Source organism: Lepidochelys kempii, chromosome 1, assembly GCF_965140285.1.
Source record: "Lepidochelys kempii isolate rLepKem1 chromosome 1, rLepKem1.hap1, whole genome shotgun sequence".
In the NCBI taxonomy this organism is placed as follows: Eukaryota; Metazoa; Chordata; order Testudines; family Cheloniidae; genus Lepidochelys; species Lepidochelys kempii.
The window spans coordinates 215,412,653-215,556,831 of record NC_136380.1 but is presented as its reverse complement, the minus strand read 5'-3'; the positions used below and the strand labels follow the sequence as shown (position 1 = coordinate 215,556,831).

At 44.9% G+C, this 144,179-nt stretch overlaps 3 protein-coding genes across 3 annotated transcripts; 1 reads left to right on the top strand and 2 right to left on the bottom strand.

Annotated features, from left to right (window-relative positions):
- Nucleotides 1–51,158: 51,158 nt before the first annotated feature.
- Nucleotides 51,159–105,935, top strand: LOC140907106 (ovostatin). Its single transcript, XM_073332348.2, has 36 exons — nt 51,159–51,223; nt 51,869–52,052; nt 52,412–52,568; nt 53,605–53,657; nt 54,632–54,652; nt 57,261–57,429; nt 62,558–62,642; nt 64,785–64,896; nt 66,138–66,252; nt 66,504–66,613; nt 68,393–68,551; nt 69,310–69,537; nt 69,928–69,985; nt 70,558–70,706; nt 73,887–74,036; nt 77,337–77,507; nt 79,127–79,268; nt 82,369–82,465; nt 82,913–83,141; nt 84,653–84,779; nt 86,461–86,582; nt 87,669–87,720; nt 88,962–89,045; nt 90,564–90,740; nt 91,238–91,319; nt 91,732–91,888; nt 92,509–92,583; nt 93,888–94,053; nt 97,007–97,227; nt 98,638–98,853; nt 101,425–101,549; nt 101,934–102,024; nt 102,592–102,660; nt 103,678–103,780; nt 104,156–104,230; nt 105,736–105,935. The coding sequence occupies exons 1-35, from the start codon at nt 51,159–51,161 to the stop codon at nt 104,215–104,217; spliced, it is 4,383 nt and encodes a 1,460-aa protein (XP_073188449.2). The 3' UTR covers nt 104,218–104,230; nt 105,736–105,935.
- A 20,153-nt stretch (nt 105,936–126,088) lies between these two features.
- Nucleotides 126,089–126,535, bottom strand: LOC140907058 (histone H2A-like). Its single transcript, XM_073332230.1, has one exon. It carries the CDS (start codon nt 126,533–126,535, stop codon nt 126,089–126,091), a length of 447 nt encoding a protein of 148 aa, XP_073188331.1.
- A 5,849-nt stretch (nt 126,536–132,384) lies between these two features.
- Nucleotides 132,385–132,843, bottom strand: LOC140905833 (histone H2A). The gene has a single exon (XM_073329335.1). It carries the CDS (start codon nt 132,841–132,843, stop codon nt 132,385–132,387), a length of 459 nt encoding a protein of 152 aa, XP_073185436.1.
- Between the last annotated feature and the right edge of the window lie 11,336 nt (nt 132,844–144,179).

The window sequence follows — 144,179 nt, the reverse complement described above, 5'->3', positions numbered from 1 at the left end:
GTAATCTAGCTAGGTATGTGTTAGATTATGATTTCTTTAAATGGCTGAGAAAAGAATTGTGCTGAATAGAATAACTATTTCTGTCTGTGTGTCTTTTTTGTAACTTAAGGTTTTGCCTAGAGGGGTTCTCTCTGTTTTTGAATCTAATTACCCTGTAAGATATCTACCATCCTGATTTTACAGGGGGGATTTCTTTATTTCTATTTACTTCTATTTTTATTAAAAGTCTTCTTGTAAGAAAACTGAATGCTTTTTCATTGTTCTCAGATCCAAGGGTTTGGGTCTGTGGTCACCTATGCAAATTGGTGAGGCTTTTTATCCAACATTTCCCAGGAAAGGGGGGGGTGCAAGTGTTGGGAGGATTGTTCATTGTTCTTAAGATCCAAGGGTCTGGGTCTGTAGTCACCTAGGCAAATTGGTGAGGCTTTTTACCAAACCTTGTCCAGGAAGTGTGGTGCAAGGTTCTGGGAAGTATTTTGGGGGGAAAGACGCGTCCAAACAGCTCTTCCCCAGTAACCAGTATTAGTTTGGTGGTGGTAGCGGCCAATCCAAGGACGACAGGTGGAATATTTTGTACCTTGGGGAAGTTTTGACCTAAGCTGGTAAAGATAAGCTTAGGAGGTTTTTCATGCAGGTCCCCACATCTGTACCCTAGAGTTCAGAGTGGGGGAGGAACCTTGACACATGTGTATAGTGTCCTTCTGTCAGGATAGTTTCCCATCACCAACAAAAGAATCATAGAATATTAGGGTTGGAAGAGACCACAGGAGGTCATCTAGTCTAATTCTCTGCTCAAAGCAGGACCAACACCAACTAAATCATCCAGCCAAGGTTTTGTCAAGCCGGGCCTTAAAAACCTCTAAGGATGGAGATTCCACCACCTCTCTAGGTAACCATTCCCGTGCTTCACCACTCTCCTAGTGAAATAGTGTTTCCTAATATTCAACCTAGACCTCCCACACTGCAACTTGAGACCATTGCTTCTTGTTCTGTCATCTGCCATCACTGAGAACAGCCTAGCTCCATCCTCTTTGGAACCCCCATTCAGGTGGTTGAAGGCTGATATCAAATCCCCTCTTACTCTTCTCTTCTGCAGACTAAATAATCGTAGTTCCCTCAGCCTCTCCTCATAAATCCTGTGCCCCAGCTCCCTAATAATTTCTGTTGTCCTCGCTGGACTCTCTCCAATTTGTCCACATCCCTTCTGCAGTGGGGGAACCAAAACTGGACACAATACTCCAGATGTGGCCTCACCAGTGCCGAATAGAGGGGAATAATCACTTCCCTTGATCTGCTGGCAATGCTCCTACTAATACAGCCCAATATGCCATTGGCCTTCTTTACAATAAGGGTGCACTGCTGACTCATATCCAGTTTCTCATCCACTGTAGTCCCAAGGTCCTTTTCTGCAGAGCTGCTGCTTAGCTAGTCGGTCTCCAGCCTGTAGAGTTGCATGGGATTCTTCCTTCCTAAGTGCAGAACTCTGCACTTGTCCTTGTTGAACATCAGATTTCTTTTGGCCCAATCCTCCAATTTGTCTAGGTCACTCTGGACCCTATCCCTACCTGCCGTCATATCTACCTTTTCCCCCCAGTTTAGTGTCATCTGCAAACTTGCTGAGGGTACAATCCATCCCATCATCCAAATCATTAATAAAAATATTCAAGAAAACCACCATTTTCCCCATATTCACAGAGGCAGTTATCTCATCATATGTTATGCTTATCAGAATGCTATGCTCACCAAAAATGTGGTGCTTTTCTCTGCCTGGATTTCCTTTCATTGCATTCTTGAAGCATTTTTGTTGTTTCCATGGAACTTGCTGGCCTGTGAAAGTTTCTTCCTGCCCATTCTTGTTGAGTGGAGCTGCAGAGTTTTCCCTGGGTGCTCTTTTCAACTGTAAAGTATTTTGGGGGCAAGGATCCTTTTATGTTTTTGGTGATATATACATTTTTAGTTAAGTGTTGAGATTATCAAAAACAATTGAAAAAGAAAATATCTAGGTGGGTGTGGAAAATCGGGATTTCCCTATGAAAACTTTCCCTTGGACTACATGTAAAGGAAAAGAGAGGTTGTGCCTTTTCTCTAGGGTGACCATATTTCCCAAAGAGAAAATGGGACACCCCTAGCTGCTCGTCCGAGGCCCCCCTGTCAATGTGTTGCGGTGGCTGGAACCCTGCTTGCTGGAACCCTATGACCCCCACCCCGTGAGGCTGTTTCCTGGTCCTTGGAACCCTGCTGGCCCCCGCAGGAGGCTGTTGTGATATCAGTCAGTTCTGTCTTTTGGGGGAACCAGGGCGTAGTATCTAGCCTGTCTGACTCTTGAAAGACACCCCACCACCACCAGTCTCTGCTTGAACAAAAACTGATCAGAAAAAAAGGCTGGCAGAGAGCAGTGAAGGGCGTTGGGAGACACACCTGACCCCTCCTGACAAGAATGACAAGAGTAAGACATCTCCATTAGCATACAGAATGAAGAACAGAGACAACTCCCCTAGCCTCATCTGCATGAAAGATGGGACAGGGATTAGCATAAAGAATGAAGAACAGAGAACTGCACTGAACTCTGGGACCAGAAAAGCAGGGACGCACTGCATCATGGGAATCTCTGCTCCAGATGTTAATGAACCTATGCCTGCACACACCCAGCTCAGCAATTATCAGACCAATTCTAGTAATTAATCCTTGATTGATATCCAAAATACTGAAGCAGCCTATTTGCATTGTGAGCTCCCTGGAAGAAAACACCATCCATAGCCAAGAGTGATCAGCTCCTATTGTCTAGCCTAAAGAAAACCCTTGAGTCATCAGTTTACCTATAAACAAATCTAATGTTCTCTCTTGAACGATTGTATTTTCTCTACAAAAATCCCTGCTCACCCTCCAGTCAGTGTTCTGACGCTTAGATCCAAACTATGCATCAGTTCCACCGGGACTCCATCTCCTGACTGACTGTGCTGGGGGCTCTGCCTGTCTCCAGCACTCAGGACCCTGAGCTACCACCATCATCTGGGAACCCCGACCAGTTCAAGCCTCCTGGAGTGGGTGAGATCCCCCTCTTTCTCTCTCTCTTTATTTTCCTTTCTACCTTAGGTATTAACCTTTAATAATGTATGTTTTGTTGATTTAACCCTCCTTGTGTAGTTATCACTATTATTCAATAAATAACTTTTATGGTTAAGCTGGTTGCTTCTCTCTCTCTCTCTGCACTTTACTCTTTTGGGTTTTAGCTTCCCCCATTTACTCTGCAGCAGCGCTTCTTTTACCTAAGCTAAAGATCCCTGTAGCGCCCAAAATACTGTGGGGTTTGCTCATCCAGTGGGTTACTACTGGTACAATTGTGACAAGAAGGTGGGGATAGGGACATGTTAAACCTGTGGCACATAAAGGGGGCGGAGGGCAGCTGAAAGTGCTGCTCATCCCAGCCTATTGAGACCAGAGGCACACGAGGGTGACAGCTTGAGGATGCTGCTTAACCCAGCCCATTGAGTACAGGGACATATAAGGGGATCAGCTTGAGAGCACTGATTGACCCGGTCCGCTCAGACTTGCTCTGTTAGTATATTTGTGTGTGTTTGTGTGTGTGTTTTCATCTAGTTCTAGGGCTGGAGGAACCCAGTCCTGGGGAACCTAGGTCCTGCAGGGTAGCTCCACTGGGAGGGGACTTGCAGAAGGAAGGAGTAGAGCTCTATATGAACACACAAGTGACATAAGCAGTGCATTAATAGAATTACAGAACCTTCCACCCCACCAAAGAGGAACCCTAATAAATGAGCATACCCCAAAGTAACAGGCATATCTGGTAACAGTTGCCTGGCCACTGGAACCCTGCTGGCCCCTGCATGCTGGAACGCTGCTTCCCCCCCCAACCCTGCCTCCCCCCTCTGTGGGGCTAGTATCTCCACTTGCGCCCTCTGCACTGCACCCCACTTTATTTTCCAAAAGTGAGCATCTGTCCTGTTTGCTCTTACCAAAAAATCAAGTCAGCAAGATAAAATGGCACAAATGCCTCCTTTTGGAAAAAAAAAAAGAGTCAGGATTGCCAGAACAGGGCTTAAAAAAGGGCCTGTTCTGGCCAAAACTGGACATACGGTCACCCTACTTTTCTCTTTGTTTAAAGGAGACTAAAAGCTGTTTTTAAAACGAGCAGGATTTTTTTGTTTTGTTTTGTTTTTTAATAAGAAATTCAAGTCTAGCCTATTCTATTTTTTTCTGTAAGACTTTGTATGAATTCTATTCTAGTCGTCTAGATAAATGCTCAGGTTTCACTTATTGTGTAAATTAAACACAATTTAGAACTGTTTTTAATACTCAATTAAATCGAACACCTGTCAAGAACTTTAAAAGAAAAGATCTTTGTTAAATGTAATCCACCAATGGGAATGCTAGAATAGATCTGCATAGGTGACTCAACCTGCTCTGGGAAGAATCGGAGAAGCACCCGGAAGAATAACTCATCTCGCATTATTGCAGAATCTGTTGTATCCCTGGTAAAACAGCTTTTCAGACCCTCTTTTTCATGCACTAAATTCACAATTGGAAAGAAGCAAACATGGGGGTGAATACTCAGCTATTTTCTGCACTATACCCTGCTTATTTATATTAACTACAGATGAGAAACGGAGGGGTCATCAAAGGCCAGTATCCCATGAGAGGTCTTTCTGCTGCCAGTTAAGGCCGGAGTGGCCTAGTAGTGTCAAGGGGGCTGTGGTATCATCTTACTGAGATGTGCTTTCTGAGATGTCAGTTACAATCCAGGAGTGACCTGCATCGTGCTGATGAACATGGGAATGAGTAAACTGATAGAGACCAAGCCCATAATTCACCATAGCAGCAGCTGAGCCTAGAAGGCGCTGAGCCTTCAGCTCCCAGGCAGCGCTCTGCAGACTTGCTGTGTGGGGCCATGACCTGCATAGCATGCACACACTCTAGGGCAGGAGAGTGGATCCTTTCCTCTTCTCTCCTTCCCCGTCCCAGCCATCACAGAAGCCCTGACCATAGGCACTTCCATCTCAGTAACTGTCATGTTTGCCAACTCCCTCCCCATCCTACCCAGAGGAGAAGAGACCTGGAAGGAAGAGAGGAAGATGGAGAAGATGGGAGAATGGGGAAAGGGATCTGGAGTCCCTACAAAAGGAAAGGCAGAAGAGATGCAGAGGGAGCTGGGAGACTGACAGATGATGGAGAGATGGGAGGAAGGGATGAGGGAGGAGATAATCTGCTCCATGGCAATACAAAACAATGACCTAAAGGCTGTTTTCTAAGGGTATGTCTACAAAGCAAAGAAAAACCCGCAGCTTGCCCATGCCAGCCATCTCGGACTTACAGGCTCAGGCTGTGGGGCTGTTTCATCACTGTTTAGATTTCTGGGCTCACGCTGGAGCCAGAGCTTTGGGACACTATCACCTCACAGGGTCCAGAGCCCAGGCCACAGCCAGAGCCTGGAAATCTACACAACAATGAAATAGCCTTGCAGCCCGAACCCCATGAGACCCAGTTGGTTGGCAAGGGCCAGCCATGGGTGTCTAGTTGCTGTGTAGACACACCCATAAGGACTTGTCCATGGCAACCCACACAATAAATAGCACAGCTGAGATAAAGCACTAAGGTCTCATATCTTCAAGTCCTAGGCTGTGTGCACTTGAGCAAACTAACAGGTGAGAAATACGAAATACCAGCCCAAGGAAGATGTTTCAGCTAGATTACTATATTAGACAGAACAAGGTAAAGTTCTTTGGGAATATAATGTGATGCTGCATGCCATATTCTTCATAGAGATATTATTATGATTATGACATAATCATAATGTATCTTATACAGGATGTGTCATGTGAGTTATCATGGAAAGGTTATGATTTACTGAATATGATTATCCTATTTGTATGCATGTATCATTTTTTTATCTGAAGTTAAGAATATTGTCTTTGTATATTTGTATTACAAATGTGTTTGCACCTGGGGAACGCCCACTAGGCAGCATGCAGTCAGTCTAGATGGCTGGCTGGGATGAGCCCATTCAGGTTAAAGGGCCATTAGAGAAAACAATAGGACTTAGAAGAAGTTTATCTCCCACTGGGCGTAAGGGGGTGGACTTCCTGAGGATGCTACAAACAGCCTCTGACTCATGATTGCTATGACACTACAAGCACACATGACAAGGTCACCTGGTGCTGGTCTCCATCTTGGGATTCCAGTGTTCTTCCGTTGAGTGGCGTGGGAACCAAGCTTTGAAACAAAGTGTTCCCGCCATATGCAAAAGCTATATAAAGCAGGTGAGTGACTCCGCACCCAAAGAGACTCCTGGAAACATCTGAGAAACAAAGACTGAACTGGGGGAAGTGCTGGACGCAGGCTAAAGAGATTTTTAGCCTGTGAATGGAACACCTGGGGTTTCCAAGCTGTAAGCTAGTGCAGCTTGCCCATTAAGATCCTGCAGTCTGCTTGCATCGTCATTTAGGGTGAGAATTTGCTATTCATATCCAGTCTATGTAGTATATTAAGCTTAGTTTGCATGTTTTGTTTATTTGCTAGGTAATCTGATTTGATCTGTTTGCTATCCCTTATAGTTACTGTGACAAGCTCTGTCCTTGACTCCGTGGGTTCCACGTTTCCTGGCGGCTTTCGCTAGCCTCAGAGGCTCACTGTGACCTTCCACATAACCCTTCTCTGTCTAGAGACAAGGGTCACAGTCTACTGAGCCATTTTCATCATAAGCCAGCGAGGGAGGTGAGGAGAAGTTATCCTTCCTTGCACAGTCACTGTTATCTCCCAGTCTCAGTGATTAATCAGGGGGGAAAGGGTGGGGGGGAGCCCGGGCCCACCCTCTACTCCAAGCTCCAGCCCATAGTATCAGCTATGGTAGCTGATCTTTTAGAAACATGACATGTACAATTCCCTGGGCTACTTCCCCCACAGCAGCCCTCACTTCCTCAAACTCCACTTCATCCTTACCTCAGGGCCTCCTTCCTTGTGCCTGATATGGTGTGTACTACTCAGTCTCTCCAACAGCACAACTTCCTCCCACAACTCATGACATGCACACCCACCTGACTGAGAGGCTTTTAACTAGTTTCAGCCAGCCCCTGATTGGCTTCAGGTGTCCCAATCAACCTAGCCTTCTCCCTGCCTTCTGGAAAGTTCTTAATTGGCCCCAGGTGTCTTAATTGACCTGGAGCAGCCGCCATTTCACTTATCCTGGTACCAGGGATTTGTTTAGCCTGGAGCTAATATATCTGTCTCCCACTACCTTTCTATAGCCATCTGGCCTTGCCCCGTCACATTACTTAAAATCTATCTTTTGTAGTTAATACATTTGTTTTTGCTTTGTCTAAAACCAAGGTGTGTGGAAGTCATAACTTGGGGCAAAAAGCTGTTGTATATTCCTCTCGCCATTGAGGGAGGGGGCCAATTTCATGAGCTTACAGTGTACAGTTCTGTGTGCAGCGCAAGATAGTATAATTTTGGGGTTATACTCCAGAGTGGTGTGCATGCCGTAGGAAATGGGACGTGCCCTAGCTGTGCCTTCCCATGCAGGGGCTCGTTAAAGAACCTGTGTGCATTTTAACTCGAGTTAGCTAACATGAGGTTAAAAGGCAGTGAAGACAAACAGTTTGTAGTTTCCAATGGGTTAGTAGGTCAAGTTAAAACTGTGTCATAGCATAGGGTTTACCATGACCTGCTAATTCATGTGACAGCTACAAATTGTCTTGTCTTCACTAGGATTTTACTTCATGTTTACTAACTCGAGTTAACCCGCCTAGTGATTTGGGGTCTATCTGACCACACTATGCATAACAATGTAAATAACATTTTTTGTGTCAAATCTGGGCCTATTCATACATTATTCTCAAAGTAGGATGAGGTCCCTTTTTCCGTGTTGGTTTTATCATGCTGCTGGTTGCAGTTTTGATGTATCAAACAAAGTCTATAAAAAGGTCAGTTAGAACCCTCAATTTTAGTCAGTGGCAAAAATGAAAGTACTACACATCCAAGGGTCTTTGGAGGTCTCTTGGACCCCAAACACATACAAACATTTAAATAAATCATGACAGGCAAACCACTGTCTCTTCTTTTACGTATTCACAAACTGTGATGAGACCAACATGTTAGCACTGGTTTTGTCTGCATACCTGTTGTGGTTTTAGTGTAGTGAAAAAAGTCACTTAAATGGTATTGGGGTCAGTTGGACCCCAAATTAATTTTGCATGTATTCCAGCATCAGATTGTTTTTATTTTGAGGCAGCAGTTATGATGGGATTATATGAATCTTTCTCCATTGCTTTTATTGTAGTTTCAGTGGGTGAGAAATCACTGATGCAGAAAGAAAAGGAGTACTTGTGGCACCTTGGAGACGAACAAATTTATTTGAGCATAAGCTTTTGTGAGTTACAGCTAATTTCATCGGATGCATTCAGTGGATGCATCCGATGAAGTGAGCTGTAGCTCACAAAAGCTTATGCTCAAATAAATTTGTTCGTCTCTAAGGTGCCACAAGTACTCCTTTTCTTTTTGTGAATACAGACTAACATGGCTGCTATTCTGAAACCTGTCATGATGCAGAAAGGAACATTGCAGCCTTGCCTCAGATTCCGAGTATGCTGGGTACTTATCCAGAGCCTAAGAAATGGGGAAGATGCAACATCTGCTCCAGAGAAAATGAATAAATAATAAAAATATGCAAAGTGTAAGAAATTTGTATATTCAGAACATGTTGACTATTTGCTCCATTTGTTCAAAGCAATAAGATATTTACTGCCACTTTGTTGTGTTTCTGCCTTTTATACTGTTGCTGTTCCTGTCTGTTTTCATTGTCTATACTTGGGGTCAGTTAGACCCCAACACCTGTATTTTATGTAGTTTTAAAAAAAAAAAAAAGAGTTTTGATCATGGGGTCAGTTAGACCCAGCACAAATACTGTGTCGTGTGCTGCTGACTCTAGAAAAGTTTTAACTTGTTCATAGTTTTATAGTTCACTGGTTACAGTAAAGTCAGTTTTAAATGCATCCATCCCCCTTCCCCACAATTTTGACAAACCAGGGGGTCTCCAAGACCCCAGTACAGAAACAGTTGGGTGATTTTTGGTCCGATACCAAGGCTAGGAACACACCTGTTTCCTAGTGAGGACACACCAGAAAGAGTTGAAGAACAGTTCTTTCTATCCTGTCCTTTTGGTGCTGTTGCATCCAGTAAAGGCTGAGGAGCATCAGCAAAGCTTTCAGATCCTAGCCCTAGAATAACAGGAGGGGAGAGATTGCAGGACTTTATGCTGTTTAAAACAAAATTTTACTGGCCATATATTATAGATAAGCCATGGAGAGGGCTCCTCAGCTCAGGTAAGGTCTTGTTTTGAAAAGTGCTTTCAGCCATGAGTGCCATGCAAATTCTACAGGAAAGGAACAAGATACTCTATTGTACGATTTTTCTCCCCAGGACTCCAGGGTTTCATCACTGAGGCTCTGCTTGTTTTTCCTGGAACTAAATACTCCTCCACTGAAACGAAGAACAGCGTGGATGGAGGGCCACATCGGGGTTGCGAAATGGTATTGAGGACCAGGTAGGGAAGGCTGTGCCTCCACAAACAACCTGGCCCCCGCTCCCATCCGCCCCTCCCACTTCCCGCCTCCTGACTGCCCCCCTCAGAACTCCCGACCATCCAAACCCCCTACTCCTTGTCCCCTGACCACCCCCCTCCCGGGACCCCCAGCCCCTAACCGGCCCCCCAGGATCCCACTCCCTATCCAACCCCCACTGCTCCCTGTCCCCTGACTGCCCCACCCCCTATCCACAGCCCCACCCCCTGACAGGCCCCCTGGGACTCCCGACCCATCCAACCCCCCCCCTTTGTCCACTGACCACCCCCTCCTGGGATCCCCATCCCTAACTGCCCCCCAGGACCCCACCCCCTATCCAACCCCCCCCCCCCCCCCCGCTCCCTGTCCCTCCCCGGGACCCCACCCCCTATCCAAGCCCCCTTGCTCCCTGTCTCCTGACCGCCCCCACCCTGAACCTCCACCCCATCCAACCACCCCCTGTCCCCTGACTGTCCCCCAGGACCTCCTACCCCTTATCCAACCCCACCCTCCCCCCGCCCCCTTACCATGCTGCTCAGAGTGGCAGGACAGGCTTATTGGAAAGCTTGGGAGGTGGGCGGGTGCAAACCACGCTGCCCACGCGGCGGTGTTACTGCAGGGCAGGGGGACAGCAGGGGAGGGGCTGGGGGCTAGCCTTCCCGGCCAGGAGCTCAGAGGCCAGGCAGGATGGTCCCGTGGGCTGGATGTGGCCCGCGAGCTGTAGTTTGCCCACCTCTGAGCTAGTTGGACAATTTTTGGCAATTTTTTGTTCCATTTTCTGACAAGCTCTAATAATGAACTCTCAGATAAAGAAAGGGGGAGGAGGAGTGTATCTAATGAGATACGAAGAATGGGCAAATTCTGCTTCTCTTGAAATAAAGGCAAATGTTGCAAGTGTGTTTCTAAAAAACAAAAAGCAGCACATGAATTTCTCAGTTGAGGTGCTTCTTATTTCAGATATAGGAAAATAGCAAGTGGAGAAACAACAAACATAAATCTCCTTGGAAGAGAGCAAACACAGTGACTGTCTTGGTGACATGCGGCATCTGAACTGAAACAGAAGAAGGCAGCTTGCCTTCCAGCTGCTCCCACAGCACACAAGATGGCTCTTCAACAGCGAAAGGTGCAGACCACAGACAACATGATGACAGCTTCTCCCTTCAGTTACGTAGCTTTGACTCCTCCCCTGCAATTCATTAACTTATACATGTTTAGTCTTCTGGGAGGTTTGCATTTACATTATGTCTAAAGGTATCAGTCATGAAGGGCGTTTGACACTTGTTCCTCGTGGCCATCATTAGGTCCACCAATTAGACTAATATCTTCTTTAGGCCAATAAAAACAGACCCATTTTCAAGTCAGTAAACATATTTACATCATCTTCAATCTCCGGGCCTTTTCTGGACCTCTGCTGTAACAGCAGGACAATATGATTCATTATTATACCTCCTTTACATATACCAGGAAATCCTGATCCCAGTACCTTTCTGACAACTCTATTCCCCACTGCTCCCATCATTTCAAATCAGAACCCTCCCTCCCCCTCCCACCTTGCTATCAGAAACAATTGGGACAGTACCAGGGTGTCAGCATGTTCCTCTGAAGTATTGTATCTCACATGGTACTCATGTGCAATGGAGGTTGAAGCTCATCTTTGCATCACAGCTGCTGCCTAAAGTACAATGCATGCCTTTGAGCCCCAGATTTTCTAGGGAATGGTGATAAATTCTGAATTTCTAAAACATTAATGAAAGTAATTACTCCAAATTAATGCTAGTGCCTCTTCCTCTCCTTGAAATTCCTCTTTACCTTTCACAATGGTGTGTAAGTAAATGCTCTGGGTTTTTCTCTCCAATCTCTGTGGAATAACAGCTTCCATCCCTACTAGGGAGACATTGCATACTAACAGAAAGGGAAGTTTTGGAGTATCCTGGAACCATTTTTCCTTCTGCTACTTGAATAGTAATATTTTGCCTCACTTAATTTCTTAACAACCTTAACATTGGGATGATGGATTCTGATACATTTGTGAAAAACTGTCTGATAGTTACTAGTTTAATGTTGCCAAGGAAGAACTCAAGCTCTGAATCATTATGCAGTTCAGGTACATCCTGATAAGCATGCGTCATCTCTTTTTAAGGGAAAGAACCCCCTCTGCAAATATTCTATGCCCCCTAAAAGCAACCTTTTCCCCAACTTTTGTGGGGTGTGTAGGTAGGGGAAAGGCTAGCTTGGTGAAGGCTATACCACTGCAGTGTGGATTGTACCTGTTCTGGGCATGAATAGAGAACTTCATTCTTTAGGGTTTTTCAATCTAGTCTGCCAAGCTGCCTGTCAATCCTGCAGCTTTTGCTGCTGAGTGATTGGAGACACCCTGCTTTTTTTGTATGAGGAGTGGGAGAACCACCTGTACGGCCTCTAACTGCCCCAATAAAGGATCTTGGAAACATACAGATGTCTTTGCCCTTCCTCCAAATATTGCTCTGCTAGGGGAAAATTCTGAGAGTAAGGAAAATGGGCGCTGAAACATGGTGGCTGTAATAATCAGAATTCCTTTTGTCCCACCTGTGTGTCTACTGTACAGACTTTTTTAGCAAGCACCGCTGGGGCATAGTCATGGGGAAAATCATGGAGTGGAGATTGACATGAGACTAGATTGGGCTTTAGATTCTGCTTGATGCGTCTCCTCCAGTATCCCATGTGGAAGGTGGTAGCAGAATTGCCAAGCAGCTTAGATATACTCCCTGCTTCTCCCTCATGCTTGTGTGGTTCCCTTGCAGGCTCACCACCTTAGCATACAAGTCTTTCACATAAGACAAATGCTACATCTATACTGCGACCATGTTCAATCTCAAACCCTGATCTGGCTGGGAGTAAACAGAAGCCAGACGTCAATTTCCAAAATGTTGGGAACCATTTAAGCAATGCCTTGGAGGCAAGTGATCTCAGCTTTCTCCCAGGCTTCCAGTTCTGCCACTGGGATAGAACTGTCCAACCACTGCCAAATACTATCCCTATCCCCAAATGTTTAACCCTGTCATTGAGGTAAGTTACCGTCTAGTGGCTGTCCCACAGAGAATATAATTCCTACTACTACTGACAGACAATGCAGTAGAAACAGGTGGGTTTATGAACCAAAGGTCCTGGGTTTTATTCTCTATTGTTGCATATATGCGTTTGTAACTGAGGTGGTTGGGCCATGTGATGCTGTATTATCTAATAAAATGTGAAACGTTGAATTTTGAGAAGTTTTATATTTTATGATGATTACTTCATACTCCTTTTAGGACAACCACAATAAATAGTTTTTCTATTACCTATTCTGGCCAGTAGATGTCACTGTGGAATCATAGGCATATAATAGCCATTGCCCATCCCTGGCTACAAATGGCTGTGTAGGATCAGGGATATCTTCTGTGTTAAAAGTTGATATCATTTTCCTTGTTTAAAGCTTCAGGATCATCACACAGTGATGGAGGTGGAAACCAAGAACAACCATGTCTTCTTCTACCTGGAAAAGATAAGCTTGGGGAAGAATGTGCTTTTGTTTTTTGTTATATTTGGAGCATGGACTCCCAAATAAATGAAAAAAACCACATCATCAGCAGGTCAGCGACTAGCCTGTGTTTATTGTTTTCTACAGAGAGACTTAAAGTGTCTGTTGCCATCCCCTATAATTGGTGTGGTGGGCTGTTCAGATGGCCTAGTCACACTATATAAATCCATTAAGAGTAGCACAATTAGTATTAAAAGAAACAAAGTCTGATGCAGTTTTCTGTCCTGTTTTCAGGCATCTCAGGAGGAAATCAGTTTCTCTTTTTCAGTTGAGCAAAACCTTCCTGGGTCTGATATGAAACCTGCTGCAGTGCACACATCTATGACTGCTATGAAACAGGTAGGTGGCCTGGCTGAGCCTGGGAAGAGACCACTGAACTACTGATCCCAGCTTTAGCAGAAGCCAAAGAGCTACATAGTGATGAAATCTGATGCATTTCCCCAGCTGGTTGGATGCAGACTTCTCTTTCCATTTCTGCATTTGCCCTTTTTTTTCCCCTCACAGCAGCAGTGTGTGGAAGGTAAGTATGTAGCTCTTACTGGTTACTACACAGCTCCTCAACCAAGGAGAGACATTGGGAATTCTCTCTCCCCATTCTTGTTTAATTTGAACACAAAGACAGATGGACAGTGGCACTTCAAGAACTCTTTACTTGGTTCAATGTGCGGCATAACCATTGTACTACAGATTTAGCATGATGGCAAAAATAAATGACCTGAGGTGAGCGGTTCTGTCTTGTCTAGTCTGGCATGTCTCACCCACCCACCATATCATTCCCATAGAACCTAACAGCTAAGTAACTATGTATCAGTCTTCATGGAGTACCAAAGGCGATAGTTACCATTACACTTAAAGTCCCAAGGTGTTTGCCCAGATCAGTAGAGATGTACAGAGGATTTGAAGGTATGTTCTGCTTCCTGTGATTGTGCATACTACCATCTGATCAACATAATGAGCATCAGAACATTGTCAGGTGGGCCCAGTGCAATACACTGAATACTTCTGAACATTGTCAGTGGGCCCAGTGCAATACATTGGGCACTGACTATGCATTCTAGATCAGTCATGGAAACAAGTCGCTTGACGCCTGGGGAGGCTACAACAAGATCCATTGGCTGCTGGTGTATCTGGAATATGTGTTAACCACAGATGTGCATGCACAGGGTTGGAGCGATTTGTCGTTGGAATATGGATGTTTTCTTCCTTTTCTTTTTCAGAAGAGTATGCTCTTGCTGAATACAATATGCCCTGCAGGCAGGCTTCAAGCTAAAACCAGCCAAGAGCCTGGAAAGGGTAACTGAGAGCAACAGATATTTGATCGGTATGAATGGGGAAAGAAGAGCATAAGAGAGTTGATTGTGTAAAGGAAAAGTAAAAGTAGAGAGCTAGATGTGAGATAAATCCACACATACTGCTATGGATCAGGAAAGCCTGCTTTCTGCCAACCCTTTCAAAAAGGTTGGGGACAACCTGGACTTTACCTACATTCCCTGAAGATCAGAGTTGCTGGTATATCATAACAAAGTTGAAACTGTGCAATTAGTCCAGAGACTCCCTACCACCTAGATACCCAGGGGCACATTATATGCTGGTGTTTCTTTTAGAAGAACAGATTCTTGGAAATCACATTTCTGGCAACAAATTCCTCTCAAAACTATAATTTTTTAGGGAGAAAATTAGTTTCTGTTTGAAAAAATAATCTATAGATTTTAATCACTGTCTCTTTTTTTCTTTCCTACCAGGAGAAATGAAAGCTGTGAATGTGATTTTGATCCCTACTTTCCTCTGTGACTGAGCTTGGATAGGGCCATTTCAATAAATGTCACACTCCAAATTACAGTATGTGTGGACTGGTTAATTTTAACAGGATGAGATTGACACCCCTTCTCCAACGTTGTTGGTTCAGGTAGGAGAGGGCTGTGTTCACACATTGTCCATCCACAGTCAACAGGGCCCCTTGACTGGCAGTTGTTTCATTAAATATGAATGGTCCAATCCCATTATATCTTCAAGGTACCTGCATTCATACATTGACAGGTTTTGTCAGTCTATTCCTACGAACCCAGACATGTCTACATGACTCACACTCAGTCAATTCATAGTTTAATTCCCCTGTCTCTGGAAAGAGATTAATCCCTCCCTTCATAGCAAGTGGGTTACAATACAAAAGTGAGGTGGGAAATCGAGGCATACACAATTTTCATAAAAAATAATAGAGATTTCCCACATTCTTCACAAGTACCATCTAAAAGATAGTCAAACAGAGGTTTCTCCAATAAAAAGATTCTGTACATCGAAATGGGGAGAGAATGAGGGAAATTGCTAAAGTGAGAGCTTGACTTAATGCTTTACATTTCAGATGCTTTAACTGTTTTTCCTTCTTGAGTTTTTAATAAAAGGTTAAAACATTTTTAATGGTGACTGTTACAATGGGACTCACCAGTGTTAACTTGACATGAATGCCCCCCCCCAACCATTTAATGGTGTTACAGTGAACAAGCATTTTTATTTATACCTCTTTTGGCCCCAAATACTCTCGTAGCAACACAATGGTGATAACCTAAAACAGGCACATGTGCAACGGGAAGAGTTTGTGCTTGGCAACCCAGAAGGAGATTCTGTTATTAAAGCACGTTACTGCAATAGCCATTTCCAGCACACCTCCAGATAAGTCTGTCAGACAGTCTTTCACCTGTTGTCATGCAGCACTTTTAGTTTGGTGCATGTGATTATTTCTTTTAGGTGGCCAGTGATGCTCTTGACCCTTTGAAGACCTAAATGTGAAGATATTGTCTCTGTATTGATACATCTTCATAATGCAGCATGTGTTTAAGTGCTTTGCTGGATCAGGGCAGAGTGCTTGGTCAGCACATTGCAAGACCAAATGCTATGAAAAGGATTTTCAAAGTTGTACTGCTGTAGTGCTTCAATGTAGACAGGGGTTCTCCAACTGCTATAGCTAATGCTCTCCCTGAGGCTAGGTTGATGGAAGAATTCTTCTGTTGAGAGAAGAAGAGAGATGGGTGGTGGTGGTTGGGGACTCTCTCCTCAGGGGGACTGAGTCATCTATCTGCTGCCCCGACCGGGAAAACTGAGAAGTCTGCTGCTTGCCAGGAGCTAGGATTCACGATGTGACGGAGAGACTGCTGAGACTCATCAAGCCCTCGGATCGCTACCCCTTCCTGCTTCTCCACCTGGGCACCAATGATACTGCCAAGAATGACCTTGAGTGGATCACTGCAGACTACGTGGCTCTGGGAAGAAGGATAAAGGAGTTTGAGGTGGAAGTGGTGTTCTCGTCCATCTTCCCCGTGGAAGGAAAAGACTGAGGTACAGACTGTTGAATCGTGGAAGTCAACGAATGGCTACGCAGGTGGTGTCCTTGCTGAACCTCATCAGATTTCTTTTGGCCCAATCCTCTAATTTGTCTATCCCTCTGTATCCTATCCCTATCCTCCAGCATATCTACCTCTCCTCCCAGTTTAGTGTCATCTGCAAACTTGCTCAGGGTGCAATCCACACCATCCTCCAGATCATTAATGAAGATATTGTACAAAACCGGCCCCAGGACCGACCCTTGGGGCACTCCACTTGATATCAGCCGCCAACTAGACATGGAGCCATTGATCACTACCCATTGAGCCCGACAATCTAGCCAACTTTCTATCCACCTTATAGTGCATTCATCCAGCCCATACTTCTTTAACATACTGGCAAGAATACTGTGGGAGACCATGTCAAAAGCCTTGCTAAAGTCAAGGAACAACACGTCCACTGCTTTCCCCTCAGCCACAGAGCCAGTTATCTCGTCATAGAAGGCAATTAGATTAGTCAGGCATGACTTGCCCTTGGTGAATCCATGCTGACTGTTCCTGATCACTTTCCTCTCCTCTAAGTGCTTCAGAATTGATTCCTTGAGGACCTGCTCCATGATTTTTCCAGGGACTGAGGTGAGGCTCAGGAGTAGTTCCCAGGATCCTCTTTCTTCCCTTTTTTAAAGATGGGCACTACATTAGCCTTTTTCCAGTTGTCTGGGACCTCCCCCGATCGCCATGAGTTTTCAAAGGTAATGGCCAATGGCTCTGCAATCACATCCGCCAACTCCGTTAGCACTCTCGGATGCAGTGCATCCGGCCCCATGGACTTGTGCTCGTCCAGCTTTTCTAAATAGTCGCGAACCATTAGAGAAAAATTCAGGTTAAATTACTTGGCCAGCATCACACTGAAACTGTTAACCATCTCTGAAGAGAAAACAGGCAGATGAGTTTGGCAACCTGCCTGTGGTGGGGATAACATGGTGAAGGCAGGGAACTGTGCAGCCTGGGAATACCTGGGTCAGAAGAGAGAAAGGCATCCAGAACGGCAGCAGTTGCAGAGCTGGAAACCTGAGTGTGGGCACCCTTTGCTTGACCACTGAGGGAGAATGCAAGTGCAGTTACCCTAAACTGTGACAGTGATCATGTAATTAAAGACTGTTGCATAATATATATGCACAAGTGAGCCAAATTAAGGTTACACAGACAACCTTAATTCTGGTGTTTCCTAACTTTGGAGTGCTTGACATTGCAACTTTAACTTTCTTTTAATTTTTATGTAATTGTATCAGGTTTGTTGGCAACAAAGAGATGACTACATCAGTGACACAATAATCCAAATAAATAAGTAATTATAATAATCAGATCACTGGCAAACCTCTGATTTGTTTGAAGCCTACTACCCAGAAGGGGAACATGCAGCTAATGCCACAACATGTTATAAAATCACTTTTCATTGCAATTACAGAGAATTCGCTCTTATCTTCGTCTGAAATACAAATATCACTAAGAAAATGAAAGGAGAACTGTGTGCACATAAAACGTTTGTCCTCTGTTCCAAATAATCCCAAGTTGTTTTAACAGATACAGACTTATCAGATGTAGAAATGAGGTCTCATATGTCATCAACACATATTCCTTATCTTGCAGCCTGAAACATAATCTCCCCTAAGCATCTGCTGCAGCAAAAAAGTCCATTCTTCTATGTTAAGTACATGCTGCTCTGAACTGTGCCTGAGACATGCCTCTTTTATGTAAAATTTATGTCAATCCATCAACTCTCTCTCTTGAATGAGTTGCCTCTCCCAATAACTATTCGCAAAAAGAAAAGGAGTACTTGTGGCACCTTAGAGACTAACCAATTTATTTGAGCATGAGCTTTCATGAGGTACAGCTCACTTCATTGGATGCATACCGTGGAAACTGCAGAAGACATTATATACACACAGAGACCATGAAACAATACCTCCTCCCACCCCACTGTCCTGCTGGTAATAGCTTATCTAAAGTGATCATCAAGTTGGGCCATTTTCAGCACAAATCCAGGTTTTCTCACCCTCCGCCCCCTCCCCCCACACACACACACAAACTCACTCTCCTGCTGGTAATAGCCCATCCAAAGTGACCACTCTCTTCACAATGTGTATGATAATCAAGGTGGGCCATTTCCTGCACAAATCCAAGTTCTCTCACTCCCTCACCCCCCTCCAAAAACCGCACACACAAACTCACTCTCCTGCTGGTAATAGCGTATCCAAAGTGACCACTCTCCAAGTTTAACCAGAACGTCGGGGGAGGGGGGGTAGGAAAAAACAAGGGGAAACAGGCTACCTTGCATAATGACTTAGCCACTCCCAGTCTCTATTTAAGCCTAAATTAATAGTATCCAATTTGCAAATGAATTCCAATTCAGCAGTTTCTCGCTGGAGTCTGGATTTGAAGTTTTTTTGTTGTAAGATAGCGACCTTCATGTCTGTGATTGCGTGACCAGAGAGATTGAAGTGTTTGTTCTCCTACTGGTTTATGAATGTTTATGAATTTTGCTCATGCAAATGAATGTTATAATTCTTGACATCTGATTTGTGTCCATTTATTCTTTTACGTAGAGACTGTCCAGTTTGACCAATGTAAATGGCAGAGGGGCATTGCTGGCACATGATGGCATATATCACATTGGTGGATGTGCAGGTGAACGAGCCTCTGATAGTGTGGCTGATGTTATTAGGCCCTGTGATGGTGTCCCCTGAATAGATATGTGGGCACAGTTGGCAACGGGCTTTGTTGCAAGGATAGGTTCCTGGGTTAGTGGTTCTGTTGTGTGGTATGTGGTTGTTGGTGAGTATTTGCTTAAGGTTGCGGGGCTGTCTGTAGGCAAGGACCGGCCTGTCTCCCAAGATTTGTGAGAGTGTTGGGTCATCCTTCAGGATAGGTTGTAGATCCTTAATAATGCGTTGGAGGGGTTTTAGTTGGGGGCTGAAGGTGATGGCTAGTGGCGTTCTGTTATTTTCTTTGTTAGGCCTGTCCTGTAGTAGGTGACTTCTGGGAACTCTTTTGGCTCTATCAATCTGTTTCTTCACTTCCGCAGGTGGGTATTGTAGTTGTAAGAATGCTTGATAGAGATCTTGTAGGTGTTTGTCTCTGTCTGAGGGGTTGGAGCAAATGCGGTTGTATCGCAGAGCTTGGCTGTAGACGATGGATCGTGTGGTGTGGTCAGGGTGAAAGCTGGAGGCATGTAGGTAGGAATAGCGGTCAGTAGGTTTCCGGTATAGGGTGGTGTTTATGTGACCATTGTTTATTAGCACTGTAGTGTCCAGGAAGTGGATCTCTTGTGTGGACTGGACCAGGCTGAGGTTGATGGTGGCATGGAAATTGTTGAAATCATGGTGGAATTCCTCAAGGGCTTCTTTTCCATGGGTCCAGATGATGAAGATGTCATCAGTATAGCACAAGTAGAGTAGGGGCTTTAGGGGACGAGAGCTGAGGAAGCGTTGTTCTAAATCATCCATAAAAATGTTTGCATACTTTGGGGCCATGCGGGTACCCATAGCAGTGCCGCTGATCTGAAGGTATACATTGTCCCCAAATGTAAAATAGTTACGGGTAAGTCACAAAGTTCAGCCACCAGGTTAGCCGTGACATTATCGGGGCCCACCTTGATTATCATGCACATTGCAGGGAGAGTGGTCACTTTGGATAAGCTATTACCAGCAGGAGAGTGAGTTTGTGTGGGGGGGGGGGGGGCGGAGGGTGAGAAAACCTGGATTTGTGCTGGAAATGGCCCAACTTGATGATCACTTTAGATAAGCTATTACCAGCAGGACAGTGGGGTGGGAGGAGGTATTGTTTCATGGTCTCTGTGTGTATATAATGTCTTCTGCAGTTTCCACGGTATGCATCCGATGAAGTGAGCCGTAGCTCACGAAAGCTCATGCTCAAATAAATTGGTTAGTCTCTAAGGTGCCACAAGTACTCCTTTTCTTTTTGCGAATACAGACTAACACGGCTGTTACTCTGAAACCAATAACTATTGAAACTCTACTGTATCATCTCCACTCACTCACCTGGTGTTAGCCTTTTACATGCACATTGTGAAGTTGTGATTGGCTACAGAAGGTACAAAGTAACCAAAAATCGAGCTCTGTATGTCAAGCACTGCCCAGAAACAAGGATAATTTGTCTAGAGCAGGCCTGATGTTTGCAGTTCAAACTTTTCTTAAGCTGTTTGGATGCGGGATTTTCATTTTGGCCCAAGCTGAAATGAAAGTAAACAACAGAAGCAGCCTCCCAATATGTGGCAGCCTGACCTGAGAATCACAAATAGACACATTACTCAGACTCCATTTGTTACCACTGAGAAAACTTTTCTTGTATACACAGAGACCTGGGCCAAGATTTTCAAAACTAGAGGTATAAATTTAGGCTCTTAAATCCTTATTTAGATGTCTAAGTAGCCTGATTTTCCACCATACCAAGCATGCAGCAGCTTTTGTTGGTGCAGTGTTGTGCAGAAGTGTGTACGCAAAGGACTTTGGTGTGGTAATGCTGTGCACAAGGCCCCACAGGGACTTACTATGGCATTTTTATGCACAAATGAACATGCACACAAGAGCGTGGGATTGTACTGTTGTTTGTGCCGAGTGCGAATGCACAGGAATTTGCTACAACAATGTTATCCTCAGGTGGGTATGCTGGTCTTATCTAGTCAGTCTATAAATAAGACTTCGACACCTATCTAGATATTGGGTAATACAGGATTTTTAACTCAGGGTTGTTGTTTATCTCTTTCATGCGTGTTTCAAGGAACTCATTGATCAAAGAGTTATAGTTTCATAGCATTTAAGGCCAGAAGCAACCATTGGATCATCTAGCCTGGTCTGCTGTAGTACGTTTCATCCAGATACCCCTTTCTGAGCCCAATAACTTGAGTTAAACCAAAGGATTTTAGTCCTCAGGAAACTGAACTGTTGTGTGCCACAGGCAGAGACTGAGGTGTGCCACCAATGCCAGAGAACCCTGTGGCGGGGAACTGGTGTGATATGGCCAGATGATCCTAGCAGGCGAGCCATGCTGTGGAGAAAGGTGAATATCCCCAATGTTCCTGCCAATTTGACTTGAGGGAAAATTTCTTCCTGACCCAGATCTGGTGATCAGGTTGACCCTGAGCATGTGAACTAAGCACACCACCCAAGCATCTAAGAAAGATGATGCACTGTGCCACCTCAGAGCATTAGTCCACCCCAGCAGGTTGCCCGTTTCAGGTGTGGCCAATCCCTGACGCTTTAGGGGAAGGACTAAAAAATACATAACAGGATAAGTCTGTCCAATTGTACATTGAGGAAAAAATCCTTCCTGACTATGTTGGCCGCTGGCTGAAGCATGAGATTTGATTATAGTAATTTGTCTTAATGCAGAGCGTCAAGTACGATGGGCATGTTGAGGGCAAAGATGAACTTTCTGTTCTCTCTCATTAGCAGACACTGCAAGACATTGACAACTGATTGGGGAGAGCGGATTTAAAAAAAAATGGGTTAAACCTGAAGGCACATAACTTTTTAAACTGGATGTATGTGGTGTGTTGTATGTTTCTGAGAGTCAGGGAAATTTTTTTTTTCTGACAATTTTGTTCTAAAACTAAAGATGCTACTTACAGAATCACTATTATCTGCCAAGGTTCCATCTGAACCACTGATATGAGCACTTGCACTGAATTTGGTCCCTGGTGTGTTAAGTCTGGCCTGTGGGAGAGAAAGCCCCAATCCTGCAGCTCTTACTCCAATGGAATAGTTCCAGTGAAACCAGAGTTACTGATCACATGAGGGAGAGCTGCAAGATCAAGCCTTGCTTAGACTGTAAACTCTTCAGGGCAGGTGCCATCTTCCTGTTACATATTTGTGCAGTGCCTAGCACAACAGGACAAATAAATCCCCCCAGATCCAGGATAGCCGATTCCCTTGTGGACCCCTGCAATGCAACAGATATCAAAGAGAAGCTCCCATTTTTCTGGGCCTTGCAAAAATTCTCTTTTAATGCACTGGGCTAATTTGGGCTATGTCATTACCAGAGCAATAATCTCCATTCATGAGGAAATCCGATTTACTGAACATAAGCCTAACTGGCATCAATCAAAGGCCAGAAATTCAACCGCAATGGGAGCCTCTCTCAAATGTGCAATATTTACTTCCTCACAAATCCCAACCACACCAATGTGTCAGTATGTTCCAGGCTGGGGAGAAGTTATTGGAATGACGTCAGCACATACCTGGCACAATCTTGTATATCCAGTTCTGAGACTGGTTACTGAGCTTGCATTGTTTAACTTCCCTGACATTTGAACCCAGAAGCTTGCTCAATTCCCATTGCTAGTTGGAAGAGTTGAAATTATGCTCCCAGCCTTGCATTATGTGCTTAGATATCTTTGTTTGTTCAGATCTAATGGTCAAGTGTAAAACACAATACTCTAGGGCCTATCCCTTGGAACGATTCAACATAATACCCAAATGTGTATTCCTCGGTTCCCTACAATAAATCTGAGAAAGGCACAAAGGAAATTCAACAACCTCCCCCATAAAAATTACTTGTTCATTTTATTTCTGAGTAGGGGTGTCCCAAATTCTTAAATGATAGAAAAATTCAGAGGCATCACATCAACTAATTAGAATCTCAGCATAGATACACCCCACCAGGTACATGCAGTAAGAGATATGGCCTGGTCTACACTACAAAGTTAGGTCAACATAAGGCAATGTCCTAATTAAGTCAGTGTCCACATTACAGTCTTGCTCCCACTGATGTAAGTGCCCTACTACACCGACATAATAACTCCACCTCCGTGAGAGGCATATGTTTGTGTCGGTGTAATTAGGGCTGCACAGATTACTTATGTCAGCTGTTGGCTCTCATTCTTGACAATTTCATGGCTCTCTGCTGGAGCTGCGAAATTGACACGAAAGTCTGGCTCACAGCTCAGGCTTTTACCCCAGGGGGTGTGTGTGTGTTGGGTGGGGTGGGGCTCCAGCTGGAGCCCTGGGGTCGTGGCTCCCTGCTCCCAGCTGGGCTGCTGCCCAGGCTCCCTACTCCTAGCCAGGCTGCTACCCAGGCTCCCCTCTCCCTGCAGGGAGCCTGGGTGCCCCTTGGGCTCTGGGCTCCCTGTTCCTTACTAGAAGCCCAGCTTTGCTGAGGCTCCTGGCTCCCTGCTGCAAGTCCAGCCATGTTTAGGTTCCCAGCTCCCGTCTGGGAGCCCATCATCAGCCTGGGCTCCAGACATGGAACTCCCCTCTGTGAACCCAGGCAGTTGCTGAGCTCCCAGCAAGGAGCTGAGAGCCGAGAAGGGCAGTGGGGGAGCCAAGAGCCTGGGGGGTGGTGGCAGCTGGGCTCCCAGTCGGGAGCTGGAGGTCCGGGAGGCAGCCACATGTGGAGCTGAGAGGCCAGGCTCTCCCCCACAGCCCTCCACACATACACACTGCTGACTGCCCCTCTTAAGTCAATGGAAGTACTCCTGGTGAGGACCCCTCACAGAAGGAGGATAATGTGGAGCTGCACCACTGCAGTCATTACTGCGGTAGCTGTAAGTTGACCTAACATAGGTTGACTAAAGTTTGTAGTGTAACATGCCCTGTGTTGCCATAGCTAAATTCCCACCAGTTACGCATTAAATGCTCAGCATTTCTGGACATTCGCAACAAATTCCACACAGTTTTTTCATGATGTTTTCTGAGTTTGGGTTGAGCTTGGTGGCCTGCTGGAAGTCAAATGGTTACAACAGATCATAGTCTTTAAGTTCTCTCATTTGCTCTGCCAACTCCCTGTGCTCAGGAGGGTCAGTGGAAGCCATTTCCACTAGTTTTCTCACATGGAGAGGTGGCAGTTTTTGTGTCCTCCCTGAGTCAGTTAGAAATGACATTATTTTCCCTGGTTCCTGATATTTCCCTAGCAAGGGCTTGTGAGATATTAGGGAATGTGTGTCTCCTGATTGCTGCTTCCATGCAGTGGGGAATTGCTCCCGCTCAGACATGCCATCCTGGTTGGGCGGTGCAGAGGAACTGCCTGGTAAAAACCCACCGTAAAGTAGCTCCAGTGTGATTTTTTTATGCTTTCCCCATACTTTCAGTTTTCAACATGCTGCTGGATTTAGCGTTGAATACATATCCTGTGTTGTAGAAGCTGTCATGGGAGAAACGGGAGATATTGGCAGAGGGAGAGTTCAGGCTTTTGTCAACTGGGGAGGCAGTTAGAGATTGTAGGATCAATGCTTGGGGGACAGTTTTCAAAGCATCTAAGTAAGTTTGGACTGTAAATTCTGCTGTAAAAAAAAATAGACATTTAGGAGTCTAAGCTGTTGTGTGCCACAGGCAAAGAACAGGAGGGATTAAGGTGCCGCTGCAGTCACAGGGAACGGATTAGGTTAGAGATGCCCAGATAATACTATCGGGTGATCCATGCCCCATGCTGCAGAAGGCAGCGAAAATCCCCAAATCTCCCTGTCAATCTGAGCTACGGGGAAATTCCTTCCTGATCCCAAATCTGGCAACTAATATGACCCTGAGCATGTGAGCAAGACAAACCAGCCAGGCATCTAAGAAAGAGGATTCTCTGTATGTAGTAGTAGGATTTTATGTTTCATATTCTTTATTCTAAATTATATAAAATACAATGTAGCATGTACTGGTGTATGATTTGACCATATCCTGCCAGCCACCCTTTCTGAAAACAGAAAGGAATGGCCTAATGGGCCATTGGTAGAGATGCATCTGCCAGAATCTGTGTCTGTGCTGATTTCAAGGCAGTGACAGATCTTTTAGGGTCACCAATTAGTTGTAGGTTTAAAATAAGTAAAAGCATGCAATGGTTGTTTTTTCTCTTGCATTGCAATTTAATGTTCCTGTTCAAATGTTCTGTGTAAATCAATTCTGTTGTGTGTGAATGAGGAATGTGTGTGTTAAAAAAAATAAGTGTGAAGGCCATCACCAGACCAGATATTCTAGGGAGGAACTGAAGACAGACACAAGGGTGCCAGGAGGTTGCAACATGTCCCTACTGAAATGTCAGAGGAGGGCAGATAGATGACACTAAAGACAAGACAAGCACCTATCAATGGGAATAAAACAGCGGTAATCAAAGCCAGCATGGGGTAACTCCCTAAAAAACATAATACAAAAATAAAAAAAAGTTAAAAGAACAATTTAAGAAAACAAGCACTCAAACAATTAATTACAGCATAATGGTGTAAATTCATTGGTCCCAATGAAGGAAAATCACTATATAAACAGGGTGCCTTGCCATGATACTTTGGGTTCATCCTGCCAAGACTTCCCCGGAGCATTGTGTCACGACTGACAGAACCTGGCTCTTACCTACCCATGATCAGCCTAGCTAGCCACTAGATTGATCCAGACTGGTAACGATAACATCAATTGGCAGGACAGTGTGTATATGTAATTAAATGCATATGCTAATTGTTACATCTTCAATAAAGGGGTCGTATTGCCTTTTCCCCTGAAAAAATCCTGTGTGCTTCTTATAAGCATAAGATGTACAACTTTATAGTGCTGGTGCACCCTGTCTAGTGTCTCATCTCCCAGTGTGGCCAATCTCTGATGCTTCCGAAGAAGTAACCCCCTACCCCAAACACTCCCAGAATACAGCTGACCAACTGGAAAATCCTTCCTGACCGCTGCCGGTGACCATCCGAGCCCTGAAGCATGAGGTTTGGTGCTGGCTACTGTCTTAATGGAGACCTGCAAGTGTTACGAACATGCTGAAGGCAATCTTTTTCTCCCAATGGCCTATGAAGGAAAGAGATGAACAGAGCGATTCACAGATTCAAAGTCATAGCTATAGGCTGAAGTAGTAATTAGTGTAGACACCTAGTTAAAGGGAAAAAGGTAAGAGTATATGGCATATTTGCTCTTTACACAATAAAAATAATATTAACAAGCAACACAGGCACAGCTGGGTCCCAAATAACCCTTTTTGTTACATATGAGCAAACATGGAAGGCTGAACCACATACCTGCTGCTGCTATGGCTGGTGTCTGGCAACTTCTAAATCACAGAACACAATGAGCATCTCAGGAGGGCTCACAAACTATGAAAAGAGATACTATCCTAATGCCATACACTACAAGAAACAAAGTAATTGCCAGCCAAGGAGAGGAAGCAATACTAAAGACATGTAACAGAAGTGTGTCCAAAAAAGAGCCACACAAAACTGAACAAGAGACTTAAAGAAAGTCTGTGTTGGCCTCTGAACTATGGTTTCAGCTCCAGTCTAGATATAACTGAAACATCCATCAAGATTTTTGGCAGAAGAAAATGGCTAACTTGTGAAGAATCTTATGAGTCAATGAAACCTACAAGAAGCAACAATGAATTGAACAAGGGCAAAGTTTGTAGAAGTTTCCAAACCTGAAAACAGGCAAACTGATAACTTTTTGCAACACCTATTTTGCTTAGCTGTAGTTTCTGACATTTCACAAGAGGGTGAGGTCTCAATAAATGATGGATGGCCTCATTTTGACAGTGCTTGTTAGAGAGAAAACCCTTTGAGGGTTGTGTCATTTCCTTTCTGGCATGGGAACGGTACAGATCACAGCAAACTCAAGTGAGTTAGTTTTGGTAAAATGGCACAAGTGGAGAGACTAAATCAATGGCTTTTAAATATATGTTACAAATCACAAGGCTCTCTTTGTTGTGACATTTCCAAATGAAGCTTGAAGGGATTGGCAGAGCACTGTGGGGAGCCCAGGACTGGAATAGCAGGGAGAGGAGTGGTGGGTACAGGACATTGGCAGAGCTGTCTGAATTTTGTGAAGTGTCATCTGCTTACACTGGTTGTAATTGATGCCTTGATCACTCTTGTGGATTGGAAGGAGCTTGTTAAAGGAATTAACAAAGGTTGAAGTTTATAAACCCCACCAGGAGATCTTCTAGTGGATCAGACGGTTTACTCAAGTTCAGGTAAAGCAGAGCTGCTGGCTATAATTTTAGTCCAAGCTGTCCTACCACCCAGGAGAAACTCCTTTAACCTACCAACCCTTAGGAATTGTTCCTAATTCCAGAACAGCCCTTGAGGTGTACAAGTTGCACCACTTGCCAATTTGATTTGTGTTGCAGTTGCTATTCCCTGCGGCGTTCATTCTAGCACTACTCTTGTCACACAGAAGATGTCAGCTCTCTATGGCTTTGCTCAACAATTTCTCGTTGGCTTCAAGAAAAGGAGTACTTGTGGCACCTTAGAGACTAACAAATTTATTTGAGCATAAGCTTTCGTGAGCTACAGCTCACTTCATCGGACTGATGAAGTGAGCTGTAGCTCACGAAAGCTTATGCTCAAATAAATTTGTTAGTCTCTAAGGTGCCACAAGTCCTCCTTTTCTTTCTGCGGATACAGACTAACATGGCTGCTACTCTGAAACCTGTCATTGGCTTCAGTATTTGCTATATCCAGTTTCTCGCCGGGCATATGAACCAACTTGCATTGACTTTCATTCTTTGCATTTAACTGAAGTCAACGCAAGTCTTTCCACTGACTTCATTGGGAGTTGGATAAGGCTCTAGAAGTGGTGAGCTGCTAAAGCTGGACAGCAATTGGCCATCTGCTTCCAGTTCACATAAAGGATCCATGTGTTGCATTCCATATGTACAATGAGAGAAGAGCCTAGAGCCTTTGTCCAGACATTTCTGCACCACTGGTGTCTACCACTTGCAATAAAGGAGATTTAAAGTCACAGACCATAAGCTAGAAGGGACCACCATCTAGTCGGACCTCCTGTCCACCACTGGCCACCAACACCAACCAGAACCCACAAACTGAACCCCCAACCCAAAATTAGACCATAGTATTACAGCCCTCAGCAGACTAGACTATTACATGCCACAGGATATAAGGAGAATAGGAGGGACCAAGCTGAACCAATATCCGAGACCCTTGCCATGGCAGGGAAATGACTAAGTGAGATATACCCAGATAATCCTGGGAAGCGACCCGCACACACAGGCTGCAGAGGAAAGCAAAAAACTCCCAAAATCACTGCTAATATGACCTGAGGAAAAATTATTTCCCGCCCCCACACATGGTGATCAGTTAGACCATTGGTTCTCAAGCCACATCCCACAGGCCACTTGCGGCCCAATCAGCTCACAGCTGCAGCTCATATGACATCCTCAGGGCCATACAGGTAGTATATATATTGTGTGCATGTGGCCCATATAGTACCTAGAGAGCTGCATATGCAGCCCACAATGGTAAATAGGTTGAGAACCACCGAGGTAGACCCTGAGAATATGAGCAAGAACCAGTCAGCCAAGCACCTGACAGAGAAAATGCTCAGTGCCACCTCAGAGCCCTGGCCCTCTCCACCCAGTGTTCCATTGCCATTTATGACCATCTTGGTGCCTCAGAGGAAGGATACCAGCACCAGGGAATTCCCAACTGGGGGTAGGGGAAAATCCTTTCCTAACCCCTGCAGATGGCTGGCTGAAGCCATGAAGAATGAGGTTTTAAGAACATAAGCCATAAATCAGACGTGAACCCCAGGGCTGCTGAGTTTTCCTTCTACTCAGACAAGGTATTTTCCATTTTTAGAGGCTAATTTCCATCAGATGTCCTGCCTTCATACCCATGTTCCATATTATCATCCTCATTGAAAACCGAGGCAAAGTATTCATTTTGTCTATGGGCCACACCTAATTATCCTTAATCATAGAATATCAGGGTTGGAAGGGACCTCAGAAGGTCATCTAGTCTAACCCCCTGCTCAAAGCAGGACCAATCCCCAATTTTTGCCCCAGATCCCTAAATGGCCCCCTCAAGGATTGAACTCACAACTCTGGGTTTAGCAGGCCAATGCTCAAACCACTGAGCTATCCCTCCCCCCAAATCTCCTTCCTAACCACACTGCATAGCAACCCTGCCTCATCCTTCCTTATTTTCTTCTCATTTATAAACTAAAAAGCCTCTTCTTGTTTATTTTAATTTCCTTGGAAAGAGTTAATTCAGCTTGACTTTTAGCAATTCTCACTTTATTCCTACATTTTCTAGCCTTTGAGAGGTACTTTTCTTTGATGATCAACAGCTTTTTCCATTCCCTATAGGCTCTCTGTTTATTTCTAATAACCTTTTTGAGGTGGTTATTCATCCAGCTGGGCCTGGAGCTTGTCCCTACATGTTTTTTACCCTTGCTTGGGATGCAAATATCAGACAGTTTCTGCATAGTTGATATGAAGAAATTCCAAGCTTCCTTCTCATTTAAGTCCTTGAGCTCTTCAGTCTGTCTTTTTTAATTAATTCCCTTAATTTCCCAAAGTCTGCCCCCTTTGAAACACACACACACAGTTGGTGACCTGGTTTTAATTTAATCTAAATTGAATCAGTTCATGATCACTCAATCCAATTTTATTTCCCTCAACCAACTCTTCTGTGATGTCCTCACTGCTTTTCAAAAACATGTCTAAAATTGTATCACCTCTTGTTGGTTCAATGACAATTTGATGAAGAAAACTGACACCCAGAAATCATTGGGTCCTACCAGTATTAGTAGCACTTATTCTCCAATCTATATCAGGGAAGTTAAAGTCACCCATTCTGATACAATTCCCAATAGTCTCTCTCTTTCTCTAATAATATTAAGGAGATTTCTCTCATATCTGAGTCTGACCCTGGGGGTCTATAGCAGACCACTAGCCCTCTCCTAGTAGGAACTCTTTTACGATTCTTCCCCAAAATGATTTTGACCCAGAGTTTTCCCATAGTTGATAGCAGTAGCAAATCCCTTTTCCCCATCTGCGAGCTAGGAACTAGAAGGTGACATTACACACAGACTAGGGTGACCAGATGTCCCAATTTTATAGAGACAATCCCAATTTTTGGGACTTTTTCTTATATAGGCTCCTATTACCCCCCCACCCACTTTTTCACACTTGCTGGTCACCCTAACATAGACAGACACAAACCACCCCTTACACTCTGCCAATCTCTTCTCCTTTCAGGGTGTGGTCTCTCCAGGCACAAGCTGTTTAAAAGACAGTGGGGCACTGTGGTATAGCCTTAAAGACATCTGTTGGGGATCAGGGGTTCCCCTGAGTCCCCATTAGACTCTGCTTCAAAATGTGTATAATGTCCTTCCCCAGAGCATAGCATATGTGGGGTTCTCTAAGCAAAACAAAAGAAAAGTCTTTTTCTCTCTCTTTCCCTTATGGGGGAGGAAAAACCTGAATGAAAGCAAAGCAAAGGTGGCCTGTAACTTAGGCAGTCTTTTGGAATTCAGCCCTTTGGGCTTGGCTTATGAGAGAGTCTATTGTTTTTGATTAAGGCCTACCTCTAGCCCCACCTTTTGGCCTGTGGCTTTACAGCTGGTCTACATAATTTCAGAGATGGTGAGGCCTCCAACTGTCTCCTTCTGCTCTCTGTCTGTGGTCAGCAGTCTCTGAGGTGTAACAGTCCTCTTCCTGTTCACCACACCTTCCTATAGTAGGTGTTCCCTTTTTAAACTCTCCCTGCCTCCAGTCATGGCAAGCCTTATGGGTGTGCCTCATCAGTCTGGAATGATCCCAGACAAGCTCATTAGTCTCCTCTACACCAGAATGAGGGCATGCCCCGTCACATCCTACCCCTCAAATTGTAAAGGCTGTTCTGGAGTTGTTTGTCTCCATCCCCATTTCTCACAAAAAGAAATGGGTGTTATGTTTTTTTCCCACCCAGTGTTGTACTCTGAAACTATAGGGTTGTAGCACAAGGTACCATTGCATTATATGAGGGTTTGTGTCTTTTTTGTCTGGATCCACTTTAGTGGAGTGTGATCCATGATCAGGGAGAAGGGGCTGCTCAACAGGTAATACCGGAGGGAATCCACAGCTCACTGGAACGCTAGTGCCTCCTTTTCAATAATTGAATAGGCCTTTTCTTTAGGGAATAGCTTCCTACTCAGGTATAGGACTGTGTGTTCTTCTTTTCCAAAGTCTTGTGAGAGTATGGCGTTGAGTCCAATGCCTGAGGCGTCTGATTGTGCAGTATGAATTTACAGGGAAAATTGGGGCCGTGGAGCACGAGTGCCCAGCATAGTCATGCTTTCAGTTCACTAAAAGCTTCCTTGCATTTCTCATCCCACTGGATCTTTTAGGAGTTGTTTCCTTTATGAGGTCCTTAAGGGGGGCCACAAATGAGCTGAAAGTGGGGATAAACCTCCAGTAATATCTTGCCGGGCTGAGAAAATGCCTCACTTGCCTCTTTCTCTGGATTATTAGGCATGCTGGTAGGGCCTGTACCTTGTCAGCCACTGGTTTCACAGTGCTGCTGCCTGCATAGAACCCAAGATAGGTTACCTCACCCATGGCTAATCTACATTTTGCAGGGTTGGCCATTAGTCCTTCATCCTGGAGGGCTTTTAACACTGTCTTTAAGTGCTACAGGTGGTCTTCCAAGGTAGGACTATAAATGGTCATGTTGTCGAGGCTGTGGCGTATTGATGGTGGGGGCTGAGGATCCTATTCATAAGCCATTGGACAGTTGCAGTAGCTCCGTGGAGGCCAAAAGGCATAGTTTTGAACTGGAAGTGCCTGAAAGGGGTGTAGAAAAGTGTTTTCTCATGTGAGGAGGGGGATAAAGGGATCTGCCAATAACCTTTTGTTGGGTCTGTAGTGCACAGCTGCTTTGTTGGTCCTAGCCACTCCAGTAACTTGTTCATCCTTGGTATTGGATTGGCATCAAATTTTGAGATAGAATTAACCTTCCTGAAGTTGATAAAAACCCAACCAAACAGTGCAGTTTGGGAACAAGAACTATGGAATCCTCCATTCAGTTTGGGGCTCCACAATTACCCCCCTCTCCAGCATTGCTCGTACTTCTTCTCGAACAGTCCCACATCCTCCTGGACAACGGTCTAGGGTTCTCCCTGACTAGCTGGCCCGGGATAATTGCTAGGTGATGTTGGACTAACTGCATTCTCCCTGGGTGGAGGGAGAATACAGTCGTAAAGTTCTTGATCAATTGGAGGAGCTGCTTCTTTTGTACATGGGAGAGCCTCTCACCCCCCAGTAATGCCAGTAATATTGTTGGGTTTTGGCCAATGGATACCTGGGGCCCTAATTCAGATTCTGTAGAAGAGGGAGTTATCAGCAGGGCTTCTTGCATCCTTGAGACAGAATACACCCTTGTATTCACACGCTACACATTATTGTTATAATCATTGTACAAAGTATGTCTTGTAAGGTATCATTTGAAAACTCATAATTTGCTGGTCACTATAGTCCTGGTAAAATATGTGTGACAACATTGTATGCAAGGTTATAAGATTCCCCTCTATGGTGTTATTAACACATGTTCCAAACCCCACAGTCATGCCCAAACAGAAGTTATCCTAAACACAGGAATGTGTGCTGTCCTTAATTTGCATTTAAGTAGTAAACAGAGTCATCAAGCAGGAAGGAAAGACAAAGAAAGTTAAAACAAGTGCAGGGAATATCCTTCTCATAGACTCTTTGGCTTCTGGTTCTCAGCTGGAAATGTTTTTCAAGAAGGGGGACAAACTATAAAAAGGCAGGATAAACACCTCAAGAAACCCTCCCCCCTGCCCATCATATTCACTGCACCTGAAGAAACAAAGGAAGCAGTACACTTTGGTGGAAGAGTCCTTGGGTCCTTTGGTCAGTAAGATTGCTGAAAGCATGTGGCGAGAAACTTTGCTTGAATCTGATATAGTTTGTTAAGTTAGGCACTAGTAAGTGTTTTATCATTGTTTTTCATGTAACCATTTCTGACTTTGATGCCTCATTATTTGTAAACTCACTTAAAATCTAACTCTTTGTAAGTTAATAAATTGTTTAATTATTTTCTCTAATGTAATGTGTCCAAGATGAAGTGTCTGGGTAACCCCATTTGGGACAACAAGTTGTGTGCATATTATTCCCTTAAAGGAATAACGGACTCAGTATATGTGCACTATCCAGGAGAGGGCTGGGCAGTACAGGACATACATCTATGGGGGAAAATCCAGGACTGGTAGTGTGTTATGGTCACCCTGTGGTAATTTTTAAGGCTAGTGAGAGCCAAGGTGTGGCTGGCTGGCTGGCAGACTCCAGCACACATAGAGAGACATAGCTAGGGTGACTTACAAGCTGGTGGCTTTTTGTGAGCAGCAAGGCATTGTAAAGGGCAACCTAGGTTACAAGGAAGGAGTGACACAGCTACTCATTAGTCTGGATTGTACCTGGCATCTCAGAGTCTTCCAAGATTTGAGAAGATTCACATGATAGATCTTAGTTTCTTTCCTTCTACTGGGTAGTCTTATCTCATAGTCCACTGCTCCTATCTGCCGGACCACTTCCAATGGACCATTGGGCCATTAATTTATACTCAGCTGTGGGCAGTAGCAAAAGAACACAGTCAGCCACTAAGAAAGTCAATAGTCATGCCCCTCTATTATAATTTTACACCGAGCACCAAGCCGGCGAGTACATAAACTGCAAGGGGTACTTTTCAATAGTGCTGCAAGCACTGGTGGATCACAAGGGACATTTCACCAACATCGACGTGGGATGGCCAGGAAAGGTGCATGACGCTCGCATCTTCAGGAACTCTGGTCTGTTTCAAAAGCTGCAAGAAGGGACTTTATTCCCAGACCAGAAAATAACCATTGGGGATGTTGAAATGCCTATAGTTATCCTTGGGGACCCAGCCTACCCCTTAATGCCATGGCTCATGAAGCCGTACACAGGCAGCCTGGACAGTAGTCAGGAGCTGCTCAACTACAGGCTGAGCAAGTGCAGAACGGTGGTAGAATGTGCATTTGGATGTTTAAAAATGCACTGGCGCAGTTTACTGACTCGCTTAGACCTCAGCCAAACCAATATTCCCACTGTTATTACTGCTTGCTGTGCGCTCCACAATATCTGTGAGAGTAAGGGGGAGATGTTTATGGCGGGGTGGGAGGTTGAGGCAAATTGCCTGGCTACTGGTTTCGCACAGCCAGACACCAGGGCAGTTAGAAGAGCACAGGAGGGCGTGGTGCGCAACAGAGAAGCTTTGAAAAGCAGTTTCATGACCGGACAGGCTATGGTGTGAAAGTTCTGTTTGTTTCTCCTTGATGAAACCCCCCGCCCCTTGGTTCACTCTACTTCCCTGTAAGCTAACCACCCTCCCCTCCTCCCTTCGATCACCGCTTGCAGAGGCAATAAAGTCATTGTTGCTTCACATTCATGCATTCTTTATTCATTCATCACACAAATAGGGGGATAACTACCAAGGTAGCCCAGGAGGGGTGGTGGAGGAGGGAAGGACAAGGCCACACAGAACTTTAAATGTTTAAAACTTTAAAATGTATTGAATGCCAGCCTTCTGTTGCTTGGGCAATCCTCTGGGGTGGAGTGGCTGGGTGGCTGGAGGTCCCCCCACTGTGTTCTTGGGTGTCTGGGTGAGGAGGCTATGGAACTTGGGGAGGAGGGTGGTTGGTTACACAGGGGCTGTAGCGGCGGTCTGTGTTCCTGTTTCCTTTCCTGCAGTTCAACCATACGCTGGAGCATATTGATTTGATCCTCCAGCAGCCTCAGCATTGAATCCTGCCTCCTCTCATCATGCTGCCGCCACCTTTCAGCTTCAGCCCTCTCCTCAGCCTGCCACTTACTCTCTTCAGCCCGCCACCTCTCCTCCCGGTCATTTTGTGCTTTCCTGCAGTCTGACATTGTCTGCCTCCATGCATTCGTCTGTGCTCTGTCAGTGTGAGAGGACAGCATGAGCTCAGAGAACATTTCATCATGAGTTCGTTTTTTTCCGCCTTCTAATCTTCACTAGCCTCTGGGAAGGAGAAGATCCTGTGATCCTTGAAACACATGCAGCTTGTGGAGAAAAAAAAAGAGACAGTGGTATTTAAAAAGACACATTTTCTAGAACAATGGCTACACTCTTTCATAGTAAACCTTGCTGTTAACATTACTTACACAGCACATGTGCTTTCGTTCTAAGGTCGCATTTTGCCTCCCCCACCACGTGGCTAGCCCCTCACACCTCCCCGTGGCTAACAGCGGGGAACATTTCTGTTCAGCCACAGGCAAACAGCCCAGCAGGAACGGGCACCTCTGAATGTCCCCTTAAGAAAAGCACCCTATTTCAACCAGGTGACCATGAATGATATCACTCTCCTGAGGATAACACAGAGAGATACAGAATGGATGTTGTTTGAATGCCAGCAAACATACACTGCAATGCTTTGTTCTACAGTGATTCCCGAGTATGTGCTACTGGCCTGGTGTGGTAAAGTGTCCTACCATGATGGATGGAATAAGGCTGCCCTCCCCAGAAACCTTTTGTAAAGGCTTTGGGAGTACATCCAGGAGAGCCGCAAATGCCAGGGCAAATTAATCATTAAATATGCTTGCTTTTAAAACATGTATAGTATTTTAAAAGGTACACTCACCAGAGGTCCCTTCTCCACCTGGCAGGTCCGGGAGGCAGCCTTGGGTGGGTTCGGGGGGTACTGGCTCCAGGTCTAGGGTGAGAAACAGTTCCTGGCTGTTGGGAAAACTGGTTTCTCTGCTTGTTTGCTGTGAGCTATCTTCCTCATCCCCAAAACCTGCTTCTGTGTTGCCTCCATCTCCATTGCAGGAGTCAAACAACACGGCTGGGATAGTGGTGGCTGAACCCCCTAAAATGACATGCAGCTCATCATAGAGGCGGCATATTTGGGGCTCTGACCCGGAGCGGCCGTTTGCCTCTCTGGTTTTCTGGTAGGCTTCCCTCAGCTCCTTAAGTTTCACGTGGCACTGCTTCGGGTCCCTGTTATGGCCTCTGTCCTTCATGCCCTGGGAGATTTTGACAAATGTTTTGGCATTTTGAAAACTGGAATGGAGTTCTGATAGCACGGATTCCTCTCCCCATACAGCAATCAGATCCCATACCTCCCGTGCGGTCCATGCTGGAGCTCTTTTGAGATTCTGGGACTCCATCATGGTCACCTCTGCTGATGAGCTCTGGACAGCGTGGCAAGCTGCAGGTGACCATGCAAATAGGAAATTGAAATTCAAAAGTTTGCGGGCCTTTTCCTGTCTACCTGGCCAGTGCATCTGAGTTGAGAGTGCTGTCCAGAGCGGTCACAATAGAGCACTCTGGGATAGCTCCCGGAGACCAATACCGTCTAATTGCGTCCACAGTACCCCAAATTCGACCTGGCAAGGCTGATTTAAGTGCTAATCCACTTGTCGGGGTGGAGTAAGGAAATCGATTTTAAGGGCCCTTTAAGTCGAAAAAAAGGGCTTCATCGTGTGGACGGGTGCAGGTTTACATCTATGTAACGCTGCTAAATTCGACCTAAACTCCTAGTGTAGACCAAGGCTAAGTCTCTTTTCTGCCAGACTGAGGACATGCCCCTTCTTTTAGATGGTAAGATCTCTGTGGCAGGGACGGTGTTTGTACAAAAGCAATCAAAATGGGGCCTGACTGAGGTCTCTGGGCACTACTGTAATATCAAAGATAAACAATAGATCATCAAGGTGGTGTGCTTGGGTTGATTGTGCACAGTGCTTAATACAGCTGAGTAAGCAGCTGCAGAACTTAGTAATGGTATGCAAACAGTCACATCCTTCATATTTGGTGGATGAGCTGAGAGAGATTGTTACACACACTTGCATGGTAGGAACAAGCCCAAGGCACACAGGCAAGCACCTAATCAATGCAATAAAGCACATAACTGTTAGGGGGCTTATTCCTTCACCCACTTACTTCCCTGGTCCTTCTCGCATGAACAGAGAGCAACAATACCCGAAGTCCAAAGGTGCAAACAATTCAATGTTTATTGGGGTGAAGTTCCAGCAAGCATGATTCTAGTTTCCTTCCTTAGTTTCCTCCTTCCCAGCTCTGACACCACAGAGCCTTTCACCTGAGTCCCTGTTCCCATTCCCCCCTTAGCAAAACATGATTCCAATTTCCTTACCCCCATTCCCTGTTCCTATCTCCCCCACCCACACACACACCCACTCACTTCCTGATTGACTGCAGGCTATATAGTAAAACTTGAGTTCTGCTTACTATACCTTAACCAAACATTTTCCTGAAATTTAACTAACCAATCCTAACATATTGTAACATGATTATGTAACCAATTATATCCCACCACCTTAAATAGTTTACACCCAACAAAATTAATTATACAGCAGACAGAAACAATCACAGAACCAGACAGAGATTATACAGACAAACAATAGCAAAGTGGGAACTATAATGACAAGACAATACAGAAGTGAGGATTTCACATCCCAGCTATTGATAAGTGAGTTCTTGCCAGACAGGATGCTATCAAACTAAGTTTCCTTTTACATTTTCTAGGCATTTCCCTTTCTCTGGAGGTGATCAGCACTATCAGGACAGGATTGTATCCTAACAGCCCAGTAGCACCTTCTTTCAGTGTGGCTAGTTTGGAATGTGAGGATGTGACTGGTCGCTTCCCAGCTTATGGCTGCCTCTGCTGCTTAGCCAAACGTTTCAGCCTAAGCACAGGGCCTCAGACTGTCACAGTAAGAGAAGGCCCTTACATCAGCAGACAGTGATTTTGATTCTTTCTTTTATACCTCTATAACTAGCCAAGTGATAAGAATACACCTAAATTCTTAGAGTATAGGCCTTTACAGACAGACCTGAATATCTGTATCCTAACAATAATGTGCCAGGCAAGTTATGCAGTGCCAGGGGGCACAGAACCAGTAGAATCCAAACACCTAAGGTAACAGTTACATACAACTTCCCCCAAAACTAATATAAAATGAACATCACAGTCTCCACTTTCAGATTTAAAAGCAAAGTCCTTTCCTAAGAGCACAGTGATTTCAGAGGCTTGCCAACCTCCCATGTTGGAGAGCTCTATGGTAGATCTTTTGAGTTAGTCACTGGAAAAGGCGGGTGGGGCAGGATGACATAACTGCATTTGAAATGGCACTTTTCAACTGGCAAATGCAGAACAGCAATCGATGCTTCTCATTACGCTGGGAGATTTTTCCATATGTTTCCCGCTCCTTTGATCATGAGCCCTGGTGACATCATGTACATGTCCAGGATGGGACACTATGCACTGGAAGTGGCTGGATGTGCAATTAGAGTTAGAAATACATCTCATAGGTTGAGTATATCATCTGATTTTTTGACCTCTGGGTTTGGAAATGCCATCACTTAGCAGTCAGGAAGTGGCCACACTAGGATCCCTACTACGGGTAGAACTGGGAGTTTTCTGATGAATCGTGTGTGTGTGCACTGAAAAATGCCCAGTATGTCAAAAACTAAACTATTCATGAAACAGGGTTGGTTTCAACAAATCTCCTGACTCAAAAAATTACTGGAAAAAAGTTTCAAAATTGTCAAAATAACCCATTATGACATTTTTTTGCGGGGGTGGGGGAGTTGTGGCAAAATGTCTTTTTATTTTGTAATTTTAGTAATCTTAGACTAAAAAAAGTTAAGGAAAAAAAAGAGGTCAAAAGCAAAACAAAATCTTTCAACTGATCCAAACCAAAGTTTCTCGGGGCTGGGGGGATTGATTTGTGAAATATTTTGACTTTGTGTTCTGAGTTGAGACAGGAAATATTTTTTTGATATCTCAAAATTTTTGCAGGATGGAAAAGCTGTTTTCTGCCCAGCTCTAGCTGTGGGTCCATCCCCAGCTGTCCTGTAAGCAGCTGATGTAGTCATGCAACACTTCCCGATTGAAAAATAAAAACATTTTACCCTGGTATTCACTCTGCTTTGGTTCTCTATTATTACACTTAGGCCATATTTGCACTAGGAAGCATTCTGCCGGTAGGTATATGTGATGTTCCACTGGTGTTATCTCGACTGGTGATCTGCTAGGTCACTCCAATCCTCGACTCTGGGAGCCAGCCTTACCCTGCTCTACTGTGAGAACCCCCACTCTGGGGCTGTTCATACACAGCCTCTGGCATGTAAGCTGCTCGTTTGGATTGTGCAACCAAATGACACTAGCCAATATCTCCAGTCCCAGACACAACCCTAGGAATCTCCGTTTTGCAGTGTCCAGTTATGCCCGCTGGACACTGCAAGCTTATATGAGTTTGTCAGTTTAACAAAGTAATTGATATGTACCAGGCTTGTTATCCCAAGCGGAGTCTCTGCTACACTTCAAACCAAATGCACTGCTTCAGGTAGAATAAACAAACAGATTTATTAACTATAAAGGTAGATTTTAAGTGATATTAAGTGATAGGCGAAAAGTCAGAGTTAGTTACCAAAATAAAAGAAAATATAAGCATGCAGTCTAAACTCTCAACCCTATTAGACTGGGCAGCAACTAGATTAAGCAGTTTTTCTCACCCCACTGGATATTGCAGTCCTTAATATACAGGTTTGTTCCTTAAACCTGGGCCAATCTCTTGTGTTGGAGTCTTGTCTTCTTCTCAGTGTCTTAGTTGCTTGCAGCGAAGGTGCGGGCAGGAGAAGGGCACAGCACTCTGTTTGTTTTATACTCTCAGTCCATGTGCTAGGGGAGCACAAGTCCAGGCATGTCGGGGGGTGAGGGGGGGCATTGCTGAGTCTCTCCAAGCAAGGTTGAGCAATTCCCCTGATGTGGCCTCATGCAGGTGAGTCATCACATTGTAGCTCCCTTGCTGGACAATGGCTGTTGAAGGCTTTGGTTATTTTCCTTGCTGTTGCCTTTGGAGCTAATATCTTTCTGATTCCCCAACTTGCAGCATGTTTTAGTGACCACCATACAACACAATTCTCATAACTTCATATGCATTAATGATATACATATATGGATAGAGAAATTACTTTCAGCAGATCATAACCTTTCCCCTGATACCTTACAAGGCATGCTTTATATGTAAAATCACGATTATATCAAAATCAGGAATATGGGGGTTATAGTATGCTGCCATATGGTATAGAATGTCACAGTATACCAGTAGAGTAAACCTGAAAAGCACTTTCTAGTGTGGGCACAGCTTATGCTAGCAAAGCTTCGCTTTTGCTGGTATAGCTGACTCCACGTACCCCCTCCCCTATGCAAAACAATCTCCACCAGTAAGACTGCAGTTTTGTTGGTATAATTACATTTACACTAAGGATTTCTGTCAGCACAAAAATCACACCACTTCACACTCCTGATCAACACAGTTATGATGGCAGAAGTCTGTAGTATAAACATAGCCTTAATAACTTAGGCCCAGATTTTTAAAGATAGTTAGTACTGCCCACCTCAGTGTTAGTACTGCCCACCTCAGTGTTGTAATGCTTAACTGATTTAGCAGCTCAAATCTGATTTTCAAAAGGGATTTAGGCCCTTAAGAGTGTAAATCCAATCAACTGTTGATGAAATTTAGGCTCCTAATTGCCTAAATCCCTTTTGAAAATGAGATTTAGATCCCTAAATCAGTTTGGCATTGCAACGCTGAGCCCAGAACCTACCCATGCCCAGCAGCCGCTGTGAGGATTAGTGGTAAATTAGCACTAGCTGGAACATACTTTAGTTCTAGTTTCCTGGGGTAATCCACTATCTACAGCTGCTTTTCTGAGAGTGAGTCTTTTGATTTTTTTTTCATCCAGTGACAGTCTACTCTGTCACATTTTCTCCCCCATCTCCTTTAGGGTTAGTCTTCGGGTAAGCCAAGATAAGTAGTCTGCCAGTAAATGTCTATACCTGGTTTATGTTGAATGGTATCACCTTGCTTTGCTGGAATTATGGTCCTTTATACTCTGCAGTCATGTAGACTTTTACGGACATTTTCTAGGACAAAGGGTCTTCAATCCAGATAGTTCTTAAGGCTCTTCACTTCCCTTTTTATGGCCAGAAAATCCTTTTCTACAGAAGCATATTTGGTCACTCATGGAAATAGCTTCCTGTTTTGATTTTTCAGTTTGATATTTCCTTTAGTTGTATTTAAAAAACAATCAGAAATTTAAAAATACTGCTCAAAATCGAAGCACAAATTTCACTTGACCCAATATTTATTAATAGTATTATTATCATCATCATTATTATGAGGGGAAATTACCAGTGAACCATTACTCAGCCAGATCTATTTTAAAAGCTGTATGCTACTGTGAGTCTTGTGAGAAAGGAGCTTTCCACTCCCTCACAGTGGTTTGCCCTTCTCCTGCACCTGCTGGCCATAGAGAAGTTCAAATGCTGAAAAGCCTGTTGCTGCCTGAGGCACTTCCCTGAAGGCAAATAACGGCCGTTGCAGCCTTTTGTCCCATTCTGATCCTCTGCTGTTAACAAAATTCATATAGAAAACAATTATGTATCTGAGGATGGTACAGGATGTTTTTTATACTTTTCATACCTAGTTCCTGATATAACTGTTTCATGACCTTAGATATAAAATTTGTCCCCGGGTCAGTTATGATCTCCTTTAGCAGTCCAAACCGAAAAAAAAAATAACTGGACCAAAGCCACTACAAGCTGGTGGCTCTTTATGCCTCTCAGGGGAAATGCTTCTGGATATTAAGTATATAGTCACTCAATTCTATGCTGAATTCCTTTGCTCCAAAAGACCCACTATGTTCATGGCTATTTGAGAGAAAGATAGGTCTATTTTTGGTGGTGAAATATGGGGTGTCTGATCACTTTTCCTTTAGGGAACTACTTTCTGGCACTCACATATCTGTTGATATATGTCAGGCCAGTAAAACCTTCTGGCTAGTCGATTCATAGAATAATAGAAGTGTAGGGATGGAAGGGACCTCAGTAGGTCATCTAGTTCAGTCCCATGCACTTAAGGCAGGACTAAGTAATAACTAGACCAATCCTGACAGGTGTTTGTCTTACCTGTTCTTAAAAACCTACAACAACAGATTCCACTACCTCCCTAGGAAATTTCTTCCAGTGCTTAATTACTCTTACTGTTAGGAAGTTTTTCCTAACATCTAACCTAAATCTCCCTTGCTGTGATTTAAACCCATCATGTCTTGTCCTGTCCTAAGTCGATAGGGAGAACAATTTATCACCCTCTTCTTCATGACAATCTTTTATGTACTTGAAGATTGCTATCACATCCTCCCTCGATCTTCTCAAGACAAAACAAAGCCCTTTTTTTTCAAATCTTTCCTCATAAGTCATCCAAGACCTTTAATCATTTTTGTTGCTCTCTGGAGTTTCTCATCTTTCCCAGAGAATAGTGCCCAGAACTGGACACAATACTCCAGTTGAGGCCTTATCATTCATGAATAGAGTGGAAGAATTACTTCTTGTGTCTTGCTTACAACACTCCTGCTAATACATCCCAGAATGATTGCTTTTTTTGCAACAGTATTACATTGTAGACTCTTATTTAGTTTGTGATTCACTATGACCCCAAGATCCCTTTCCGCAGTTCTCCTTACTAGGCAGTCATTTCCCATTTTGTATTTGGTCAATTGATATTCCTTCCTAAGTAGAGTACTTTGCACTTGTGCTCATTGAAGTTCCTCCTATTTACTTCAGGCCATTTCTCCAGTTTGTCAAGATCATTTTGAATTCGAATCCTTTCCTCCAAAGTACTTGCATCCCCTCCCAGCCTGGGTATCATCCTCAAACTTTAAAAGTGTAGTATCTCTCCAAATCATTTATGAAGATATTGAATACAACTGGACCCAGGACAGATCCCTGCAGGACTCTGCTCAACATGCCCCTCCAGCTTGATTGTGAACCTTTGATAACTACTCTCTGAGTATGCTTTTCCTGGTGAGAGAGAAGGAGAGGGGGAAGAGACAAACTGCTGCAAGGCTAGTGGCAGCAGGTATATATGCTTTTCCAGTGTGAGAGACTGCGCTCCTCCCCATAGGGAAGACACGCAAACCCAGTGCCTATTTAGGGGAAGGACTGACACCCCGGGGCCAGCGACAGAGGATCCCACTACTTTTCCATAGCCATCTGGCCTTGCCCCCTCACATATTCCCCCCCCTGCTCAACACCATAGAGTTGGGCATCTTGTGACGCCAGGCAGTATGCTCGTGACAGACCATCAGCGTTGCCATGGTGGCATCAAGCCCTGTGCCGTATGCGGAACTGGAATGGTTGGAGGGATAAGAACCACCTGGTGACCCTTGCATTCTTTTCCTTATTCCGCTGCATTCACTGGAGGGGTGCATGGTCTGTCACAAGAGTAAATCGCCAGCCTAAGAGGTAATAATGCAGTGTCTCCACAGCCCATTTGACAGCAAGGCATTCTCTCTCGACTACTGTGTATTTCTGTTCTCTTGGGAGAAGCTTTCTGCTTAGGTAGAGGATCGGGTGTTCCTCTTCTCCCACCATTTGCGACAGAACTGCCCCCAACCCCACCTCGGAAGTGTCTGTTTGTAAAATAAATTTCCTGTTAAAGTCCGGGACTATGAGTACGGGATCATTACAGAGGACCGTCCAAAGGTCTGTAAATGCCCCCTCTGCTGTGTCAGTCCACTTTACCATGCCTGGACCTCAGGCCTTCACCAGGTCCATTAGGGGACTTGCCCTAGTGGCAAAGTGGGGAATAAAACGTTGGTAGTAGCCTACCACGCCTAGGAACGCACGGACCTGCTTCTTTCGGGTCGGCCGGGGCCAGTTTTGAATTGCCTCTAGCTTATTCGTTTGGGGCTTCACTATGCCCCTTCCCACAATATATCCCAGGTACCTAGCCTCTGCTAGCCCTATGGCGCATTTAGCAGGATTAGCAGTGAGGCCAGCCCGCCTTAAGGTGCGAAGTACTGCCTCAACTTTCTCCAAGTGTGTTCCCCAGTCTGGCGTATGGATGATAACATCATCTAGGTATGCAGCTGCATAACTAGTATGGGTCTGGAGCAGCAGCTTATCCATGAGGTGCTGGAATGTGGCTGGGGCCCCAGTAGCCCAAAAAGGAGGACGGTGTACTGGAATAGCCCATCCAGGGTGGAGAATGCTGTCTTTTCTTTAGCTTCTTTGGTCAGAGGAATCTGACAGTACCCTTTTGTCGGATCCAGTGTAGTCAAGAATCGGGCACTACCCAGTCGGTCAACCAGTTCATCAATGCGTGGTATGGGGTATGCATCAAACTGGGATATTTCATTCAATCGGTGAAAGTCGTTGTAGAATCTCATGTTACCATCAGGTTTAGGGACTAGAACAATTGAACTGGATCACTGACTGTAAGATTCTTCAATAACCCCTCATTCTAACATTTTCTTTACTTCGGCCTTGATTTCTTCTCTTTTGGCTGCTGGGATTCGGTAGGGTCTCAATGTTACCTTGGCTCCGGGGATCGTGCAGATATAGTGATACGTCTCAGTCGTCTGCCTTGGTTTTGTAGAGAACACATCTCGGTTGCGATTAATCATGTTGGCTGCCTCGATCTTTTGGATCGGCATCAAGTCGGATGATATCCTCACTTGCTCGTGTAATTATGCTGGGCTAATGCGACCCCCGTGAGGTGGATAAGGGAGCATAGGACCTCCCAATCCCCCAAGTTGAATAGGCTCCTCGGTGCTGGGACATTGTGCTGCTATGTGTCCCCACTCCCCATATGCATAACATCTATAATTGCTTTTAATCACTCCCCTATCCCGGGAGTTAGGGGGTTTAGTCCCGGGGTTCCCCCCCACTCAGGCCAATCCCTTCCTTCTGGGGTCCCCGCTGGTTTTCGGCTCCTCCCTTCTTCCACCTAGGACTCCCCGGGGGTTTGGCTGCCCAACCTTCCAGGGTTGTGATCGGGTGCTTGCTTCGAAAGGGGCCTTCCTTGGGTAGTCGGGTCAGTTCCCTGGCTGTCATCCATCTTTCTACAAGTGTGATCATCTCATCGTATGTGGACGGATCGTTCTGGCCTACCCATTTGCGGAGATCTGGCGGCAGTCCCCGCATGTAATGGTCTATGACCAGGGTCTCCAAAATCTCCTCTGGCCTGCACACCTCGGGCTGTAACCACTTCCGCGCGAGGTGTATGAGGTCAAATAGCTGGGACCTTGGGGGTTTCTTCTCCTGGTATTTCCACTCATGGAATCTCTGGGCCCTTACCGCTGCCATTACCCCTGATCGTACTAGGATCTCTGCCTTCAGATGGGTACAGTCAGTGGCATCTGTGGCAGGCAAGTCAAAGTAGGCCTTCTGGGCCTCTCCAAACAAAAAAGGGGCGAGAATGCTGGCCCACTGCTCCTGGGGCCACGCCTCATGCTGAGCAGTCCTTTCGAATGAGAGGAGATATGCCTCTACGTCATCTCCTGATGTCATCTTTGGCACACAACCAGTGCCCCTCAGGGTTTGCATCCCATCGGACCCCCGGGCTTGGGTGGTGAGGATCTTCAACTGGTCCACCACCTCTCTCAAGAGGGCATGATCTTGGGTCACCTGACTCATCAATAATTGATTGGTTTCCTGCTGTAGCCGCATAGACTCCTGTTGTGTCATTGCCTGAACCTGGGTGGCCTCCTGCTGGGCTGCTGTGGCTTGTACCAGAGCTCTTACCTCTTCCTCCATTGTGGTACAAAGCAAACAAACAAACCTTTTCTTAAACCTCTTTCTTCCGCCATGCTGTGAACGAAATCCCACTTCTGACACCAATTGTGACAAAGCTCTGTCCTTGCCTCTGTGGGTCCCATGTTTCCTGGAGGATTTCGTTAGCCTCAGAGGCTCACTGTGACCCTGCACATAATCCTTCTCTCTCTAGAGACAAGGGTCATAGTCTACTGACCATTTTCTTCATAAGCCAGCGAGGGAGGTGAGGAGAAGTTATCCTTCCTTGCACAGTCTCTGTTGTCTCCCAGTCTCAGTGATTAATCAGGGGGCAAAGGTGGTGGTGGTGGCGGGGAGCCTGGGCCCACCCTCTACTCCGGGCTCCAGCCCAGGGACCCTAATAGTATCAGCTATGATAGCTGACCTTTTAGAAACATAACATGTACAATTCCCTGGGCTACTTCCCCCACAGCAGCCCTCACTTCCTCAAGCTCCACTTCACCCTTACCTCAGGGCCTCCTTCCTTGTGCCTGATATGGTGTGTACTACTCAGCCTCTCCAACAGCACAACTTCCTCCCACAGCTCCTGACATGCACACCCACCTGACTGACTGGGCGGCTTTTAACTAGTTTCAGACAGCCCCTGATTGGCTTCAGGTGTCCCAATCAACCTAGCGTTCTCCCTGCCTTCTGGAAAGTTCTTAATTGGCCCCAGGTGTCTTAATTGACCTGGAGCAGCTGCCATTTCACTTATCCTGGTACCAAGGATTTGTTGAGCCTGGAGCTAATATATCTATCTCGCACTACTTTTCCATAGCCATCTGGCCTTGCCCCGTCACAGTTGGATATTAGGAAAAACTTTTTCACTAGGAGGGTGTTGAAGGACTGGAATGGGTTACTTAGGGAGGTGGTGGAATCTCCTTCCCTGGAGGTTTTTAAGGTCAGGCTTGACAAAGCCCTGGCTGGGATGATTTAGTGGGTGTTGGTCCTGCTTTGAGCAGGAGGCTGGACTAGATGACCTCCTGAGGTCTCTTCCACCCTGATATTCTATTTAGGATTTACCCCAGGCCCTGTCCCTGTCAGAGGAGGGAGCGCTAAGTCCAGCGAGGCAGAAGGGGTGCCTTGCTACACTCCCTTCTCGAAATCCATTGTCTTTATTTTGCTGTTCTCCCTCTTACCATTCCTTAAAATCATGAACTCTACCATTTCCTGATCACTTTCACCCACGCTGTCTTCCACTTTCAAATTATCAACCAGTTCCTCCCTATTTGTCAAAATCAAATCTAGAGCAGCCTCTCCCTAGTAGGTTTCTCCACCTTCTGAAATAAAAATATTGTCTGCAATACATTCAAGAACTTGCTGGATAATCTGTGCCCTGCTGTGTTATTTTCCAAACAGATGTCTGAGTAGTAGAAGTCTCCCCATCACCACCAAGTCCTGCGCTTTGGATGATTTTGTTAAGTTGTTTAAAAAAAGCCTCATCAACCTCTTCTTCCTGGTCACTCAGGGGAAAGAGAACGAGCTATACTGGTAAAAATACAGCTTTACCAGTATAAGCTGCATCCAGACTCGAAGCGCTGTTCTAGTGTAGTATATCAATATTGGCTGTTAATGGATTTTGGAACTTAAGTGCCTAAATCCCATTTGAAAATGATACTTAGGCTCTTAAATCAATTAGGTGTTGCAATGCTAAGCATCACAGCAATGCCTAAATACCTTTAAAAATCTGGGCCTAACACCTTTTGGCTAAATGTGATCATTGCTGCATTCCAAGGAGGATTAATACTTCATCATTAGAGGCATGGAAATTAATTGGAATGCACTGAAGTGATCTGAAACTTTCACTCCTACTGCTTCCTATAAAACCTTGTTTAGGCAGATAAAGAGAGTGTAACAATTTGTTTAGACAACGGGCAGGTCGAAATGCTTGCTTTGACCCAGGTGTCTGCGGAACAATGCTTAACCTTGGCACTAATATGGAAAGTCCTGTTTGGCTGATAGGGTCTCCAGTTCTTTAATTTACAAGGGTTCTTTAATTGTTCTTAAGGCATGCAGGCCCAGACAAAGCTCTCTAGAAGTTCTGTGAGCAAAGAAGATTGTGAACTGATAAAAAAAAAAAAAATCCTGCTCACTATAATAAGCATAGCCACAGCTTAGAGTGGTCTCAAAATAACACCGGGGCTAGTGTGGGTCAGAGATGGAATTTCTTTAGTGCAAAATAAAAATTAGGGGCTACAGCAGCATGTTTCAATATACAGCTAACATTATTGCTTCTTTGGAAGGGGCACAGGGCTACGTGCAGAGGGGCTGGGGCAATTGTGCTCTGTAAATACAGGACTAGTGGAATCAGGCAGCGTAGGTTCTATTCATGGCTGTGCCAATGACTTATGAGCTGGGGCAGGTCTTATTAATGATCTGGATGATGGGATGAATTGCACCCTCAGCAAGTTTGCAGATGACACTAAGCTGGGGGGAAAGGTAGATATGATGGAGGGTACAGCTAGAGTCCAGAGTGACCTAGACAATTGGAGGATTGGGCCAAAAGAAAACTGATGAGGTTCAACAAGGACAAGTGCAGAGTGCTGCACTTAGGGTGTATTAGCAGGAGTGTTGTAAGCAAGACACAAGAAGTAATTCTTCCGCTCTACTCTGCGCTGATTAGGCCTCAGCTAGAGCACTGTGTCCAGTTCTGGGTACCATATTTCAGGAATTATGTGGACAAGTTGGAGAAAGTCCAGAGAAGAGCAACAAACATGATTAAAGGTCTAGAAAACATGACCTATGAGGGAAGACTGAAAAAAATAGGTTTGTTTAGTCTGCAAAAGAGAAGAGGGGAGACATAATAACAGTTCTCAAGTACAGAAAAAGTTGTCACAAGAAGGGGAGAGAAAAATTATTCTCCTCAACCTCTAAGGATAGGTCAAGAAGCAATGGGCTTGAATTGCAGCAAGGGAGGTTTAAGTTGGACATTAGGAAAAACTTCCTTACTATCAGGGTGGTTAAGCACTGGAATAAATTGCCTAGGCAGGTTGTTCAATCTCCATCCTTGGAGATTTTTAAGAGCAGGTTAGACAAACATCTGTCAGGGATAGTCTAGATAATACTTAGACCTGCCATGAGTGCAGGGGACTGGACTAGATGACTTCTCGAGGTCCCTTTCAGTCCTATGATTCTGTGATTATGGGGATGTCTTCACTGCAGAGTTAGCCCGAGCTCTGAATTTGGTTTTCCCCTAACCCCACACCCCATCTGCACACAAAACCCTCTCACCCAAGTTCACTGTTGCCTTAAACCCAGGCTATCTGACCTATCTGGGACTATAGGCTAATATTACTCAGGCTGGTAACCTACCCATTCTGTAGTGAGGACACAGGTTAAACCACTCCAGTGCTGATAGTCCTCCAATGCCTTCCTTCTGTGTGCCCAGATAGGACAGACAAGTTCACCCACAATTCACTGAGAAACAGTCATAGAGTGGTTCAGCTCATTGCAGTGCAAAGAACCCTGGGATGTGCCCCTAGGAGTCCTAGTGATGCAGGTGGGTGAGTACAGCACCACTGAGCACACAGGCATGCTGTAGGGCTTTGCAGTGTGACCACCCACACCTGGGTTAATGCTGCAGTGAAGACACACCCTAAGAGGGTTACATGAAGGTTAACAAAGAGGTAAACACTCATATTTAACAAAGAGTAAACACTCAAACATTAACAACCAACACCAAACTTGTCAAGAAAACAGAGGAATCAGAAACAATACAGCATTGTATGATGGAAAAGGAAGCTATAAGGAGCTCAGGCTTTAGACCGAATCTTCCTGTTACTCTGCTGCTAGGAATGTTGAAATTCTGTGTCTGCTGCAAACTGACTCCACAAAGTAATTCTGAGCTTCTGGGTCAGTAAAAACTCCACCCTTGCTGCCATTCCCTTTCCAAAGTTTGACAGGGAAAAGAACTGAACATCAGCTGCTGCCTCTTGGCCTTGTATTACGTAACAGCAAAAACTCCCACCTGGGGCAATTTCCACAAATATTTCCATAAATATTTTCAGTGAAATGCGGTGTGTTTTTATGCAACAATGGGGCCATTCAACTGCAAAAGAGACTTTGCACTAAAAACACAAAAGTGTGTATTTTTGTAATTTGTTAATATGAAAATAACCCTTTTGCTAAGAAATGTGTGTAAAGTGAAATGTTGAGGATGAGCTGCTTGATCTGTTTCTGAAACAGCACAATCCTGCACTGGCTGCAGGGAGCAGACAGGTCTTCTGCAGCTTTATTTATTGGCACTAGAGCTGGTCAGGGATAAAACCATGCCAATGTGGCTCCAAGAGGATGATGTTTAATCCAATTGTTAAGATAACTCTGGAGTACAGGAATCACAAACATCAAACAACTATTTTCCAGTGTTGCCTCTTGTTTTTGTGTGGTGAGGTGGGGAGAGTTGGGCTTTGTGTCCTCTTTCAAAACAAAAGGAGGGGATTCCAGTTAAAGAGCAGGGACCCTATTTTCCTCTTTCAGGATCTGAGTAACTTCCATTGACATTACTTGTATCCTGACTGGGGAAAAACTGAGATCCAGGAGTGCTAGCAGATATCTAGGGACTTGGTGGAAGCACATTGTTTGAGTAATAGATAAAGCCTTGGAGAATAGACTGCAGCAGACATCCAGCATTGTCTACAACAGGGAGAGAGACTAGGTGTGAGTGACCTAGATATGTTTCTAGCTCTGGTTTCCCTATTCTTCAGTCTCATCATCATCATCGTCATATTCAAAAGTCAAGATGGTGGTGAAGCGAGGGAGACGTGCTCTACTCTGTTCACTTTCTACTCCAGGAATGTGATTTCAGCAAAGATCAAGCATCAAAATATGCATGTAAAGTTAATCCACTGCAAGCAGTTTGTCAACCTGGTAGGTGAATTCCTCCAGAATCAAGGGGCAGGGGGGAACCCAAGCCTTAAACTAGTTTAACAGGCTCATTCTGCTTTGGGTCATTTCCTGCTTCCCTGTGCCAAGCATCAGTGTTAGAAGCAAGCCAAGTCACGGAAGACATTTTGCATCAATGATAAGAAAATTGCAACAAGTGATGCAACTTGGAGGGCAGGGAGCTGGAGTGGGTTGTGATAGGTTCTGGGGAGGGTCTTGGAAAGTGTGGGATGGACTAGGATCCCCACCCCTTGCTGGGCTTATAAAGCCATCAGCAACTGAGGTGGGAGAAAGGGAGTCAGGGAGGAGTGGAGGAACAGGCTCTTTCAGTGTGCAACTCTGAGCAAGGAATGTCCAAGGGCTATTAAAATCTCAGAGAACGTGCTGTCCCTTGGGTGATTATATCTCTGCATTTCCCTTGTTTCTGTGAACAAAGATGCTGCTGAAGTTTTTTCTGAGTGCCCTCGCTGTTCACCTAACAGCTGCATATGCTCCTGAACTGTAAGAAATACCATGTTCTTTACTAATGATATGTGTTTGCTGGGAATCCTTCATTTATTGAAGGGTTTGGAGGCACAGTTAGAAATACTGCTGCTGCCCCCACCTTTTATATCTGGAAGCCTAGGGTGAATTCTAACTTAGCTGGGATGATTTAATTGAGCTTGGTCCTGCTTTGAGCAGGGGGTGGGACTAGATGACCTCCCGAGGTCTATTCCAACCCTGATATTCTATGATTCTATGAAATGGGATGAGTGCTTCACATGTGAGCACAAAACACACTTTTTACACCTTGCTAAACTACCACAAAATTTAAAATGTATGAGCTTGTATGCATAGGAAAGGGAACAGTAATAGCCAGGTGTGGTGTGGTAGGTATGGGCTTCCAGGATTCATAACATGGGGGGGCTGCAGAGCAGGATTGAGGGGCATCGGCAGAGTTGTGTGGGAAGTCCAGGAATAGCAAAGTGGCTGTGAGGGATTGCTGGCAATTAGCAGAGCTGTCTGGGGTCCTATGTTATATCTGAACCTATAATGAAAAAGTCCTTTACTTCTCAATAGCCATTGTCTGGCCTCAGCCAAACAGGTTGTTCCTTCCTGTCTGCCCCCTTGTCCCTTGAATTAATTTGTGGTGTTTGATTTCCATAGACAGTATGTCCTAATGGTGCCGTCAGTGCTGCAGAGTAGCTCTCCGGATCAGGCCTGCCTGCAGCTCCACAACCTCAAAGAGTCGGTGTCTGTGAGTGTCGTCCTGGAGTACAGTGGTTCCAACACCACTATTTTTGAGCAGCCTGTGAGAGGAAATTACTTCTTCCAGTGCATCAGATTCATGGTACAGACTTTAATTTACATTCTAATAAAGAAAGAAAAAGTAATCATGGAAAATGTGCACGATCAAACAAGTGATCTTACAGAGTTAGTGATGGGAGAGGAAAGGGTAAAGCAGAGGAGGGAGACTAAGGGAGAAATAAGAGCTGGAAGGAATGCGAAATGGAGAGGGGGAAAGGAGGCAGGGGAGAGCTGCACTGTGAGAGAAGAGAGGGATGTGGGAAGAGAGACGCAGTAAAGATCTGAGAAAGAGACAGAGGTGTGGGGTGAATCTATAGTACACTACATGCTGCAGGTAGACCGCTCCAGGAGAGAATGGTCTAAGCTGAACAGTCTCCCCCTTATATTTTGCATCCCTCCCAGGCTCCTCATGCCACCTTTTCCCCCTTGGCTTTCATCACTTTCTCCGCCAAAGGCGCCACAGTCAGGCTGGCAGAGAGGAGGTCGGTGGCAATTCAGAATGTGGAGAGCGTCGTCTTTGTCCAGACAGACAAACCCATCTACAAGCCAGGACAGACAGGTGAATGTAGATACTGCTTTACTTAATGTCATTTCCTCTGGGAACCAATATCCAGAGCTAGAGTGAGAGAGCGAACTGCTCTGCAAAGTGCAAGTCAGAACAGACAATGTTGTGGATTTGGGCTGACTGCTCAGCACCTTACAGTAAAATCATTGCTAATGTCTGCAGCGGAGCTGAGGAAGCCACCCTCAGACACAGGACAGCATCTGGTGGGTGACTGTCAAAATCCCAACTCACTCCCCAGTCTTTATTCACTCCTTTTTCACAGTCACTGCCTTTGTCCCCTGCTCTCACTGCTGCTGCCTCATTATGGCTCCCAGGCACTCGTAGCCACGAATAGATGGTTAGAGAACTTCCCAATGGCTTTCTAGCTATAGCTCCATATCTGTGACAATGGCTGGGCTTTCCAGCTTCAAGGACATGGCAAGCACCCAGTAGGAGAGGCTGTGAGGGAAGGTCCTTACACAGAATTACCTGCTGTGCAGACACTGGGGAATCACTTCTGAATCGGGCAAACTGCTCTAATCCGAAATGGCTGCTTCTTAATAACACTTGCACTTTTATGTGCTCAAAGCCCTGTGCAGACATTAACTAGATTAATGCTGACACACCCCTATGGGGGAGGTGGGCACATTTTACAGTGGAGAAATGGAGATGAAAAGGGGATTTGCCTAAAGCCACACAGGGAGTCAATAACAAAACTCAGGTTATCTGGCTCCCAACCCAGTTCCTATTCCTTCGGACCACACTCCCTTTCCTTCAGTAGGCTAGACAAACCTCTAGAGAAAAGCATTCCCTGCTGCTAGGCCAGCTCAGGGAATTCAGTCCCATGGAAGGGTATACCGTGGAAAGTCTCTCGCATGAGAGGATGGAGCTGTAACCCTCTTCGCTGTGGGTACAGATCCTATCTGCGATTTACCTGTTCCTTTTTCAAAGGGGGAGTGCTGGAAAACCAGCTGAAGTGGGGCTATGGACCAAACTGGAGCTCAGAAGATAGAGGCGAGCTAACGTTGATCTCTTGCCCATGTCTTTTCAGTGCTGTTTCGAGTTGTCGCTCTCGATACCCATTTTAGGCCTGTTCAGGAGACGGTGAGTGTGACCAGAGACCGGAATTATCCAGGAGCCCCACCTGGATGGTAAATTGGTGGGTGTCACCTCATCAGCCCCAGTCCAACCTCTAAATACACACTTGTTTGGGACAGAATTGGAGCTGAATTTCTGCAGAAACCGAAGAAGAAATATTAGTTTGAACTGGAACCTTAACACTGCACGTACAAAGTCCGGCCCTTACATGCAGCAGCCACACAGAGCAGCACTAGCGTGTAGGCAGATGTGTGCCTGGCACAAGAGCCCTCCTGCTACTGCTGGGCAAGGGGCTTCAAGGAGAGTCTGTGCCTTGCAATGCGAGGTGATTTTTACTGCTCCAACAAGCAATTTCACTTGGCCCACTCCTACTGTTCCCGTTTAGCATGTGTCGCCAGTGGCTACAGGCTCACTCGCCATCTGCAAGGGGAGAGAATCTAGATACTGCCAACAACAGACTATCTGTCTTGGGGATATGATACTTACTGCAACACATGGAGGGGTCCTGGCTGGCTTCTCAGCTGAGGAAAATAGGCTTCCTGCACCTTATTCTCACCCCATACCCGTGCAGGAGAGAGCAGGACTTTGCCCTGTTGAAAGGTACTAGATAATCTGAGAGTATGGATGGATGAGACCAATAGGATGCCTGATTCTGATCTTAGGTACAGCATTGTAACAGTAACTGTACTGCTCCTGGTTTGCACCAGTATGAGTGAGATCAGAATCTGTCCCAGGGTGTCTTATGCCCTCATCTCCTCTTTTTAAAAATATGTTATCTTCAGCATTTAGGGTCAAACCTTGTGGTTCTTACTCAGGTAAAATTCCTACTGAACTCAGTGAAAATCTTGCTTGAATACTCACTGTAGATTTGGGCCCTTAATATCTAAAATAGTTTTTAAAATTGTTATTTATTCAATGCTGAAACAACTATTATTGTTTCCTCAAACACTTACCATCTCTTTTCCTGGTCTCTCTTTCAGTATCCCTTGATCACCATTCAGGTAAGAGACTTGCTTTTTAAAATGTGTCACGTATAAAGGTGAAATCCTGAGTGTGTGTGTGATATACTTAACTGGCCACATTCTGCTCTCAGATCCACTAGTAGAAATGCACATGCATCTGACAAAGTGGGTATTCACCCACGAAAGCTTATGCTCCAGTATGTCTGTTAGTCTATAGGGTGCCAGAGAACTCTTTGCCGCTTTTACAGAACCAGACTAACACAGCTACCCCTCTGATACCAGTATTTCTATGGAATCCAGTGGAGCAAGTCCAGCTTTACAAGCAGAGTTCAGCCCAATAATACTTAAAATTGTCCTGTTCCTATGGTCTTTCTGTTTCCCCTCCTTCGTATCAAGAGTTCCAATTGCTTTGGTTTATAGTTTGCATAACTTGCCCTGCTGAAAAGCAAGGAACAACTGGAGATAGTGGATGCAATTACTAGCTGCTTTGGACCATGAAGTGTTTTAGACATTATATGTCATGTTGTGCTTTTGTTAATAAGTGAGAAAGTTTCAGTTCCCTTCCAAGCAGACGTGCCTGCAACATTTCACTTGTACTGTGAAGTGCAGCCATTAGTTGTTGCATACAGTGAAATTTAAACATTACAGAGTTTGACATTGGTCACTAACAAGCACAAGGCAATTGCTAGAAAGTCTTTCTTTTAACCAATGTAAAATGAAATATAACAAAAGGCTATGGGAGCCCAAATAAGGGGGATAGGGTTGTAGAGTGCCCTCCTGACCCTGTCTCTTCCCTCCTCCCCTCTCCTTCCAGTTGGGGAAAACTAGGACAATGGAGGGGCAGGGTGGGGGGGAAGGGTTTGTGTGTGTGATGAGATAGATTCCCTCTCCCACCCCTTCTTCATAACAGCATGGAAAACTGCAACCTTCTGGAATATAGGGCAGGGTGGGAGAATGTAGGGTTTATCGATCAGTGAAACGGGATAGCAATACTTCCCTAATTCACAGGGATGTCTTGGTTAACAGGATGCAAACAAACAATATGCATTTTAATATAACCTAATGAAAGTGTATACTTCTAGGAACAAATACTGTAGGCCATACATACACAATAGGGGATTCTATCCTGGTAAGCAGTGATTCTGAAAAAGATTTGGGACTTGTGTTGGATAATCAACTGAACATGACCTCCCAGTGCAATGCGGTGGCCAGAAGAGCTAATGAGATCCTTGGATGTATAAACAGGGGAATCTGGAGTAGGAGTAGAGAGGTTGTTTTCCCTCTGTGTTTGGCATTGGTGAGACCGTTGCTGGAATACTGCGTCCAGTTCTGGTGCTCATAATTCAAGGAGGATGTTGATAAATTGGGGAGGGTTCAGAGAAGAGCCACAAGAGTGATTAAAGGATAGCCCCAGATAGCTCAATCTATTTAGCTTCAAGAGGAGAAGATTAAGGGGTGACTTCATGACAGTCTATAAGTAACTACATGGGAAATAGATATTTAACAATGGGCCCTTCAGTCAAAGGCATAACATGATCCAGCAGGCGGAACCTGAAGCTAGACAAATACTAGACACTAGAAATAAGGTGTAAATCTATAATGGTGAGAGTAATTAATCAATGGACCAATTTATGAAGTCTTGTGGTGGATGGTCCACAACTGACCATTGTTAAATCAAGTTTGGATGTTTGTCTAAAAAATATGCTCTAGGAATTATTTTGGGGACAATTTCTGGCCTGTGTTACACAGAAGTCAGGCTGGATGATCACAGTGGTCCCTTCTGGCCTTGGCATCTATAAATCTGTGAAACGGGGGGGGGGGGGGAAGTGTGGGGAAAGTCAGGCTAAATTCAACATGCACCAAATTCGTCAGGTGGAAAGAACTAGAAGACTTAGGGCTGGTCTACAGTAATGTAATGGTCTCAAGTTGCAGTGGGGGAGGTCTAGGTTGGATATTAGGAAAAACATTTTCACTAGGAGGGTGGTGAAACACTGGAATGCGTTACCGAGGGAGGTGGCGGAATCTCTCCTTCCTTAGAGGTTTTTAAGGCCTGGCTTGACAAAGCCCTGGCTGGGATGATTTAGTTGGGGATTGGTCCTGCTAGATGACCTCCTGAGATCCCTTCCAACCCTGATATTCTATACTGCTTAAGTTGACATAATTTACGTCGCTCAGGGGTGTGGAAAAAAGACACTTCCCCCCACCCTCCCCCGAGCAACGTAGGTTCTATTGAGCTAAGCGCTATCCACACCGGTGCCGTGTCAGCAGGAGATGCTCTCCCACTGACATAGCTTCTGCCTCTTGCAGAAGTGGAATAACTATGCTGCCGGGAGAGCGCTCTCCTGTTGACATAGAGTATCTTCACCAGCGCTGCTGTAGCATGCCATCTGCAGCATTGCAGCTGTGCTGTTGTAGCATTGTAGTGTACACTTGCCCTCTGATATTTACTATAGACAGCATACAACATTGATTAGTGTCCCATATAGGTATGACAACAGCTTATGTGCATGTGTTAGTAGCAAAACATTAAGGTCTGTGTCAGCAGGAGATGTCAGCTAGATGGGAGATCAATAACGCACCAGGTTTTCTTTAAGAAAAAGAAACTAGCTGTGTCTGTGCTTATCTTCCTGCTCCCTCTGTCCCCTAGGATCCTCAGGGCAACCGGATCTTCCAGTGGCTGAACGTGACAGCTCAGATGGCAATCGTCCAGCTCACGTTCCAGTTAATCAAAGAGCCAATCCTGGGCAACTACCAAATCATTGTGGAAAAGAAATCGGGATCTAGCACTCGTCACTCATTCTCTGTGGAGGAATATGGTAAACACCTGCTGGTGCTATTATTTGTACTAGGGGAAAAAATAGTTAGACCCAAATTGCAACACCCCCCGCCATGCCCCGAAAAGTGTGTATTGTTATGTGTGGGTCTCCAGAATGGACCAAGTCTCTGCCCTGTCCTCAGCAGAATCTAGAGACCTGAGCTGGTGTCCAGACTCACCTCATCTGTGCAGTTTGGATCTTCAAGTAACTCAAGAATAAGACAAATTTGTTCTTGAGTTACCTGCAGACCCAAACTTCAGACTAAACTTCATCCTCAAGCATGGTTCTTCCTAAGGTTTGAACATAAGAATGGCCATACTGGGTCAGACCAAAGGTCCATCCAGCCCAGTATTCTGTCTGCTGACAGTGGCCAATGCCAGGTGCCTCAGAGGGAGTGAACCTAACAGGTAATGATCAAGTGATCTCTCTCCTGCCATCCATCTCCACCCTCTGACAAACAGAGGCTAGGGACACCATTCCTTACCCATGCTGGCTAATAGCCATTAATGGACTAAACCTCCATGAATTTATCTAGTTCTCTTTTAAACCCTGTTATAGTCCTAGCCTTCACAACCTCCTCAGGCAAGGAGTTCCACAGGTTGACTGTGCACTGAGTGAAGAAGAACTTCCTTTTATTTGTTTTAAACCTGCTACTCATTAATTTCATTTTGTGGCCCCTTGTTCTTTTATTATGGGAACAAGTAAACAACTTTTTCCTTATTCATTTTCTCCACACCACTCATGATTTTATATACCTCTATCATATCCCCCCTTAGTCTCCTCTTTTCCAAGCTGAAAAGTCCTCTCCTCTTCAATCTCTCCTCATATGGGACCCATTCCAAACCCCTAATCATTTTAGTTGCCCTTTTCTGAACCTTTTCTAATGCCAGTATATCTTTTTTTGAGATGAGGGGACCACATCTGTATGCAGTATTCAAGATGTGGGCATACCATGAATTTATATAAGGGCAATAAGATATTCTCCATCTTATTCTCTATCCTTTTTTTAATGATTCCTAACATCCCATTTGCTTTTTTGACTGCCGCTGCACGCTGTGTGGACGTCTTCAGAGAACTATCCACAATGACTCCAAGATCTTTCTCCTGATTAGTTGTAGCTAAATTAGCCCCCATCATATTGTATGTATAGTTGGGGTTATTTTTTCCAATGTGCATGACTTTACATTTATCCACATTAAATTTCATTTGCCATTTTGTTGCCCAATCTTTTAGTTTTGTGAGACCTTTTTGAAGTTCTTCACAGTCTTCTTTTGGTCTTGAGCAGTTTAGTATCATCTGCAAACTTTGCCACCTCACTGTTTACTCCTTTCTCCAGATCATTTATGAATAAGTTGAATAGGACTGGTCCTAGGACTGACCCTTGGGGAATACCACTAGTTACCCCACTCCATTCTGAAAATTTACCATTTATTCCTACCCTTTGTTCCCTGTCTTTTAACCAGTTCTCAATCCATGAAAGAATCTTCCCTCTTATCCCATGACAACTTAATTTATGTAAGAGCCTTTGGTGAGGGATGTTGTCAAAGGCTTTCTGGAAATCTAAGTACACTATGTCCACTGGATTCCCCTTGTCCACATGTTTGTTGACCCCTTCAGAGAACTCTAATAGATTAGTAAGACATGATCTCCTGTTACAGAAACCATGTTGACTTTTGCCCAACAATTTATGTTCTTCTATGTGTCTGACAATTTTATTCTTTACTATTGTTTCAACTAATTTGCCTGGTACTGACGTTAGACTTACCTAACAATTGCCAGGATCCCCTCTAGAGCTCTTCTTAAATATTGGTGTTACATTAGCTATCTTCCAGTCATTGGGTACAGTAGCTGTTTTAAAGGACAGGTTACAAACCATAGTTAATAGTTCCACAATTTCACATTTGAGTTCTTTCAGAACTCTTGGGTGAATGCCATTGGTCCTGGTGACTTGTTACTGTTTCTCAATTAATTCCAAAATCTCCTCTAGTGACAGTTCAATTTGTGACAACTCCTCAGATTTGTCACCTACAAAAGACGGCTCAGGTTTGGGAATCTCCCTAACATCCTCAGCCGTGAAGACTGAAGCAAATAATTTGTTTAGTTTCTCCGTAATGACTTTATTGTCTTTAAGTGCTCCTTTTGTAACTTGATCGTCCAGGGGCCCCACTGGTTGTTTAGCAGGCTTCCGGCTTCTGATGTACTTAAAAAAAATGTTGTTAGCTAGCCAAAACCTCAAAAGCTAATGTTCCTCAAACTCCTTTTTGGCTTTTCTTATTACATTTTTACATTTAATTTGGCAGTGTTTATGCTCCTTTCTATTTACCTCACTAGGATTTGACTTCCACTTTTAAAAAGATGCCTTTTTATCTCACTGCTTCTTTTACATGGTTGCTAAGCCACCATGGCTCTTTTTTAGTTCTTTTACTGTGTTTTTTAATTTGGGTTTATACATTGAAGTTGAGCCTCTATTATGGTGTCTTTGAAAAGTGTCCATGCAGCTTGCAGGGATTTCACTCTAGTCGCTGTACCTTTTAATTTCTGTTTAACTAACCTCCTCATTTTTGCATAGTTCCCCTTTCTGAAATTAAATGCCGCACTGTTGGGCTGTTGAGGTGTTCTTCCCACCACAGGAATGTTAAATGTTGTTATATTATGGTCACTATTTCCAAGCGGTCCTGTTAGAGTTACCTCTTGGACCAGATCCTGCGCTCCCCTCAGGACTAGATCGAGAGTTGCCTCTCCCCTGGTGGGTTCCTGTACCGGCTGCTCCAAGAAATGGTCATTTAAAGTATCGAGAAATTTTGTCCTGAGGTGACATGTCCCCAGTCAATATGGGGATAATTGAAATCCCCCACTATTATTAAGTTTTTTATTTTGATAGCCTCTCTAATCTCCCTTTTGCATTTCATCGTCACTATCACTGTGCTGGTCAGGTGGTCGGTAATCGATCCCAACTGTTATATTCTTATTAGAGCATGGAATTACTATCCATCAAGATTCTATGGAACATGTGGATTCATTTAAGGTTTTTATTTCATTTGATTCTACCTTTACTTTCACATATAGTGCCTCTTCCCCCTCCCCACTCCTATGCCCTCTTCTGTTCTTCCGATATATTTTGTACCCTGGAATGATTGTGTCCCATTGATTTGTCCTCACTCCACTAGGTTTCTGTGATGCTTATTATATCAATATCCTCCTTTAACACGAGGCACTCTACTTCACCCATCTTATTATTTAGACTTCTAGCATTTGTGTACAAGTCACTGTTTGTTTGGCTGTCCTTTTCTGATGTGTCAGATTCTTTATGTGAATGTTTCTCGTCTGATCTGGCCCACACTTTATCCTCTTTCATCCCCTCCCCCTGACTAAAACCGAGAGAATCTCTATCAATAGACTCTCTCCTCTAAGAGAAGTCTCTGTCCAATCCACGTGCGCCTCTGCAGCAATCGGCTTTCCCCCATCTCTTAGTTTAAAAACTGCTCTACAACCTTTTTAATGTCAAGTGCCAGCAGTCTGGATCCACTTTGGTTTAGGTGGAGCCCATCCTTCCTGTACAGACTCCCCCTATCCCAAAAGTTTTCCCGGTTCCTAATAAATGTAAACCCTTCCTCTCTACACCATCACTCATCCACACATTGAGACTCTGAAGCAACCTGGCCCTGCGTGTGGAACTGGTAGCATTGCTGAGAATGCTCCCATAGAGGTCCTGGATTTCAGCCTCTTTCCTAGCAGCCTAAATTTGGCCTCCAGGACGTCTCTCCTACCCTTCCCTATGTCATTGGTACCTACCTGTACCACGGCCACCGGCTTCTCCCCAGCACTACACATAAGACTATCTAGATGCCTTTGTCTCTAGGACCACGTCTTCTTAGTTCATTCTGGCCCAGAGGGACATTCTCAACCAAACTAGAGCCACCAGAAATTATCCTGGATTTTCATACAAGGTTTGAATGCCTGAGCCTGGGATGACTCAACAGAACATGCCCACACTCCTTTCTGCACAAGAACTTGTGGTCCAGTTACACTGCGAATTCCGGGGTGTTCTGCTCTGCCTTTTGGTTCAGCCCACTCCAAAGACAAAGTCTGTTTGCAGAATCCAGAAATCCATCTAGATCCAGGGTTTGCATTTTGAACAACCCCAAGTCTGTGTTGTTAGGAGCTAAGGTTTTTGCATTGGGGAGGTCTCTCACAAGAGATACATTTAATGCACCATACTCAACCTGCCAAAGGTACTGACCCCAGTTTGCCAGCTCTTTGGGCCAAGACTGCAGCCCTGCATGAGTCCCTCTTTTGGACTGTTCATTCTGCACTCAGGAAGTGTGATTGCAGCCTGTGTAGACATATCTGAGCTAGCTAGATCAAAGCCTGCTTGTGTAACAGGAGCAGCGAAGCCATGGCAGTAGGGGCTGCAGCTGCTAGAGTATGGACCCAGGGTCTTGGATGGGTGTGGCTAACCCAGGCAACTCCCCCACTACCTCTGCGCGGCTGAGGCTTCACTGCTATTGTTACTCCGGCTAGCTTTGATCTACACGGGCTGCATTCGCATCCCGTGACTGCAGCGTATGCTATATGTCTCTTGGTGTCTTTCAGCCACTGAACTCCGCTTGTCTTCTGTTTCTCCCCTTTTTTGTTCCCAGAGACCTTCTGACACTAGTTGCCTTCAATAAATGTGCCATCTGAGAACTAGAGAGAAGAAACAAATAGTAAAAAGCCAAAGAACAGAAGTTAAACATCTCCTCTAGGTGCAGGCTGCGGAAAAACGTCTCCTAGGCAGGTTATGAAACTTAAGTTACAAAGATTGGCACCAGGAACTAACCTTTATCCTAGCAGCATTCACTAGCTTCCTCAGCACACCGTGAGGAGTCTAAACGCTGCTTGTTTCATGGCTTGTCCTTCCTTAAGGAGCACCCCAGAGCAAATCATTACTTGTCTATGTCGGGTTTACTGATAACTAGTGGAACATTTTCACCATGATCCCCAAGTGTTAGATCATTTTCTTGGTCTCTTTCACCAACCCAATTCAGAGCACTCTAGTTCCTGCCTGCTGTGTGTTAGTAGTAACTAAACAATTGGGAGGGGCCATTTCTCGCCTAGGAGCTAATGTGCCTTTTTCCTCCCACACTAGTGCTACCAAAGTTTGAAGTTGTGGTCAATGCACCAAAAAGTGTCTCAGTCCTGAATCCTGATTTGACAGTGAAAGTTTGTGGTGTGTAAGTATCTGATACAGTGCTGCAGAGAGACTGGGGGCAGGGTGAGACCTTGCCAGAGAGACTGACAAAAAAGCAGACTCATCAGCATGGCGGGGGGATGGAGGTGGAGGAGGACAAAGCAATCAGGCCATTGACTTTGAGGATAGCGGCCTCCATTTATTTGTGTTCCTCTGACTTGTGGGTGGATGGGAATTTTATTGTTTGCACAGGTGTATGGTGGGTTGTACACATTATCTGCTTCCTTATGGGCCCCCTGAGATGGGCTCACCCCTGCCCAAAGGTTATTTTAGGAGTAGGATCTGCTAAGCCAGCCAGTAGCATGGAGTTAAAGTCCAGCAAGGGATTCAGCATCCAAGCGGGCCATGGGTCTCTGAGCTGATTCTATTCAATGTAGCTGAGAACAGTTGGGCTCAGTCCTTTAAAGGGGCTAAGTAACTCTTACACAAGGAGGTTATTACGTCAAATCTAAAGGTGAAATTCTGGCCTGGCCATCATCAAAGGGAGTGGGGGGGGGTTGGATGGGTTAGGGGTCCTGGGGGGCCTGTCAGGGGGTGGGGGTGTGGATAGGCATCAGGGCAGTCAGGGGACAGGGATCAGGGTGGGTTCGATAGGGGGTGAGGTCCCGGGGGGGGTGGTTAGGGGTGAGGGGTCAGTCAGGGGAGAAGGAACAGGGGAGGTTGGATGAGTCAGGAGTTCTGAGGGGGGCAGTCGGGGCAGGAAGTGGGAGGGGGCGGATAGGGGGCAGGGGCCAGGCTGTTTGAGGAGGCACAGCCTTCCCAGCTGGCCGTCCATACCATTTCACAACCCCGATGTGGCACTTGGGCCAAAAAGTTTGCCCACTCCTGCTGTAAAACGATGTTTACTAATGTGGAGGATGCTAAACTAGTTTAGGGGGGACCCATAGGGCAGAGGTCTGGATCAGCATGGCCAGAGAAAGATCCTGGACCCCCAGTCCATGTCCCCCACACTCTGCAACATGCTGCTGAGTCTGCAAGTCAAATGGCAAGTAGCTTTTTGACAGCCAGCCATTTTCCTTTCTTGCTCTGGTTGTGGTCCTGGCTGGGTAGAGCCTGGCAAAATAGCTCCATCTGAACTTTTTCCTAGTAAAACATGCCAATTCAAAGACACAAACACATTTTGTGAATTCATGTCCATTTGAAACAATTCTGCAAAACTCCCCCCGCCCCTTCACTCAAAGATATGATAAAATTAAAACTTTTTTTGACACTTTGGAAATGAAACATTTCTATTTTTGATTCAAAACAATGTTTTGTTTAGAAATTTCCTTTTATTTTTTTAAAATGTTAGTAAATTCTTGAAATTGAAACAATTTTTGTTGACTTTTTAATTGCCAGAAAAAAAGTGAAAATTTTCATTGTCCGTTCTACCAAATGCAGATTTCCCACCCCCTGATTCTTTTGGAATGACCAGCAAACTCAAAAATCCCTTATTCACCCAGCTCCACTCACATGAATGTGGCAACAGGCTAATGCAGCAGCTCTGACATCTCTGCTGTGCTGGTGTGGCACTTGGCTCAACCTCAGGTGGCATCAAGTTGCGGCATCTAGTGAGGAAGGGAAGGAGCTGCTGGAGGACTTCAGAGAAAAGAGGGGAGCTGGCAATAAACAGGGAAAGCGAAGAAAATGTTAAATACAGTGAAAAGGAAAAAAGGCAAGATGAAAAGGAGAAATGAGACAGAGAACAGAGGAATGAAGATAGCAGATGCCTGGGGACATGGAGGGGAAGGGCTGCATCATGGAAAGGTTGGGAATCGCTGCTCTAAGAGCAACTCGGAGGCCCCTTCATGGAGCACAGATTGCCCTGTTTAAGGAAATGACAGGGTGTTTCATTAGGACAAATGAGTATGGGGCAATGGAGATACTGAGGAAGAAACTCAGCTGCAATGTCCTCAGACAATGAGAGGTGTCACCAGGGTACAGAGGTTGGCATGAAAATCCATATCATTGCTGCTCACAAGTAATTAACCTTTCTGGAGTATTCAGCAATCTAGACAGAAAGCACACAACATTACTCCCATCTCTGGGTTCTCAGGCCTGGTGTGGGTCCAGGGTCTGTAGCTGTCCGTTCGCTCAGGTCAGCTTCTTAAGCCCCAATTCACTGTTGTGTTTTCTCCTCCACTAGGTACACCTATGGCCAGCCTGTCGAGGGGAGAGTCCAACTCAGTGTGTGCAGGGATTTCAGTTTGTATGGGAACTGCAAGAGAGATCCACTTTGTCAGTCTGTTACCGAAGACGTATGATGCACAACAGCTATTTAGAAAAGATTCCCATCCTTCGGTCTTCCTTCATGCCTCCCTCTCCTCTTCTTCTCTCCTTTCTCCCCTTCATTCCTCCCTTCTAATGCAGGGCGCACAGGACTGAGACTCAGGAGACCTGGGTTCTCATCCCTGCTCTGCCACTGGCCAGCTGGGTGACCTTGGGCAAGTCACTTCACATCTCTATGCTTCAGTTTCCCCATCCATAAGGTGGGGATAATGATACTGGTCTCCTTTTGTAAGCTGCTTTGAGATCTATGGAAAAAAGCACCAGAGATGATCTTTATATTATTATCTTTGCCTCCTCTCCCCAATCCCCTCTTTATCTTTGAACATAAATTGTATTTTAACTAGTTTTGACCCTTTTTCCCTATATTGTAAGAGGGGTGTGGGTCCTTTGGGTGGGCAGATAGCTTTGGGGTAGAATCACAGAGCATTTCCCCAATTTATTTGGGGCTGATGGGGGTCCTTGGTACATGGAAGTTCCTGGCTAAATATCTATCTAATCTAAAGTGCCAGTTATCTATAGGGCTCCAGGCACCACAGGAACTAGCCATAACCTAGATAAAGGTACTTCCAGAATCAGAAAGGAAATATCCTTCATCAAAATAATATTGGGGACGGTTGTGTGCACCAGTTAAACATTCAATAATAGCTTCCATGCAGTATTAGAATTTGTCTCACAGGGAGAAGGGATGTTGACCAAGACACTGGGTTCTCTCCAGCTCTTGGGAAAAGTACCATAAGATTCCTTCCCTTCAGGAAGAGTGAGAGCTGCTTCCAACCTCTCCCTGAAAAGACAGGACCTTTAACACAGCACGGTCTGCCACCCTGCATTGCTGTCCTGCAGTGTTAAAACGCAGTGCCTTCCTCAATACAGGGCAGAATGGCAGGGAGTTTGTTTAAAGTCTAGAGGGCAGACTCTAACAGTGCAGTGTTTCCCGGCATTCGGCATAGCCCCAGAGAGTCAGCAATGGATATGTGACCAAGTCTTAGTGAGGAATCTGTTCCCAGCTTCCGCTGACCAAGAGACCTACCAGCTAAGCCAGGCACAAGTATGTCATAATGGTCTTTTGTATGAATACTCTACTGTTATCTTTGCTCAAGGGAGTAAGCCAGCACCCTCTTTGCCCCCTTTCGCAAGAGGATCTCCAGTTCTCCTGACCCTGCAAAGAACTGGGCTCTTTCCCTGCTCACTGGCTGTTTCCTTCCCTTCTCAGTTGGGAAAGGATGGCTGCGTCTCCCAGGTCTTCAGCTCCAAGATCTTTGAGCTTAATCGCTCGGGGTACCAGATGAACCTTGATGTGAAAGCAGTTGTGACAGAGAAAGGAACAGGTAACACCTTCCAATCAGTCAGACTGGGGTACAGTGATGGAAAAGGGTGTTGGGGAGAGAGAGACTGCTCTGTGGGTCAAAAGCTTTGGCTGCCCAGCACAAGGTTCAATTCCCAGAGAAAATACATTTTATAAATACAGTGGCAAACTATCTCCAAGGCAAACACTTAGTTGGTTCATTTGTCTCTATTTAAACCATGTTAAATTCAAGACTAATTAATGTCTCATCTTCACCCTGCGCCTGTCTTGCAGGTGTGCAGCTTACAGGCTCTGCCTACATTTCCATAACCCAGGTGCTGGGCAGTGTGCGGTTTGAGAACATGGATCAATCCTACAAAAGGGGAATTCCTTACTTTGGACAGGTAGGCCAGCAGCAAGGGACCCTCTAGGATAAATTACTGTATCCTGGGTGATAGAAGGGGTCTGTGAGGTAGGGGAGTTGCGTATTGGGGTCCAGCAATGTGACCAAAAATCTTTCACCAAAGGAGGTTTTCTTCCCCAAAGCTTCACTCTTTCTTTCTATTTAGACTGCACAGTTTAGAACAAAAGAATTATTTTCTTAAACAACATTTGTCCATCCTTGGCTACAACTCCGTTATTCAGCTAGTCGATAGGGACCTCTGATTACCCATGAATTTACTGCCTTTGTTCTAACGTCTTGTCTATGTTGAGGGGAAATGTTTTGTGTTTTAAAAAAAGGGTAACTAACCATGATTTTAACTGCACGATCAATGTGATTTAAGTTTCCCCCACCCCCACCCCACAGGTTTGGCTATGGCCAGTTAACTGGAGCTAATTGAAACGTTTTTATTTTTATTTTTTTAATGTTGGAAAACAGGTTTTGTTTTAATTCACCAAAAATTGCATTTATTTATTTATTTATTTTATTTTGGACAAAAATACTTCACTTAGCAATTTTTCATCTCAATTTTTCATTTTGTTCTGTTGGGGAAAATGCCCCATCTTTACAATTCTGTTTTCTTCTGTTTTCTTCAACTAGAAGAAGGAAGCGGGGAATAAAGTAAGATACTATTGGGGAAAAATAGTTAGTAATTTTCTCTTTTTTTTTTTTTTTTAATTTTTATTTCACTGGCACAGGGTCAGTATATGACTACAGAGCAATGTTTGCCCAACCTAGGCTCAGACCCATGGTCACAGGAACCTGCAGGGCTGGATGGTCCGAGCCCATGTTAAGCTGGGACCTCAGGTCTGAGCCCTATTGCTTTCCTGTGGGCATGCAGCCCCTGCTTGACTCAGATTCTGGAAGTCCTCCAGATGTATCCCAGAGTTCCAGGCGGCAGAGGAGCAGCACTGCAGGCAGCCAGCATGGCTGCTGGAAGTGCTATTACTACCTGTCTGAGTGTGCTCCCCATTCCTGCTCCGGTTCCTCCTCGCTGCTTGCAGAGCTTGCCCCAAGCAGGGAGCAGAACTGACGGCGGGAGGCAGCTTCCAGCTGCCGGGATGTTGGGGGTCATCTCTTCCTGAGCTGGGAGCCCTGCCACTCCCCATCCTTGCAGGGCAGCATTTGGTCCTCACTTTGCTCTCTGGCCCTTGCTCCTAGGCCCCCCTGGAGCTGCGTGTACTGGGCAGAGTGCACTGTGAGGGTGGTGAGTGGTAGACAGCCCCAAAGTTTCCCCATAGCCAGAGCCGGATTAAGATATATTGGGGGCCCTGGGCAAAAAGAACATTTGGGGGGCCCCCCACATACTCCCGTGCCATGGGGCCCCACTCCTCCCATTCTCCCAAGGCTCCACCCCCTGGCCTGGCCATAGTAAGAGCTGCTCACAGAGCCTGCACTGCAGTGGGGAGCCTGGGACAGGGGCTGTTCTTGGGTACTGTGGTCCCCACCCAGGGCAGGTAGAGGGTCTGGGGCTCCCCACAGCTGCCCAGGCTCCCTGGGTGGTTTTTATTATAGCCTAGGACAGTGGTCCCCAAACTATGGGGTGCACTGCCTTAGGGGGGCACAGAAGAACATCCGGGTCGAGGGTACGGTAGGGCCACTTGGATATTTGTTTCTGGGGGTAGGGTTGTAGTGGATGGAAAACAAACACAGGCAAAACATACATGTCCATATTCAAATGGATTAGGAACTGAACACTGGTCTTCTACCTCTCTGAGACTGACATTCCATTTTCCTTTAGGTCAAACTGGTAAATGAGGATGACTCACCCATCGCTAATGAGGTTGTCCAGCTGTTCCTCAATGAAAAGAATGTGGGCAACTACACCACGGATGGGAATGGCACTGTTCAGTTTTCAATTGACACTTCTGAAATGTTCAATCCTCAGTTTAGCCTGAGGGTAAGTACCTGAAGAGCTAGTGGGGAAGGGTTGTATTCCCATGAGAGGCACTATGTTGGGGAGAGGGCATGCTACTCTTCACCTGTTGGCTAGAACCCGTGTCCAAAGAGGATCATAGAATATCAGGTAGGAAGGGACCTCAGGAAGTCATCTAGTCCAACCCCCTGTTAAAAGCAGGACCAATCCCCAACAGTTGGGATGGGATGAAGATTGTATTCTGGTGATGGACTGTACTTTCTCTGGTTCCTTTCATGCCCCAATGATCACAAAGCACCTTCTAAAGCAGTGAGTTATTATCATTGCAATAACTGAGATATTTAAAAGTAAATACAGCAGCTTTTGTGTGCTCTGCAATATTTCAAGCATTAGCTGACTTTGGTAAGAGAGGACATGCTGGCCAGGAGCTGTGAGGCAAACTGTTGGGATGGGAAGAAAAAAGGGAATTGATTGATTTGATTTAGACTTTTTACCTTTTCTTTTTTTTTTCTTTTTCTTTGCATCTTGTCTACAAAATGATTGTGACTTTCACAGGTTTGTTTTCCTTTTGGCACATCTCTGCTTTTTCTGTCACCTCTCTCCAGGTTGCTAGAGATGGTCTGCTGTCACTCACACTACCTGGGCAGTTAGCTTTAGATAAAATGCCTTATCAATGGCTTGTGAATTTCAGTCTCTTATTTGTGGCCGTGACTTGCTGTTTCCACTGCCTCCCCAGTGAAACATCAGTTTGTTCTTTTCTCCTCTTCCCCTTTTCTTGTCAGGCAATATATAAAACCAACGATAACTGCAACGCTGTTGGTTGGTTGGTACCCTACTATCCTGAGGCCTATTACTCCGTCCAGCGCTTCTACTCCCGGACTAACAGCTTTGTGAAAATCAAATTGGAGCCGGGAGAGCTGAGCTGTGGCCAGCAGAGGTCAATCACAGTGTACTATGTCCTGAACAAAAACGGGTATGGGAAGATCACTAGTGTGAAATTCTACTATGTGGTAAGTGTCAGGTGGCTTCTCTGCACCCCTAAAAGTACTCAGTCTGGGATTGGCCCAGCAAAACCCCAAGTACCAATATCTCAAGTGATTGATCTACTGAGTTATGGATAGCAGAGATGCTTTCTAGGCTGAACTCTTCCTTGATTCACATTGCTGCACAACCTGGCAAACAGGACTACAAAAGTAGGGACAGGACTGGGGTGGTTTGGCAGGACGATGTCTGTGTGTGGGGAATCTGACCTATCTACCCTTGGACATGCTATACCTGACTTCATATTGAGCCAAAGAGTTAAAACAATCCTAATTGCAAACGTCCTGTTCTCTGACTGGGTTGTCCCCCCGCCCCCCTTCCCTCCTGTTTCCCATCTCATGGTGTCTTTCTGTGCACAGGTGATGGCGAAGGGCAAGATTGTTCTCAGTGGCAAACAGCAAGTCAACACCAGTGGTGGTAAGTATGGTGGTTTTTGATGCAAAGATAATGAGAACGAGGGAACTAGCACAGCACCTCTCCCCACGTGTGTGTGTGTGTGTGTGTGTGTGTGTGGTGCAGTCAGACTGGTAATCACCACCTAGAAGACCCCTGTTGAATTAAGGATGGCTGCCCAACCCATCAAACTCTCCACAGAGGCAGTAGGAGAAAGCAGCCTATGTCACCCCTGGGGAAGTAATGGCCTGTGGAGGACCTCCCAGAAGAAAACTGGAGCAAATGGATTTCCCGAGGAGATGCAGAGTGTGGCTAAGGGAATAGCACATATCTTGTGAGATGTCTGCCATTGGGATGTTGGATCTGAATTCTGATCTGGAATCTGACTGGATTTTGGATATGCCTTCAAACTCTAATTTTAACTTTGGTGGAATCTGGATCTGAATCCAAACCCACCACCACATCAGTCCATCTCCACAGTATTTCCTCGCTATGCCATCTCAACCCCCTTACCATTTTACATACATGCCAGCTAGGATGGCAGCTTCTAAAACAGTTCTCTGTGATTTTTCTTTTGACTTGTCCTTTTCTCCCAGCATCTCTAAAAGGCACTTTCTCCATCCCACTCACTGTCAGTGAGAAGCTGGCTCCTGCTGCTCGGATGCTGATCTACACCGTGCACCCTGCCAGGGAGCTAGTGGCTGACAGTACCAGATTCCAGATTGAGAAGTGCTTCAAGAACAAGGTGAGTGAACGTAAGATGTTTCTATGAGTGTATATTTTTTTCTCCTACAGGAGACCTTTATTTCTCCCCCCACCCCCTCTAAATCTCTGCTCCAGTTTTACCCTCTCATTCCCTGTGCTGTTTCTGATCTTCTTACTGTGCCATTCATCTCCTTTTCCTCTCAGCCTCATACCTTTGCTATACTGCCCCACCCTGCTTACACCTGGCTCTCATTTCCTGCCCCCCAAGTGGCCATTCCTTCTTAAAATCCACTTCTTCAAGGAATCCTTCCTAAACTGATTGGCACTTCTCTGTCCTCAACTCTTACCCCATGTCTTGTTTATCCAATAGTCAATTCTTCAAGGTAGGGAACATGTGTTACTCTGTTGGATAAATCCCAAGGTACTCAGTATATTTTAATGCCATGATATATTTCTATGTAGTTATAGCTGGGTGAATATTTTTCAGCAAATAGTACATTTGCCAAAAAAAATGCATTTTTCAGAGTACTGACATTATTTGTGAATTCAGGTTGAATTTGGTGAATAGTTTTTTGACTAGAAACAAAAATTTCGGAAGCATCACAATGGTACATATGTTTTTAATTCGATTCATTCGGAAATGTTTTGAGTTGACATTCAAAACATTTCATTTGACTCCTTCAGATTGTTTTTGTTTTGTTTCAGTGAGGAAAAAACAAATCTGTTTTTGTTGAAAACTAATCAATTTTTTTCATTGTTCGGTTCAGCCACCAAACCAAAAAAATCAGTGATTCCCTCAGCTGAGAGAGAGAGAGAGAGATTTACGTCACCTGGGAATTTATTGGGGAGTAGAGTTTTAAAATGGCTGTGATAATTCTAATTCAATTTGGATGTTATAAACTTTCACAGCTCATCTGTGGTTTTTTTTTTTATTTGTTTGTTTTTTTCAGGATTTCAGTTTAAAGGAAAATGTAGTGCAGTGATATTTGCACATTAGGGCCAAATTGTGTTTTATCTTACATTGCTTCTGATGTGAGTTACACTTAATTCATCCCAGTATAACTGAGAGAACAATTTGGCTAATAAGATTTTGTTTGCAATTCTAATTACAGTGTGATTTAATACAGGAAATTTCCTGCTGGACTACATTACCCAAAGTCCATAAACTGAAGCTGGGTATGTCTATTCTCGGAGGAAAAAAATAAAGCCGTGGTTTGTTTGCAGCAGACACAAGGTGTTTATTGCAGATACATAAATAAATCCCATGGGAATACAATATAGAACAGGTTTCAGAGTAGCAGCCGTGTTAGTCTGTATACACAAAAAGAAAAGGAGGACTTGTGGCACCTTAGCGACTAACCAATTTATTTGAGCATAAGCTTTCGTGAGCTACAGCTCACTTCATCGGATGCATGCAGTGGAAAATACAGTGGGGACATTTATATACCTAGAGAACATGAAACAATGGGTGTTACCATACACACTGTAACGAGAGTGATCACTTAAGGTTGCTGATTCTTGTCAGCAAGTTAAGGAAGTATGGGCTGGATGAATGCACTATAAGGTGGGTAGAAAGCTGGCTAGATTGTCGGGCTCAACGGGTAGTGATCAATGGCTCCATGTCTAGTTGGCAGCCGGTATCAAGTGGAGTGCCCCAAGGGTCGGTCCTGGGGCCGGTTTTGTTCAATATCTTCATAAATGATCTGGAGGATGGTGTGGATTGCACTCTCAGCAAATTTGCGGATGATACTAAACTGGGAGGAGTAGTAGATACGCTGGAGGGCAGGGATAGGATACAGAAGGACCTAGACAAATTGAGGATTGGGCCAAAAGAAATCTGATGAGGTTCAATAAGGATAAGTGCAGGGTCCTGCACTTAGGACGGAAGAACCCAATGCACAGCTACAGACTAGGGACCGAATGGCTAGGCAGCAGTTCTGCGGAAAAGGACCTAGGGGTGACAGTGGACGAGAAGCTGGATATGAGTCAGCAGTGTGCCCTTGTTGCCAAAAAGGCCAATGGCATTTTGGGATGTATAAGTAGGGGCATAGCGAGCAGATCGAGGGACGTGATCGTTCCCCTCTATTCGACATTGGTGAGGCCTCATCTGGAGTACTGTGTCCAGTTTTGGGCCCCACACTTCAAGAAGGATGTGGATAAATTGGAGAGAGTCCAGCGAAGGGCAACAAAAATGATTAGGGGACTGGAACACATGAGTTATGAGGAGAGGCTGAGTGAGCTGGGATTGTTTAGCCTGCAGAAGAGAAGAATGAGGGGGGATTTGATAGCTGCTTTCAACTACCTGAAAGGGGGTTCCAAAGAGGATGGCTCTAGACTGTTCTCAATGGTAGCAGATGACAGAACGAGGAGTAATGGTCTCAAGTTGCAGTGGGAGAGGTTTAGATTGGATATTAGGAAAAACTTTTTCACTAAGAGGGTGGTGAAACACTGGAATGCGTTACCTAGGGAGGTGGTAGAATCTCCTTCCTTAGAGGTTTTTAACGTCAGGCTTGACAAAGCCCTGGCTGGGATGATTTAACTGGGAATTGGTCCTGCTTCGAGCGGAGGGTTGGACTAGATGACCTTCTGGGGTCCCTTCCAACCCTGATATTCTATGATTCTAAGGTGAGATATTACCAGCAGTTACAGTGCTGTATGGTAACACCCATTGTTTCATGTTCTGTATGTATATGTCCCCACTGTATTTTCCACTGAATGCATCCAATGAAGTGAGCTGTAGCTCACGAAAGCTTATGCTCAAATAAATTTATTAGTCTCTAAGGTGCCACAAGTACTCCTTCTCTTTTTGCAAATATAGAACGGTAAGTGCTTACATTAGGGGAGGCAAAGGTGTGTTTACATTATTCCTCTAACTACTCTGGCTTTCCAGGGCTCTTGTCCTGAAGACATTTTTTTTAAAAAAGAAAGTGGCAAGAGGTACGAGTTGGGATACGCTGGATGGCAGGCACTGTGTGGATTGCCAGAGATGTAGAGAAGAACTCACAGGAGCTTTTGCAGGGCCTTCATGGTCACATCTGGCCCTGGGACAGGGACTCCTAGGAGATTCTGTCTGATGAGGAGGCCTTCATCCTGCAGGGAGAAGAATGAGGTTGTGGCAATGGGTAGAGGCCCATCCATGTTGCCACAGGACCTATACTCACACACAGCAGTCCCTTGAGGGGCAGGATTTAACCCATCTGACACCTCTGCTCAATTCCAGGTCCGGCTGCAGTTCTCCAAGAAGCAGGGGCTCCCAGCCTCTAATGTCAGCCTCCACCTTGAAGCTTCAGCCAACTCCCACTGCGCCCTCCGGGCTGTGGATGAGAGCGTGCTCCTCCTGAGGCCTGAGCGAGAGCTGTCTGCTGAGACTGTAAGTCCTCAAGTCCTCTACCCAGCACTGTCCAGGCTAATGTGCTGCTTCCTTTCAAATTCACTTGGTTCCTATCTCTCCTCACTCTTCTCCCATCCCCTGCAGCTCTGCTGCCTTCATCCCCATGCCTGGTCTTTCCTAGTTCTGTGGTTTGATCCCTTATTTCTCTCCCCTATAAAAACACTCTATAAGAGGCAAAAGACCACACCATCCCCTCGTGGGCAGAGCCTCCTGCTTCCTCCCTCCTCCACCAGCCACTCTGGGAAACATATTAAAGAATATTTAAGTAAGTTATATTCAAGATGGCAGGGCCTGATGAAATTCATCCTAGGGTATTGAAGAAACTAACTGAAACAATCTTAGAACCATTAGCAATTATCTTTGAGAACTCATAGAGGACAGAGAAGGACCCAGAGGACTGGAGAAGGGCAAATATAGTACTTATCTTTACAAAGGGGAACAAAGAGGACCTGGGAAATTATACTTTGATACTTGGAAAGATAGTGGAACAAATTATTAAACAATCGGTTTGTAACCATCTAGAGGATGATAGGTTTATAAGGAATAGCCAGCATGGATTTGCTAAGAACAAATCAACCTAATTTACTACTTTGACAAGGTCCCTGGCCTACTGGATGGGGGGGAAGCAGTAGATGTGATATAGCTTACTTTTACCAAAACTTTTGACAAGTCCTACATGACATTCTTATAAGCAAACTAGGGAAATGTGATCTAAATGAAATTACTATAAAGTGAGTGTACAACTGGTTTGAAAGACATCTAAAGGATTAGTTATCAATGATTTGCTGTCAAACTGGGCGGGGGTATGCAGAGGGGTCCCACAGAGGTTATCCCTGGGTCAAGTATATTCAATATTTTCATTAATGACTTGGATAATGGAGTGTTTTTAAGCTTATAAAATTTGCAGATGACACCAAACTGGGAGAGGTTGCAAGCACTTTGGAGGACAGGATTAGAATTCAAAACAATATTGACAAATTAGAGAAGTGGCTTGAAATGAGGAAGCTGAAATTCAATAAAGACAAGTACAAAGCACTTCAGTTAGGAAGGAAATATCAAATGCACAACTACAAAATGGGGAACAACCGGCTAGGTGGTCGTACTGCTGAAAAGGATTTGGAGGTTATCACTGATCGCAAATTGAGTATCAGTCAACACTGTGATGCAGCTGCAAAAAAGGCTAATACCATTCTGAGGTGTATTAACAGGAGTGTTGTATGCAAGATACAGGAGATAAATGTCTCGCTCTACTCAGCAATTGTGAGTCCTCAGCTGGAATACTGTGTCCAAATCTGGAGAGGGAAAACAATGATACAAGGTTTAGAAAACCTGACCTGATGAGGAAAGGTTAAATAAACTGGGCATGTTTAGTGTTGAGAAAAGAAGACTGAGAGGGGACCTGATAACAGCCTTCTGATATGTTAAGGGGACTGTTATAAAGAGGATGAGGATCAATTGTTCTCCATGTCCAGTGAAGGTAAGCCAAGAAGTAAGGGTCTCAACATGCAGCAAGGGAGACTTAGGTTAGATATTAAGAAAAAAAAATCTAACAATAAGGAGAGTTAAGCTCTGGAACAAGCTTCCAAGGGAGGTTGTGGAATCCCCATTACTGGAAGTTTTTAAGAACAAGTTGAACAAACACCTGCCAGGGATGGTCTAGATTTACTTGGCCCTGCCCCAGCACAAGAAATGGACTAGATGACCTCTTGAGGTCTGTTCCAGCCCAACATTTCTATGATTCTACAATTCTACATCAGATTGTCTCTGCCTCTACCTGCCCTCCCAGTGCATGTCCCCTCCCTCCTGCTAAGCTGCAGCCTGAGCAGCAGAAGGTGGAGGCAGATCACACTATGGCAGTGATCTTCACTATTGTTGAAGTGGGGGCCACTTTGGCAAAAAACCTTCAGTGTGAGAGCCACATCAACTACTAAATTAACAGATTGCTTACTACTCCTTAATGATGTAATGTTACAGAGCCACTCGTGTAACTGAAACAAAGTCTACTTGTACAATAAAACGATACTCCTTTTATAAAATAATAAGCAGGAAAATATATGGAATTAAAAAGGCACCTATATGGGTAAACTTTTTAAGAGCAAAACTTACTTTAAAAATGGAATGAGCGAAAGCATGCCTGTTCCTCCTTGACTTTGTTCATGCAGTATTTGTAATCTGTCATCGCAATCCTAGTAAGGCAGTCCAAATGTTCATTGGTCAATTTGTTCCTCTGTTTTCTTTTCACCTCTTGGGCTGGAAGTGTGGGCTCTGGGGTGGGCTGGGGCAGAGGGTTTTGGGGTGTGGGAGGGGGCTCAGGGCTGGGGCAGAGTGTTGGAATGTAGGGGCGGGGGGTGAGGGCTTTGGCTGGAGGTGCAGGTGGGGCCAGGGCTGAGGAGTTTGGGGTGCAGGCAGGTTGCCCAAGTGCTGGGGCCAAAGGCCCCCTCCCCTTAGCCCTCCCCCCTGCCGGCAGCAGCTAGCTCTGGGGGAAGGGACCTCTCTCTCCCTGTCAGCAGGCAGCATGGAGCTCTGGGGGAAGGGGCCTCTCACTCACCTCTGGCAGCAATGAGCTCCAGGGCCAGGGGAGAGGCCCACAGAAGCCCTGCAAGCCTCAACTTGCTCCCCTCCCCAGTTTCTGCCCACCCCCTACCTCTCTCCTCTCCATGTCCCTGCTGTGTGGCCCTTTAGAGCTGCTGCACAGCTATTTATAGCCTGCATTGTGGCCGCACAGCTTAGAGGGAACTTAGGGAGCCGCACTTAGTGTCGATGGGAGCCACCACTGGCTCACAGGCCTTGCAATGAAGAACACTGCACTATGGGCAGGAGCAAGGTTCCCAGTAGCAGGGAGAAAGTAAGAGCCAATCAAGACTTGCTCTAGGCAAGAGTCTCAGCCTCCCACCATCAGGAACCCTCTTGCCACAACAACTATTAATCACCCCCTTCTGAACTTTAGGAACCACCCAGGTAGAAAGGTGTGTAATGTGTTAGGATTGGGCAGTGCTCTAAGAGTTAACAAAGAAACTTTCTGGAGGCTGCAATGGAGGATCATGAGCCAGCAGTGTGACAGTCCTAATACAGGCCAATATTGCCTGGGGGCCTGTGCTCCTTCCTGGACACCACACATCACAACAGAGCAAGGTAGACTGAAGAGTTCAGGAGAGGATGAGGCAAAGGATGAGAGTCCCAGACTGGTATCCCACCCCTAGCAGCACCCATTACCTGGTGCATGTCCCTGTATAGATCTCTCCCCAAATACAGGGTCTGTGTTTGTTTCCCCTCTCACAGGTGTATAACCTACTTCCCTTGCAAGAGTTATATGGTTATTACTTCAACGGGCTGAACCTGGAAGATGACAGCAAAGAGCCATGTGTCCCGGCTGACAACATCTTTCATAATGGCTTGTATTACATGCCTGTGTCCTCTGACTTCGCCCCAGATGTTTATCAATATTTCAAGGCAAGCATGCTGGAATTTCTTTAAATTAGCCCACAATGAACTGTCACCTGGTTAGCAATGGAAGAGGAGAGCAGGGAAGGGGGTGGGGGTGATGAAGGTGAAATTTAAGTGCCCTCCCTGGTTTTCTCCCTTGCAAATCATGAAATGCAGCTGGCACCTGGTGTCGGGTATATAACTTCTTCTGCTGACATGTCCTCCTGCACTTAGTCTTATTGGTAGGCAAAGCAGTTTGAGTGCTGAAGTAGAGCTGGTCAGGAATTTTTCGATGAAACTCTTTTTCATTAGAAAATGCCAATTTGTAAAACTGAAACTTTTCAGCGGAAAGGGTTGGTTTTGACAAAACTGTTGTCAGGAAGATTTATCAGGTCCAGGATGGAATTTCTGGTCAAAACCAGAAAGAGAGGCCCATCTCAGAGTAGCCAATAGTCCAGTGGTTACAGCGCCCATCTGGAGTGTAGAAGATGCACCTCGAAGTCCATGTTCTGCCTGATTCAGAGGAGGGTCTGGAACCTACATCTGCGTATACCCACTGAGTGCTCCGACCACAAGGCTGTTGGTCATTTTATAGGAAGAGCTTCTCCTGTTGAAGCTGTTTCACTTAGTCTAAGTGATTAAATATTCATTGTACCAGAAAGAGAGAGAGAGACTGACACTGATTCAGAGCCCTGACTCAAGCCCAGGTTTCCCACATCCCAGGGGAGGACGCTAACCCCTAAGCTGTTGGGGATTCTGGAATGGAGTTCTTTCTCTCTCGTTTTTTTTCACACAAAAAACCTTTGAAATATGTTAGTTTTGTCCCATTGTGGAATGGGAAGAATTTTGAAACCTTGAAAGGTTTTGCCCCCAGCTCTATTATGAAGTCTGTAGTCTGGGGCGGGGGATAGGGCCAGAGTCAATCCTGCACTGTGGTGCAATCTTATTTCCTGCTGTCATATATCCAGCCTCCCCTTAGAGCAGCTGAGCCTCACAACATGAGGGCCCTCTTCCAGTAACAGAGGGGTGAGATGAGATGGCTCAATTTATTTTCTAGCTGTAGACTCCAATTTTTTTTATCTGAGGGGCAGTGGACAGGTCTCCCAAGGGAAGTGATTGAAACCCAGTTGGATTTCCTAATATACAGTAAGGAAGAGTCCTACACTGGCCCTCAGGTAAAGGACTAGATGGGCCGTGATAGATCTCTTGCATCTCTAGATGCTGAAGTGAGGCCCCTTTCAGAGCTCCATTAATGTAGTTTCTGACTGTACAACAGGTGTCACTGTCGTACATTAGAGATTCAGCACCAAATTCCTCTGTCCTGAGTGTTGTGTGTTTGTAGTGCACACTCTGAATGGATTCCTTTGGCATATTCTGCATCTCTAAAATGCATGGAACTCCCATTGACATTGAAAATGCCATAGAGACCCACAGGGGAGAAGAGAGAGAAGCTGGCCCTAGGATGGGGCAGTGGGAGAAATAGTGCCACTAAGAAGAGCCTGGAGTTTAGATGGGCACTGTTCACTTGTGGTATTATCCACTCTCTTGTAACTAGAAGGCTGTGGATGGGGAAGGAGGGCAGAGTGGAATAAAGCTGTACTAGGAAGCAGAGGTGGTTGATGTACTTTTCATTTTGATTTTTGAAGGAGATGGGCATGAAGGTTTTTACCAACTCTCGGCTGCGGCAGCCTGTGGTGTGTGGAAGTGTCAGACCACGCCCTGATTTCCTTGGCCGTCCTGGCTTTGGTGGAAGTTTGTCCACACCTATGACTACTGCCAAATTGTCAGGTAATAGCGGGTGGCAGAAAAAAAGATGAGGTTGTTTTCTTCCTACATGGATCTGTGAGATTAGGAACGCTTGTGGGGAGAAGGGGCACTGTGTGGAGTGGACGTACAAGCCTGTCCCTGCATGTTAGCAGTCACAGATACACACAGCTCTACCTGAAATCCCAGTCCAGTGTGGAACCAAAGCATACAGGGTTTCAGGTAATGCCAGTGGAAGCCTGTCAACTCTAAGCCACTGCTTCCAATCCAGCCTGAGAGCAGACATTTTGGGGGATGTAATACAGATGTGTTGGACCGGCTGGCTCTTGGTTCTAGTATGAGCAGTTTGTACTGAGAGGCAGCATAGCACTGGGATTAGGGCACAGAGCTGAGAGTCAGGAGATCTGGTGTCACGTTATGGGGTGCAAGCGACACTAGTGAGACATTGATCTGCCCTGTACCTCTGGGTGCCTAAAAGTGCTCTGCTGCCGTGGTTTCCCTGTCTCGATGCTCCCAGCTAGCAGACAAGCATGCACTGGTGTCTGTGTGTTGAGCAAACCTGGTTCAGCAGCTCGGACTTCAGCAGCCTGCTTGTTATACTACAGCCAGACTCTGGTATCCACCAGCCTTGGTTACTACTAGCCAAGTGACCACAGCACATCCCCAGTCCCGAATTTCCTCAAAAACATGTGCTCTGAAGTGACCAGCCCTCTGCTGGACTACTTGGAGATATAATAAGGTTTGTTTCTTCCTTTTAAAGAGACAGTACTAAGAGCTTGCCACATTAACTGGAGTTAACAATTACTTCAGTTCAGACACAGCATGGGGCTGGCTTAAATTAAAACAAGTTTATTAAAAACTGGAAGTGGGTTAAGTGATGCCAAGTAAAAGAAATAAACATAGAGATGGCTAAAAGCAAATGATAGTGAAAACATGAACCTAAAAGTCTAAATCTTAACTAACAAGGCACAGTCTTTGTTTAAGATGATTTCACCCACCAACTACTCTTAGTCCAGCTCGGTTGATTGTCTCTCAGTCAGGACCTTCCATAGAAGTACAAGGTGCTGGTTTCCCCTGTCTGTTTAGGTCTAAGATAAATATGAAGTCTCTTTCTGTCCCTTATATTCTCCAAGAATTGTCTCTGTCCTCAAAGTTAGGAAGGTGTATTCAGTCTCCTGTGTCTCCCTGGGATGCAGGAGCCATGATAATTCTCCGTCTCTCAAATTCAAGCTCAAGACAGCTCCTGCTGGCTTGCTTGATAGTTTTATTCATGGCTAATATTTAAGTTGAGGTAAACGCACATTCCTTGGTCTAGGGCAGATCTGTTTATCACCTTTACCTAGGCTAGGCTGTTTTCTTACACATCTTCTAGTAACGTTATACAGATTCAATTCATAATTTCACAAATAAGTTTAACACCTGCATTTTACAATGATATAAATGACCAGTGTGCTATTACATTTCAAGTGATACCTTATAAGATATATTTTGAACAAACATCATTGCAGTAGTGTGAATTGCAGAGTGTGAATTCAGGGGTGTTTAGGGTCCCACCTGGGTTTTACTTCCAGTTTTTCCATTAAGAAAAGGAGTACTTGTGGCACCTTAGAGACTAACCAATTTATTTGAGCATAAGCTTTCGTGAGCTACAGCTCACTTCATCGGATGCATACTGTGGAAAGTGTAGAAGATCTTTTTATACACACAAAGCATGAAAAAATACCTCCCCCCACCCCACTCTCCTGCTGGTAATAGCTTATCTAAAGTGATCACTCTCCTTACAATGTGTATGATAATCAAGTTGGGCCATTTCCATCATACACATTGTAAGGAGAGTGATCACTTTAGATAAGCTATTACCAGCAGGAGAGTGGGGTGGGGGGAGGTATTTTTTCATGCTTTGTGTGTATAAAAAGATCTTCTACACTTTCCACAGTATGCATCCGATGAAGTGAGCTGTAGCTCACGAAAGCTTATGCTCAGATAAATTGGTTAGTTTCTAAGGTGCCACATGTACCCCTTTTTCTTTTTGTGAATACAGACTAACACGGCTGTTACTCTGAAACCAGTTTTTCCATTGATTCCCTGGGTGACCATGGACAAGTCAAACAGCCTCCTTTGTGTCTGTCAAATTGGGTTTGCAATACATACTTCATGGGAGTGTTGTAGGGACTGGTTAATGTATGTGCAGAGATCTGTAGTCCTCAGATTGAAGGGGCGACATAAATGCAAAGGCTTACCACATTGTCCAAAGGTACTCCCATCTCTAAAGCTGGTTGGTAATTTTTCAATGAAACCATTTGTGAAACAGGTTCAGATTCAACAGATCTCCTGACTTGAAAACAACATTGAAATGAAATGTTTTGAAATTGTCAAAATGTTTCATTTAATCATTTTTAATCTGTTTTTCCCAATTTGAAATTCCTTTCTATCACAAAATTTAAGATAGGTGTACTGAAAAAGGAGAAAAAAGGGTCAAAACTGAAAGGAGACATTTTGCAATATTTAAATGAATCGTTTCAGTTGAACTGGAAACATAATTGGTTCAGGACCACAAATATTTTTGAGAATTCAACTTTTTATCCCAGTTTGAGATGAATCTTTGTCCTGGCGTTTAAACATTAACCTGATCGTGAATAAGGGATAAGTAGTGTATGATTTAGTAGGTGAACATTTCATTCTAACTTTGACCTTTAATAAAAAAAATAGTTTAAAAAAAAAAAAGTTGATCTCTTGAAAATATCTGAGGGATGGGAAAACTGTTTCCCGCCCATCTCTAACCCAGCTCGCCATTGGGTGGCCTGATGAAGTGAGCTGGTGGGTCTCAATCCAGTTCTGGGGGATATAGGTGGCCACATTCAAAAACTCCCCACCACAACTGTAGCTCAATAGAGAACAACGGTTGAATCCTGTGCTTAGTCCTAGAGGTTTTCTCTCCTGAACAAGTTTGAGAAACATGGGGATGGGGACAGGGATTTGCTTGCCATTGCCCCTGCTTTGCCAGTTTTGGGGATAAACACGGTGGCATCAGTTTGATCCATAGTGTATATGCAAAGGCCACTCTGCCATTGCACCTTTGCTGAATGCACTGGGTTTGACCAAGTTCCCCATTTTCCCTTAACAGAGACTGTTTCTGCAGATGATTCTCGAGGCAGAGTCATGATTGAGACTGTTCGAAAATTCTTCCCCGAGACATGGATTTGGGATCTCGTTTCAGTAGAGTGAGTACAGCTTATTCTGTCTTCTCATCTTCTTTTAAAGGCCCCACTATTGCCCTTCCTGTTGCCTTTCAAGGCATGAAACACTTCCTCTGGATAGCTGCCTCACCCCCCCTCCCCCCGCATGGTGATATTGTTCAAGGCTGTTAGTTCATGTTCCCAAATAATGCACCCAACATGTCAGACTTGGCTAGCGAAAGGAACGAGTGTCTTGTTGCTAAGGTAGAGTCAAGAACTTAGGGTCTTGTTCCATGCTCTGCCACCAATTGTTCTGTTACCTCAGGCAAGTGGCATGCAGGAGAATTTTCTAGGGGCTTCTCTTCAGAGGATTTGAGTGATGAATTTTGGGCACTCGGACAACAAGGGGAATTCTTCAAGCAGAACATGGGCAGTGCTCACTCTGTTGTCTCTACTGAGTGCCACATACACACTCTGCCTCATTCCCTCTAGTTCCACTGGCAAGGCCAACGTTGTATTCACCATCCCTGACACCATCACTGAATGGAAAGCCAGCGTCTTCTGTTTGGAGAGGGAGTCTGGATTTGGTATCTCTGCACCCACCTCTCTGACAGCCTTCCAGCCTTTCTTTGTTGACCTGACCCTGCCCTACTCCATCATCCGGGGGGAAGACTTCCTCCTTAGAGCCAACATCTTCAACTACCTGGACATGTGCATCAAGGTATGTCCTCTTCTTCTCTCTCTGATTAAATGTGTCCCCCACAACCTGGAAGATACCACATCCTTTCCAGGATACCTGTCTGCGTGGCTAAAACAAGCAGCAATGTGGCAAATTTGTTAAGACCTATCTACGGCAAATCAGCCTGGTTGTGCCAATCCTTGTGGGCCACTACAGAGCAGAGACAGAGCTTGCTGAATTGTGTTCTGGGAGTGGGATATAAGCAAACCTCTGCTGGGAGTTGAAAAGACCAGAAATGTGGGTGTGTATGTAGCATCATTCATGCTTCAGGGTTCTTTACAGCTCTGACTTTAGTGGGGCTACAGAGGCTGAAAGTCCAGGCAGGACCTGGGCCTCCCAAAGTGCAAAGAAAGGGGGTTGCAGGTGAGGAGTTGAGCCTGGTCAGATCCTGACTCCTGTCTGGGGTGCAGGGTACAGAGAGCATCAGAATCACAGTGCTTGTATCCGTGGAGTATTTGCCTAGGCAGAGGCTCTGTACAACTTCTGACGGCTGGGGTAAATAGCTTGCACTTCTTGTGCCCCAGTCAGCAGCATGAGGCAGAGCTTTCTGCCCTTCAGGACAGGAGGTGTAAGAGCCGTGTTTGAATGTGTTCTTTCCAGTTACCCATAGGGGAATTCTGCCTACCTCACCACCCTCAGGCAGAACCCATCCAATAACAGTGGGGTGCACCCACACTCCTCAATAGCTTACACACAGCTTAAAGGGGACCTGTGAAAAATATTTGTACCCTCCTTTTTTGCTTTTTTGCATTGTATCTAAAAAGCTAGACTTCCCCCCCCTGTTTTTTTTTTCTGCTTGATTTTAATATTAAATCAAGTCTCATTTTATCCTCCTTTTTGGTGGAGGTCTCAAAGGATAACTGGAGAACTACAGTGGGAACTTTCTTAGACTTTAATTAAAGAGGTGTGTTTGAATAATCAGAAAAATACTTTTCTCCTTAGACTCTTAACAATCAGTATGTTAAATAGATGTTAACAAACAAAAAGACCCCAGAGTTTTAAATCCTTTTCCTTTCCATCTCTTGTGATGTCATAATCCCTTTCCAGTTTTCCTAATAGTCCTGCAACAAAACATAGAAATCAGAAAAATGTTTGGAAGAAAAAGTAACAACCCTTGGTGGCCTTCAATATACCCCATAAAGCAGCAAAAAAGAGCCCAGGCAGTGGTTTCCTATGCAGATCACCTGGAAGGCATTAGCCCCTTTTGTACCAAGTGAGAGCATGGGTGCTGGTCAGTATATTAGGTTATTTACTGCCATGGTATATTTCATGTCCCTATGGATGGCTATTAGAGACAGGCAGAAGGGAGCTCTGTTAAGGTGCCCTCTGAAGAGTGGCCCATCCAATACCACAGCATCCCCTGTCCCGGTTCTGCCCCATAGTGTTGGCATTGGATACCCACTGGAGACAGGCAGAAGGGAGTTCCTGTAATGCTCACCCTGTTTGTGTCAGACATAGCCTGCGCCACATCAGTATTTCTCTCCTGCTTTCAGGTTGGTATTTTGCTGGCCAATTCCCAGGATTACCAGGCTCAGCTCCTGTCCCCAAAGAGAGATGATGGATGTGTGTGCGCCAGTGAGAGGAAAACCTATGTCTGGAACATTATCTCCAAAAAACTCGGTAAGTTTCTGCACAACTTTCTGTCCTGTGACTGATGCTGGTCTATTCATGTGTCACCAAAAGCCCATCCCTAACCAGTCCATCTCCTGAGTCCATAGAGCTTGAACCTACATTGCCCCAACTTCGCTTGCCTGGGAGGTGCTCTACAGAAAGCTGCATTGCCTTGCCCTTTCCATGTATAGAGTTCAGAGCTCCATCACCCCATGGCTGATCATAGAATATCCGGATTGGAAGGGCCTCAGGAGATCATAGAATATCAGGGTTGGAAGGGACCTCAGGAGGTCATCTAGTCCAACCCCCTGCTCAAAGCGGGACCAATCCCCAATTAAATCATCCCAGCCAGGGCTTTGTCAAGCCTGACCTTAGAAACTTCTAAGGAAGGAGATTCTACCACCTCCCTAGGTAACGCATTCCAGTGTTTCACCACCCTCAAAGTGAAAAAGTTTTTTCTAATATCCAACCTAAACCTCCCCCACTGCAACTTGAGACCATTACTCCTTGTCCTGTCCTCTTCTACCACTGAGAATAGTCTAGAACCATTCTCTCTGGAACCACCTCTCAGGTAGTTGAAAGCAGCTATCAAATGCCCCCTCATTCTTCTCTTCTGCAGACTAAACAATCCCAGTTCCCTCAGCCTCTCCTCCATAAGTCATGTGTTCCAGAACCCTAATAATTTTTGTTGCCCTTCGCTGGACTCTCTCCAATTTATCCACATCCTTCTTGTAGTGTGGGGCCCAAAACTGGACACAGTACTCCAGATGAGGCCTCACCAATGTCAAATAGAGGGGGACAATCGCATCCCTCGATCTGCTCGCTATGCCCCTACTTATACATCCCAAAATGCCATTGGCCTCTTTGGCAACAAGGGCACACTGCTGACTCATATCCAGCTTCTCGTCCACTGTCACCCCTAGGTCCTTTTCCGCAGAACTGCTGCCTAGCCATTCGGTCCCTAGTCTGTAGCTGTGCATTGGGTTCTTACGTCCTAAGTGCAGGACCCTGCACTTATCCTTATTGAACCTCATCAGATTTCTTTTGGCACAATCCTCCAATTTGTCTAGGTCCCTCTGTATCCTATCCCTGCCCTCCAGCGTATCTACCACTCCTCCCAGTTTAGTATCATCCACAAATTTATGAGAGTGCAAACCACACCATCTAGTCCAACCCCCTGCTCAAAGCAGGACCAATCCCCAACTAAATCATCCCAGCCAGGGCTTTGTCAAGCCTGACCTTAAAAATATCTAAGGAAGGAGATTCCACCACCTCCCTAGATGATTAGGGGACTGGAACACATGACTTATGAGGAGAGGCTGAGGGAACTGGGATTGTTTAGTCTGTGGAAGAGAAGAATGAGGGGGGATTTGATAGCTGCTTTCAACTACCTGAAAGGGGGTTCCAAAGAGGATGGATCTAGACTGTTCTCAGTGGTAGCTGATGACAGAACAAGGAGTAATGGTCTCAAGTTGCAGTGGGGGAGGTTTAGGTTGGATATTAGGAAAAACGTTTTCACTAGGAGGGTGGTGAAACACTGGTGACTAAACAGTCATCACACCAGCTGACCCACAGAGTCCCATACTGCAGCTTTGTCACATGTAGAGGTCAATTGCCAGAAGAAATCTGCTAAGAGCCATCACGCTGGGCAATGGAGGTACCTTTTTCTCTTTATTGGGTGTTATTCCAGGTGATGTGACGTTCAGTGTTACTGCTGAGACCAAGAAGAGTGGTGGGAAGTGTGGGAACAGAACATCTGGGAAGCCGGAGATAGGGTGGAAGGACACCCTGATCAGAACCCTGTTGGTTGAGGTACAGTGGAAAGCTCTGGCTCTGTGTCTGAACATCCCTCCCTCCCATGAAGAGTACAGCAAGTATGCGTGAAAGCAAGTCAAAGTATTTGAAGTGCCCTAAAGCGCACCAGGCTTGTGTCCAGTGTCAGCCAGCTGGGATAGGGCTGGGTGTTCAGTTTACGAATGATGCCCTCTCAACAACATTCTTGATGGCAGTGGCGAGTGTTTAGTGAACATGATGGAGGTCAGAGTGTGTGAGCCAGCCCATCCTGAAACCTCTCCCTACTTCTAACTGCAGTGCTGGAGAGTTTGTCCTGTCTGCTGCATTAGCCAGCCTGGGGTCAGACTGGCTATGCTGATGTAGCCACTTTGTAGGACAGGACTCCTTCTCCATTACCAAAATACCCTGTGCATGCATTCACTATGTTTGCATTCTGCACTTCGGCAGAGCTGAGACTGGGACCAGCATAGGTATTGTCCACAGAATGCAAATCCACCAGAAGAGTTAAAATGAATCTCTCACAGGCCTGTCAGAGCTCTGCTCAGCATTTCCTAGCCAAAAACTACATCTGACTCTATCTAACTAGCAAGCAATGGTATTAATAGGGCATCCAGCACCATGTTCAATCACGCGTCTAGGACAGCTGTCTCCTGGCTGGCAGGAGTATTCCTATCCTGTATGCCCTCTTAACCTGGGACATTCAGGGACTGCCAATAAAACCTTTGCACCCCACTACCCTATATATCAAGCTATATTACTCACAAGTGACAAAGCCCTTACTGAGTTATGTTGGGGGAAGTAAAGAGAGGGGAGGACTGAAGCAGATGGAAGAGAAATACAGTAAGTTTCCCCCACCCCCTTGTGTAATAGGGGGAGGGAGAACGGGAAAGACTCCACAGACCCAGAACCAATTGTCTAGAGCTCCCCTGAAGTTGCAGCCACATCATGGCTGTGTCTGGTCCCTAGAGTCTGGGTATAATACCCTGATTACTTGACAGTATGGATACTGGGATGGCTTTTCATTACTGTCATTGGACCATTTTCTTTTGTGATGTTCATTCTGACATGCTGTATGTGTTTTCCTCTCTCCCCTCCACCGACCAGCCTGAAGGCATTGAAAAGGAGGTGACACAGAGCTCCCTCATCTGCACAAAGGGTAAGGGCATCTCTCCAAATTCTGTACTTGTTGACTGGGACCAAAGCTCTTTCCCTCAGCACAAATTAATAATTTTGTAATTCCCTGACCTATCCCCCTTTCACTGAGGCACTGTACAGGTGGTACCTAGATGTGTGAGGAAGGATAGTCCAGGAGTTAGAGTGCTAGTCTGGCAGTGGGGTAATGAGGGTTCAATTCCCTGCTGTGCCACTAACCTCCTGTGTGAGCTTTGGCAGGTCACTTAGGGTATGTCTACACTGCATACTAAGCCCAGGCTCTGACTCAGGTTTGGGCCCAAGCCCCCCTTCTGTTCACATGCAAATCAGTCTGACTTGGGTACAGCAAGCACTCATGACCTGGCTCCTAGAACCCTGCTCAGGGGTGGGTCAGAGCCTGCATCCTGCTGTGACTTGGGTCCATTTGCAGCGTGCAGTGCACAGGTCAAGCTGCAAACCCAGGTCAGAGTAGTGCAGGATGGATGCGTTAGCACAGTGCTGAGACCCAGGTCTGCCAATTGTAATCCCAGGCTTACAACGCAGGGGGGATGTTCTAGCACAGTCCCATGGAACCGAGTTTAGTGTGCAGGGTAGACCTAACAGCTCTTTCTAATAGTGCAGGGGGCCATATAGCTACCTAAGATACGTAGTTCACTGGGCCATTTCAGGCGTGTGCTGGCCCCCCTGAAGGCATATTTGATGTCTTCCCCTCAGAGTTTAATGTTTTAGTTTCCTTCTCCCAGTGAGGATGTAAGGTAGGGCTAGGAGTGGGAGAGAGACAGGGGAGCCTTAGATTGGATTTTGCCATGAAACGTGGTCAGTAGCCAAGCTGCTGTGGAGGCTATGGAAGACCACTTGCTAATGGAGGGAGCAGAAAATAGGACACTGACCCACACCAACCCCCCACATCAAGTGTCTTGCCAAGGAGGGTCCTTCAACCTGGGTTCCTGGCCACGACAAGTGTCATCGCAGCCTGTGAGCACTGGCCTTGCCTAGATACGTTGACTTCTGTGGACTGTGGTAACTTACATCAGCTGAGGATTTGCCCTGTTTTGTCTAGCTTTCACTGTATTCATTTTACTTTGTCTCCTTCACTCCAGCCTATTGTTAAGCTCATGGGGGCAACAGCAGCAGTTTCCATCTGCTGTTCCCCATTGTGGGTGTCTTCTGATGTTCATTCATTTTCATTTTTACAGGACGTGCTTAGTTGCTATGATCAAAATTAATCTAATATTGTCCCCACAGATGCTGCAGCCACGGAACAGCTGTCTCTGAAACTGCCTGAAAACCTGGTGGAAGGATCAGCCAGAGCCTTTTGCTCTGTCACTGGTAAATCTATTCAGTTTTGTGTTGAGATTCTTGCATCTCAGGAAAGGCAAACTTCTGAGCAACAAGGCTTCTTCCTGCCTCTTTGAAAGTAAACATCCAGCTTTGCAGTGATAGAAGACACCCTCTTTGCCAGAACCCAGGTTCTGAATGGTGGGGATACTCCTTTCTTTTGGTATAAAGTGTTTATTGGCACTTGTTTGGGTTGACCCAATTCTTTGCCACTCATGCCTAATGCACCCATCCTAAACTCATGCCAATAAAACCTTGGTGCCCCACCATCCTATATCCCAAGCTACATGACTCACAAGTGACAGAGCCCTTACTGAGTTATGCTGGTCCTCCCAAAATCATGCCAATAAACCCATTATGTCACCACACCCCATCATGTGCTCTGTATGTGCCAGACTTTCTAGAAATACTATTTTAGCAATGTTGTAGCAAAGGTTTTTTTTTTTTTAAAGCTTTATTAAAATTCTTTTGTATCCCTCTGTGAGTTCAGTTATCCAGGCCACGGAAGGAGAACAAATTGAAATTAATACAATTTTAGAAACCACTAAATATTTCACCCAAATACCATTTGGAACTAAATAATTGCATTGCAGTTAAGGCCTGATACGTTGGGGTGTACCAAGCCTCAGAAACAATTGATGGGTGTCCCATAGAGGAACTAAGAAATCCTTCCCCTGAAGTGTTATGAAGCAGGGTTCCCAAAGTTTTTCATAGTGGGGGTAATATTTTAGTACAGAGACGGCCTCCTGGACACTTTTCCCCCTTACCTGATTCCTGATCGCCGAGATACGCTTCTCCATCTCATGCCCTCCCTGTGGCAGCTACAGCAGTTTCTCACATGGCGAGGTAACACTGGGAAAGTACTTGATGCATTTCAGCTTTCTCTTAATGCATTTTAACAGCTGGAAATAAAGAGAAAATGCTTGTGGCATGTGACCAGCCAGCTCTTTATGGACAATCAGCAAGGGCTGCGGAGACCACAGTTTGGAAACTTGCGCTCTGAAGTGCCCATTTCTAGCGCTGTTGGGTTGGAAGTTCTTAAACCTGCCCAGGGCTCTTTTGCCCAGGCTGTACTGACAACTGTAACTTTCTTGGGATAAGGAAGAAACCTTTCTTGGTGGTGTGTTCTTTTTGTTCTTAAATAAAAACCAGCTGCTTGAAGCTTTGCAGGCATTTGCCGTGTTCAAGATATTTCTGGTGCAGATTATCTGGCAAAGTGCAGGTGTGGCGGGCAAAGGGGCATGAGGTGTGGGGGTTTCTTGTTTGGGGTTTTTTGCTGTCTTCTACTTTAGAACAGAACAAATCTGTCCTCCTGTGCTCGGGACTCAAGGATTACTGAGAAAAGCAGTGGTAGAATCTCTGCAGCCAGGGGTTAATTCTAGAATCTCTGCCAGGGTCTTGAGGGGCCCTGACTATTGTACTGATGTTATTGTTCTGTAGTACATATTAACTTTGCAGATTCTGATGTTGGCTCTGAGTGAAACTCACTCCCTATGTCTCTATTCCCAGGTGATATCCTGGGCACAGCCATGCAGAACCTGCAGCAGCTCCTCCAGATGCCCTTTGGCTGCGGGGAGCAGAACATGGTCCTGTTTGCCCCCAACATCTATGTCCTGGATTATTTGAATAAGACGGGGAAGCTGAGTGAGGAGACCAAATCCAAGGCCATTGGATACTTAGTCAGTGGTGAGGGGCCTCTTCTTAACTTGTGACACCCTCCTGCCTCCATTGATAGCATGCACTACAAAGTTACCCTGGTAACTCTACATTTTTCATTTAACTAAGCACACTGAACCATGTAGCTGCCTTGTAATACCCTGCTGACCTGCTTGCTCCTGCAAAACAATTGGTAGTTCTGCTTGAAATTGTAACTAGCATCATCCTGCCTCTTCTATCCCCTCCCCACCCACCTTTTCACCTTGTTTGAGGTTCACTCCTTTTATGTCTTGTCTTCCTGCCCCTTCCACATGGCTGTTTTTTGTTTTCAGTCCTTAGTATGCTCCCCTTGCTCCTTTCCCCCAGGCTTTGATGCCAAGTCAATGTTCTTCTGCTCTTCTCAGTCCCTCAGACTCATCCCCATTTGATTTCTTTAATTGGGGTTCTGGATTTATTTGATGGCAAATTAAAATGGGATTTTGTTGGTGTTAATCAGGGAACATTTCCTCCTCCTTGTGTGTTTTCAGGGTACCAGAAGCAGCTGTCATACAAACACCCGGATGGATCCTACAGTGTCTTTGGGACCAGAGATAAGGAAGGAAACACATGGTGAGAGCTGGGAAGCTGGCTGAGGCCTAGGCTGGTAATGAATCCATGAGCTGCAGATGAAAGACACACACTAAATAAATCAATCACACACGTAAAGAGCATGGACTAGAACTTTAGTTCTACAGCTCTAAGTACAGCCATCTCTACCAGTGATGCTAAAGGAGAACTCTCTTAGCTGCTACTGGCAGCAGGTCCCTTTTTCTTCTCTGTAGATTCACGCACTTGAGGTGACATGATCATACACATGCACACAAAGCCAGCATTTTACAGACAGATTAAAGAAAATGTTCTATCCCATCATCTGTCGCTCATTCCCCTCCTGGTCTGTGTGTAGGAGGGGAAGGGACCTGCATTGCGTTTTGACGCTGTAGACTCCAAGTGACTGCTCATATCTGTGTTGTTCTCCTCCCAGGCTCACCGCATTCGTATACAAGTCATTTGCACAAGCCAAGCGCTATATCTTTATTGATGACAGTGTCCAGTCCCAAACTCTGATCTGGCTCTCAAGCAAACAGAAGACAAATGGTTGCTTCCAAAGTGTTGGGAAACTCTTCAACAATGCCTTGAAGGTGACACATTTCTACTCCCTGCCAAACTTCCTGTCCTGCCACTGGGAAGGCACTTTCTTACCACTACCAAATAGCATCCTTAATCCCCAATTCTGTCCCTTCCCCTGGGATAACTCTTCAGACATACACAAGTAATAATGTCAAAATTTAATGGGTTTCATTTTCCAAAGCATATCTCTGGTCTCACAAATCTGTTTTCTTTCCCCTATCTCCCAGCTCCTACACTCTGTCCTATCCACTACAGATGTACAAAGTTGAAGAAGTTCTTTGCTTGCTGGCAGATAGGGGCTCCTCTCCCACATCCTCTAAGGCAAGCAGCTGCCCCTATGAGATGTTGCTAGGCTCGTTCTTCTTCCTTAAGAATTGCTTCCATAGCTGGCTAGGCTCTTCATTGTAAAGAAGAACTCGGCCTGCAATAGAAGCAGAACCAGTCCGATGTGACCAGCAAACACTGGTGATCAGTTTGAGAACTGTTATCCTGAACTCTCTGTCCAGGCATAACCGGGTAATAACACAATATGGGAACCACTTTGGTGTAGTAAGTCAGTGAAACAGTCCAGGGGGAGGAGAAGGTGGTCCCTCCCCCCGGAATGACTAGTTCTGTTGTGTGTTTTATTCAGGGAGGAGTTGACGACGAGCTTTCACTCACAGCCTACATCACCACGGCTTTGCTTGAGGCTGGACACCCCAGCTCGGTAAGGATTCCTTCGCTATGGTTGTCCTGCTGTAATTTGTTTCAGTCAATTGGCTTGGCCCCAGAATGTGTTACAAATTGCCTGGGTACTGGAAGTGATGACCCACAGGGACATGTCTGCATGGAATGTGTATGCATTCACCGCTGTTAATAAAGAAAAGGGGCTACATACTATCCCCAGTCTTCAAGCAGGAATTCCACTGCACTCAATAGGGTCTAGGGCAGGATATGGCTCAGTGTAACTTCTGATTAAATGAAATGCTAGATGTGCCTACAAACTCGCCAGGCTCTTGTGCTTGTATTATATCTCAGCCTCAAACATGAGTCACTCAGGACCAGGAGAAAGTTCAGGGCAGACCCATGAAACATCTAAATGGGCCTGTTATCTCATGTATCTCTGAATATGTGCAGAGGTGGAATAAGCTCCAGTTCTGATGTATGATACACATGCTGCAACCAGTTAAAAATGTAAAAGTCCATTAAAGTGAGGGTCCCATTGTGTCTTGCTTTACAGTGGTTGGCATAAGGGAGAGCAGAGGTTGGGCCTTAGACCCTAACATGTCAGACTTCCTGACTTGTATTTTCCATACATTTTTGTAGCAGGTGTTCTGTTTCTGTCTGAGAAGCTTGCTTCCTCCTGGCCTGTATTCTGCCGCAGAGAAGACATGGAGTCAAATTGTGATCTCCATGATGTTGGCGTAACTTCATTTACTTCAGTGTAAATTCAGGACAACACCACCACAGTTGTCAATGGATTGACACTGAAGGCACTCAGACCAGAATCTGACCCAAAATGTTGAGTTTGTCCATTACAATAGAATGTGATATTACCAATGGAAGTTTAATAACTTATTTTAGAGCTAAGAAGAAGCAGTGGGCTGGAAGGGGGACAGAATGAGCTCTCATTTATACTCAAATTTTAACGTCAATAATGAAACCAAAGACACTCCTGTTTTATGATAACAACAAGGAGTCTGGTGGCACCTTAAAGGCTAACAGATTTCTTTGGACATAAGCTAAATCCTGGGCATAAATCTGTTAGTCTTTAAGATGCCACCAGACTCCTTGTTGTTTTTGTAGATACAGACTAACACGGCTATCCCCCTGATACTTGACTGTTTTATGATGCTTCCCTAGTCTGAAAATCCCTGTTTCAGAGATTTCATGCTGCCCCTCCTGCAGTCCTTTTGGACCTAGAAGGTTCCATGTTCTCTGCAGTGATGGTGGCCAGATAAAGTGAGCTTGGAATGTTCTGGAACAGCACACGCACACACGCACACACACATCTAATTTATTTCTTTATAGCACCCCGTGGTCCGAAATGGCCTGGTTTGCTTGGAGGCTGCATCTGGAGAGGAAATCAGCAAAGTCTACATCCAGGCACTCCTGGCCTATATCTTCTGCCTGGTCGGCAATGAGGGGAAATGTGACTTCTTCTTGAAGGAGCTGGACAAATCAGCTAAGAAAGTTGGTGAGTGTCACCTAGTTTTTCTGGGACATTGGCACTGATGGCAGATGGGCCTACCTAGATGATACTGCCACCTTTAACTGTGTTCAAATCTAGAAACCACGGTAACTATTTGTCATGGAGTTTGACTCATTAGAAATACATAGGGAGATAGGCAGGCCCATAGGTACGCCAGTTGAAATGGGGATGCTGTGAGGATCTGTGGTTTTGTTTTTAACACACAACCCAGATTGACCCTCCTCTCTTCATATTGAAGGAGCCCTTGACTGTCATGTCCACCTCCCTACCTCAACCAGGCTTCCCAAGCTCCCCTCCTGCATGCACCTGTTTGCACACTAGATGCCCAATATTATGTAATACTTTGACACCAAACTTTTTGGTTATCAACGATGAGAATTTACTGGGCCTGATTCGGACCTCCCTTTCACTGATGCAAATCAAAGGTAGCTGGAAGGAGAGAACTGGGACCAGTGACTCTCTCTCTTGCTTTAGTTCTAGCCTTTCCGCTCAATCTATCTGTCTTATCTTTTTATGTGACTATCCTGTAGAAAGAGTGACAGCTTGTGGCATACAAATATAATTACAGTCTAATCCCAATATCCCTAAGGCCAGATGGATGAGTAACTGCTCCTGCAGAGTAGTCTGCTGGAATATTGTGTTCAGTTCTGGTCCTCCCTGTCTCAAAAAGGATCTAGCAGAAATACAGGGGGTTCAGAGATAAAAGACAAAACTGACCAGAGGAATGGAATGATTTCCATTAGAAGGCAGATTGAAAAAAAACAGAGTATTTAAAGCAGAGACAGAAAGAGGAGAAATAAAAGAATGAAATGGAGAAGGTAGATTGTGTGCTTCTGTTCTGACTTTTTCATAATACCTGACTAAGGGAACATTCAATGACATTGAAAGGCAGAAAATTTAAAACTGATAAAAGGAAATGCTTATTAATGGAACACATAATTAGTACATGGAACTCATTGCTACTAGAGCCCATTGAGGCCTAGAACTTATCAGGATTCATAAAAAATCAGAAGCGTATATGGACAATGAGAATATCCACAGTTACATTAGGTAGGATTTAAAAAAATCCCCAACGTTTGAAAGGGATTAAATTGTTATATTTCAGGGTGTAAGAGTACCCATACCTAAGGAGGGTTAGGAAAAAACTTCTTCATGGGTAGATTATTCCATAACTGCCCAATTTGAAATTTTCTTGTACCTTCCTCTGAAGGTGGCTATCTTTGGTCACGGTCAGACAGGGTACTGGATGAGATGGACCACTGGGTGGGTATGGCATAGCAGTTCCTCTGTTCTCCATGACCAGAGCTTCAGTGAAACATCAGGAGATTTAACCAACTATCAGATAATGAATAGTTGAAGTTTGACTGCACAGAGCAATCTCCCTCAGAGTCCCAAAGCCAGCTTCCTTTGACTCCCTGCTCACCTCAGGGAAGGACGATGCTGGGATCAGGAATGGATCTTGCAGGATTTAGCCCCTGGTCCACCAGACCTAGCCTTTGCAGTTCTACCAGTCCTATAGAGAGCCAGGGAGCAGGAACCAAATTTTGCCCTCCTTTACATCTGTAAATCAGGAGTAACTGGATTTATTGGAACTGGCAAAGGGACAGAAAAAGGCAACAAAAATGATGAGGGGTATGGAATAACTTCCATATGAGGAAAGATTAAAGATTGGGACTCTTCAGCTTGGAGAAGAGACCACTGAGGAGAGCTCTGATAGAGAACTATAAAATCATGACTGGTGTGGAGAAAGTGAATAAGGAAGTGTTCTTGTTGTTTACTCCTTCACATAACACAAGAACCAAGGGTCACCCAAAGAAATTAATAGGCAGCAGGTTTAAAAAAAACAGAAGGAAGTATTTATAGACAAAACACAGTCAACCTGTGGAATGTGTTACCAGGGGATGTTGTGGAGGCCAAAAGTATAACGGTACGAAAAAGGAGGAGGAGAGGTTCATTGATGGCTATTAGCCAAGATGGCAAGGACCCAACCCTATACTCTGAGTGTCCCTAAACCTCTGACTGCTAGAAGCTGGGACTGGATGACAGGGGATGATGGATCAGTCAATAGTTGTTCTGCTCTGTTCGTTCCCTCTGAAGCATCTGGCCCTGGACAGTGTCAAAAGACAGGATACTGGGCTAGATGGACCATTGGTCTGACCCAGTATGGCCTTTCTTATGTTCCTATGTTCAGTGGAGTTTCTCTGGAGTTACACCAGTGTACGTAAACAGATCTGGCCAGAGGACTGAGAAATAAACATTTATGCCCCCTACTGGAGTGCACAGCACTGAGTTTGTTCTCCACGGCCCTTTCTGCAGAAAGAAATGCTGGGTCTACACTATACACCACTGCTGGTGTTGCGTAGTGTGTGTGTAGCTGCATATCACAGTGAAAAGAAGGCTGCATCCACGCTGTAGTGTGTAGTTACATGTGTCAGTGAAAGTCTCTCATGGTGGGGTTGGGGAAGTGGGGGGAAGGGGGCGCTGCTCCCTGCAGCCAGATCCATTCACTTATGGTGAGGAAAAGCACCAGCAACAGGTAGCTGGAAGAGCCTTTCTTTGCTGCCTCGCCCCTGCCAGAACCTTTCCCCACTGCCTGTGTCTTTCCCTGAAGTGGGGAAACACTCCAGCAGCAGAGAGGCAGTGGAACACTGCATTGTGGGAGGCACGGCTTGGGCAAGTAGAAAGCCGTGTAGGGTAAGTACGCAGGTACGTACCCATAGCTTTCAAGTGTGTCTGTACTCTGCTCGCGTAACCAGTGCCTCTCTGCCTGCACCGCTATTTATCTCTATGCTAGGGGAGCTAGCCATCTATGTACTCTGCATGCCGCCAAAAGAAGACATACCCAAAGAGACTGGGACTGGATCTTCTGCATGGCAGCACAGACTACTAATTACTAAGCTGCTGTTCTGGTTCTTCACAATCTCCTTTCTGTTCTCAGGCGGCTCAGTGCACTGGGAGCGGGAGGTAAAGCCTCCTGCAGAAACGTTCCCCTCTTTCTATTCCCGTGCCCCCTCTGCTGAGGTTGAGATGACCAGCTATGGGCTGCTGGCAGTGCTCCACAAACCCAAACGAGCTCCAAAGGACCTAACATTCGCCTCCCAGATTGTGAAGTGGATCGTCAGACAGCAGAATTCCAATGGGGGCTTCTCTTCCACTCAGGTACAGCAGCTACTTTCTGCCCTCTAATCTCACACCCAGGAAATCTCAGGCAGCTGCTCACATAAACCAGCTGCATTAGAGATTGAGAGAGAGCCAATGGGACTGTGATTAAAGAGATCCATTGGCCACTTTCTCCCACAGATAGTCCAGGCCCTATTCCAAAAGCTGGAGTAGCAGCTATGAAGGGATGGCAGGCTTCCCCACACCCTGCCAGCTGGTTAGGGGTTTGAGGATCTGTTCCCCTAGCCTCAAGCTCTACGTACATAGTGCTAATGCACTCAAGCTTTTTGCAGTGTGTGTGTGTGTGTGTGTGTGTGTGAGGTGAGTAAATGTCACCTGTGGGGGGAGCAGAACGTCAGAGTTGAGTTCTGCTGTCCAGAAGACAATCTGGTTCTAAATGTGCAAGGGTGAAAGTCACATGGCAGCAACTGAATAGCAACAGGTACAGTTAGATCTTCACATGGGTAGGAGTTCAGAGAATTCCATTCGTCCCTGGTTCTCAGCATATTACTGATGTGTGTATGACTTGCTATCAGACACACCTGGTGCAGTGAAGCGTTCTGGAGGTGTGCCCTAATGCTCTACAGGACTCCGTTTCCAAGACGAACTGGGATGGGTTTGGGCTAGAGGCAGGGGTGAAAGTAAGTCTTGGGACTCACTGATATGGGGCTGGCTGGGGCTGGCTCTGGCCCCTGGAAGGGGCGGGGCCTCCGGCGGAAGGGACGGGGCTGGGGGAGGTCAGAGCCAGCCCCGGCCCACCCTATACCGGCAAGTGCCTCCTTCCTCCTCCCCGGGGTAACAGCAGCAGCCGGGGCCTCTGGCAGCGGTTTAAAGGGTCCGGGGCGGTAGCGGCAGCTGGAGGCCTGGGCCCTTTAAATCGTCCCCGGAGCACCACTGCCGCTTCCCCAGGGCTCTGGCAGCAGGGCTCCAGGGACGGGGCTCCGGCCTCCACTACTGCCCCAGGCCCTTTAAATTGTCCCCAGAGCCTGCCAGAGCCCTGGGGAAGCAGCGGCAGGGCTCCGGGGACGATTTAAAGGGCCCAGGGCTCAGCCACTGCCCCAGGCCCTTTAAATCGCCGCCCCAGCCTCGCCGCCACTACCCCAGGGCTCTGGCAGCGCGGCTCTGGCAGCAATTTAAAGGGCCAGGGGCTCCAGCTGCTGCTGGGAGCTGCAGGCCCTTTAAATTGCACCTGGGGAAGCCAATCCACCCCGGTACAGCGCACCGGCTCTTGCTGGTACACCCTACCGGGGTGTACCAGCTTACTTTCACCTCTGGCTAGAGGTCATCTGCACTGAAATCTTCTGAGCCGTGAAATGACTGTGGTCTGTATTGAAACCATGTGTTTAATAACCCAATGCAGTATCCCAACACAGTGTGTCTGTACTTCACAATTATTCTACACTTTTTCAGGACACGGTTATTGCTCTTCAAGCACTGGCTGATTACGGTGCAGCAACCTACTCTGAGATTGGCCAAAACACAGTTAAAATCAGCTCCAGCAAGCCTTTTGAGAAGGTCTTTGAGGTGAACAGCCAGAACAGGCTACTGTTGCAGCAGAGTTCCCTGCCTGATGTCCCGGGGAATTATACCCTGGAAGTGAATGGCAATGGATGTGTCTTTGTGCAGGTAAGTGCTCACCCTACCCTTTAGTGTGTGGCTTCTTCAGCACATAATACAGCCTTTCTTCTTTTGTGTCCGTCTCTGCTGTCCAGTGTGTGTCTCTCTCTTTCCCCCCTCCCCCACCTCTCCAGTTGTTTCTTTTCTTAAGACTCTTTTTGGACAAATATATCAACTTCTTAAAGTCCAGTTCAGAAAGAAAGAAAGAATTGGCCCTTGGTGTGTTTTTTTTCTCTGTATCACACATGATTAGTTTTTTCTCGGGTGATGACTAGTAACTGGAGATGTGTCAGACGCAAACATCCTCCTCTTTATTTGTAAAACTTGAGTTCCAGTTGAAGGAGTATGGTTTGTCTATCTGTCAGTCATAGAGCTTTATACTGCTGCCCGTCTTTGTAGTATCCAACTGCTTCCATGTCAAATCAATAGCAATCTTCCTATCTGGGGTAAAAATCTGCCTGGAATATTTTAGTTTGAGTGGTTGGATAGGTAAACGTGTTAGGTATTTTCAGGGATTTTTTTTTTTTGTAGGCATTTGTTTGGTAGATGAGGGCTATCCGTGTTGAGAGTGTCACTGTTGCTATAGTGGAAAGATTTCTTTTTTTCAAAGAGGAAGGTTTTTCAGGATTTCCTAAAGATGGTCAGGCTCTAGATTCACCTGATCTCCTCTGGCAGTTTATCCCAGAGCCAGTTCCCTTTGACTGACCATGTCTTGTCCCCAGCTCTCACATCCTTCACTCCGGGCTTTTCTGATTTGCATCCTCCCAGAGGAGCCCATCTCCCCAGCAGAAAACACATTAGAATTCAGTCCTTAAGCTGTGGTCTTCAGACTGCAACACAGGAATGGGAGGCAGAAGAGCTGGGTACTCTTCCTGTCTCTTCCACTGACTCACAGAGTGACCTTGAGTAAATCACTGCAACAAGGATCATCCACAGGAAAAGCTCTAATGAAGCAGTGCAGCATTAAATGGGTGGGGAAAATGCCATATGATGCAGCCAGAACTGGGAGCACAAGCATTATGAGGTCAAAACCCAAAGAGCTGCTACAGTTTATAATGGCTAACTCTGAGAGGCCAAAACTCTCTGCACCTCTCTTTAGAAACATTTTATCCATTAAAATAGCAGCTGCCAAGAGGTTAACAACAGAAGCATTTTGGAATAGTACTGCCCCTTTTGTTCCTGCTGAGTGGCTGCACCTTGAATCTTAACCCATATAATGTGCTAGTCATGGTGAAAGGATCCTCCTAGACAAACGTCAGACTAAAGGTGAACAAACTTTGCCATCTCCAGACAACACAATCAATGAGAGGAAGGATGATGATGTGATTAATGCACTGGACTCGGGGGATTTGGGTTGAATTCCTGGCTTTGGCAAAGCTGTCATGTGACTTTGGGCAAGTCACTTAATTTCTATGTGCCTCAGTTCCCACCTGTAAAATGGGTATTATTACAGCCTGGTGCAGTACCCTGTATAGTCATCAGTCTGTTGTGCGTGGGCCCAAGCCAAGCCAATTGGATCTGGGTAGAGTCTAGTCACTGTTTCTAGCTGTGAGACTCCGCAGCACATTCAGAAGCTCAGATCTGTTGGGACATGGGGTGCTGCCGTCCAGCTGTCCTAGATTCTGAAACCTCTCACGCCTCCCAAGTGCTTACTTGTACTCCGTCAGAGTCCCAGCTAGGCTGAGGCTCTCTGGGCTTCTACTGGGTCTCTGGCAGGAAAGTAAGGAACACAGGCTTAGCAAAGATGTTACTTAACCGTCGTGGCTTTACTTTTAAAGCATTCAAGAGTTACAGATCTTTGAAAATAACAGAAGCCCTGAGATGCACTGTCCCTAGTCGGATCTCATCCCTGGTTTGTCAGAGTTTCAGGCTAAGCAGAGTCTCTCCTGCCCTCTCTTTCAAGCCCTTCTTACATGTTGCAGTGGATGGGCCCCTACACAGAGCAGAATCTTTCTCTTAAATAGGGCCATGACTCTGAGCCATACGCTCTAACTGAGATGCTCCAGATTCCCCAGTCATGCTTGCCCCCTACCCTTCTACGTCCAGCGTAGAGAAACCATTGTTCCATGGGGTTGGACCAATAGTTCAGTCATTCAGGATCAGTAGCCCCAGATGACTCTCAGCAATGGTCCTTCAGCAAGGAGCTGGGGCAGCTGTCTGGAATGCAGTACAACAGGCTACCCTTGCACAAGTCCGGACTAGTGTTCAACACATAGTGTACAATAGAATTCATAATCGGATCCAGACCTATCCTACTCTTCACAGAATTTATAAGATGCAGATACATTGGTGATGAACCCTATAGGTCCCTAGGCAGGTAAAAAAGCTAATGGGGATTGACATGTTTTTTTTCCCCACACTTCTGACTGGCCACTTGGTGGCACACTTATTCCTTACATTGTTCAGTTGTGGGGAAGGGAAGGTTTTTAATGTTATTGATGGAGAGCTTGGGGAGTTGGTGCATTCAGTCAGGATTTCTCCAGTCCATGGAGCAAAAAAGGGGTTGTTAGGCAACACAACAGGTGGGTCAATAGCTCAAATTGATTTCTAATTTTCATGACCATTTTTCATCTGTTCCAGACAACACTGAGATACAACATCCTTCTTCCCAAGAAGACTTCTGGGTTCTCTCTCTCAGTGCAGACGGCAAATGCTTCCTGTGCAGACAGTTTCCGGGCAAAGTTTGACATCGTCCTCTCAACCAGGTAACCTCCTTTCAGTTGCCTGGATGACAAGAACTGGCTGGTTAAGAAGCGATGGCTTTTGAAAGAACAGATTACAAATATTAAAGGGCTGTTAGATGGTCTGTGTAAAATTCCCCTGGGTATTAATCGCCTTGGTTTGCTAGACACTTATCCCAAACCCCAGGGATACCCCCTCTTTCTAGACAACTGTCCCTCCCTGGAGATACTTGTCCCCTTCTTGGACATTTATCTTTGGTCATTTCTGCACCTCTTCCATGTTAATAAATGATTAGCAATTACATGCAATTCAAAAAGGCCTTTGCAGGCTGTGTGCACTCTGGAGCCGAAGGTGTTGTGTTTCCTCCACATTCATGGTCCAGAATGACCCAGTCACTCTCATTTCAGTTATACCGGGAACCGCAATATCTCCAACATGGCCATTATTGACATCAAGATGCTCTCCGGCTTCGTACCTGTCAGTTCATCCCTGCAGAAGGTAAGGAATGGCAGTGACATGAATAAGCCATCTCAGGGAAAGGAGGGGGTTACAGAATATTACAATATGGACTGGATAAAAAGAGGGGCCTGGTTAGCACTGAAAAAACTACTTTCCTAGGGATTTTAATGTGTCTGTAGCAGTTGACTAGATTATGGATTCTCAGTCTGGGGGGTCACGCCCTCCAGGAGTCCTAACAGGGGTCAGGGTGTCACAACTACCCTGTTTCCTATATTGCTAAATTGGAGGGAGCTCCCAGATAGAGCCTGGCTAAATGGGAGTGAGATTCAAGGGAGGGAGGTGTCCTAATATGGACAAGGTTGAGGATCACTGGATTAGATTAACCAACTGGAATTCCAAACTGACTGTCTCTTGTATAACTGTCTAGATATGTGCATTTCCCGACAAAGCCACTGAACACATGGGTCTCTAACAAGTGATTATTTTGATTGACCCATGCTAGCCATTAGATAACACTTTGGCTCAGTCATTTACTGCAGATTCTGGGGTGTCTTGCTTTCAGTGATTATTAACATTTGAATGTTTCCCCCATTTCCTCGCCTAAAGCTCCGTGAGGATCAGAATGTGATGCAGGTAGAAACCAAGCAAAACCACCTCCTCCTCTATCTGGAGAATGTGAGTTCTGGAAAATCAATTCTTTGGTTTGGGTTTAGCAAGTTTTAATTTTGCATAGAAGATACACATATGTGGAGTGGCTACGTATGTGATAAACTGCATTGATCATGCACCTTTGCCCATTAATCCATCTACCCTGAAACTATTCTAACATTCCAAACCCCTCAGCAGCTTCCAGCAGCCTCCTGTTCTTTTATTCCAAATAAAACACACTAAAAATGTTTCCTCCTTTCAGCCACTGACTGCTGGGGGCCAGGGAGCAACCTCCCCAGTGGGCACACAGCTCCACTAGGGGGTTTCCCCTAAAGCAGCTGGTTCTGGCCACCAGCACAGGCAGGATACTGCACTAGCTGGAGGACTAGTTTTTATCTGGTCTGGAAATTTTGATGTCCCTTCTCCTCCTCATAATTGCTGCGTAGAGAATTTCCCCCTTCCCTCCAATCAGATTGCCCCTGTCTGAGGACTGGAGCTAGCAGGACACAGTCCTGCCCCAGAAGCAGCTTTTTCTAGTCAGAAAAACATGCTGCATCTTTAAAGTTGATTCCCTTGAGGCCCTGCAGGACTAGTAATGGGAGCGTTTACACCATTGGAAAGGGGAGATTCCCAGCTTCTCCGTGGGATGCACACCCTCCCTGCTATACTTGGAGGGACTGCACAGTATTAGATTTCAATGCCATGACCATTTGGGATTTAGAAAGGTCATTTTTAGATGTTGGTTTTGCTTCCTCTCAGCCCTGTGTAGTGGGACTCATGATGACTGAGGATCCCAGCCATACAGGAAGGAGAGGAAAATTAGAACCAGTAACGTTTTTTAAAAACTTTCTAAGACTGTTTCTAAAATGACTGATACAGGCAGGTAAATAATGGATGCCAGGGCTGGAGTGCATCATACACACAGGAGATGTGTGTGTTGGGAACCCACCATAGCTCAGCAGTCTCTGGGGTTGACCCTCTACAGAGGAGTCAGTGTTCTATGAATAAAAGCTGATGCCCATCTCTGTCCCGCCCCGTTCCCAGGTCTCACGGAAGACTGTCAGTTTCTCTTTCTCAGTTGAACAAGACCTTCCTGTGACCAACATCAAACCAGCTTCAGTGCTGATCTACGATTACTATGAAACAGGTAGGAGGGCTTTGTTTAGACCACACACCGGGTGGCGGGGAGTGTCACTGCATTTATTAAAACTGATGGAGGGCCGTTACAATTGAGAGGCTGATGGGGCCTTGGAACTCAATAGGGGTTTGAGCCAAACCTACTCAAGTCAATAGAGAGACACCTGTTTACTTCAGTGAGCTTTGGCTCAGGCCATAGGTGCTGAATGTGCATGATAAGCCTGCTCTGGAATAGGTGATGGACTAGAACTGGGAAGATTTCAAGGAGATCCATTTTGAGCTTCTATGAATCAGGGATACTCCACAGGGAGGGGAGGGTTTGTGTGATGGGCATCAGAGATGGAGTGACTTCTTACTGCAATGGGAATGTTCCCATCTCTTCCAGACGAGAATGCTGTTGCAGAATACAAGTTACTCTGCAATGAGACTACCCCTGAAAGCATCTAATAGCCCGGGAAAGGTAAGTGAGAGCTGGAGACACTGAGCAGATACAAGGAGAATGTGGTGAGTGGAGAGCAAGAAGAAAGGTGAGGTAAGTGGGGAGCTGCACTGAGTAGATGAACGGAGGTGGGGTAAACAGGTGGATTGAAGTTCCTGTAGGTTAGGGTATCTAGTCTCCACCAGCCTGATCAAAGAGTAGGGAGACAAGGTTGTTTTCATTTAAGAGCCCAATCCTGCCGGATGTCAAGTTCCCAAAATTGATGGGAGTTGGGGGCACTCAGCAGTTCCCAGGGAGAGCTCTGCCCTCTGCAGCATTGGAGCCCAAGTGCATACAATCAGATAGATGGAAAATGGCTGAAGAGTATTTTGTAAGCGCTACCATCTTCCAAAATGCAGTGCTTTTCGTATTAGCTGTTCCACTGAGATCAGCCCTTCAAAGCCTGCCTTTTCCAGGTACCCACCTGGCCATTTCACAGGGAGCTGGGACTCCTGGAAATTCCATTTCTAGCCAGTGAATCAATGAAATGCTTTCTGAAGAGAAAGCTGGCTCATACTAACTTCATTCTTGGAGCTGGAGTATTGGTAGTTCAGTGGGAGACATCTCGGCTCACATGTGAGGCCCGGTTCAATTCCTGGAAATGGAGCATTCTTACTCCAGGTTGGCTGCTGCCTGCAGGGTTGGGCTGTTGGGGCTGCAGATGTATCCAAAGCTGGGTTCCTTGGTACAGCTTCACAATTCTGCCCTCAGTATAGTTGTGCAGCACAAGTGAGCTGGGCCACTAACCCAGAGTTCAAGAGATTAAGAACATAAGAATGGCCCTACTGGGTCAGACCGAAGGTCCATCTAGCCCAGTATCCTGTCTTCTGACAGTGGCCAATTCCAGGTGCCCCAGAGGGAATGAAGAGAACAGGCAATCATCGAGTGATCCATCCCCTGTCGCCTATTCCCAGCTTTTGGCAAACAGAGGTTAGGGACACCATACCTGCCCATCCTGGCTAATAGCCATTGAAGGACCTATCCTCCATGAATTTATCTAATTCCTTTTTTGAACCCTGTTATATGTCTTGGCCTTCACAACATCCTCTGGCAAGGAGTTCCACAGGTTGACTGTGCGTTGTATGAAAAAATACTTTTTTGTTTGTTTTAAGCCTGCTGCCTATTAATTTCATTTGGTGACCTCTAGTTCTTGTGTTGTGAGAAGGAGTAAATAACACTTCCTTATTTACTTTCTGCACACCAGTCATGATTTTATAGACCTCTGATATCCCCCCTTAGTTTTGTTTTTTTTTCCAAGCTGAAAAGTCCCAATCTTATTAATCTCTCCTCATATGGCAGATGCTTCATATCCCTAAGAATTTGTGTTGCCCTTTTCTGAACCTTTTCTAATTCCAATATATCTTTTTTGAGATGTGGCAACCACATCTGTACACAGTATTCAAGACTGAATCCATTCTCTCCTAGAGCCTATGAATTATGTGTTTGCCTTGTTCTCACTGATGTTTCTGCTTTGCTTTTTTCTCCAGGACTGTGGTGAACGATGAACAAGTGATCAAGTGAACAAGTGATTCCTCTGTTCAGTCACAGAAAGACCATTTCATTGCACTTCACCCTTCTAATCACAGGCGTCCATGACAACGTGTGTCATTTTTACCTGAACTTAGGCTTGATGCTTCCTTCCATGAAGCTTTTCTCCAGGTCCATATCCTGAACATGTATTAGTTCTCTTCAATAAATCTTCTCATTACTGGAGATGTGCACCTGGTCTCTACTTTACTTTGCTTTTTCTTTATAATTTGGTAACAATTAGGACTTTCCCCACAACTCCAGTGGGCTGGACGTTTCTGCTGCAATGATCAGAGGTGCCATTGTTAACTATGGACAAATTTCTATAGTCACCAGGTTCACATTTAATGCCTTATTCGACTAGAGACCCCATCTCAGAGTGATTGATTCAAGCTGTCTGTGCAGACTCAGACAGACAGCACTGCTAGGTGCCACATTTGGAAGGTTTCCTTTACTGCTATGGGGCAAGAAACTTTAATTATTTTTTTTAATGACTGTTCACATAGTGAAGAAACCAGTAGGAAAACCAGAGACAGAGAGAGCAGAGATCATTGCATCCAAGCTCTATCTGGCCTCCAGGGACCACCCGGAATGGTCACATCAGCAAGAGCCTCTGCTCAGCCTCCACCCAACAGCAAGGAGATTCTGTTTCAGCAGCATTTTACTGCAATAGCCTTTTCCTGCCCATGGCACCATGTCAGAAAGGGAAATGCAGCCACATCTAATAATCCTTGGTAGCTATTGTCATGCAGCACGTTTAGCTATTGGTCTGTCTCTCTCTTCTCTCCTGCTTGGGCCCCATCTCCCTTGGAGCCTATGCAATAGTGCTACCCCTCCTCCCCCATTGCACCCACATCACTCCAGTCCTAGAGGGAGACGTCTCCTGCTCCTCCTGTAGGTGCTGCCACCCTCAGTCATGCCATCCTGGGATCTGCAGCAGGGGCTGCTGCTCCACCACTGCAGAGCTCCTAGCACAGCACCCAACGCCTGGGACTTCATGGCCAGTGACACAATTTCGGCCCCAGCTGGAGCTAGTCTGGGAATGACTCAAGTTTCCAGCTCTCATGCATTTCAAACCCTGCCTAGGAGCAATCCCTCTGATTGGCTGCCTTCCCCACTTGCCCATCTCCTGGGAAATAGCAGCCACCCAGGGCTACTGCAGGTGTCAGACAGAGTTGTCCCCTGTGACGGGCTGGATCACAGAAACCCCCTTGGGGCTGCCAACTGATGTGCAAAGATTACTTCTGCCCCTGCTTTCGCTGCCAGCTTGGGACTGCAGCACCCTCTCTTGTTGAGCCAGACACGCCCGTCTGCTCCAACACAGACCCAGGATCTGAACCACATGCCCCAAAGCTGCAGACTTAACTGAAAGCAACTTAAGAAGTGTTCCTGTCTTTTAACACTCAGATGCTCAACTCCCAGTGGGGTCCAAACCCCGAATAAATCTGTTTTACACTGTATAAAGCTTATACAGGGTAAACTCATAAATTTTTCGCCCTCTATAACACCGATAGAGAGAGATGCACAGCTGTTTGTCTCCTCCCCCCCCCCCCCAGGTATTAATACATACTCTGGGTTAATTAATAAGTAAAAAGTGATTTTATTAAATACAGAAAGTCGGATTTAAGTGGTTCCAAGTAGTAACAAACAGAACAAAGTGAATTACCAAGCAAAATAAAATAAAATATGCAAGTCTAAGTCTAATATAGTAATAAAATTGAATACAGATAAAATCTCACCCTCACAGAGATTTTTCAATAAGTTTCTTTCACAGATTGGATGCCTTCCTAGTCTGGGCACAATCCTTTCCCCTGGTACAGCCCTTGTTCCAGCTCAGGTGGTAGCTAGGGGATTTTTCATGATGGCCGCCCCCTTTGTTCTGGTCAACCCACTTATATATCTTTTGGACAAGGCGAGAATCCTTTATCCCTCTGGGTTCCCACCCCTCTTCTCAATGGAAAAGCACCAGGTTAAAGATGGATTCCAGTTCAGGTGACATGATCACATGTCACTGTAAGACTTCATTACCCACTTGCCAGCCCACAGGTATACAGGAAGACTTACAAGTAAAACAGAGCCATCTACAGGTAATTGTCCTGGTTAATGGGAGCCATTAAGATTCCAAACCACCATTAATGGCCCACACTTTGCATAACTACAGTAGGACCTCAGAGTTATATTTCATATTTCAAGTTTCAGATACAGGAGTAATACATTCATACAAATAGGATGACCACACTCAGCAGATTATAAGCTTTGTAATGATACTTACAAGAGACCTTTTGCATGAAGCATATTCCAGTTACATTATATTTACACTCATTAGCATATTTTTATAAAATCAAATAGAGTGCAACATCACATCACCCCTCCCATCAGAGGCCAGAGCTGTTTTCCGGTAGAGGTTGGACAGGAAGCAATTGACACCATTCTTATTGAAGGGGAGAGGGCAGCATTGAGCAGAAAGAGTAGCTCAGGGTTATGCTACTCCCCTCTACTGTGAACAATGGATCAGCCTGGTCCCTGCTTCTCCTCCCTGCAGCACTGGTAAAGGTTAGAGGAGGTGAAGAACCCTGAGGCTGCAGGAGGCTCCTAGGTGAAATGAGGGTCAATGGAATGATGTGGGGCTGGGGGTGCAAAGTTGATGTGAGCCTGGGGCTGTATCATTGATTGCTGGGATGGGGGCAGGCCAGTGTGGGGCTGGGGGTGTAGCATTGATTCATTAGGAAGTGCTACAAGACACATCCCTGTCCTGGATCCCAGCTGACTTCACAGTGGGGCCTGGGCTTGGAGCTCTGCTACAGAGCCTCATGCTTTGATGGTCACCCCCATAGTAATGTCATAGCTATTCTCAGTGTGCTTCCTTTCTCTTCACTAGACGCTTGTCAGTTATTAACTTCTGTCCAAGGAGACCAAGATCATTTGGAAAAAGGAATGAAAATGTGTTTAGTGAATTTGAAATTGTGACACTAATAAAAATTGAACCAATGTGAAAAAATCAATGGGCTGGAAAATGTCATTTCATTCCTTACTAAGAATCACAACAAGGAGAAGGCAGTGACACCTCTATGATATCACTGGGACAAACATATCAAGGGGTGGTCTGGATGCCTGCAGGAGGCACAATATACCTTGGCACCAGCTACCCACCAACTTAATCTAGAAATTGCCAGCCAAACCGGCAGAGCTTTAGGAACATCTCTCACCAGGAGAGGCAGGAAATGATCTTCCATGTTATCTCCCCTGGATCCCATGGCTCCACGAGGGATTGCTGCCTACATGCAGGGTTAGGAGAGCTAGTGGGGCAGGGAAGGTTCTCACTGCACAGCTCTCCAGAGCAAACATGGAGCTAGCCCTCTGCTGAAGAACCCCTCATCCTTCTCAGGCACCGGGGAAGGGAAGGGGCTCTAGGTGAGTTCTAGTAGGAATCCAACAAGGATTTGTTGAGTGTTATATGTGGTGTCCTGACCCAGGGGCTTCTCTCTCTTGCTTTTGTGTCAGTCCGGGAGACAGTGTTGGGAGCCAGATCACTACAGGGAACAAAAGGTACTAACACACCAAGGGGAGTCATTGCCATTGGTGTCCCCTTGTATGGCTGGAGTCAGTCTCAGAGGAGGGGGCTTATTTCTAGGGGTCCTGTTGTCTGGCTGGGTTCTTTACACCTTTGGTGCAGCAGCAGACCATTCAGCCGGTAGATCCCGTCCCTGGCCTGTCCTCTGCCTCCATCAGGATTTCACCTTCAGCTGCTAGTCTCTGAGCAAGGAGTCTCTCTCTCCAGTTGCTGAGGAGATGGACATGGTGGGCAAGCATAAGGGGCCCTTCAGAAAGAGATGAAAAAAGCTTCAATTCTCTTTGTCCCTGAGAGAGTCTGGATCACAAACCCAGGGGCGAGTGGTGGGGGCTCAGGATGGGTGACCTGTCCCTGGGATGGGGACACCCAGGGTCTGCAGCACAAGTCTCCCAGCTCTCCTGTGATCATGGGGTTGAATTAGTGCCTGGGTTTAAAGATGTTTCTCACTTGGGATATAATATAACAGCTATGTAGCCTAAATTGGCCTATTCCCTGTTCTTTTATGCTAACTATCCCATAATACCTTGTATTAGCTAAATTTTACTGTAACAGTAGGTAGGGAGTTGTACTCACAGGCCAGTACTCAAATGTCCCAAAGGAAAAGGACAAAACATATGATTGTTCTACCCACATACAAACCTAGGAGATACCTTCACATTCTTGGGTACCTAGAATGCATGTGTTCAGAACAAAGCGATGAGAGGTGAACCATGGTACCGGAAGAACAAGCTAGAAAGCTGATGGGTGAAATCTAGTTTCAGATGCTGTACAATGTTCCTTGGACTTGTAAGCAGGTTGAGTATAAAAAGATGGCTGTAGAGGTATAACTTTGGGAGCACACCTTCTGCGTAAGGTGAATATAACATCACTGTACAAGATGGCTTCCCATAGACTTGTATTGAACCTTCTTCCTATACTGTATTATTATTCACTTATAGCAATAAACCTGAATGACATAGGTTATTTGGTCTCTTGAGTATATTTTATAATGAACCAAAGTGTGATCAAGCAATTGACTATACAATTTATCAACACATGGCACTTGCCTTGGCCAAGGGTGGCCTAATGGGATCCCAGCTGGGAGGACACAATGGGAACATGGATCTTCTAGTGTCTCCATTGCAGCATCCCACAAGGTTAAGGTTAAACTCCCCGTGCCCCTATTTGGGATATGCCACTAGTGATTAAACGGGCTTGCACCAGAAATTATACTGTTCAAATTATCATTTTTTATTGTTTGCATGTTGGCTATATTGTTACCATTCCTATTCTCTTATATTTTACACATCCTGAACGTCCCCTTTGCCGAGGGGAAGCATAAAACTTTTACACCTGCATTTCCCACCCCATTGCGCTTGTCATGCACTTTGGATGTGCTTCCATTGTCTATTTAAGATCCAAATCCACTTACTCCCTGGACAAGGACACTCTGATTTCTGTCATGTATAGAGTGGACTAACATAGCTGGACTAATGGGTATCCATGGTACTGAGGTCAGCTAGTTTTACACTGAAAGTTTCATTATTAGATTTGATACACAGGCGCTTCAAATTCATGAAAACAGAAAGGCTGAATATTTACATCTTTCCCACTATATCTGTGCACTATTAAGGATTTATGTACAGATACAATATATACATGCAACAAGGTTGAACCACTAACAAAAAAAAACATTACAACAGAAATTTTAAAGCTCTTTGAATTGTTCATGGTAACTCACTTGGAATATGTTCTTTGAGCTTTCTATCTGGTCCCCTCAATTACATATTATTGCTTCTGTTGCCTGATTGGCTGACCTAGCATGTGTAAAATGACTTCACGTCCATTTTAATGAATTTTGTTTAATTCACTCATGCCAACATCGACAAGAGCTCGCTGGAACATTAATGTTGTTTTCAGTAAGTCTTGGAACACAGGAGGAGTTCTAGAAGACTGGCAAGGTAGGCAAGGAAATGCCTATTCCCAGCTGGTTTGTGGATTGCACTGGGGCTTAGGCATGAGACAGGTACCCGGGTGCCTAAACTGGGGAAGGAAATCCAGAGAAGAGCAGCAAAAATGATGAAAGGTCTAGAAAACATGACTTAGGAGGGGAGATGGAAAAAATCGGTCTTGTTTAGTCTGGAAAAGAGATGACTGAGGGGGACATGATAAAATTTTTCAAGTACATAAAAGCTTGTTACAAGGAGTAGGGAGAAAAATTGTTCTTCCTAACCTCTGAGGATAGGACAAGAAACTATGATCTTAAATTGCAGCAATTGCACAAACTTCCTAACTGTCAGGATGGTTAAGCTCTGGAATAAATTGCCTAGGGAGGCTGTGGAATCTCCATCACTGGAGATTTTAAAAAGCAGGTTAGACAAACACCTGTCAGGGATGGTCTAGATAATCCGGCCATGAGTCCAGGGGACTGGACTGGAAGACCTCTCGAGGTCCCTTCCAGTCCTACAATGCTATGATTCTATGCCCAGAGGCAGGAATTTAGGCACATAAGGGACTTTTATGGTGACAATTAAATAACCTCTAGAGTTAGGCAGCCACTGAACTGGTGTTCTGCGGGTCTCAGTGGTGCCTAAATGTTGGATTTGGGCACCTAGCTCACATTTTTGGTGCCAAGTCCTTTTGTGGAGCTGAGCCACGGTTAGCACATTCTCCTTTTTATTTTTGCAAACCCTGTTCAGTTATATAATCAATCTCTCTCTCTCCGAATACTGGAATTGTGTTCCTAAACACAGAAACAAAAAAGGAAGGAAATTCAAAAAGAAACTGAGGGCACGGAGGAGCTAAGTCCAAAAAGCAGAAAAAAAGGGCTACTGGGTTCATAACTGACGCAGGATTTGAATATAAATTGACCAAATGTTGCAAATTATACGTCGTGCTGGTAGTACAGCCTGTTATTAAAGTTATTTGAGACTTGTCATTATACGACCTTGTTGTCAGTTACCCATAACTTTGCTGCACTTTAACCATTTGGTCTGAAATTCTCCATTCTTCTTGTCTGTCTCAGGCTGATTTTAACTTCCTATAGCCCCTCAGATTTTCTTATCTTCAGCACACTGGCTCCCTGATCACGCCCAACACTGCTTTTATCATTTCTCTTTATTTTAATGATGTGAGCCCTGCTCAGTATCATTGGAGAGCCACCAGTCCCAGCAGTAACTCTGCGCTGATGTGAAGAGATGATGAAATATTAATAACCACTGCTTTTCCAGTCTCCTCAATATGGGTTTCATTCTGTGAGTGCAAGTACTGATGTATTCTTGTGAGCGTCAGGAAAATGAAACCCAGAAGTCTGGACTAGGACTTCCCTTCCACTGGGCTGAAAACTCTGTGCATTTTGTGTGATTCAGACAAAAGCTTCCCTTAGTCTGTCGTTTTGTAGCATTGAATCATCTAAGAACATTTCAGCTGCTCCCTTTGGTATTATCACTCATTAGTTCTAGACTTTGACATGTCCCAAAGGTCTCAGAAATGTGTTTCTATGCTCAGCACATGATGTAAACCTTATAAAGAAGGGGCGGGGGGGTTCATGTGTGACTCCCTGGCATTCAGAAGAATTATTCTGCATCACCCCTTCACTTCTATTATTGGGTTTTCACTAAAGGCAATATCAACAAGATATTTCCCTTCTTCTTTTCTCTTTAAACAGTTCTTCCTTCCTCTTCAGAAAATGAAGAACTTTATTATCTGCACAGTTTAGGAAGTTGAGGACAGCCAGAAAACCTTGAATTCAAACACATATTTTCCAGCATCCATAAAACTATGAAAGAGATACTGGCAACTTCCTTGGAAGTTCCTGAATCAATGTTCATGCTTTCCTAGCCAAATGTCTGATCTCTGCCTTGACTGCACAATCAAAAGTGTCAGTGATGGCTGCTGGAGTTTGGACTCTGCCAGAGCTGAAGGATCTTGCCTTATATCCTTTCAGTCTTGTCAATATCAAGGAAGACATCTTCTCTCTAGCTTACTTAAGCTGTTTCTTCTTCATTTGGTCTGAACTAGGGTGTGTTATTACTGCTATAGATTTGACTACTTTGCTTAAAACCGTTATTTCCTGTACCTGTATTCTATAAAGATGAGGAATTATCCTTCTGAAATCTCAGAAACTAGTGTGACAATAGGATAAATGTTGACTTCTAATGTTAACCAGCTAACTACTGAGTCAGAGCAGTATTACAATTTCCTTTCTGATGTAATTACTTAGTTTTTAATTAGTAAAGAAGAGAGACTAGACTTCAGGTACTTCCCCACCAACACCTTTAAAATAGCATTAGAAGGGACCCAATAACTCTGGTAGCCTTTCTGTTGTGTCCTGCAAGCAGCCTCTTTCAAAGACAATGGCACATTTCTAAAGTCAGTTACCTCATAGTTAATGTCATATATACCAATGAAGTCAATAAACTTATTCCAGACTTTCACAAATCTAACTGAGAGGGGAATTGGGGTCCACTGAGAGGGGAATTGGGGTCCATATCTCTCAAGGACATTTCATGATTTGAGGATGCATGTCTAGAGCACAATCTCTGAATTGATTGTGAGGTCTACTGTCCAAACAATGAGAGAAATTCACCAGTACATTAATTGATTGTGTGATCATTAGGTTGCGCACTTGTGTGAGACAAGAATTTTTTACACCAAGCAACCAAAATCTGACAAATCCCTCCCCACCATTAGCAACCACCCAAGCTGTGCCATGTCATAGATTACACACTCCCCTCAAATGCCTAAAATGACTCCAGCTAAGCATTGAATCCTTTACCATCATGGCCACTCATCCTGACTCCTTAAGAAAAGTGGAAATTCCTTGAAGCACTAAAGGTTTTCTTAAACTGTGGTATGGTGTATTGCACATTTTAAGGAAATCAGCGTATTGAAAATGTAAGTAACTCTCTAATTCCCCATGGGGATAACCCAAATCCCTATTTTAATTTACATTTTTATTTTAACCATATATGATGCGGTCAGGTTATCATTTGCCAGAAGGAAGCACTGAAGAAATTAGCTAGCAGTTATGAATGTTTGAAAATCAAGTTTGCAGCATGCGCAGTTTGTTATTGACATTCCTATCACTTGAAGCGTGGAGGTGGGGAAGAAATAGAACAAACCATGCTACTGTATTTGCAAAACCAAAAACTGGTCACAAACATTCTGTTATCCAAACAGAAAACCAAAAGCATGCAGTTTTTTCACCATCTCCAAATGATACTGTTCTGGGAGGCTCCTGCATTCTCAAATCAAGATCCTTTAGCCTGTATAAATCAGCACAGGTGCACTGAAACTTCTCAGCCTGCTGTGAGTAGTACTGCCAATCTCAAGTGATCAACAATCATGAGTCAAACACAAATCATAAGATTAGATCAAATATCAGGAGGTTATTTTTTAAAAAAAATATTATATTGTGTTTTTTCAATCTGTCTTTTGATTGGTGAACTCCTCCTGTCCATCTCCAGTGCATGTCTGTGTGTGCATGTGTGTGTAAGACAGTTAGTGTTGCCACTCTTCCAAATTGATTGGGTAAGGTAATTTTGACCTTGGGTCCAGAAATTTTCACCCTCACATTTTCCCATCCCCTGCCCAGCAATTAATCTTGTCTCCCAGCCCCCACATCAGTTCAGTTCCCCAATTCTGTTGGCCTCATCCCTCTCAGTTCAGTCCCATCCCCTAGGTACAGACTCACCAACCTTACCTCTGCTCCTCCTGAGATCTTCAACCCTCTCTCCCAGAGCTGGGCCCCTCTCCCCCCGTTACCATCTTGGGGGGAGGTTCCAGGGACTCTTCACCCCTCATCCGCTCTTTCCCAGGCCAGGGTCTGCAGGGGGAGGAGCAGAGATGCTGTCCTGTCCATGTTTCTCACCAGAGGGCAGTGGGAGGAGCAGAGCCATCCTGAGCTGCTTTTCTGATGCTCCCAGATCTCCTCTGTTTACTAACTCCCTGCCCTCTCCCCAAGACCATCCATATTATTTCCCAGGTTTCCCATGAGTTTGTTCCAACTCCCCAAGGTTTCATTCTCCTCAAGTTACCCCTACCCCATCTCGCCCCCATACATAGCCCCTTCCACCACAAGGATTTCCCGTTCCCAATGTCCATCATGAACATGGACCTTCTTCTATATTTCGCCCTTCTCTATTCTCTGTCTCCCAAAGCTGAACCTTGCACCAGCCTCCACAAGGATCTTTTCTCCTGTCCCCACCACAGGCTCACCCCAATAAGGTACTCCCTCATCAGCATCAAGGATCAACCCTCCATGGATCTTCCTTCCCTTTCTTCTTGTCCCACCTCCCATGGCTTCTGTCCTAACCCTACCTAGGAAAATACGCCTCAAATTTGGAAAATACACCTCAAGTTTGGAAAGATGCAGGGCGAACACTATATTGGTTACACTATATTGAATCTGTGGCCAAAAAAGAGAAAGTCAGTCCCACCACTGCAACATGGGACCCAAGGTAATGGCTAAAATGCCCCTGAGGCTTTCCTTTTACAAATACAGCTATTACTGCCCCTGCTTTAGACCTTTGCCTTTTGGAAATGAGACGGGGAAGGGAAAATATCTTCTGTAAATGGAGTTTCTGCACATATAGTGGCAACATTATTTTATCACTAGCACAAGGGAACACTGCAGGCAGGCTTAAAGAAGGTACAGACTTTTGAATCTTCTTCTTCGCATATGTGCAATGTGCCTCAGGTGGTATGTGACCAGGATTCATCATCGACTTTGGTCCACTGGTTGGATCATTAGTTTCTCCAGCCTGGGCCAGGTACTGAAGGGGAGTGCGACGTGAACGCTGATCCATGCCCTCCAACGTTTGAATGACTTGGCCTAATTGTTGTCTCACTTACATTTGTAAAAAGAAAAGGAGGACTTGTGGCACCTGAGAGACTAACCAATTTATTTAAGCATAAGCTTTCGTGGGCTACAGCTCACTTCATCGGATGCATTCTCCTCACTGTATTTTCCACTGAATGCATCCGATGAAGTGAGCTGTAGGTCACGAAAGCTTATGCTCAAATAAATTGGTTAGTCTCTAAGGTGCCACAAGTACTCCTTTTCTTTTTGCGAATACAGACTAACACGGCTGCTACTCTGAAACTTAAATTTGTATAAATCAGGATTCCATGTAGTTACAATGATATAAAATCAGTAAAAGTGAGATGTGAATCAGACCAACTGTGCTGCATATTGGAGCACTGACGAAGGCAAGTTGGCATACCCTAAGCTGGGGTCTTCGGCAAACTCCATAAAGCCAATTTGAGATGCTACTCTTATAATAAAACACAGCTTCAGAGTTTGAAAAACTCTTGGGTGACATTTGTCCAGTTGGTACCTTGCAAGGGAAGTGGGAAGAAGATTAAAGTAATAAAAAGGATGAGATTTTTGTCGGTAAATGTCTATTTCACTTTACACACACACACAAACTAATGAAAAAAATAGAATCATAGAATCATAGAATATCAGGGTTGGAAGGGACCTCAGGAGGTCATCTAGTCCAACCCCCTGCTCAAAGCAGGACCAATCCCCAGTTAAATCATCCCAGCCAGGGCTTTGTCAAGCCTGACCTTAAAAACCTCTAAGGAAGGAGATTCTACCACCTCCCTAGGTAACGCATTCCAGTGTTTCACCACCCTCCTAGTGAAAAAGTTTTTCCTAATATCCAACCTAAACCTCCCCCACTGCAACTTGAGACCATTACTCCTTGTCCTGTCCTCTTCTACCACTGAGAATAGTCTAGAACCATCCTCTCTGTAACCACCTCTCAGGTAGTTGAAAGCAGCTATCAAATTCCCCCTCATTCTTCTCTTCTGCAGACTAAACAATCCCAGTTCCCTCAGCCTCTCCACATAAGTCATGTGTTCCAGACCCCTAATCATTTTTGTTGCCCTTTGCTGGACTCTCTCCAATTTATCCACATTTCCATCAATTTCCACATTTATCCAAATATTTCCATCCATAATAATAGATAATTTTGGAAAAGTAAGAAAAAAGTAAGACAACTACAGTTTGATTTAAGGCTATTTACTTTCTATATTTTGAATATGATATTGACAATTGGTGTTTTAATTGTTAAAAAGATTTAACTTTTTGAATCTCAACATATACTGTGATTAAATAATTAATGTCTGACCCCTGCATAATTTCCAACTGTGAAAATTGTAAGAAATAAAAGTAAGAATAAATGCTTAAAAATAAACAACAATATTATCCATCAAAATTATTTAAAAAATAAAAATTATTGTCTGCCAAGCCTAGTAATAAGCTATCTAAAAGACTTGATACCAGCTGCAAGAGAGCATCGGTGATCCTATAATATACAGAAAGAATCCATATCCGGGACTGATTCAGCATTCCAGAGGCAAGAAGTTGAGGCCTAAAACATAGGTCTGTGAATCAAGAAATCTGGGTTCTACTCCCAGCTTTGTCACTGACACACTTTGTGACAATAGGTAAGACACTTCACCTGTCCATGCCTCTATTTTACAACCCATAAACTGTGGAGAACAATGTTTGCCTACCTCACAGCGTTTTCTTAGGCTAATTCTTTAAGGTATTTTGATGAAAGGCAATATAGAAATCCAAAGTAGTATTCCATGCACTTTAGATTCTAAGGACAGAAGTTGTTTATCCCCCATAGCTACAATAGATATGTTTCTCTCTCATATATGCATGGGTGTAAATTATGAAAAAATACAAATATTCAGTATTTTGTCAGAACCATTTAAGAATGCTGAAATATAGTTGTACATATTCATCAGACTGTATAAACTGAACAAATAATACAAATATTCACAGGATCATTTATTGAATAAATATTGTAAAATTCACTGAAAAAGTTATTTGATAAATATTTAAGGCCTTACATAATTTCTGATATTGGAGCAATTGTGGATCCCACAATATTAGACTTTCCCTGCAATTTTGATTTTAATTAGCTTGCTTTGCACAGTCCATAATTTTGCAGAAATTTTGAGGTTTGCAACATACACTTTTTTCTCCATTAGTGCAATAGAACCCCATTTGTCTGAGCTGATAGAGGCTGGGGCTTATGTTACCTGCACAAAATTCTCTATTACTTGCACACTGTAGGGGCACCCACCTTTACCCAGTTCCTAGGGCTCAAGGCGTAACCCTCTTAATTTTGGCACCCACCCTTACCCTTAGGGTGTAACCTTACACTCTTCAGGTTTGTGGGGTCTTTTACCAGTGAAAGAGCCTTACACAGTAATATCCTTCTTAAACTCTATTTATTAACAATTACCAAAACAGAATGCACATGCTAAGCATGCAATGCTCACCACTCATCATCAAAGGCAGATGGACTTTTCTTGATGGCCAGTGAGGATCAGGTCATCTGGGGGACTCCTACTTCTGCACAGTGTGGTTGGCAGGGTGTTGAGGTCTGGCAGCTCTGATCTTGGAGCTGTGACCTGGAGTTGGTTCCAAAGAACTTCCTTTGGACCCCACTTTATATAGTAAAACTTGAGTCTTGCTTAGCCATACCTTAACCAATCATTGTACTAAAATATTACTAAACAATTTTCTAACCAATCCTAACATATTGTAAAACAGTCATTTAACCAATTATACCCGACCACCTTAGTTGATTTACACCTAGCAAAATTAGTTATGCAACAGACAGAAACAATCAAAGAACCAGACAGAGACCATACAGATAAACAATAGAGAAGTGGAGACCATAAAGGCAAAACAATAGAAGTATAGATTTTACAGTCACAACTGTTGATAAGTGATTTCTTGCCAAACAGAATGATATCAAAGTTTTCTTTAACCATCTTAAGATCTGTTTCTTTATCTGGTGATGGTGGGTACTATTAGGACAGGATTGCCTTCTTATCTGCCCGATATTGTTGTTTTAATACATTGTTAAAAACAACATTAAACATACATTGTTTTAATGTAATTTAGATGGAATGTAAGGATGTGACTTCTTGCTTCTTGGCTAATGGCTGCTGCTCTCCTAATATGTCTGGAGACAAAGGCCTCAGACCTCACAATATGACTACCGGAAAAGGCCTTATCCTTACACTTGGGCTCTCAGGCCTGGGTAGCTGGGGCTTGGACTGTCAGCCCCACACATGGCAGGGCTACTTCTGTCAGACCCACACATTAAAGATTGTAATATAGTTACAGCAAAATGTCTAGTTTTAAAACAAATAGCAGGCATAACATAATACTTGAGTGTTTATATTGTTCCAGCATTTTTTTCTTAAACAAATAGGTCTTCTCTGGCTTTCCTAAATTACCACAATTAATGAAATTATTACTTTTCTGTGATGTTCCATGTCTTGTCTGCAAATCAGCTGCAATTATTTGATAAGGCTGGTGCTTATCACATTCATATAATTTCTTCTATAAAACATTCAGGGTTTATTAGTCAGTTAAACAAATCTTGGTGGGCTCTAAAAAGACAGTGTATGCACTAGCAAAATGTTTGGTTCCTCCACAGCTGAACAATTTTTTTTTTCACTCTGGTGATGCTTTAAAACGTCGAGATGAGCAGCATTAAATATTTAATCAAATGTTATCAGTAAATAGCCACCAAAGGTTTTTAATACCCATAATAGCTACTGAAGATAATTAACAGATTGATTAATTTTACAGATTTTCTTCTGTGCCTTCACTTGTATAAAATCACATTTGGGATTTTAGGGAGTATTGATCTGATATTAGCTCGGGTCATTCTGAGTCTCTCAGGTGAGCATCTGGTTGTGTTTGTTTTGCAAATGTGCGCTGGTATCTCAGTAACTTTGCCATGATTATATTGTTCTTATTCTCTTAGGAACCTCAAAATCATTGACATTATGGGCCAGAACCTCAGATACTCTCTATACTCATACGCTGTTTAGGCAGAGCAACACAGATGAAAAGTTGGCTCAAACAACCATTGGGGAATTTTCCTTGCATATGGAAATCCATGTGTGGTGTGGAGCCAGTATAGCCAGTGCAGATTTATTAACTACAGAAAGATAGATTTTTAAGTGATTAGAAGTAATAAGCATACAGGTCAAAGTTGGTTACTTAAGAAATAAAAGTGAAATCACAATCTGAGTTATGTAAAATAGACAGGATTTGAATCAAGCAGTGTCTCGCCCTGATGGTATAGTTCCTTCATACACCGACTGGAATTCCTCTTTGCAGGCTGGGACCACCTCCCCTTTGTTTGTTCTGCAGACATGATTCCAGGTGTTGAGATGTGAGGGGAGTGAGGACAAATGATGATGCCACTTCCCTGCCTTTATAGGTTCTTTCAGCTTGCTGGAAAGATCTCTTTCTATAATGTGAGTCAAGTGGTCTCCATTGTCTAAGTGCTCTCCCTGAGAAGTCTCAATTTTATAGTTCCTGGGGTAGTCCCTGTGACTGTGGATTCTCCTTAATGAGCCATCAACACATCTTGCTCCTCCATTGTTGTACCTGAAAGGCTGGTTGTGACTGTTCCCAACTTACAGGACATTCAATAACACACACATAGCAAAGTTTCACTACTTCACATACAATGATAGCAAATACAATCCAACAAGATATTAATATTCAACAGATCAAGACTTTTAAAATGGTACCTCACAATGCATACTTTGTACAAAACATATCATAATTATATCACCATGGTAAATATGGGGGTGCCAGGGTGTTGCTTTGGGGTACAGAGTGTCACATCAACTTAAACCTCTCTTGTTCCCATTGCTTCTTGTCCTATTCTCAGAGAGTAACAAGAACAAGATTTCACTCTCCTCCTTGTAACAACCTTTTATGTACTTGAAAATTGTTATCATGTTCCCCCTCAGTCTTCTCCAGACTAAACAAACCCAATTTTTGATTCAATCTTTCCTCATTGGTCATGTTTTATGTACCTTTAATCATGTTTGTTGCTCTCCTCTGGACTTTCTTCAATTTGTCCACATCGTTCCTGAAATGTGATGCCCAGATTTAGACACAATATTCCAGCTGAGGCTTTATCAGGAAGACACCTAGCATGGCAAATTTCATCCTGAATGTTTTAAAATTTGGCACACTTCTAAGCAACTGAAAATAGGGTATTATAGTGGAAAGCGATGGGCATCCTTAACTATAGGTGATAAAAGCCCTGCCTTATAATACTATACACTTATTTTGGTTGCCTTGAGACCCATATTTTTTAATTTCCTGTCATTTGTACTTTTATAATCTCAAGTGATGAAGTGCTGAGCACACGCAGTTACCATTGACTTCCAAGTAGTCTTTCCTTAATGGGACTTCTTGGTAAGCAAATGTTTGAAGTCAATGGGACTACTCACTTGGGTATGTCAGGCCCTAAATGCTCAGCATCTCTCAGGATTTGGAACACGGCTTGTTGTGGTGAATATTAAACTAATTTAACAAAGTTACATTACATGCAATAAATCCACACACTCACACACATACACACCCAAAAACCCCCAAAATAATAATGGCTCCAGTAAGTAAAATTCTAAATCTTATGTACTTGTCATCTATAGGTATTTGTGATGGGAAAGTTTCCTGCCGCTATAACAAATATAGCAGCAAATATAACTTTGATAAGGTAGGACAAATAGGACAGCACTGTCAAAAAGTAGGGCAGACAGACATAGATAGTATGCGGAGAAGTATGTCATTTCTACTAAATTTAAGCCACTTACATAAAGGCTGAATAGGTATTCATCCTAGTTACAGGTAATTGTCACTATGTTCAGAAAGAATCTGTCCTTGATATAAAGAGAGCATGAATTGTCTGTAAATCTTTAAATGGAAGATGAAGAGACCCAACATTGAGACTTTGGCCTAACTTAAAATATCAAAAATACTGGGCTGGATCCTCAGCCGGTTTAAATTGAGATTGCTCCACTGAGGACAGTGGGCCTGTCCTGTAGTAGGTGACTTCTGGGTACTCTTCTGGCTCTGTCAATCTGTTTCTTCACGTCAGCAGGTGGGTATTGTAGTTGTAAGAACGCTTGATAGAGATCTTGTAGGTGTTTGTCTCTGTCTGAGGGGTTGGAGCAAATGCGGTTGTATCGTAGAACTTGGCTGTAGACAATGGACTGTGTGGTGCGGTCTGGGTGAAAGCTGGAGGCATGTAGGTAGGCATAGCGGTCAGTAGGTTTCCGGTATAGGGTGGTGTTTATGTGACCATCGCTTATTAGCACCATAGTTGGACAGGCCCAACAAAGAAAATAACAGAACAGCACTAGCCATCACCTTCAGCTGCCAACTAAAACCTCTCCAACGCATCATCAAGGATCTACAACCTATCCTGAAGGACGACCCATCACTCTCACAGATCTTGGGAGACAGGCCAGTCATTGCTTACAGACAGCCCCCAACCTGAAGCAAATACTCACCAGCAACCACACACCACACAACAGAACCACTAACCCAGGAACCTATCCTTGCAACAAAGCCCATTGCCAACTGTGTCCATATATCTATTCAGGGGACACCATCATAGGGCCTAATCACATCAGTCACACTATCAGAGGCTCGTTCACCTGCACATCTACCAATGTGATATATGCCATCATGTGCCAGCAATGCCTTTCTGCTATGTACATTGGCCAAACTGGACAGTCTCTACGTAAAAGAATAAATGGACACAAATCAGATATCAAGAATTATAACATTCAAAAACCAGTCGGAGAACACTTCAATCTCTTTGGTCACTCGATTACAGACCTAAAAGAGGCAATTCTTCAACAAAAAAACTTCAAAAACAGACTCTAACGAGAGACGGCTGAATTGGAATTAATTTGCAAACTGGATACAATTAACTTAGGCTTGAATAAAGCCTGGGAGTGGATGGGTCATTACACAAAGTAAAACTATTTCCTCATGTTTATTCCCCCTCTCCCCCAGCCCCCCACTGTTCCTCAGAAGTTCTTGTCAACTGCTGGAAATGGCCCACCTTGATTATCACTACAAAAGGTTCCCCACCACCACCCCCGCCGCTCTCCTGCTGGTAATAGCTCACCTTACCTGATCGCTGTCATAACAGTGTGTATGGTAACACCCATTGTTTCATGTTCTGTGTGTATATAAATCTCCCCACTGTATTTTCCACTGCATGCATCCAATGAAGTGAGCGGTAGCTCACGAAAGCTTATCTCAAATAAATTTGTTAGTCTCTAAGGTGCCACAAGTCCTCCTTTTCTTTTTGTGTCTTTTCTGTAACAGGCAGCAGCAACTCTCAGAATAAAATGGTTGATGCCTCTGTTTAGAATTCTTAGAAATTTAAAGGTGCAATGCAGAGAAGACAAAGTCCTCACAGTTACATGGCCACACACACTGTAAAAAGTTTCAACTAGCCTTCAGCAGTTAAACACAATTGTTTTGATCTTTTAGTTGGGCCATTATCATACATGATGTGGATTTTAAGAAACTTTCATGTTGTTCTTGCTAAAGCTGTCATAAGGAAGAAGAAAATTCCAATAAATTACAGAACAAATATTTATTTTCATTCATTTTATCTCTTTTCCTTTGTTCTGTGCTACCTCTCCATTCCTGTCTCACCACTTAGATTTCTCATTGGTGTCTCCTTGGGGGCAGGGAATCCATACTCTTGTGGCTGAATTAGTAGTGTAGGAGTAAAGAAGAGATATCTGTGCTAGGTGCTGCCCCACAAAGCATAGCATAATGATAGGTTACATATATAACAATAGTCAGGCTTTATCCTGTGTCAGTAAGGGATTTAATTCTCCCATGACAATCTGTCTGTCTTCCAGGTGTAACCCCCTTTTCCTTCCCAGGATACTCTAGAGGAGGCAACCTGTTGTCTGGGTGCCTTAAGTAATTAAGGATAATGAAGATCCTGGCCGTCCTAACTAAGATGGGAAATTAGGTTGGAATCTTCTAGACACCCCTGTGCTATTGCTCATTTGAATATTTACGTTTGAAGGTGTCTCCACCTGGACTGGCACTGTATATGCCTGTGGGTGTATCTCGGATGCTTTCAGGAACAAAAATATAAATAATGGATCTTATACGGGCAATATTCACCTAAAATAGAAACAACACAATTTTACTTAAAAGTTATCCTAGCAACAAACAATGCAACAGATTAATACAGGTTAAGTTAAAAATGTACCAGGTCAGTAGGTTGCACTGCAATAGTTCACTAATGGCTGCAGCTTTCAACTGCAACATACACCCAAGCAACACTCTCAGCAATATACCCAGATCTAACCCATCCCTGACTGTACACTCTTCCTTAAGGTTATAGTTCTGGGCCCTCTCTTTCGTTGGCATGCTGGCGAGCAGGAGTTCAGACCAGCACTCTGTAAGTGCGGCAAAGGCAGTCCAGATGAAACAAAAAGGAGTGAGGCAATTTTGTGTTGTGATCACCTTAGTTTGCACAGTACTAGCTGGTAATAACAGTTGTTATGTCAGAGAGCAATAGCCCATGATTCTGATAATACAATGAATCCCACTTTTTCTCTTAGACTTAATACAGCCACACTTAATCTTAACGCAGTATCTTCAACCAGAGAGCAAAGCCCCAGGGGTAAATCACTCTTTCCTCAACTACCTGTGAGCCAAATTCAAAACTGCTGCACCAGTGACAGTCTCCAGCTTCCACTCTCAATGCCTAGCTGAGGAGAAAGAATCCATGAGCGAGGGCTCAGCACTAACAAGAAGTCAGCTGCACTGTAGTCTTAACCCTGGTTGTGTGTCTTCAACCCCACCAACTCAACAACAGGGCTCCGTCACAGCTTTCCCTTGGCCCAGACCCCAAAGGGAGCAGCTGGTCTCAGTTCTAGCTCCTAGTCCAAAATGGAGCCCAACATCGTCTGTGCTGCTGCAGCAGCCTCCCACCCCAAGAAGCTCATGCCAGTTGCAGAGGGTGCCTATCACCGCACCATGGGTTTTACAATCTGTCAAAGCCAGCATACAGTACGTAGAGGTCTGTCTAATCAACATCCCACTGAGAGGGTCTATAAGGTTTTCATCAAGAACCACAATAGATCCAAAATAGATTCTTTAATTGGAAGAATGCCCTAAATATTCCCAAATGCTTGCCCCAAAATATATCTTTGTGTATCACTTCCCAGAATCTTCTAAGAATATGTCGTGTCTTTCTAATGTCCCATCTTTAAAAATAACTATTGCACTTAGTTTTTCTCCTCCCTCAAAGATTTGTCTCAAATTTCCAATAAAATTGGAAAAGTTTATTTTAATGTCCTAGATGTTAATTTTATTGGGCTTCATTTTGACCTCACAGTGGCATACTGAAGGAATAACTCCAGTGAATTCAATGAATTTACAACAGAATAAGAGAGAGAAGAACCAGAGGCAAACCCATTACCCTATTTTGGTACCTGTGTAGTGCTCCCAAGACAAATTTATTCTCTTCCAGATCTTCAACAAAACCTGCAGTAGATCCAAAGCAGCTTTACTGACTGCGAGAACAGGCCCAACTTTCCCAACTGTCCACACAAACATACTTCTATGGGAATCATTTCCCAGAGACATATTACGTAATTTCTTATGTGTCTATATATTGTAAAGAAATGCCTGAGTGCTACACATTTTGGCTTTTATATCACAGCCTTTGTGTCACTTCCTAACTAATTGAATTTTCCCTTAAAATGTTAGCAATATAACCAAGGAAATGAATTCACAAAAGAAGACGAGGCATTTTAATTGCTTTTATTAGACCATACTGGTGCATTTGAAAAGAGCCTGGCAATCAAGTTAATGTCATTTTTCCCAAATCTGGGGTGGCAGTCTCCCCTTTGCTCTGTTCTCACTTAACAGGGACAGGAGCAGGGGCAATCCTTCTCTTGATGGCTCTCCTGCCATTCCTCTTCTTGGAAGGTAAAACCACAGGCTGATTTAAGGGCAGGACCCCGCCCTGAGAGATGGTGACACCTCCCAGTAGTTTCTTGAGCTCTGAGTCACTGTGAATGGCCAGCTGCAAGTGCCGTGGGGAAATCCGATGCTTCTTGCTGCGGACAGCAACTTCTCCAGCAATATCCATAATCTCATGGGTTAGGTATTGAAGCACCGCGGCCATATATACTGGAGCTCCCTCTCCAACACGGTCTGCAAACTGTCCTTTGTGAAGCAGTCTGTCTATGCGACTGACAGAGAACAGCAGCCCAGCCCGGGAAGAGCGGGTGATTTTGGCCTTAGCCTCCTTTGCATTTGAGGTCTCACCAGAGTGCTCAGACTCAGACTCAGTCTCAGACATGTTGCAGACTTCTGCTGTTCCAGCAACACTTGGCTTTCTTTTGTTTGCTTTGCTTGGTTTACCCGAGTCTTTACGCAGGAGTTGGTAGACCTAGCTTTTTTTTTTTTTTTACTTGTTTAGCTTCAGTGGATGTTTCCTTTCTTGGCTTCGCTTGCCTGTGTCTTTCTTTGCTTGGCTTGCCTGACTCTCTTTCCTTCTGTTCCTGGCTCTGTTCACTTTGTTTTCTCTCTCTTATTTTGCCTTCTTTGATTTATTCCTGGTCTGGCCTGATTATGACTGGTCTGACAAAGTGTGGCTTGGCTAAGCCACCTCTTGAAATTACCACAGTTGTGTACTGACCCCGTCTGAGCCTACAACCTTTTATAACCCCAGTGCAGACAGAGAACTTACTTTCTGATTGGTTGTCTGAAAACCAATGGAAAGCTACTTCATCTGTTACCCAAGCCAGAGGGGATATGTCATCCTTTTATGACATCATTCCCATTGATTCTCTGTTTGTGTTGGATTTTTAGTCAGTGATATCTGCTATTAGCAAAACTCAGGGTGTAAAACGGTTTTAATTTCCTGTATTATTAACTTTGAAATTATCTAGCGGCCCCCAGGCAAAGAGGAAGCTACCCATTTCCATCAGCAATTAACACACTTTCCTAAGCAGACATACCAAGGACAGCAGTCCAATTTATTTTGAACTCCAAAAGCATAGCAGTCTGGTCTAATTTTTTCCTCTCATAACCTTCCTCCGAACAGCCACAAATTCAAATCCTTCCTACTACCCTAAAAATAATGTTTCCTCTCTCATCCACAAGAGGGGCTTTCTTTTTAAAAAAAATCAAACATATCCAAGCCTCTCAAAATCATATAGACCTAAGAAATTCCTAGCAATGCCTTCTCAAGATAAATGGTAGCAGAGTTAAGTGGTAGTGGAGATACTGTCTTATAATATATGTATTGTTTTTATATATATATATATATTTACACCCATGCAAGAATATGATCATATTCTTGCACAGGTGTAAATCAACAATGAGGCTAGGCAATTTTTTTCAGCAAATAGTTTTATTTGTTGAAAAAATGCAGTTTGGGGCCAACCAAAGCTGCTTGTGAATTCAGGGCAAATTTTGCAAAGGTGAACAAAATTTGACAGGGAAAAAAGAGTGAAAAAATCCTGAAAAAGTCGTTTCTGACTTTTTTTCAAAATGATGTTTTGTTTAGAAATGTATTTCCCATTAGAAGACAAACACCCACACCCACAACCCCAAAGGGTAAAAAACTCCCCAAAATGAAACACAACAGTTCATTGTGGGTGGAACAAACCTTTTCCTTTAATCAGAAACAACATTTCTTTTTTACTTTTTATTTTTTCCCTTTGGCCTCCAAACTAAAAAATCAATTATTCATTCAGCTCTAATTAGGAATAACTCCATGGGCTGGAACAGATTTTAAACTGGAAGTGACAGCAGCATCTAGTTCCATATTCACAATGGGCACTGTTCTGCCCCCCTTGCTGACACTGAGTCACTGCGCAAGGAATTCCGTTGCCATCAGTGGGACTAATTGTGTAGTAAGATACTGCTCAAGTTAGGGGATAGCAAAATCAAGTCCTCAGACCCTTACTTCACGGAAGTTTTGTCCCTTCTTTGGGAGAGCTGATATATTTAAGCACCATGAAAAAGTGAAATTAGAATTTGCTTTTATCTCCTCAACATGGTTGAATGTCATAAACAAAGTCTGAAAGTACTGAACAGGGTCCTGACTCTACAGTTATTACTCAGGGAAGGAATGCTCACTTGTGCCTCCAATGGGACTATATGGGAGAATAATGGCTATATTCATGAGTAAGGACTTTTAGGAATGGACCCTGTAATGGCATGAAATAGGCTTTGGTTACATTTTGAAAATTAGATACCTTAAATTAGGCACCTAAATAACTTATAAGTGGCCTGATTTGAAGAGGAGCTGAGCACCCACAGCTCCTGTTGATTTCACTCAGCGTTTTGAGTGCTCAGCACCTATGGAAATCAGGTCACTTTTAGTTAGCTACTTAAAAATGGGTTTCGGTGCTGAAATTCAGGCATCCTAAAGTTTGAAAATATTGGCCAGTTTCTATGGGGCCCTTAACTTGGTGATGCTTCCTGTCTCTCAGAGAACCCTCATGGCAGCCAAGCCCACGGTAAGGGTTCTTTGCCATTCCAGAAACCCAAGTGTTCACCATTTGTCACGCTCAGGTATGATTAGCTGCTTCTCCTGTTCTTCAGCTATTTTCTGAGACCGGTTTTAAAACAGCATCTGGAGATAACCTCTCGCATCTGGCCAAATCCATTGGCCCTCCCTCCACTCCAGAAAAAGTCTTTATTTCAATACACAGTTGGACCAACTGGCAGTCTAGCTTTATGCCACAAATGTACCACTCTAAGGTATTCATATGGACATCGTATAAACAAAGGAGAACACAACAAAATTGTGTAGCATTTAGCACTATCAAATCTGCCTTTGGGTGGCTGGTAAGTGAGGCTGTCACATCAGTGAAGAAGAATGCACAGGCCTGTGGTGGTCATTATGGCAGAGTATGTCTAAATGGGTTGAGTTCTCCCATCAGCCACGGGGCTTGAATTGGGCTGCTTTATAATAGATCAATTACCAGGCATTTTTCTCTCAAATCTGCAGTCGTGTCATTCTGATAGGTTGCTAACAGAACCTTTTAAAGGTGATCGGAATGTAACCAAAGTAGTGATGTCTCTCCTGTTCCCTTTAGATTCATAGCGGGGCTTAAACAACATTTTCTCCAATACATATCCATTTACCAACAAACATATTACCCAAATCTCTGAGCAGCCCCAGTACAGAAGAACATGTATTGAAACAGGGAAGAGACAACAACTGGGTGAGCAATATGTTCCATTGCATGAAGCTGAAGCACCCACTCCCCCAATGAGAGTCACTTAGCTTCCAGAACAAGCCCACTGTAGTTTGGCTTCTTTCCCAAAATCATTTGACAGCTTATCAGCGCCACCTGCTGGGAAGATTTGAGAAGTAAAATCTAAGCAGAAAAGGAGACAAAAAGAAAAGGAGGACTTGTGGCACCTTAGAGACTAACCAATTTATAAAGGAGACCAATAAAGGAGACAGTATCTCTATACTGCATCCCATAGTAAGCCTTCCAGTCCAGGCCCACAGACTAGCACAGAGGCTCTCACAACAAAAGTCTCACAACCAGCTTTAGCTGGTGGCTGCTGTGACAAAATTTTCTTAAAAAACTTAATTAACTTTAGGGAAAACAAATAAATATGCACATATACATGTCCAAATCATTGTAATTTATTTATGTCGTGTTTTTTTGCAGACGATAATAAAAATAACGTACAGTTGTATTTTGATACTGCTGACTCCCACTGCCTCCTCCTGCGCCCCCACCCATTGCCTCTGGCCCGCAATATTGGGCCCTGCAGCTTCCCCCCATTGCCCTGAGCTCCATTCTGTAGGCTCGTTCCCCAAGCTCACCCTGCTCCTTGCCTCTTGACCATGGCACTGGGTAAGGCTGGCACTGCTGAAGCTCCGATGCCCTAGGCTGAAGCCCCGAGCTGGAGCCCCATGGCTGGAGCCTAGGAGAATGGGGGGTTAAGCCTGTCCCCGGAGCCCTGTGGCTGAAGCTCGGGGGGAGGGGCTCAAGCTTGGCATAGAATCATAGAATCATAGAATATCAGGGTTGGAAGGGACCCCAGAAGGTCATCTAGTCCAACCCCCTGCTCAAAGCAGGACCAATTCCCAGTTAAATCATCCCAGCCAGGGCTTTGTCAAGCCTGACCTTAAAAACCTCTAAGGAAGGAGATTCTACCACCTCCCTAGGTAACGCATTCCAGTGTTTCACCACCCTCTTAGTGAAAAAGTTTTTCCTAATATCCAATCTAAACCTCCCCCACTGCAACTTGAGACCATTACTCCTCGTTCTGTCATCTGCTACCATTGAGAACAGTCTAGAGCCATCCTCTTTGGAACCCCCTTTCAGGTAGTTGAAAGCAGCTATCAAATCCCCCCTCATTCTTCTCTTCTGCAGGCTAAACAATCCCAGCTCCCTCAGCCTCTCCTCATAACTCATGTGTTCCAGGCCCCTAATCATTTTTGTTGCCCTTCGCTGGACTCTCTCCAATTTATCCACATCCTTCTTGAAGTGTGGGGCCCAAAACTGGACACAGTACTCCAGATGAGGCCTCACCAATGTCGAATAGAGGGGAACGATCACGTCCCTCGATCTGCTCGCTATGCCCCTACTTATATACTTATATTATGTTGGGGCATTGGAGCCCCCGACTGACGCTGGGGTGGGGGAGTGTGAAGCCTGCCGCCTGAGCCTCTGGCTGAACCAGGGGAGTGGGACTGAAGCCCGACCCCAGGAGTCCCATGACTGAAGTGGGAGCAGGGGCGGAGGGGGGACGGGGACTGAAGCCCACCCCCTGAGCTCCTGGGCGCTGCAGGGAGAGGCTGCTGCTGTTTTCCCCCCTCCTCCATCTCTTTCCAGAAGGTTGTTGTGGCTGAAGGAAACCCCCCTGTTGCTCGCATGCAGTCACTGTGGCCACATTTGAGAAACACTGCAGTGGCAGAGGGAGTCATGATAGCGCGCTAAGAGTCACTATGTAGACCTTGCAGCTTGGACGGAAGCTCAGGCTCCCAAGCCTGGGGGAGCTGCAACAGCTACACAGCGGTTTTTAGCGTGCTCACATGAGAGCCACTCGCACAAGTCTGTTGGCCTAGGCTCAGAGGCTTGTTCCCAGGTGCAGCGTAGAAACGCAGCGGGCTGATTAGTGCCTCTCAGAATCCGGAAACTTGTGAGACAGCTGGTGGAGGAACTGGGCTTTACCAGTGGCCTGACACACTTAATGCTGCACAACAGAGAAGGAACGAGAGCCAGATTCCGGCTGGCGCAAACCCTTACACATTCTATATTCTATATTCATTTCGGTGTGTGTATACCGCAGAGGAAGCGGGGGGGACCGCAGAGGGAGCGGGGGGGGAGAAGAAGAGGAGATGTAAGAGTAATTGATTTGTCATCAATCATTTTCACACCTTCTCACAAAACTCCGTTCCCCTTTCAGTTGTCTATTGTTACATTTATGCCATTACCATTTATAATGTATGTATTTTCCATGAAAATTCAACTACATTTTCACTGATAAACTTCCATTATTTTAAATAATTATTACATATAATTGACACTCAAACAGTCTCAGTTTTAAAAAGGTGATCAAAGTTTATGTGAACCCCCCAGGCATTTAATAATTTCAGAAAGCTTCATTCTAATATCACTTAGACTGTATAAATCTGATATTACTCTAAACAAGTCAATAGTTTTATAATGGGATAACTAAACAAAAACAAAAAAAGAACAAAACAAAAATAAAAACCAGGCCCATAGGCTTCATCCTGCATGTGTAATGGATTAAATTTTCATGAGTTTGTTCTTTTCTGTGTTTTTACAAAACATGTAATACACATCTGCTTCACTATGGGAAAAAATGTTTCTAATCTTCAGCCTATTGGGGACATGCCTGAACAAACAGAGAAATCACTTCCCACAATCTACACCATTTAGACAATTTCTGATGTAAATTTCTTAATGAAATGATTGAGTTCTATCTTTTTAGGTGTTTACACCACATTATCAATGCAGCTACCTGACCAAATGAATGATCCCTTATAACTGTAGGATAGTAAAAGAGGAAATGAATTCACAAAAGAAGACCTGGCATTTTAATTGCTTTTATTAGACCATACTGGTGCATTTGAAAAGAGCCTTGCAATCAAGTTAATGTCATTTTTCCCAAATCTGGGGTGGCTGTCTCCCCTTTGCTCTGTTCTCACTTAACAGGGACAGGAGCAGGGGCAATCCTTCTCTTGATGGCTCTCCTGCCATTCCTCTTCTTGGAAGGTAAAACCACAGGCTGATTTAAGGGCAGGACCCCGCCCTGAGAGATGGTGACACCTCCCAGTAGTTTCTTGAGCTCTGAGTCACTGTGAATGGCCAGCTGCAAGTGCCGTGGGGAAATCCGACGCTTCTTGCTGCGGGCAGCAACTTCTCCAGCAATATCCACAATCTCGTGAGTCAGGTATTGAAGCACCGCGGCCATATATACCGGGGCTCCAGCTCCAATACGGTCTGCAAACTGTCCTTTGCGAAGCAGTCTGTCTATGCGACTGACAGAGAACAGCAGCCCAGCCCGGGAAGAGCGGGTGATTTTGGCCTTAGCCTCCTTTGCATTTGAGGTCTCACCAGAGTGCTCAGACTCAGACTCAGACTCAGACTCAGTCTCAGACATTTTGCAGACTTCTGCTGTTCCAGCAACACTTGTGTAGCTTGTCTGAATTTTTCCTTCCTTGGTTTGGCTTGCCTGGTTTTCTTTCCTTTCTTGATTGGTTTGTCTGGATCTTTTCTTCCTTGCCTAGCCTTGCTTGGCTTTGTAATCTTATTCACTTGTCTGTGTTCACCTGATTTTTCTGTCCTTGTTTCGCCTTCTTTGCTCACTTCCTGGTCTAGCTTGATGAAGTGTAGCTTGGCTAAGCCACCTCTTGAAAAGCAGCCAGACTTGTCTACTGACCTTTTCTGAGCTGGGGACCTTTTATAACCTTGGCAGAGGGAGAAAATGTACTTTCTGATTGGTTGGGTGTGAACCAATGGGAAGCTGTATTCTTTATTATCCAAGCCAGTGGAGACATGTCATCCTTTATGATGGCATTGTCATTGACTCTCCCTTTGTACTGTAATTTTAACCAATCACACCCACTCCTAGACAAGTTCAGTGTAAATATTTTTTAATTTCCCAAACTACCAATGTCATTTAAGACTTTGACATTATTAAACAAACAACAAATAAAGTGGGAGAAACACATTTTCACAAACAACCAACTCACTTCCCAAAAGCAAAGATTAGTAGATTTATAGATTCTAAGGCCATAAGGGGCAATTGTGATAATTTAGTCTGACCTTCTGTATAACACAGGCCATAGAACTTCCCCAAAATAATTATTAGACCAGATCTTTTAAAAAAACATCCAATCTTGATTTAAATATTGTCAGTGATGGAGACTCTACCACTACCCTTGGTAAATTATTCCAGTTACTCTCACTGTTGAAAATTACACCATATTTCTATTCTGAATTTGTCTATCTTCAGCTTCCAGCCATTGTCAACCTTTCTCTGCTAGATTTAAGAACCCACTATTAAATATTTGTTCCCCATATAGATCCTTACAAGCTGTAATCAAGCCACCCTTTAACCTTCTCTTTGTGAAGCTAAATAGATTGAACTCTTTGAATCTATCACCATAAGGCATGCTTTCTAATCCTTTAGTAGTTCTCATGGCTCTTCTCTAAGCCCTCTCCAATTTATCAACATTGTTCTTGAATAGTGGACACCAGAACTGGACACCAGCCCCATGCTCTTCTGACCTCTGAATGACCTCGCATTCTGTGCTGATTTCTCCTCTTAAAACTTTCCTCCACAAACATTCAGAACTTCAACTCCATACTCCTGCTTTAAAAATAATAGAACATAGGTTAGCTCCTTTGACTTAAGCGGAGCCACACAAATGACTCCAGCTGAGGATCTGGTTCCATGTATGCTGTCTCCTGCAGTACAGGTGTTTCTTTTTTGTCAGATATTCTAAAACCCCTCATAATTCTGTAAACCCAAGAAATTATTAACAGTTCCTTCCAAGATGAATGCCAGTCAGGATATTGCTCAATAACAGAACTATAAGGCCAAATTCAGCTTCAATGAATATCAATATAAACCCAGAATTAGTTCATTGGCTGCCATGGAGTTCCTCTGGGTTTACACTGCTGTAACGGACAGCAGTGTCTGGCTCTGTATTCACGTTGTGACTATTTTGGGCATTCTCCCTCACTTTGAGTGGCTACACAAATTATGCCTTTCAACCTCAGGCCCCATTGACTCCCATAGCAGGTGTGGGCACTGAATACCTCTGCAAATTAGGCCATTTTTATGTAGGTGCCTAAAAATGGGTTTAGATGCCTAGTTTCATACACCAATGTTTGAAAATTTTGGCCAGTTTCTCTTATTCCCTGGACTTGGTGATGCAGTCTTTCTCTCAGAGAAGATCTGTACTGTCTAACCCAGTGGTTTTCAACCCGTGGCCCAGGGGCCGCATTTGGCTCAATTAGCACACAGCTGTGGCCCATGATGAGTCCAGGGTCCTGCATGGTGGAGTCCAGTGTCCTGGCTGCCTGGCTGCTTGGTGCGGCGGAGTTCGGGGTTGGGGCTTCCCTGCTGTCTAGTCCATCACGGTGGGGTTGGGGCTGCTGACCAGCTGCCCTACCACCCGGTCCTGCACAGCTGGGTTCAGGGTCACGGCTGTTGCCTGGCTGCCCTGCTGCCCAGCGGGGTCCAGGGTCCCTGCTGCCTGACCCCACGGCCAGGGCTCTACTCCTGGCCCCATTCTGTGGAGGGATCTCTGGGCGGAAGGCGCTGGGTATAGGGGTCAGGGGAGTTGGGGTGGTGCTGTGGTTCTCCACCTGAAGGCCAGGTAATACATTGTGGGCCACATAGGACTGTTTGTATCGCATATGTACTGCCCCTCTAATATGGTTAGTTGCTGCCCCCTGACATGGCTCGTTAACACCCATTGCCTTGTACATGTTGGTTCGATCAAGACATCTCCATCAATCACTCTGTCATCCTGAACTTTTCTTTAGGAGGGTTCAGTGTGTTCTCTTTCTCTTGGGTGTGTGTGTGTGTGTGTTTGTACCATACTTGGTTTGGGATGTTTTGGTGCCACCCTTCTGGAACATATTTGCGTGAGTGTCCTCTGCCTAGCGCTTCACAGGAATGTGAATGATTGCAATGCCAGCCCTGTTCTTGCCAGCTTCTGTGAACTTGCAAATAATCAGAGCCTGACATCTGTTCACAGCCCTGACATTTGTTAACTTTATTTTATATCAGCAAAGCACGCCCACTACTTTACCTCAGTTCTCATACCAGGCCTCTGATACAAGGGCTTATGTCTCAGCCTCTCTTTCATAGAATCATAGACTCACAGAAGATTAGGGTTGGAAGAGACTTCAGGAGGTCATCTAGTCCAACCCCCTGCTCAAAGCAGGACCAACCCCAACTAAATCATCCCAGCCAATGCTTTGTCAAGCTGGGCCTTAAAAACCTCTAAGGATGGAGATTCCACCACCGCCCTAGGTAACCCATTCTAGTGCTTCACCACCCTCCTAGTGAAAGAGTTTCTCCTAATATCCAACCTAGACCTCCCGCACTACAACTTGAATCCATTGCTCCTTGTTCTGTCATCTGCCACCACTGAGAACAGCCTAGCTCCATCCTCTTTGGAACCCCCCTTCACGTTGGAGAAGGATGCTATCAAATCCCTCCTCACTCTACTCTTCTGCAGACTAAATAAGGCCAGTTCCCTCAGCATCTCCTTGTAGGTCATGTGCTCCAGAACCTTAATAATTTTTGTTGCCCTTTGCTGGACTCTCTCCAATTTATCCATATCCTTTCTGTAGTGGGGGCCCCAAAACTGGATGCAATACTCCAGATGTGGCCTCACCAGTGCTGAATAGAGGGGAATAATCACTTCCCTCGATCTGCTGGCAAAGCTCCTACTAATGCAGCCCAGTATGCCATTAGCCTTCTTGGCCACAAGGGCAAACTTTTGACTCACATCCAGCTTCTCGTCCACTGTAATCCCCAGGTCCTTTTCTGCAGAACTGCCGCTTAGCCAGTCGGTCCCCAGCCTGTAGTAGTGCATGGGATTCTATCAGACTCTGCACTTGTCCTTGTTGAACCTCATCAGATTTATTTTGGCCCAATCCTCTAATTTGTCTAGGGCCCTCTGTATCCTATCCCTACCCTCCAGCGTATCTACCTCTCCTCCCAGTTTAGTGTCATCTGCAAACTTGCTGAGGGTGCAATCCACACTATCCTCGAGATCATTTATGAAGATATTGAAGAAAACCGGCCCCAGGAATGAGCCCTGGGACACTCCACTTGATGCTGCCTGCCAACTGGACATCGAGCCCATTTATCTCTACCTGTTGAGCCCGATGATCTAGCCAGCTCTCTATCCACCTTATAGTCCATTCATCTAATCCATACTTCTTTAACTTGCTGGCAAGAATACTGAGATCGTATCAAAAGCTTTGCTAAAGTCAAGGTATATCACATCCACTGCTTTCCCCATATATGCAGAGCCAAATATCTCATCATAGAAGGCAATCAGGATGGTCAGGCATGACTTGCCCTTGGTGAATCCATGTTGACTGTTCCTTGATTGATCTCAGTCCTCTCCTCCATGTGCTTCAAAATGGGTTCCTTGAGGACTTGCTCCATGATTTTTCCAGGGACTGAGGTGAGGCTGACCAGTCTGTAGTTCCCCAGATTCTCCTTCTTCCCTTTTTTAAAGATGGGCACTATATTTGCCTTTTTCCAATCGTCCGGGACCTCCCCCGATCAAAACAATTTTTCAAAGATCATGGCCAATGGCTCTGCAATCACAGCAGCCAAGTCCCTCAGCACCCTCAGATGCATTAGATCTGGACCCATGGACTTATGCATGTCCAGCTTTTCTAAATAGTTCTTAACCTGTTCTTTCACTACTGAGGGCTGCTCACCTCCTCCCCATATTGTGTTGCCCAGTGCCTCAGTCTGGGAGCTGACCTTATCTGGGAAGACTGAGGCAAAAAAAGGATTGAGTACTTCAGCTTTTTCCCATCTTCTGTCACTATGTTGCCTCCCCCGTTTTTTAAGGGTCCCACACTTTCCCTGACCTTCTTCTTGTTGCTAACATACCCGTAGAAACCCTTCTTGTTACCCTTTACATCCCTTGATAGCTGCAACTCCAATTGTGCTTTGGCCTTACTAATTACACCCCTGCATGCTCGAGCAATATTTTTATACTCCTCCCTTGTCATCTGTCCAAGTTTCCACTTATTGTAAGCTTCCTTTTTGTGTTTAAGCTCACCGAAGATTTCTCTTTTAAGTCAAGCTGGACGCCTGCCATATTTGCTATTCTTTCTGCACATCGGGATGCTTTGTTCCTGCGCCCTCAATAAGGCTTCTTTAAAATACAGCTAACTCTCGTGGACTCCTTTCTCCCTCATATTAGCTTCCCAGGAGATTCTGTCCATCAGTTCTTCGGAGGAGTCAAAATCTGCTTTTCTGAAGTCCAGGGTCTGTATTCAGCTGCTCTCCTTTCTTCCCTTTGTCAGGATCCTGAACTCGACCATCTCATGGTCACTGCTGCCCAAGTTGCCACTCACTTCTACTTCCCCTACCAATTCTTCCCTGTTTGTGAGCAGCAGGTCAAGAGCACGTCCCCTGATTGGCTCCTCCATCGCTTGCACAAGGAAGTTGTCCTCAACACTCTCCAAAAACTTCCTGGATTGTCTGTGCATTGCTGCACTTCTTTCCCAGAAGACATCAGGGAGATTGAAGTCCCGCATGAGAACCAGGGTCTGTGATCTGGAAACTTCTGTTAGTTCTCCGAAGAAAGCCTCATCCACCTCATCCCCCTGGTCTGGTGGTCTATAGCAGATGCCCACCATGACATCACCCTTGTTGCTCTCGCCTCTAAACTTAACCCAAAGACTCTCAACAGGCTTTTCTACAGTTTCATACTGGAGCTCTGAGCAATCATACTGCTCTCTTATATACAGTGCAACTCCTCCACCTTTTCTGCCTCGCCTGTCCTTCCTGAACAGCTTATACCCATCCATGACAGTGCTCCAGTCATGTGAGTTACCCCAAAAAGTCTCTGTTATTCCAATCACATCATAGTTCCTTGACTCTGCCAGGACTTCTAATTCTTCCAGCTTGTTTCCCAGGCTTCTTGCTTTCATGTACAGGCACCTAAGATAACTAGCCGATTGCCCTACTTTCTCAGTATGAATCAGGAGGGCTCCCCTGTTGCACCCTCCTCCTTTTGTTTCCTCCCACTTCCCCACTTACCTCAGGGCTTAGGTCTCCATCCCCCCAGGAAACCTAGTTTAAAGCCCTCCTCGCTAGGTTAGCAAGCCTGCCTGCGAAGATGCTCTTTCCTATCTTCATTAGGTGGATCCCATCTCTTCCTAACAGTCCTTCGTCCTGCAACTACATCCCATGGTCGAAGAATCCAAAGACCTCTCTGACACCACTGGTGCAACCATGCGTTTACCTCCACAACTCAATGGTCCCTACCCAGGCCTTTTCCTTCAACAAGGAGGATGGACAAGAACATGACTTGCACCTCAAAATCCTTTATCTTTCTTCCCAGAGCCACGTAGTCTGCAGTGACGCACTCAAGGTCATTCTTGGAAGTATCATTGGTTCCCACGTGGAGAAGAAGGAAGGGATAGAGGTCCAAGGGCTTGATTGATCTCAGCAGACACTCTGTCACATCCTGAATTCTAGCTCCAGGCAGCAGCACACTTCTCGAGTTTCCCGGTCTGGACTGCAGATGGATGGCTCCTTCCCCCTTAGAAGAGAGTCCCCGACCACCACCACCCGTCTCCTCCTCTTGCGAGTGGTGGTTGTGGAACTCCCATCCCTAGGACAATGCATCCCATGCCTTCCGGCTGATGAGGTCTCCTTCTGATCCCTTCCCTCAGATGACTCTTCCTAACCATTCGCCGCCGTAGTACCTGTGGAGAAAGCCTGAAAACGGTTTCTTACCTCTATTTGCATTGAGGGTTCATGGATTCTCCTCTTTCTTCTTCTGGAGGTCACATGCTGCCACTTTTCTTCCCCATTCTGTACTGCCCTCTCTGATTCTTCAGCATGCTGTGGCTGCAGTACCAGACGCTGACTTCTGTCCAGAAACTCATCATCTTCTCTGATGCGATTCAGAGTTGATTGGGTCTCTAGTCCTTGAACCTTCTCTTCCAATATGGAGACCAGCTTGCGCTTTGTACAGACAAAGTCACTTCTATCATCTGGGAGAAAGAGAAACATGGAACATCCTGTGCAGGTCACAACAGCTGATCTCTCACTACTATCCATATTGTCTTCCTTCTAAGAGCCTCTTCAGATGTTGTATTTACTGCTCACAGAAGCCTGAAAGGCAAAAAACTCTGTGGGAACTCCCCTCAGGCGAACTCCCAGGCAAACTCCCTCTTTGCCTCTCCTCTGTTCCAAACTGGCTGCTTTTTTATAAGGCTGCTGGCTCGAACCAGTTGCTCCTGCTCAAAGCCTTCCCTCCAATCAGCCACTGAAGGCCCACCTGGAACAAAGCACTCCCAATTCACACTTTTCAAACAAATAACCACACGGTCAAACAGTCCCTGCAACTAGCACCAGTCAAAGAAATGGTCACTGAAGACAGACACTCGGATATTCACCCAGCAGCTCACAACACAGTCCCCCTAATGCAGCACTCACCGTACCTCCTCTCAGACGGTTCCCAGACAAACTCCCTCTGTTTGCCTCTCCTCTGTTCGCTGTTTCTACTACACCAAGTAGAATTTCAAAACAGCATTTGGAGACTGCCACTGTTTCGGGGTGCTATCTAGATCAGTGCGGGATTGTGTCACTTCTTACAGTGTAACTATTATGTTTCTTAAAAGCTTTGCTAGAGTAACTCCCTGCCTGGGACGTTCACAGTCAGCAACAAGCATGCTCTGAGTGCCTTTGTATAACTGCAGCTCTGGTCCAGCAACTCTGACCCCAGCAGCCTTTTCCACTGCAGCCCCCACAGCGCTGGACTTCTTGCTATTGCTGCTGCCTCTGATGGATCATCTGGATAACCATCTGCTTGGGCTCCTGCATGCCCTGTGGAATAAAAAGAGACACCCTCTGGCTCCTGGTTTGGAACAGGTGCCCCATCCTGCCTCATGGCATATAAGTACAGCATGGTCACTAGCTACAACTTCTTCCGAACTGCTGCTGAGAGACCTCACTGTGCACACAGCTCTTCTAAGTGCTTCTTGGTGAGCTCAGCATCTGCTTCTTCTGCTGCTTACTCATCTTTACTCTTCCCTTTGTTCTATTTCTCTGGCCTGAAATAAACAAACAGAAAATACTAAAACTGTAACCTTTCTTTGACTGACTGATCCCAACTTTTCCACTTGAGAACCACCTAAAACTATTTTAGCAGTGCTTGGCCTCAGTTAAAATAGGAAACTGGGTGTAATTCATGTATGAAGTTGGATAGAACTGGAGGCCAGTTGTCTGAGCAAGGAGGCAGAGCTGCAGCAACAGAAGCTTGCTAACCAGGCCAAATGCAGGCAGCGTGAGCAGAAGAGGATCTGCAAGCCACTCCCATGGTACCAGGAGGAAGATGTGTCAGAGTCACCCTCAACGTGCACTTAATTTTCCTGGTGAGGGTTGATTGAATCTGTGTATGGCAGACTTGTACCTGAGCCCTCAGGCTCAACCCTGTTACATCATTACAGAAGACAACACATCAAAAAAGAACATTCCCACATTCCCCACAGAGTTCCAGAATAACCTTTAGTATCCATAAGACCTCAGGCTACAGACAGAATGATGGGATTCATCTTTTCCACAGGTGGTTGTCTGCTAGCCCCCAGTCAGGCACACCATTAGATTCTTCCTCCTGGTACCATGGGAGTGACTTGCCCATGGAGGGTCTGCACGGCTCCCACAAGTGCCCGGGCTCCCCGGGTAGGCCCATGCTGGCCTGGTTGAGGGGTGGGGCCTCGAGGGAAGAGGAGGGGAAGAGGTGGGGTCTACCTCAGCAAAAAGTGGATGGGACAGGCCCATCCACTTTCAAAAAGTGGGAGGGCTATGGTCCCCTGGGCCCCCAGTCCCACACCACTGTTTTCATGCTAGAGGCTGCTTGTGAGCTGTTTGCACTGAGACCATAGCAGCAAATAAGTTTAAAAGGGCACCCAGGTAAGAGGGCTGGGGTGACACAGCTATTCATCAGTCTAAACCAGGTATGTCATGGGGAATTGGTAAGCAGGTCTGCCCTAGACAAAGGAATGTGTTTGCTTCTCTGGCCAGCCTGATCTCTCAGGCAGAGACAATGAAGGTCTATTTACATATTAGGTAAACAAAGCTATCAAGCTGGCAGGTGAGAGAGAAAGAAAAAACGATATATGAGCTATAAAGGCAGGCAGTCTGAAACTCAAGTGACAAGCAACTGACTCAACTGATTGATCAAGTGTTACTGTATTTTAACGAGTATAATGAGTGAGGTGTTTTATGAATGCCTAATATGCACAGTACATATGACATTATGTTTTACAGCTCTTGCAAGTTAGGAAAAATGGGTCCTTTAACCAAGAAGGAGTTGAAATCTCTGGGAACTGAGTGTAGATGAGAAACCTGCTTAGGCAAAGATCTTTCACCTAGGAAGAAAAGGGAAGTCAGCATCTTGTACTTCTGCGGAAGGTCCTAACTGAAGGAAAGTCAGCCATGGCTGGGAAGAAGAAAGGTTGATAAGGGGAAAATAACATCTGTACCTTGCTAGATTAAGTTTTAGACTTTTAGATGTGTGTTTTCACTTTTATTTGCTTATAACCATCTCTACTTTTATTTCTTTTACTTAGCATCATTTACTTATGTCCTATTGTTGTTTTTTTAATTTTTACAACAAAGCAAGTCAGTGCTGTATTTGCAGGGAAGAGCATATTTAGCTCAGTTAAGTTAATAAACTGTTGGGTTTTGTCTCTTTAAAGGAATAAACAGATCTTATTATTCCTCTGAACGTTGCAGGAAAAGGCTCTACATTGCAGAGCACATGTGTTTGGGAAAGTTCAGGACTGGGGATGTGTTTGGATCATCTGCTAGCATTAACCAATCTGGTAAAGACCAGATTCTGTCTGTGATATCTGCTGGCAGGATGTTGGATTCAAAGGGGTTGAATCAGAACTGTACAGAATACAAAACACAGTGTGCATGCTAGCTGCTAGGGCTGTGTTGGTGTCCCAGGCAGGGAGCACAAATATCAGAAGCATTTTGGGGCACTCAGGGTTATAATACAAGCAGTGACACAAGCTCTGACTGACCTGAAATGCACCCTGAAATGTGACAGGGACATCCCTTCAGACCAGGCCAAACCTATAATTCTCTCCCACTGCTTCAGAGTGGGACATTATCTCAACACACAACTGGAGATTGTGCTGTCTGGCAATTCAGCTTTGTTACCCAAACCTACCAGTAGAAGTCATTCTGCGAGCTAGACAGCAGACAAAACCCTGTAGACATATCTCACACAGTAAAACTGCTCAGAATTTATTGCTATCACGTGTGATTTTCAATGGCTGGTAAGTTAGATGGTAGCAATGAGGGACAGTGGAATCACCCTTTGGTCAGTAGGGCAGACTACTGTAAATGTAGCGGAGTTTGATGGGAGGAGCCCTGCATGGTTGGAGTTTTCCATATTCTCCAGTGGGAGAACTGGGCTGATCCATGGTTGTTCAGCTGCTGTCTTTTTTTTCTAGTAAAGGCCTCTTGTGCTCCGGGTACTAAGCTTTCATTTAGAACAAAATGGAAACCTTTAGCCACCAGGTTACATCCTGTCCTCGGAGGAATTCTGGCCAGGTCAGCTAGAATTCCTGTGGGAAGCTCTAGCTGCTGCAGCCCTTTCCATCCCACCTCCCCAGTGTGCTGTGGAATGCCTCATGGATTCTTATGGAAGGGAACCAGGGAACAGATGGGGGTAATGGTAGCAGCCCCAAATATATTGTTCCCATCAGAATGCTTGGTAACTCAGTCACGTGAGAGGTGGGGGGGGAGGGGAGATCACAGTGTCTTCTGTTAAGATAGAAAGAAAACAAAAACCCGATGCAAAGGATAATTATAATGAAAGCAAAGAGCCTAGGAAGAGTCAAGAAAGATAGGGCATATGCCTTGTTTAACTTCAAAAGTTAATATAAGAACATAAGAATGTTCATAATGGCTCAGACCAATGGTCCTTCTTGCCCAGTATCCTGTCTTCTAACAGTGGCCAGTGCCAGATACTTCAGAGGGAATGAACAGAACAGGGCAATGTTTCAAGTGATTCATCCCTTGTTGTCCAGTCCAGGCTTCTAGAAGTCAGAGATTTAGGGACACCTGGATCATGGGGTTGTCTTGGCTAATAGCCATCGATGAAGCTATCCTCCATGAACTTATCTAATTCTTTTAAAAATCCATTTATAATTTTGGCCTTCAGAACGTCACATGCAATGAGTTCCACAGGTTGACTATGTGTCACCAATTTTGTCCCCTATGGTGTATGAAATAAGTTATATTTCAGGTTGTAAATCCAAGACCTCCTGCTTTGTTCTTATTGTTATGTATTGCTTATAAAGGACCAGCAGCATGCTACTACACACTGTACAGACAGGGATCTACCATTTTCATCCTGGCACCTTTTCATGCTTACCCTAGTGAGGTCTATTGGGTATTGCATTTAGTCACTTGTGCTACATGTAATTGGCATGACATACAACAGCTTGCTTGAATGAAGAATTCAGTTTAATCCTTGTGATCTGTCTGCTTACTTTAGATGATGTGTGTTGTGGTAATGCTAGAGGCTGGCTATGGGGTTTTAGTACTTATGGGGAAATTCTGTGCCAAAAAATTCAGCACACGATATTTAAAATTCTGCACATTTTTATTTGTCAAAATAAGACTATATAATCATGCCAGTTTCAATTATTTTGGTAATTTATTTCAAAAATACCTGTCAGCAAGTAGGTCTG

Coding starts and splice junctions, on each gene's coding strand:
- LOC140907106 (XM_073332348.2), top strand. CDS start 51,159: ATGCTGCTGAAGTTTTTTCTGAGTGCCCTCGCTGTTCACCTAACAGCT. Junction 57,430..62,557: donor ATTCTCTGTGGAGGAATATG/GTAAACACCTGC, acceptor CTCCCACACTAG/TGCTACCAAAGTTTGAAGTT. Junction 66,614..68,392: donor GAATTCCTTACTTTGGACAG/GTAGGCCAGCAG, acceptor ATTTTCCTTTAG/GTCAAACTGGTAAATGAGGA.
- LOC140907058 (XM_073332230.1), bottom strand. CDS start 126,535: ATGTCTGAGACTGAGTCTGAGTCTGAGCACTCTGGTGAGACCTCAAAT.
- LOC140905833 (XM_073329335.1), bottom strand. CDS start 132,843: ATGTCTGAGACTGAGTCTGAGTCTGAGTCTGAGTCTGAGCACTCTGGT.